Below are 140,000 nucleotides of genomic sequence, written 5' to 3' on the forward strand. Positions count from 1 at the left end.
TTTATTCGTTTGTTGGATATTGCTTTTTGTTACAAACACATATTAGGTCATATCGCAGAGATTTAGTTAACCTTACCATGTGTTCATGGGCGAACTCACGTATTCATTTCGTATTCGACTATGTGCTCATACCTACGTTCGGGAATCATCATGAAATTATTGCCGAACTTAACGAACAAACATGCCAAAGCTTATTGAATTATAGAAAAAAACAATAATCACAAGAGAAAAATTATATGTTCATGCACATGGGCATGTGAAATCAAGTCCGTACACATAACATCATTAACTTAGGAAAGGAAACAACGAAATATAAAGTTTGGTATGATATACATGTGAAATTAAAGAGCATGGTGTAATTAAAGAGCATGTCAAGTTTTGATTACATCTGCTACGTAACGTAATGTTATAACCCACAAACGTTTTATTGTAATATAACGTTTTCTAAGATAAGTGGTACAGAAAATACACGTCGAATATCTTTTTAAAGATATTTCTTGTTATATTTGATCGAGAATGTAACCCGCCTCCCAGTTTCGTTGAATGGTTCAAGTTCCCCACGGGTACTACTTCTCCGTACCCCCAATTTTTTTTCGTACCCAACATTTTTCGTACCCATTTTTTTTTTCTTAACCCAATTGTTTTTCGTACACATTTTTTTTTGCATAATTTTTGTACCCAAAATTTTCGTACCCATTTTTGTTTCGTACCCAAAATTTTCGTACCCACATACACAATTGTGGTGAAGTAGATAAACTTAAATTAATGCTTTTATATCCATCCTCTTCAAAAGCATCGTCACACCAGTACTGTCAGTACTTTGATTCTAATCGGCATATCTCGCTGATTATCAGTGATAAAGGTATAGGAAGCTCAGCTATAAATAGGACAGCATATTCTGGAAAAAAGATTTAATAATAGTTTGAAAACGTCAATTTAAAATCAGTTATATTCAATCCATTATATGTTTATAAATCAATGAAACAACTATGCATTTTCTGTTTTGTATTTGACATTTGTCGTGATTCAGTAAATAAATTGCGAATTAAAACGTGTATAATTAACTTTCAACGCGATCATGAGTGTAAAGAAAACGAATTATTTCGAACCTGCCATTTGTAAACGTTGTAGCGACTATGGTATATAAACAGCATAATAGCTCGCCCTTCTGCGTGCTTTCTCATTTTGCATATTTAATAAACTTTTCAAACAGAAATTACAGGGCCATATCAGTGCACATACTATGTTTGATAATTCATTCATTTGTTAGATATTGTTTTCTGTTTTAAACACATATTAGGTCATATCGCGGAGATTTAGTTAACCTTACCATGTGTTCATGGGCGAACTCACGTATTCAAGTGCTCTTACGACTATGTGCTCATACCTACTTTCGGGAATCATCATGAAATTATTGCCGTACTTAACGAATAAACATGCCTAAGCTTATTGAATTAGAGAAAAAACAATAATCACAAGAGAAAAATTATATGTTCATGCACATGGGCATGAGAAATCACGTCCGTACACAAAGCATCATTAACTTAGGAAAGGAAAAAACGTAATATAAAGTTTGGTATATAATATACATGTGAAATTAAAGAGCATGGTGTAATTAAAGAGCATGTCAAGTTTTGAATATATCTGCTGAAACGTAATGTTATAACCCACAAACATTTTACTGTAACAGAACGTTTTTAAGATAAGTGGTACAGAAAATACACGTCAAATATCTTTTTAAACATATTTCTTGTTATATTTGATCGAGAATGTAACCCGCCTCCCAGTTTCGCTGAATGGATCAAGTTTCCCACGGGTACTACTTCCCCGTACCCACAATTTTGTTTCGTACCCTACGTTTTTCGTACACAATTTTTTTCGTACCCAATTTTTTTTCCTACCCAAATTTGTTTTCGTAACCAAATTTTTTTTCGTACCCAATTTTTTTTTCCCATAATTTTTGTACCAAAAACTTTCGTACCCATTTTTTTTCCTAACCAAAATTTTCGTACCCACATACACAATTGTGGTGATGTAGATAAACTGAAATAGATGCTTTTATATCAATCCTCTTCAAAAGCATCGTCACACCAGTACTATCAATACTTTAATTTGATTGAGGCGGGTATATTTGTCGCTCGTTCTTATTGGTGTTTGGCGAACATTTTCAATCCCGCCGACATGCCAAAACTATAGGCAGATATCAACCAAATAGACACACTGCGCGCATGCATACAACCCCGTTTTCCCAGATCACGGCTCATTTTTGTCCAAGATCTAGCAGTAAAATATTTAAGGGTCTATCGACCGTATTCGGTCAGAGTTTGCGTTATTTACAAGTATTAAAGTAGTTTTTGGAAATTTTGAGGGAATTAAAGTTACTGATCATGAAAATGGAAATTATCACTATGGTTAATGTTTTACTCTGGTTTTCGGTCAATTTTACCAAACAAATTCAACAAGTCATCGGCGCCTAACCCAAATGTGTGATTTAAAACATGTTTTCTTAAAACGTATTTTTGCGACCAAATTAAATTGAATAATAATGTAATTGATCGGAAACGGCACAAAAATATCAACTATATAATACATTACTAGCACTGGATGTGGATTATCATCTTCCCAATGACCGATAACATGTGTCGTGTGTCCTTAGATTTTCTAAGAAAAAACATAGGTGTTTTAGTTTTATTAAAAAATGAACTGAAATACCGATGGCGGTAAATTATGGAAAAAGAGTTAATTTTTATACAAGGACTAACACATTCTTGAAATAAACACGAAACTCAACAAATAAGCCGCGCTCTGTGAAAAGGGGGCTTAACGAATGTTCGTTATGTTTCGTCCCAGATTAGCCTGTGCAGTCCGCCGACACTTTCCGCCTAAACTGGATTTTCGCTAATAAGAGACTTCTTTAAACCTTACAATACCATAAAAGCGTTAATTGTAGCCCCTTAGTAGCTTGTACCGTCACCGCCTGGGCGACATTTGAGGCACATGCATTAAGCACCGTTTTCCCAGAGCGTGGATCAAATGCTCTCCTTGTTTTCTAATTTGAAGGCAACGGTTTCGTGGATGTTGAGGAGTATGAATACGTGATGGCGGAATTCGGAATACCTCCCAAACAAGCGAGGAACGCTTTCACAATGTTCAGTGTGGTAGGTTATCTCCCTTTGAGTGCAGCGAGAATCATAAAATGAATGAATAATTGAATGAACGAATTAACGAATTAACGGATCATCGAATCATCATCATCATCATCATCATCATCATCATCATCATCATCATCATCATCATCATCATCATCATCATCATCATCATCATCATCATCATCATAACCATCATCATTATCATCAGCAGCATCAGCAGCAGCATCAGGATCATCATCATCATCTTAATCTCATCATCATCATAATCACCACCATCATAATCAGCAGCAGCATAATAAATACAAGCATTATCTAATTGTTTTGTTGTTTTCTTACAGAATAATGATAGGAAGGTAGATATGGAGTATTTCCGTCATCTCTGTACCGAGTACTACCGAAGCGACGACCCGAGCTCACTTGGGAATTTCATCAACGGAAAACTGGACTTTACCGACTGATTAAGAATAACATCCCTTATAGTTTATACATGGATGTGTACTTTGCTTAGCGGATAAAATGGTGCATTAACCCATAAAAATCAAAGTAGAGCTAATTGCTAATAATTGATTATGAATAACGCCCTGTTTTTATAATGGCAATTTGTTGTATTTTTGAATGAACGCATAAGTCAACACCATGTTTAGCCATGAAAAGTTTGACTTAAATTACTTCTTTAAAATAGCTATATATATTTCATATACTGAAATAACTGAGTGAATTGATAAGTTAATTTCTGTTTTAGTCAATTGAAGGCCAGTGTTAAATGATGATTCAGAACAAATACCATTCGTAAATGCACATTTTGGACATATTTATTGAATGAACAATGAAGATCGGCTGTAATAGTCAATAGAAACTTGGCTTTAATGGCTATTAAGAATACCGATCACTATTGAATGAACGGAAATCAAAGTGCGCAGTCCACACAGGCTGATCGCTCACGACAATCCCGGTCTAAACTGAATTTTCGTTTAGAACAGACTTCATTTAAGCGGATAATTACATTTTAATGGAAAGTGGCGTTTGTGATTACATAGTCATGCTAATCTGGGATAGCTCTGTACGCACTAAGGCATTAAGCCAAATTTTCCCAGAAAGTGGCTAAATTGACTGAACTGTCATGCCATGTCTCTGTTTAAGCAATATAAAGGTGCACTTTAATGACTGATTTTGACTAAAGATCTGAATTTTCTTTGGAATTTCATGAACGGCAAGTTGGACTAAACGCACTGATACAGAAAAAAACGAAAAATACATGAAATGCATATATTGATTAATATTATTTCTTTAATATTTTTTGTTAGATATTAAAAAGGAGTGGCATCTACGGCAATACGACTGTTTTTAAAGTAAATTATAAATAACGACCCTTATCTTTTATTGGCGTCAATTTCGACCTTCCTAATTCGGAAAAATGACCCATAGTCTATTAATAAGTAATTGTAATTAACGGAAAGTTGGAACTATTTAAGGACTTGATACAGGAGTAAAATTGAATTCCGTCAACGGAAAATAAGACTTATTTGGAATAACGAAACATGGCCAAAGAGGATTTTCATCTGCGGAAAACTCGACATTGCATGCTTTGAAAAAAAAATACTTCGAGTTTCTCTGTCGTATTTAATCAACGGTCGATTGGAGATTGTTCTGAGAAAACTGAGCTAAATGCATGTGCGTAAAGTGTCGTCCAAGATAGACCTGTGCTGTCCACACAGGCGTATCAGGGAAGTCATGTCCGCCTAAACTGAATTTTCGTTTAAGGCGACTCCCTTAAAACAGAAAATTCCATGAAAGCGGAACGAGTCGTTCCTGATTAGCCGGTGCCGACTGCATAGACTAATCAAGGACGACACTTCACGCACAAAACACAAGGCTGTGAAGTCTGAATCTAACACAACGGAATCGCGACCCAATGAATTCATTGTACGGACTTTGATTTATACGTGTTATACAAAATTTATAATGATAATAAATGACCATATTAATATGGGATTTCATTACATTTTCTATTTTCAAATCATATATCCTAGGAATGGATATCTTATAGATCTGTAATAAAATGTATTTTGTTTTTTTTGGGTGAACTTGTTTTGTGCATAAATTGGTTTCTTGGTTTTTACTATGTTTGTATTGCCTTAATGTATGTTTGCATTTTCTTTATTCTTAAACCATGACGATATGCTTGTTACCAATAAATTGTCTTATTCTGAATGTTAAAACGTTTATTTTAAATAAAAAGGACAAAATGTCAATAGTTTTTCATTTACAAATATCTAGGGAACTATGTTTAATATTTGCGATGACAATACAATTATATATATTTTTTAAATTCTAAGCAGAACAGTGCAGGATTCAAATCTTCCATCATTTGGTCAACTGTTTTGATGTCATCAGAGCGGCATGCTGTTTTCCCATATCAACAGTATTTCAGGCATATCATCGCAGCCAGTTAACCAATTCCCATAATTCCTGTCATAGCTCGTTCACCAATACTAAGTGCATACACGTATTCCATTAACTCACAACTGCCCGCGACGATATCCGAACATTTACGAACAAACGCGAGATTGGCTTGGGGTAGCGTCGGAAGCTCGACGTAGTTCAAATGAATAATCATTATGTTATTAATTAGCGGAGAGCAAGCGAGGACGTCTTCTTGCTCATAGCGATTCATCAAGAAACAAGAAGTATCTTTAAAAAAGATATACGGCGTTGATTGTGGTTGGAGTTTGTGAAAGGTAAAGAGTTCAATGGCTGAGATCAAGGATAGCGAATGTCTTTTTCTGTGCAGTTCTTAGCTGCATCACACGCAGTACGGGATGTTACGCGGAGTTTTCGCGGCTTATTTTACATTAGTACATATTGCTGGTCATAAACCTATAGATACAAAACAGAAAACCAAAAGAAGAATGGAAGTGAAATTAAAACATATGAGTCAACCGGCCACACGCGAAGTATCCGTACATATTTTAAATATTTATACGCGCGTTCTTCGAACAAACCTGTTTTAGTGGTTTGTCGGGCATTGCTATTTGATTCGATTATGAACAGTATCGATAATCATCGCGCTCATGCTTAATACATTAGTCAATATGGTGGAATAAGTCTTGTTAAATCAATCAAAAATAATATTTATCATGGTATTGTTGAAAACACATTAAAGGAGCCTTTTCACAGATATTGGCATGTATTGAAGTTTGTCATTAAGTGCTTTATATTGATAAATGTTAACATTGGGTCTAAAAATTTCCAGTAAAAAAGCAAGAATACAATGAAAGAATTTAAAAAGTAATCCTCAACGGGGCTCGAACCACTGACCCCTGGAGCCATGGAACAAAAGTCTACCGCTCTATCCACTAGACCACCCGCTCTCATACAATAACAAATGTATTTTTTTACTTTATATATGCAATCCTCGTAGTATAAAAAATACAACAGCAACAGAATTCTCCAAATTATTCAAATTTTTCGCGTTGCAACGCTTTATAATTTTCAGGTTTTTAAATCGTCAAAAGATGCACATAATGGATATTTTAGAGCATGGTAAATGTTCAGTATTACTGTTTCCTCACAAATATCATAACTTCAAGGAAAATTTGCGAATCTGAAACAATTTTTTTTTCAATTTTGTCAATTTACCAAAGCGTGAAAAGGCCTCTTTAAGAATCTATTATTGACATACCATAATTATATCGCTGAAAGAAAATTCCAGTTCACCTAGTTCACGCGATAGCGTCTATATTCTGACATTCACACACACTGGCCGCGAACTGACCCTGATACCTCGCGGGTTGAAATGCAATGCATTAAAGTGAGGACACGCTTCCACTGCTCTTTATACTTTTACATGTTAACATGTTGACAGGAATATGGAAGTCAGTGCTAAATATGAGAACATAGCCTTTAAGTACAAACGCTCTTGCGCTGGTAATCATCTGAAAATGAAAGGTGTACGCACAAACTGTATTGATGTCGAGAGTTGAGTGTAAAACTGTTCTATCTAAGCCAATGGAATAAATGAAGTGTATTCATTCGTGTATAGCCGCGGGAAATTGTATTTGAATTTTATTGGACACTTATACAGGTCAGGTAAGGTCAAAAGTGACGTTAAACAGCTACGCCGAAAAAAAGAAGAGAGCTTGCACAAATGTCGCGGGAAATTCACATGGACAATATTTTGTGTCACACACAAAATACTAACGAGCAGTTTGTATCACGTTAATTCTATGTTACCAGACCTAACGTTGAAATGTTGGCTTTTGCTATAAAGAACACTGCTTTCATGTGTTAACTTTATTTTACGATATTCGTTTATTTTGATTGTTTATTCATTTAATTTGCATCAAAGTGGCGCTTTACACGTGACGCTCTTTTTGTTTATTTGCATTTGATCCAATGTGTTTTATTTAACAAACAAAGAAGTTTTGAAACAATTTTTATTTTACCTGGTGTTGTCACTTTTAGTTTTATATTAAGTGTGCATTAGTCGGCCAAGAACTGTCCGACCGAATGACCATCATTTTACATTTTAATGACATCATTTTTAAGTTGACTGTGATTGAGAAATATATACAAAATCACTCCGTCTTCTTGAATTGTTGCAACCTCTCTTTAAAGGGACGCTTTCGTGGTACATCCCCGAAATATAAATACTTATTTAAAGAACGCATATAACCCACTCCCCTCCCTCCCCCACATACATGTATGAAGGTTGGATGCGAACTCGCGCCTTCAAAAATCGCTTGCTGCGAAGAGAAGTTCACAGCATAAAGTGAGCTAAGCAGTATTTTCTGGACGTGTTATAATATTCGTTTTATTTTCAGAACTTTTTGAATCGTATTATTCTATTCAAATTAAAACCATCATTATTAAAATAGTTTTATTAGTTTTCGAACAATGGGAAATAATGATTAGTTCGTAATAAAGTAGTACGTGGATAGTCTTTAACGGACGTGACTGTCGCCTGAGGACATGGTATGCAGTGCACGAGTGCCACAAAATGCCAAATAAGCGCCCAGACAGTTTTAGACTTACATTAAGATGTATGTTTCCTATTTATTTAAATTTTTAAACAGCAGAAGTATGGCAGCGTTTTTAAAGGTGCTACGTAACAGAATAAGGATAACAAAATTGCTTTGTTGCACTTATTACATTATTGTTTAACTAGTTCTTTTTTAAAATAAAAACTTGTCGAATCTACATGTATTTCCATACTTATAAAAAGTATAGTGATACACAATGACTTCATTTGTTCAGAGGTTAAAGGGACCTTTTCACAGATTTAGGCATGTATTGAAGTTAGTCATTTAATGCTTTATATTGAAAAATGTAAACATCAGATCTAAAAAGCTCCAGTAAAAAACAAGAATGAAATTAAAGAAAGAAAAAAGTAACCCTAAAATGGTCTCGAAACACTGACAACTTGAGTAAAAGTCTAACGCTTAGACCACTCGGCCATCCGTGCTCATACAATGAGTTATGTATTTTATACTTTATATAAGCAATCCTCGTAGTGTAACAAAATATAACGACAACAACAGAACTCTCCAAATTATTTAATCGTTTCGCGTTGCAACGCTGTACAGTTCTTTGGTTTTTAAATCGTTAACAGATGTCAATAATGGATATTTTAGAGCATGGTAAATTTTCATTAGTACTTTTTCCTTACCAATACCACAACTTCAACGAAAATTTGCGAATCTGAAACATTTTTTTTTATTTTGTCAATTTATCAAAACGTGAAAAAGGTCCCTTTAATAATAAGCGGAAAATACTACTGTCAACGTGAAGAAGACAGTGTTTTGCGCACCCCATCCATGCCTCTTTTGCTACACAGTGACCTGTATTTGCTTCCGTGCTGCACAAGTGACATTTGTTTTGTTTACATTCGCAAACAACCAACAAGCCCAGGATGTTCATTGTACATACAACCGCCTCGGCCACATAGATTTTCTTACATAATCGGACCATGTGATTTATTCATGATATCTAATTGGCTGGTACGTTAGTTTTATTGACACTTGAACCTCCCGTTTTTTCATTAAATCGGATATTGATCTTATTTGGTAAAGTCGTGAAAATCTCGACGAACGCTTTATTGCTAGTTCTCTAATGATCATAACAACATGGAAGTCGCCATGATTCTTCGAGTGATGATACTTGTTCAAGTGATATATTTTGGTCAGTAAAACGCGTTCTATCTATCTGTGTGTTTTTTTTTTTATTGTGACTGTCAATGTGTCTTGTTATCATATACAGAGGGGTACTCACGTGACAAACAAATCGGCGACTTCCATGCAGAGACAAGTATTTTTTGCCGTTTTATACCTAAAAAGCGAATATTACTATGAAATGAAAACTCTATCCCTTTCTTGTTGATAAGACTGGACAGTTAGCGGCATTTAAACGATTAATACAAGTAATGAAGGGTATAACGGCGAAAAATACCTGTCTCGGATGGACGTCGTCATCTTTTTTGTCACGTGATTATCCCTCTGATATATTGTGTCCTTCTGTGTGCCTATCCGTAGATCTGTCTGTGAGTACGTCTGTCTTTCAAACTGCATATACATGTCTGGGGACTGCGTATGTGTGTAAATTAATTTTTCCCGACTATGTTGATAATAATTGCCATTAGTATTAACTTTAATCAGAAATAATAAGGCGTAAGCGTTTGAAAAGACATAAACAAAGACCCATGTGTATATACATATGGGTTTCAGGGAAGCGGTGCTAAATTGAACTTTTTACTTTAAAACGTCTTCCTATTTTCTGGCTAGCATAGTCAGTGCCTTTTGTCATTAAATTTACGAACAGTATAATTTTATGCAGTTCCGACTGATTATCCGTTTTGTGCTTAGTCATATTTCACTTTTTATTTAATTTCTGAATATATCTTTTTATTTCAAATTTTCGATTTCGAACTATTTTTCGATATCGAAAAGGCGGTGTTAAACTATATTCAAGTTCATGCGCTGAGCTTCTTATCCGCCGCAGACTACGTGAGTGATTGGGTTCCAATTGAGGCTTACCACCCTACCCAGGCTGTTCTGACATTCCCACACGGGTTGGGCGAGTTTCCCTTGTTAGTTGACGTCTCAATCAAGTCAACCAATGGACCGAATATGGACTTCATTTTTCAGGCTATTGGTTAGCAATCTTTATCATGATTAAAAAAACTTACAACAATCACATTTAAATGCATAAAAAATCATTTTTTATAAAAGTAAAAGACGTTTATTTCGCGAAAATATGTTATGATTAGTTTTATTAAAGGGGCCTTTTCACAGATTTTGGCATTTTTTTTAACTTATTCATTAAATGCTTTATATTGATAAATGTAAACATTGGATCGTTAAAGCTCCAGTAAAAAATCAAGAAAAAAAATAAAAAAAGGAAAAGAACATTGCCCGGAGCAGGTTTCGAACCAGTGACCCCTGGAGTCCTGCCAGAGTCCTGAAGTAAAAACGCTTTAGCCTACTGAGCTATTCCGCCGAGTACACATCTTGACGTATTTTATACCTTATATAAGCAATCTTCGTAGTTTTACAAAATTTAACGACAAAAACAGAACTCTCCAAATTATTCAATCGTTTCGCGTTGCAACGCTTTATAAATTTTAGGTTTTAAAATCGTCAAAAGATGCATATAATGGCTATATTAGAGCATGGTTAATGTTCAGTATTACTGTTTCCTCACAAATATCATAACTAAAACGAAAACTTACGAATCTGAAACAACTTTTTTCAATTTTGTCAATTTACCAAAGCGTGAAAAGATCCCTTTAAGTAAACATACATATGGTCGAACAACAAATCTTTCACATCATAATAAAAACCGGGGATTCCAAATAGTCCGAACAAATGTAAAATGTTGTGTAACTTTCACTTTATCTGCCAAAGGAATAAAAGAAGCGCCACTTTAAACATTACAGGTTCGCAGCCAAGAGACGACGATTCACCGCAACACTATGGGGGCGTGGTCTATTTGTACAACGAGGATCACGTGATTGTCTCGGCCCGACGCATTCCAACCACGAACGTTCGGGGCATGTAATTTACACAGGTTTGTTAAGCACGCGATTTACAAAGGATGGTTTAGCACGTTATTCCCACAGGTGGGTTAAGCACGCAATTTATGCAGGTTGATTAAGCAGGCAATTCACACAGATTGGTTTAGCAATTTTCACAGGTTTTTAAAGCACATAATTAACACAGGATGATTTAAAACGCAATTTACACATGTTGATGTAGCACGCAATTTACACGTGTTGGTATAGCAAACAGTTTACACATGTTGATGTAGCACGCAAGTTACACAGGTTGGTTTAGCACGAAATTTACACAGGTTTGTTTAGCACGCAATTTACACAGGTTGGTTTAGCACGCAATGTACACATGTTGGTGTAGCAAGCAATTTACACATGTTGGTGTAGCACGCAATTTACACAGATTGGTGTAGCACGCAATTTGCACACGTTTGTTTAGCACGCAATTTACACAGGTTGGTTAAAGCCTAAACAATCGTTTATATTGTAAATCAAACTTACGGAAATTAATATTATATAACTTGCTGCATTCTTTCCGCATTGATTCATTTACATATTTTAATAAGTCTTAGTAAAAAATAAGGTGAATGTCAAAATCGAAACTGCGGACTGCACAGGCTAATCTTGGATGACACGTTACGCACATGCATTAAACCCCCTTTTCACACAACACGGCCTATATATATCGTCCATGCAAGTTTTAAAGCTTTTATTTAAGTAGTATTGACTATAAAGCGAATAGTCCATTTGGTTCGGAAATACATTTTTACTTTCTGAATAGGCAAAAAGCAGAACAATGTCAAGGACAAAGCGAGGTCATGTGATGTCGTGTGCTGATAACTGTTCAAAAACAGCATACGTGCATGTATTAAAGCTTTGTTTGAAGCACTAATCATTTTGAACAAAACGTGTCATTTTACGAAGGGACATACAAACGGACGGACGACTTTCCCAATCGCTATATGTCTTCGTGTATCAGTAGACTTCGGAATAATGTACAAGACGAGGTCCGTGCTATGTATTCCAGACAACACAACATACACACGGACGGACGACTTTCCCAATCGCTATATGCTTCTCTGTTTCAGTAGACTTCGGAATAATGTACAAGTCCGTGCTATGTATTCCAGACAACACTACGTTCTATGCTGGACCCAACGTAGATTTCGTGGACGCCGCCCTTGTGCGCGTTCGTGCCTGGCGCGCGTCCAGGCTACCACTTCCGGCGTGGAAGGTCACCGGAAGAGCCGTGGGCTTCAAAAGTAAGTTTAGAGTGACAACTATCACGACGATTAAACCACCATCATCACTACCAATATTATCATCAGCAGCAACAGAAGCAGCATTATCTACTGTGCTTCAATTAAATCACCATCATTACATGATTGTGAAATCTTGAAATCGGTCACATATGCAGTAACAATAATTTAGACTGATACATTTTAATTTTCAGCGTCGAGTTTTTTCATAGAGGAACCACATCCTTTGAACGAACATCCTGCACTCGTGGTAGTAAGAACAAGGCTGACGGACGGAATCTTAACCGGATATATGTCCGATACAGTGGGTTTGTAATCAATATAATACCTTGTTATGCTCAGAAAATAGACTCTTGTTTGAAAAATGCGTAATAATAATGAACAATGCGCTTAATATCACGAAGCCGACTGATAAAATCTTACGTCGAAAAGTTTAATTAGAAAACTTATTGTAAGAGCTTAACAAATATTTACTATAATACCCTGAAACTCCGTTTTATAACACCATTGACTCAAAATTGTTCTTTTGCAAATACTTGATTAGAGTAAATCATAAAAATGTATATATATTCGATTTGGTACTGCGTAACTTTCCGGTTATCGCAGTGGTCGGTTCTCGCTTGTGAGGTCATTATTTCATTTCGCACTGAGTAAACTTGGCGTAATGCATGTGGGCAGAATGCTGTTTGTACAGGCTAATCACAATTGTAACTCTCTCTGCCTAAACTGGACTCTCGCTATAAAGAGACTTCCATACAACGAAAAATACCACAAAAGCGGAACGTGGCATCTCTGTTTAGCCTTTGCGGACTTCACTGGCTATTCTTGGATGACACTTTACGCACATGCATTAAACATTAAGCACACTTTTCCAAGAACGATGCTAGCCTTAAAGTGATATTATGGGAATCTTACAGTTTATAGGTGTCGATCGCAACCGTTGTTTATTTTTGGTGTTTTCACTTCATATACACTTATATTTGTTAATGCAGCTAAAACATACTAAAACAATATCCCGGAAAGAGAAAAATAATGCAGTTGAATATCAACCGTGCTTTCGTTTTGACAACAGACGACAGAAATGATTCGATTTACGATGTGAATCTAAATTTAGTTTTAGTGCAGATTCGTTCATACGACACAAAGACACTACTTTGTTTTACGGATCATTTCGGCTTAGAGGACTGGGTGAGTCATGTAAAATATCGATTATAATATTTATTTTTTTATAAACAACTGGTAGCAAGATGAGTTTCAGATAATTGGTCAGTAACCACATTTTAACTAACTCTTTTGACCTATTAATTATTTCAGCTCATTTCAACAGTGAAAAATGCCCATAATATCAGTTTAACATAAATAATGTATTCTATTATTAACAAGAAAGGAGTATTATGATATTACGGATGCTGTAAGCTGCTCCCTACACCGTCTTGTAAACTGCGTGTGCTGAAATATTAAAGCACGCAGATATTCGTGACTTTTCAAAGTACAGTGGTATTATATATAATTTCACAAAATACTGTCAAATCATCTGTATTCATAGGAAACGATTTTGTATTTTTAAAGAATTTGTCTGAGACAAGTAAATAGGTGATTTTCTGACTTTGTTTTACAAATAAATAAGGATGATACGTCGATCATTTTCAAATGTGTTGGCGATAAATTCGTGGATCGGTCGACCCACGAAAGAAAACACGAAAATTAATGTCGCACGAATAATAATGATATTTCAGTAATTCCTTTTGTTTTAACAGGCGCCAGTTACTTTACGAGAGTTGGACATAATTATCAGTGCTCTTCTTATATCATAAGCGGCTTCAGCGACAAGGCTGTTCGAGTGTGGCTGAATAACCAACAGTGTAAGTAAATGGGCCGCGCTCTAGGAAAACGGGGCTTAATGCATGTTCGTGAAGTGTTGTTCCATATTAGCATGTGAAGTCTACATTGACTAATCAGGGACGGCGATTTCCACCTTCACTTAATTTCGCATTGAATATACTTCCTTTAAACGAAAAAAAACAACAACAACATAAAAGTGGAAACTGTCTCCGATTCGCCTGCGGTGACGTCATCGTTATAACAAAACCACTGTTTACGGTAAAGCCGTTTTTAATTGTAAGGTTTTTGTGCAAAATGCGTTTCGTCTTTCTGCATTACAACGTAAACAACATGTGTAACATTGATACATGCCAATCGAAATTAACCATGGAAATTGCCCATCAATTTATTGTAAAATTGTTTCATGCCATTACAAGTTACATGGCAACCTGCCCATATATTTCACATACCGTTCAATCGACTAACGCACGGTCTGTGATTCATCCATCGGCTGAGCTAGTAGATACATGTCGGTTTAAAGCGGAGTGTAAATATTTCCCTATTCTTTATAGTTTACGTATTTAATTGAGCAGGTTTGAGTGTGTTCTTTGAGAGCCTAAATAAGAAGGACTTTGTGAACGTAATCCCTACCTTCCTAGCTGCTTACTTTTAAAGAAATCCGTTAGAATGTGGTAAAAAATCAAACAAAATTTACCACTCTCTCAGTCAAATTCTAATAACACAGGTTTAGACCAAAGATAAATATGAACATTTTATTGAAATCTTTAATCATTTGTCTTCGGTTATTACAAATTACAGCATCCCACATGAACACACAACATTTTTATCAACGTTTAAATTCGAGTGGGGTTTGAAAAACGACTCAAGACAACGGCCGTGGGTACTTATTAGATGGTCATGCCAACGGCTACGAAAATAATCCATCAGCTTAGGCAATTGGAAATGGCATGATGAGATGTGGACGTTACTCATTGACCATATTCGATAGAACTATCAGATATTTTGAACACAAAAACAGTTTTATGATTTTCATTCGTATTTTAAAATAAAATGGGATGGTGAGTGGATGGAATCGTACGGGAACGTGGAACAATCTCAGGTGGAGCACGGTGGTAAAGTGGTAATCGCCGTTTGGAGCACTGTGCCGATTGGTAAGTTCTTTCAAAGCGAGCGAAGCTCGCATTACGGTAACACGTGTATTTGACTGTAGATCTACAGGTTGTTGTTTTGAAAAGTTTGGTATCTGCGCGCGCAATAACCGGATATCCGCAATATCCGAAACCGGAACTGGAAATTTTCGAAGTAAATAACCAGCGTCTCCTGATTGATCATAATGATAAAATAGATTAAAATGATCAAATTTACGGCTTTTAAATATCTTAAAATTCTTCTCTGTATTTATTGTTACTAGAGCGCTATATTTCGAATAAAGCATCAGCATTCTTCGTGTAAAACATTTGTCTTCATTCAGGGACTTCCCCGTTCGATGACGTCATCACCAAATTTATCCAAGTAACAAATGACGTCACCGTTGTGTGTGTACATAGGAAGTGTCAACAACGACGGCTACTCGTATTTTTTATTTAAAATGATGACAAAACAAGTAAGTGCTATTATTTATTGGAAGATTGCCATTGAGGAACAAACACACGATTGGTTCGGCATGTACTCAGGTACCAAACTTTTCAAAACAACAACCTTCACAGTCAAATACTCGATTTCATAATCATTTCATATAGTGTATTTATTTTTATTTCACTGTCCAAGTCATGCATTACATTTAAATTTAAAGGTGGTAAATCACATTTGAGTATCATTTCAACATGACCAAACTTTATTATCTCATCAAAAATTAAATATCAGTGGTTATATTCTAGATATCTATTCTCTTCTATTGAAAAAAAACACAAGAATTAAGCTTAATTTTTATGCAGGTTACAAAATGGCATGATTCAAACAAATATTGCTACCTTTGACAATATCTCATAGTGAGGGAACATTCTAAATTAACATTCTAAATTAATTACTACAAATGGTGCAATGTTTATAGATACTATAAAATGTGATTGATTCAAGCAATCAAAAGATGTGATCAAATGTGATTAATCATATTTAAAACATACATTCAAATAAGATATAAATAACTTTGAGGTGGGTGAAGTGACAGTTGCTACATGTACCTGTAGAACGGTGGCTGACTTGACAGTCTTTACCTTGAGTACGGTGGGTGACGTGACAGTCGCTAACCAAAATGACTTTTAAACATTAGTTAGGAATATACAAATTAAATTAATCCTAGTATTTTGGTACTTAAAAAAATATATACTTACAAGTGTAAAATTATCAAAGTGTTATATCAATGGTATTAAATAACATGTTTTGGTGGGTGACATAATTGTCGCTGACCTACCTTGCATTTATTCCTCAATTATGGTAATTTGAAATTACTTTGACTTTAAATGCTCAAAAAGGAAAATAAAACAAATATGCTGCCTGGCCCTTGTGAAATCTAAGTACAGTATGCAACATGGAGAAATCATTGCTGATGCCAGTGACGATGATGTGCACCTGACAATTATAAATGAGAAGGTAGCAACAGTTGGATGTTCTAAATTTTTACATTGTATGTTCCTTGTTGATTGTTTAGTGTTTTAAGGAGGTAATTCCAAGGACATACATACTAGATTAATATATATGTCCTTGAAATAGATTAATATTTATGTCCTTGGTATATACCAATTTTTGTTTACTGCACAATTTGTTGACAGTTTCATGTGTTACGCAACTTTCACCTTCGATCTATCTTCTCTTCAGGTATACATAATTATCGAAGTATAGGTCACTTTATGGTTTAGATAATTACTTATAAAAATATTAGAGTTATTTAGTTGCAAGGACTGTTCTGTTGCTCTAATCCGCAGTTGGTATTCGAACCATATATATTTTACCAGATTTGTGCAAAATAAGGTGATCTTATCTCAACTATAAACAGTCGGCAAATAAGCACCATTTTTACAAATAGAAGCTTTTGTGGGCTTTTCAAACATTACCTCATGTGAGCTTTTGAACTGACAACATACTGTTCTAAATCATAACAAAATATCAATTACATGTTATTCTTTGTAAAATTTTCCTAAGCAAGGTATTCATGCTATTATACAGCATTGCAGTTTACCTACATATTTTTCAAAAGGTCAGATAGCTTAATTGGTAGAGCAACCCAGGCCAATATCATATGATCATTATCATCGGATGGCTCATGGGTGGATTCGGGTTCGAATCCCGATCTGACCTTCGTAGGTAAACCTGTGATTGCAATGCTGGCAACTGATAGTGTGACAATCTGTTTTGGGCGGGGTTTTGGGCTAAAAGTTCTGTTCATCAGGTCACTGTCATGAAACCCTTTAATATGGTCCGTTTTTTGTTTAATTGCTGATTAACATAACAATTAAAAGTTCATTTCCTTATTTTTTTATACCAGTGCCTATATTATTACCAGTCTTTGAGAACTCCACGTACGTTCTTCTGTTAGGAAGTGTCTATAATAAATATATTTAAATATCATCTTTATTAAATAATTATATTTGAATATCATCTTTATTAAAGTTTTTTGTTAGTTTCTTTTATTAAACATTACATTTTTAATCGAGCTCGCTTTGAGGCTTTGCCTTATTTCATATTATTATATTTTAATAAAAGCTCGATAATTACGTGCAAAAATAGATATGCTCTTTTATATATCAATGATAAAGCTATTGTATTCGTACTTTTAAACGAAGCCAATAACTATTGCATGTGCCCTTATGAACATCTTTCAGTCGTTCATTCAAGTGTTGCATGAAAAAAAAAAGAAAAAATCAAAATTAAAAATAATTTATTTCGGACTATGAAAACGTTATAATTTATCTTGAATGTTATTATATTCTTCTACAAAAATGACTAAGATCGCTTATAAAGAGTTTAATTTTTCAGAGTCTCACCACTGGGTAGAACCTCAAAACATGTGCATGCATACGAAAATACCATGATGACGTCATTGCTGGCCTTGGTGACGTCATTGTTTGCCTTGATGACATCTTTTTAAACCTTAATGGCATCTTTAAAATCGCAGACATAAAATAAGTCGTTAACATGGACTTCGTGAAAATAAAATCAAATTTTATTTCACTGAAAATGAAATTTATCTCACTGAAAAATGAACTGTATTTCACATAAATTTGGGTTTTGTTTCACTTAAAAATGAAATCAATCAAGATTAATTGCTTTCATTTCAGCGGAAAAAATATTTTTTTGGAAGAAAGACATGTAGAGGTAAAATATTAACAAGTCACAAAGCATTGTTACTTTAGATGTTTAAATGTGTTTATTTTTGTTATTTGACCGTAATTATACACATTTTTGGTTTATTGTCAGAATATGAATAACCATAGTATGTAATTAGTTAATTTTTATAGTCAATTCATCGAAATCTCGCTCATAAAGCACGTCATTTCTTTGTAATCGGAATTAATTTGTACTAATTAAATATCTTTTGAATAAACGTCGATCAAAATAAAACGACACATAATTATACCCCCATTACCATTGGTAATGGGGGCTATATAGGAGTCACTTTGTCGGTCTGTCTGTCGGTCGGTCTGTCGGTCGGTCTGTCTGTCGGTGTGTCCCGAAATCTTGTCCGGGCAATAACTATGTTGTTCATTGTGAGATTTTAAAATCATTTGGCACATTTGTTCACCATCATTGGACGGTGTGTCGCGCGAAAGAATTACGTCAATATCTCAAAGGTCAAGGTCACAATTTGAGTTCAAAGGTAAAAAATGGCCATAAATGAGCTTGTCCGAGCCATAACTTTGTCATTTATTGTGAGATTTTAAAATCATTTTGCACATTTGTTCACCATAATTAGACGGTGTGTCGCGCAAAAGAATTATGTCGATATCTCCAAGGTCAAGGTCACACTTTGAGTTCAAAGGTCAAAAATGGCCATACATGAGCTTGTCCGGGCCATATCTATTTCGTTCGTTGTGAGATTTTTAAATCATTTTGCACGTATGTTCACCATCACTGGGCAGTATGTTGTGCAAAAGAATTACGTCGATATCTCCAAGGTCAATGTCACACTTGAGTTCAAAGGTCAAAAATTGCCATTAATGATCTTGTCCGGGCCATAACTATGTCGTTCATTTTGAGGTTTTCAAATCGTGTGGCACATTTGTTCATCATTATTGGACGGTGTGTCGCACGAAAGAATTACGTCGATATCTCCAAGCTCAAGGTCACATTGAGTTCAAAGGTAAAAAATGGCCATAAATGAGCTTGTCCGGGCCATAACTTTTTTGTGACATTTTAAAATCATTTGTTCACCATCATTGGACGGTGTGTCGCACAAAAGACTTATGTCGATATCTCCAGGGTCAAGGTCAAACTTTGAGTTCAAAGGTCAAAAATGGCCATAAATGATTATGGAATAATAATTCTTAAAAAATCGCCATAAATGAGATTCTCTTGTTTTGTGAAGACAGCATGCAAAATAGTCTGTGTCAATGCGGCACGTGGGAGTATACTTCAAGTCTGTGACAAAGCTCTAGTTAAATTTGTACAGTTTGCATGGTTTTCATCGACCATTATCAATATAATGAAATTATGTATGTTTCAATATTTTTAATAGTTGTTTTTGTTCTTGTTCGTGTGTTTGATCACCTTTATTTGCTATGTGATGTACAGTCAATATGGTATGCGTCACTAGAGTGTGCAACTTTCGGATGCCCAGTCCAGTGAAACAACCGGTTATGTAAAACAAATGCCGGTAAGGGTTTTTAACGAGTTACCATTCATCATTATTTGAACCGATTTTAAAGCGTTTATTTTTGTTATTTGTTCGTTTATGCTTTGTCCCATACAGATGCCGGATCAACACGGTTCATATAATGCCCGATCCGAAATATAAATCGTGTAGCTCCGTGTCGATCCTGGTAGGTCCTTTAACGTCCAGCGTTGTCCTTTGGGATCCAAGAGGCCAACCCGGATATTTTTGGGAAGTCAAAGACTGTCGTGTTGATCCATGACAAACCGGGAAGATGACAGCATCATGGTTGATCCGTGTAGGTGCTGTTTAGGGCCCCGAGACAGCCGTATGTATGCTTTGGTTGTCCGTGTAAGCCCTTGACTGTCCGGGAACACATGTTTTTTCCCGGACCATCAAGGACAATGGCGGCAGTTGTACGGTTGTCGCCGGATCCTTCGCGGCGGTTACACGCAATACGCCGGTACATTTTTATTTTATCACTACACTCACATATCAGCAAGGAGCTTCTAAGGAGTAAGACGGTGCAAACAGTGACACATACGGTGGCAACGCGACGGATACACGGTCGATGCCGGATAGACTCGGTGCTTATACGGACATCACGGTGTAAACAAGGTACACAAAACGGCGAATCACGGAGAAACACGGAATAACACGGACGATGGCGGATGTTTATTTAAATATTAGCAAATCGAACATCGCTTCACTCTTTTCTGTGCTACCGACGATGCAATATTGGCGATGGGATGACGATCGAGGACAAGCTGATGCAGAAGAGATGCCAGCTTCTACTGCAATATGCACTGATTGAAAACAGTATCTTGATTTCTAAAGCGAAGCTTCGACAGAAAAAATGAAAAGTCTCGAAAACATTGTATCTACACAGGTGAAAAGAATGAACAAGAGAACCATATGGGTCAGATAATAGCTCGCCAGAAGACCAGACGTGGGTCACGGCTGATAAACGAACTAAAAAAAGACGCGAATGGATTCTTTAATTTAATGCGCATGGACTATCAGATATACCAAGAGATCTTGTCACGAATCGCAAACACAATCCGGCCGAAGAGGTCAAACTTCAGGACGCCTCTGACAGCTGGCATTAAGTTGGCAATAGGATTGAGGTACCTAGAACCAGGGGACAGCTACCCATCTCCCATGTATGGATTCTGGGTCTCACACATCACCATCCCCAAGATCATCCGTCAGGTATGCGATGCGATACTCGTAGAATTTGTACCGATGGTAGCTGCAAAACTGCGTTGGTGCCTTGGACGGTAAGAACATTGAGGCCCGATTGCAGAATGATAAAATCACACTTAAACGTTGTTTGATATGAGTTATTTTCGGTTCGGGGTAAATCTTGTTAGGTCCGCGTCGCCGTGGTGTTTTTCCGTGTCGATGTCGTGTAGGTCCGTGATGGCCCGTGTAGATGCCGTGTTTATCCGGGACTATCCGTGTCTCTGCCGTGCTGGTCCGTAATACTCCGTAGCTCTCTCGGGATAGTCCTCGCGGGTACCGTGTTGATTCCGTGTTGCTGCCGTGTTGGTCCGTGATGATGCCGTGATGGGGGGATCGGGGACTATCCGGACTTCCGTGTCCATCCGTGCTTTTATGGGAATGGGGCTTTAATCCCCAGTCCCAATTAAATGCCGGATAAACCCGAATCATATCCGACACGATCCGGCATGTGAACCGTGTAGCCGCCGTGTAGATCCTTGTAGGTCCTGGTACGTCCAGGGATGACAGTGGGACGATGTCAGCATGCATGATGATCCGTGTAGCTGCCGCTTATATGGAGTTGGAGCTTAACATGTATATGTATACACGAAACGATTTTTCCCGAAATTCAACCTATGTTTCAAATATTTATGAAGTATAAGTTAGCGCCTACGTGTAGTTTATCTTTTTCCGTTACTCAAATCTTGCTCATCGAACTTGAACTGTTTTTTCCACAATAATTTAAAATGATATTGTCTCTAATAAATAGAAATAATATTAATAAAGTGTTGTCATTTCAGTGTTTTTCATTGTTCATTGTTATCACAGATGAAATAAGTTCTTTATGTTTTTCGATTGTTTCGTGTTTGTGTTTTATAACACATATTTGTTTTGTATTGCATACATGTAACACACATGCATACATTACAAAGCAAATATTTGTTATCAAACACAAACAAGAAAGCGAAACATTGTAGAAACAAAAAGAACGTATTTAAATCTTGCAAAATAAATCGTTCTTACGCAATTTAATGGCGTTGATGAGTAAGGTTATACTTTTCATGATGGAGTTTAACCAATTTATGCCTTGTGGACTCTCCCATCCTTCTAAATTGAATTAGTTTATTTCCAAATTAGGGATGTCTAGTATATTTATTTCTATATTTAGAATATTTCTTACAGAAATTCCTTTAAGCAAACAGCGCAGACCCAGATGAGGCGCCGCATCATGCGGCGTCTCATCTGGGTCTACGCTGTTTGCCAAGGCCTTTTTTCTAGACGATAGGCATAAACGGGTTAAAGAAATGCATATTACGCTTTGATTGGGAGGATATGTGCATTATCGGTACGTTTCAAACGAGGCTAAAAAGATCTGGCGTAAAACATGGCCGGTTTTAAAACAATTGCTGCCTGATGTTTTTTCATCGTTCGTACAATACGTACATTTTTTGTCGATATCCATCTTACTTATAATTTCATGACGAAGTCTAATTTAACTAAAAAGTTTTGTAAAAAAAAACTAACTTTTTTGTATACGCAGTTATTGAACGTATAGTGTGTGAAAGCATTACCGACATCACGTTCTTTCTAGCATTTGGTGTAATATCTATCATTTTTACCGATCGATATGCGATTTTAATAAAATAGCGTCCATCATGACGGCGTTGAAGAGGTTTAGAAGGTTGAGGATGATGATGACGATTAGTATGATGGTATCGGTAACGAAAATACGGCACAGAAAAAAACATCGCTTTGAAATAAAGGGGTTCAATGAACAGAACAGAAAAGATAATTTATTTACGCCTAAAGCAAATACAGTTTATCGTCAGAATAACAATAAAGCAATAATAAACACACCTACATCGAAATAAGAACACGCGTTTTTTGCAGTTTTTTTTTCAAATATATAATTTTTGTAAGATTGTTATATGTAAGAGAAGGCACTTTATTTTGTGAAAACAAAGTTAGATGAATGGTCAAAATCCGTAATTTATCGAGACAAAATAGGCTGTTGAATACCATATACAAAAATTCAATTCTGGGGAAAAAAATCTATGTGTATTTTAGGCTCTATATTTAGATGCTTTCGTACAGAAATTAGGTAGACTTATCAATATAGATTTTTTGGTCTCATTCAATACTTGTAAAAATTTTAACATGCTTGGTTTTCTTCTGTCAACATAAGGGATCAATGTATTTCTAAAACGATCATATAACGGGCATATAAAAACAAAATGGTATGAAATATTTTGGAATGTTTTGGTGCCTACCAGTTTCTGTACAGAGAACATGAGAAGATAATCTTTATGCATATGCGTAAAGTTTCGTCCCAGATAAGCCTGTGCAGTCCGTATAGGCAAATCAGGGACGACACTTTCCGCTTTTATAGAATTATCGTTTCAAGAAAGTCTTTTCTTAACGAAAATCCTGTTTATGCGAAAAAGTCGTCTCAGATTAGCATGTACGGACTGCATATGCATATGCTAATTGGGGAAGATACTTTTCACACACGCACGCACGCACGCACGCACGCACGCACGCACGCACGCACACACGGACACACACGGACACACACACACACACACACACACACACACACACACACACACACACACACACACACACACACACACACACACACACACACACACACACACACACACACACACACACACACACACACACACACACACACACACACACACACACACACACACACACACACACACACACACACACACACACACACACACACACACACACACACACACACACACACACACACACACACACACACACACACACACACACACACACACACACACACACACACACACACACACACACGCACACACTCAATAAGCCCCGTTTTCCCAGAGCAGGGCTCAGGTGGTCACGTTACTTAATATTCAGATGATTATAAGAGCAAACCAATTATAATGAAATTCATGGCAATTATTTCGTCTACATAGGGATGTTGTTGTTGTTGTTGTTGTTGTTGATGATGATGATGATGATGATGATGATGATGATGATGATGATGATGATGATGATGATGATGATGATGATAATAATGGTCAATACATTTCGACAGATGGCACATGCCAACATTCGTTTTCCTGCGCATGCGCTTTACACGGTTTACATAAAAGTCCATTAACTGGGGACTAATTTATGTGTATAGTATATAATTATAAACGTTTGGTTCCGTGTAGTTACTGGACGCATGAAGCTGAAATTTTCAAATCTTAATAAGCAGAATGCAACTTCAGGACAATTTTGTAATTTTAGAGTTACATATAACTATAGTTTTTGATCGATATTCTAACTTAAATCTTTAATCAATCCCATAGTTTCTTACCAGAAACGACAATACTATAATCAACATAGATGCACGTAGAGGCATATATTACATAAAGCCAATCCAAACATCACAGACATGTGTCATATACTAAACAAGAGAAGTTTGCAAACATGTATGCCCCGACTTGTGGCAAAGGTGACCTTCACCTTAGATATCTTTGATTTCAAAACCATAAGAGTCAGCCTCCTTCACGAATAACCAGCATTATGTATATATTATTAAGCTTTCGCTAGATATTGCTCGAAAACAAATTTAATGATGCAAGTTCCTGTTACCTTGACCTTAAAACTAATGCCCTAAATAATGCTCTTACTTAAAAACCCAATAAATCATGCTTGCATGATCATAGGTAAAAGCGTTCGCAAGTTATTGTGTTGAAACAATTTTCCTGCTATACGCCCTTGCGACCTTTTTATTTAGTTTAAACCTATTAATTTTCGCTCGATTGCATAGACAGCCTAAGGTTTATTTGAAACGCTCTCGATTCCGTTTCCTGGGACTAGAACCAGTAGTTGGTGTTTATTGGGGAAATCTAAAGAACGCTCCCACAATAGGGATCGCACTCTTGACCTCCCGATTACTAGGCGGACACCATATCCACTACACCACTGCCTTTGTATTTGACCTCTTTACCTACAAAAAAACAATATTGTGCGCATTTGTTTTCTCACGAGTAACCAGCATACCAACTTAAAATGCAAGTTTAATCATTTTCCGGATATCGTGACGAAACCAATTTCTGAAACAAGGTAATGATACCTTGACATTGGACCTAAATAAGCGACTTCCCTTTACTATATCATAATCAAAATTATGTTTTATACATATGGAAATATAAAATACAAAAAAAATCAATATTAAGTGATCCTATTTGAAATAAAAACACAAAGAAGCTAACGAACACAAATACAAGTATACAAAATAACATTAAAGAAAGTAAAAAATAAATACATATATTTGTTCGTTTCTTGGACTTGGTTATTTCACAACATGCAAACAAGTAACCAAACAGTGCTATCAATGACATCTGTTAGAAGATATCCAGCACAATAAGGGGAAAGGGTTTCACCAGTTGTTTCTTAGTGTTTTTTTTTAGTTTCCTTCTAATAATGCACTTTGAAATGATACTACATTTAATCGTAACTATCACACAAATCTATAAGTTTAGGGGATATGACCGGAATGATCTTACTCTGTATTTTGAGGTATTAATTCATTTTTTTTCAAACTCACATTTCCCAACATATGCCTATTTATGTGGGATTCAATTTTATGTCGACTTTTAATTGTTCTTTAAAGCTTTAGTCCATATCAGCAGTTTTCAAATATGGTGTTTTTAATATTGTTCCACGGTGTCCTTTTTATTGCTTAGACAAGTTTGCTATCCAACTGACGTCAACTATGACGTAATCAATGGCGTGTATCAAACGCGGTGTTCATATAATCCTCCTCCGAGTCATCTGCGACCTGTTTTTTTCTTCAAAAATTCTGGTAATCGTAATCTTCTTCACCGTTGTCAGTTGACGTCATTCACTTGTTGAAGTTACCAAGGCTACCTTTACCTTTGCTATTGACGTAACTCGCGTGCGCCCGGACTTATTGTATTTAACAGACGGTTAATGATGTCGCGAAACGACGGGCGATCCCGACCAAGTGTCGTAAAGCAGTCCTGCATCAGGTTTGCTCTTAAATGAGAATTGCATATTAAAACATTTTGCGATACGTTTGATTTTTTATTTTGAACGAAATTTGAAAAGGTATTAAGCCTAAATCACAAACCGTAATGTCGTAGGCGTTGAAATTTTTGAAAAATCATTTTAAAGTCAAATGTTCCATAATGTACTAATGCAGCATTTATTTGGTTTCTTTTTCCGATTTGTTTTAATATGGGCCTTGTTAAGACTAGCTATAAAAGTTACAAACTTGCTTTATACGTAGTTCGTAAGAACTAGGGCGGAAATAATAAAGAAAACGTCGAAAATAAACACTTACACGCATTTTCCGCTTTCCGGCGACACCAACTTGTAGTCCTCGAAGCAAACCTTCTTTTTAACATCATTGTCTTTCTCAATTTCGTAAAACGGAAGATACTCGCAGTCGGTAAATACCTCCCACATAAGCACGCCAAACGACCACTTTACGACAAAACAAAGGAAGTATTTATTTACTAGAAGTGCCTTGAAAATATATTCGACGTATGTTAAATAAAACGCCCATACGAGTTGTAAATTAGGAAGCAGCATATCTAAAAGACTTGATGAAAATAGAACACAATAAGCAAACGATTATATAACACCATCATAAACCGGACAATTTTTTTCAGATACTTAATATATATTTTAAACATCAACCTAATATATACCATGTATATGAATTTAATAATAATAATAATTGAAAAAACTGTATTCTGCATATGATCTGTATTATATCGAGATACTATAATATATATGTTTACTCGAGTCATACATTTGTGTAAGGAAAAACCACAACACAAACAACAACACAGCATCAACAAACTAGAAATGTCGCGGCAGAGGCCGACGCATATCCCCACGCCGCATGTTTGACCCAGGGGCGCCCCAGGGTTGGTTATGGGGTCATTTTTTTTTTTTTTTTTTTTTTTTTTTTAACATTTTTTTTTTTTTTATTCAATATAATACATACAATGTATACATGTATATTATCATACAACATAGTGGTTGTACAAAGCAATTAAGTTTAGACATGTTATACAAGATATGCTAATATATATTTTTTTTTAAGGGAAAAAAAAGAACAACAGAAGAATAGTTATGAAAAATGATGAGTTGTATAAAGTCGGAAGAAAGCATACTGGACTTGTGTGTTTTGTTGTATATTCACAATGGTCTTATAAGATGGAAAAAATTATATACAAAAATATTTTAGAAATATAAACTAACATTAGAGTGAAATGTATATAAGTGGACAAACATTATAAGAATTTAATCCGATTCCATTTTTGTTCAAAGATTTGTAATGTGTCATTACTGAGGGCTATTTCTTTCTCAATCTGGATTTTTAGTTTAAGACTATTGACAAAACAATTAAAATTTGGTACTTGTTTTTTGTACTTCATGTTAAAGATAAAATATTTCATCAATATAAGAATAAAATTCACAATATTATTACAGTCTATTGATTTCAATGAGTAAATTCCGAAACTTACATTTAAGAAAGATAGTTTAACGTTTAGTTGCTGTTGTTTAAGAAAAGATACTAATTGATTCCAAATAGGCTGGATGTGTTTGCACTCCCAAAAAAGATGTTCTATAGTTTCGATGTTTTCACCGCAGAAGTCACACAGATTTGAGTTAGATAATTTACATTTAAAGAGATATTTATTTGTAGCTATTATTCTATGGATGTATTTATATTGAAAATTTCTCAGTGTGCTTTCAATAGTTGCTTTATATGGCATGGCAAATATGTGTTTCCAATTAAGTTCATGTTCTCCGAAAAGGGCTTGCCATTTATTTTGGGTTTTGGAGTTTTCTGTAGGTTTTTTAATTTGCAGTGTGTAAAATATTTTATTCGGTTTGTTTGTTCTTCCAAGTATGTTTTCTACGAATGTTGTTTGAGTACATGGTGTATTATTTGTATTGATTTCAGATTTAATATGCATGGGTATGCTTTTGATTAGTGTGTAGTACTTCAGAAAATTATTTGAAGGTATTCTGTATATGTAGCATATATCATCAAAAGAGTAGAAATCCTTGATTCTGTAGTCATATAATTGGTCGACATATTTAATGCTTCGTTCAAACCAATCTTTATAGAAAAACGTCTTATTGTTTGAAGTTATGTCTTTATTGTTCCATAAAATAGTTTTACTGCTGGTTTTGGTTTCTAGGTTATGAGTGACATCACTCCATGCTGATAGAACATCAGACAGAAATATGTTTTTGTTTGCAATTTCATGTAAGATAGTATTGCTGATGTTACATTCAAAGAGTAAGGAGTCACCATATTGTTTTAGGATTTTCTGGTAGAATAATTTCCAATTACTTGTATTGGTATTATCTAGGTATCTTTTAACCCAGCTGCATTTGATTGCATTCAAGAATGAGTCAATGTTTGTTAATTGAATACCTCCATTTTCTACGGATTGAATTAACTGAGTTCGTTTTATTTTATCAGGCTTACCGTCCCATATGAAATTAAATATTGCTGATTTTATATCGTTAATAACATCATTTGGTGGATTTGGGAGAACTGTTAATACATAAATTAGTTTAGGAAGTGCAAATGTTTTCAATACTGTGTTTTTTCCGATTAGTGTAAGTTTACGGTGATGCCATGATTTTAAGCAGTTTTTGAAATTCTGTAATTTAGGTAGTATGTTTTTAAGAACTGTATCCTTTTCATTATTTGTGAAAGTAATTCCTAACGTTGTGGCTTCATCGGATGTCCAATTAAATTTCATTTCTTTTTTATATACGACATTACTTTGTTTTAATTTACCTACTCGTAGCACAGTACATTTACTTTTGTTTAGTTTAAGACCCGATGTCATTCCGTAGATGGTTAGTGACTCTATTAGGTTATGGAAAGAATCGTAATTGTCGTTTAAGAAATAAGTTGCATCGTCAGCAAATAGGGACTGTTTGATATCTTCATCAGGATCTAGTGATATGCCTTTTATGTGTTTATTTGATTGGATGTGATGTGATAGATACTCGATGCAAATAATGAATAGCGATGATGAGAGTGGACATCCTTGTCGAACCCCTCGTTCGATGTTAAAACTATTTGAAAAGAAGCCATTGTTAATGATTATACTATTAATATCGGTATAGAATAATTTAACCCATTGAATGAGACTTTCACCAAAGTTCATATTTTCTAAGCAAGAGAACATAAATGAATGATCGAGTGAATCGAATGCCTTTTCAAAATCTGCAAAGAATATAAGACCAGGATTGTTTGAATTGTTAAAATAGTTTATGCATTCTTGGATAAGACGAACGTTTTCACCAATGTAACGTCCTTTTATGAAACCAGATTGAGATTTTGAAATGATTGATGGTAATATTTTTTTTATTCTGTTTGCTATACTTTTAGTTGCAATTTTATAATCATTATTTAGTAAACTAATCGGGCGCCAGTTTGATAAGGATTCTAAGTTTTTTCCAGGTTTTGGAATGAGTGATATAATACCTTGTTTTTGTAGCGTAGTTAAGTTTTCGTTGTTAAATGAATAGTTAAGTGAATTAATTAGATGTGTTTTTATATCATTCCAGAATATTTTATAAAATTCGATTGTGATGCCATCAGATCCTGGGCTTTTGTTATTTTGCATATCTTTTAGGGCTAATCCACATTCATATTCATTAAGTAATCCGTCGCACAGTTGTTTTTCCTCTTGGTTTAAAGCGTGATGTGTATTTTTAAAAAGGGTGTTATTTTCAACATTTTTTCGTTTATATAGTGCTTCGAAAAATAAACGTTGTTCTTCTAGTATTTGAGTCATGTTTGTTATATCTTTGCCATTGACTACTATTTTGTGTACAGTTTTTTGTTCACTTCTACGTTTTTCAATGTTTGCGAAGTATTTTGTATTTTTTTCATTGTGTTCAACATGCTGTGCACGCGCTCTTAGTATTATTCCATTGAGATGTGTATGATAAATTCCGTCTAATATTTGTTTTTTTAATGTTATTTCATTTTCAATGTCGGTGGTATCCTTTGTGTTTGTTTGATGCAATTGTTTTTCAAGTGTTTCAATGGTTTTGATGGTTTCAGTTTCAAGTTTGTGTGTTTCTTTACGTTTAAATGATGTGTATCTAATTGTTGTGTTACGTATATTTCCTTTAATTACTTCCCATAAGGTGTTTGGGTTTGCATCTTTATTATTTTGAACTGTACCAGAGTTGCGACACCTTAAGGGTTTCGCGGGATGGAATGAGTGGGGAGATCAAATCAAATTGAAAGCCGATTATTTCGACAAAAAAAAATTGGGTACGAAAAAAATAAATGGGTACGAATAAAAAAATTTGGGTACGAAAACAGTTGGGTACGAAAAAAATTTTGGTACGAAGAAAAATGGCAATAAAATGATTGGGTACGAAAAAATTTGGGTACGAAAAAAAATTGGGTAGAAAAAAAATGGGTACGAAAAAAATTTGGGTACGGAAAAAAATTGGGTAAAAAAAAATTCGGGTACAAAAAAAGTGGTTACGAAAAAAGTGGGTACAAAAAAAAAATTGGGTACGAAAACATGTGGGTACGAAAACAATTTGGGTACGATAAATAAAAATTGGGTACGAAAAAAAATTTGGGTACGAAAAAAGAAAATTGGGTATGAAAAAAATTTGGTACGAAAAAAATGGGTACAAAAAACATTTGGGTACGAAAAACATTTGGGTACGAAAAATATTTGGGTACAAACAAATGGGTACGAAAAAAAATTGTGGGTACAATGGGTTCATGTTAAGGTATTAGCATGGCAGACGCCGGATGGCGAAAAGACACGACATGACACAATGAGCTGGCTATGACGAAACCTGAGGTTTTTTCCGAAAACAGCCGAGCTCATAATGCATAAATCAGTGAATAATAGTGCTTATACTCAATAGGCACAGGGTATAAAATCAGAACCACTGGGCCGAATCTGCTGAAACTTGGTCGCATTATAGATTATGGTCCAAACAAGCTACAGAATGAGCGCTTCTGGACCTGACAGCGTAAAACATTAACCGATAATGGACAGCACAAAATGGGTCATTTTGTACAAAAAAAAACAAACTTAAAGTGGCATTTAAGACATTTTAGACATCAGAAAGTTGCAAATGTTTAATATTCTGCACTCTTCGACTGGTTTGTTTTTTTACAAATTTAGAAGCATTTATCCTTGAGGTGTATATAAACCCTGTTATTCAATGTCAAAATTAGCTAAGCAGCAATGCCCCTTTAACATTATTCCTTATATTTAATTGTATTGTTTAAAGAAAGAACTGTGTATATTTAATGATAATGGCTCCGTATTTCACACTTGATAGGCCACTGCTGGGGCTTGAACCCAGAACTCATCTCACATTGTAAGATGCATTTTTCAATTAAACTACAATGACTGTATCGTGTGAAGTGGAGCCAACATACACCCACATAAGTGAAAAAATCATTATGTCGATATATTTGTCCTGGGCGTTTTCCGACATGTTGCATAACTGTTTACCACAAAAAATGTCTACATAGATAAATATACATACATGTAAATGGGAAAAAAATGAACTGTCTATTTTTAATTTTTGCTTCTTATATACACATTTCCTAGCCTGCCATGATTTATAATTATATCATGTTGAAATCATTTATAGACAGAATATTACTGAAACTGCAATAAACAATAAGATAGATAGATAATAATAATGTTTAATTCTATCTAATGCAATGAACAAATGTTCTTCCGATGCCATTTTCACTAAGGTATAGGTATTGAATCCTGATATACGACTAAAACTGAACATCTAAACAGCAGTATTTTACATGAAGATTACTCACAAAACCACAACAATAATACTCGATGAATGAACTGTCCGAAAACCGAAAAATATGTACACTACAATAACAAGACGTTAATAAAAATATGCACGTTAACATTATTCAAGATATGAAAGCAATATATCAAGGGATATAGGAAATATTTGGGGTGTTACGCACAATTTAACATAAAGTCAGTGTGCGAATTTCACTTTTTAAACCACTAGCCCGTTCGGGCTACCAGATGGATTTTTTCACTATCCCGAACCAAAGTTTACTAGCTCGAACTGTTTATCACAAGTTTTTAAAATAAGTTTATATTTTTGACGGTTCTGGATAGTTTTTATTGCAGGTAGGGTGTAATGATGAGGATTGCAACTAACAGTTGATCCCAATTAGCAGGAAATGTTATTATAATATTTCAATGACACAATACGATTATAATATTTATGTATGACGATATTCGTCAATCAATACCTTACATGCAGTCAAGAAGCAAAGGTTTTTTATCCAATCTGTAAATAATTTTTGATGTAACTTGTCCCAAATTAGAAATCCGAAACATTAAGCCTAAAGTCTGAGGCCGTATGATAAAGCGAATAGAGGGCAGTGTCTCCTCCCCCTAGCTTATTGTTCTTTTTTATAGTCTTTCTAGGTCCAATTCTGGTGAGTACAATGTGAAAAAATATCAAACAGACCATCCGTAAAATCGCATGTGTATTCATCATTCTAGATATTTTTTTATCAAGAAAGTCGAAAATAAATTAAAATCGACAGATAAAACCGTATCCGGAAACAACTGTCCGAAAACATATCAATATAAGTCTTTGCACGTGAAATAAAATATGCATATCGTTAAACTGCCTAAACTGAAAACCAGTAAAAAGTAACCAAGCAACTATGCAATCAATATATAATTTGGTTGACATATTCTATTAAAATATGATAGTTCAATGCGTTGATTTGTCAATAGATCATTACAAATCCAAGATGGCGGACATTAAAAACATTTGTAGACTTGTATGGTTTGCTGAAAGTACAGCAAATTGAACAACCTGGGTAGATCCGCATTTTATTCGCACAGTATCAAAAAAAAATTTGTCATTCAAACTCTCGTCATGTCAACATAATCGGAAGGGTGAGGAAACGCGATACGACGCTAAATAAACGCTAGATATGGTTCAAGCGATGGATGAAAATAATATTTTTGAGCATTTTTTATTTCAAAAGTTTGAAAAATCAATAGCCCAATCGGGCTAGTACCCATGGAAATTCAGTAGCCCAAAACGAGATCAACAAGCCCCGGGCTAGTGCAAATTTCGAACACTGTAGAGTTATAAATAATATGCATATTCTACGTGGAAAAAGGGTCATAATTCTTACAAAATGCAAGTGATACAGTTGTCTGCTCTTGTTTTTAGGTTGGGGTCATGTTGGTTAACACGTATGCAAAATATGGAAGCAATATGTCAAGGGACATAGGAAATATTTGGGATGGTATGCAAACTATAACATTTGCACGCTAATGCCGATGCCGGGGTGAGTAGGATAGCTCCTCTATATATATTTCATATATAATAGTCGAGCTAAAAAGTAAATTTACTATAAACAACAAGCTTACCTAAATCACAACTTTAATGCAATGCTTATAACAATTAAGTTACAAAGATATTTCATTGATTAAAACTAACTTATTACTATTGGTTGCCCGCACTGACAACCATCTTTAGTATGTTGTTTGCCCAGATAAAGAATAACGAGCCAAGAATTATGTACATGTGTATATTATACTTTCTTTTAATAAAATAATAGATAATCAAATAAATTTGCTGACATTGCACTTCTCAATGAATGATGTTTTATTATGAGTCTGAATTTAATCATTTCCTATTCCTTAATAATGAATGTTATTTAACTTGTATTGATCCATGGTGGTCAATTGTTATTCAATTTTTATTGCACTGAATTGTTTTAAGCTTAAAAAAACAAAAACAAGTTGCCCGGCCAGACTATCAACTTTGGAAATCGAGTTGAACAGGCCAAAACTACTTGCCCCGGGCTCACGGGAAACCACTAATTTTCATCCCTGTATACCCTTTCATTTTCTGTTCTTCCATCCCATTCTCAAAATGAATTTTAAACCACAATATTTTTTAATAACATTTGTATGAATTGCTAACCATTATCACCCCAAAAACAATTTTACAAAGCTGTAATCCTGTCGTAGAGATTTAGTTTACTATTATCAGTGTTCTCTTAACTTAAATACCGGTAGCCAGTGATTTTGCCGGTTACATTTACTCTTGATGCCGGCTACTTTTCCCAAATATATCAAGTAAATGTCACAAATGCTTTCGTTTTACTGCATAGTTGCCGGCCATATAACTGGCTACTCAATTTTTTCTGGAAAACACATAATTATGCATGACAAACACACAATACTTACATGTACATACATCTTAGATTCGTTTTTAAAATAAATTGACACTTCCAGCTTGTCGTCATTAAAATCCAAAGATTCAAATAATTTTCCACGAGATACGTCACTAATTGTGTAATCAAATGAATGAAAAATAAAAGTAAAGAAAGCCGGAATTTACATAAATTTCAGGTTGATAAACACAACAAGGTAAAGGTAGTCGGTGAGATATAATAATAATACAGTTAGTAAGGCCCAAACCCTGGGTACGGTAAATATACTAAAACATACCGGGGAATTTTAACACTAAATCGGTTGTTGTCGGCTATGTTGTAAAAATGAATTATGTTCACATTTATGTCAATTTTCTGTTAAATGGCATTTATATTATCAAAACTAATTGTTAAAATCATTAATGTGATTTAATTTTAAATCTTAAATTGTTCAAAGTCGCATCATTGTATGACGTCGTCAAGTATAATATTTTCTGCGACGTTGCATGTTCACTTTTTAACGCCATAGATTTTTTTAAAGAAACATTATTTAATTTGCGAGGTCCGTTAAATGGGGAACACCATATTCTGTATTTATATTATGTTTTAACAATTAATTCATGCTGTGTAATAAATATTGTATAAGATATTTCGATATTGATTGAAAATGTTTCAAATTGTTATTTATGAAACCTCTTATTCTAATGAGTGTATGCTATTATATTATACTTTGAAAAGCATATCTGTTGTACTATAATCTTATTATTCATTTTTTATTGTTAATTTCATTTATTGTAGAGAATCGTCAATGTTACATCTAGTCGCCAATGCTTGTTGTCAGTGTTAATCATAAATGCTTGTGATCATTGTCGTCAATGTTAGTCGTCAATCCTTATCGTCATTATACATGAAGGAAATAAAAGCAGAAACAGAGACGTATTCTTGATTACTTGCTTATTCCTACGGCGTCCTCTCAACACTCATACTAAAAAGCATGTTGATGCAGATTTAAAAAAAAAATGTTGTTTAAGGTAAACAATATTGTTTTATGTTAATCTGTAGCATGTTTAACATCGGATTTTTGGCGGATATACAACTCGGATACAATCTAATATTTGCGGGTATGTTTAAGTTTATTTACCGTACCCGGGGTACATGTAAGTAAAGTTAAGAGTACCCGGGGTACATGTACCTGTAAGAAGTACCTGAGCCGAGAATGACCAATCGAGCCTTAGTACCAATCGAGCCTTAGTAAGTGAGTGATGGTGTATGGGATAACATGCACTGAGGGTGTATATTTTTCATGAACAAGTCAATTGAAGGTGTTAGAGATGTATTGATCCATAAGATTAAAAAAGGTAATTAACCACGGGCTTATTAAAATTAAAACGATGACATTACATCGTACCAGCTGTTTATTGTTGTATACTGTAAGCTGGCAATATTTTAAATAATGTAAACAACTTACCTTGTATTAAGTTGGCACATTGTTGTCAGGTGTAGAAACTTTTTATACTTATTTCTGTTAAGTTGCACTGGCTGAACCAAAAGAATTATGTAGTCGTTTCTGAATAATAACGAAACAACCTACTAATGCATATATGCTTGCCAGTTACTGAGTTTGTGCATTTCCATTCATTATACTATCGACATTGGCAAACATCGTAGACCCAGATAAAACCCCGTGTGATGTCTGCTTTTTTGTTACGCTAAAGATTTCCATATCCACGGGTGTTTTTGTGTCAAATGTTATGGATTTTCAATAGATCGTATACTTATCTACAAAACAGCGAATTAGCGTTCACTTTACATCATTTCTGATGATCTTATTTTGTAAATAATTTATGAGTGTTTATTCCGACGTTGCTATGTCGTCAGCCATTTTGACGGTTGATTTGTTTACTTTCGGTTTCCACTACAAACGAAATTAATTGATTTGCTGTTCGCGTTTATTTATTGATTAAATAATAAATTATTAAACCGTAATAATGTAATTGTCTGAATAGCATTTATATTCAAGATATTATCGGATAAATAGAATACCATTCTAATACCAGTGTGTACTTACATTTATCTCGGAAAGCCTAGCCGTGTAAACCTTCAACTCGTCGCACACAGTACGTTGAATAACACATAGATTTATGTCATGTTCATTAAAAAAACACAATGTGCACAAAAGACATGCATGTGTACTTCCGATTGATATTCAAACACAATTATTACGTCTTTGTTTATCGATTAAACGCCTAACTTTATATTAAATTAATAACGCGTAACGTCAGTTTCTTTGTTTCGTAGCAAGATGGAAGCTAGCCTAAGCGCTTTTCATGACGTCATGCGCGCGTGCTCTTTCCCATAAAAATATTTAAACGCAAAATACTCGAAAACTTGATTTTTCCCAGGTATAACGCCTACGCCAACAGGTAGATCGCATTCTTGTCCATATACATGTCAAATTTCAGCAAACGTGTTCGGCCAGTTTTCAAGGCGCTCAAATCGCGGCTATATGCCTCAACTTAACGAAACTTAGCCCCCTTTATCATTCGTTCGAATGAACGTCATCAATGATGACGTCCAATACATCACTCATTCCATACCAGAGTTGCGACACCTTAAGGGTTTCGCGGGATGGAATGAGTGGGGAGATCAAATCAAATTGAAAGCCGATTATTTCGACAAAAAAAAATTGGGTACGAAAAAAATAAATGGGTACGAATAAAAAAAATTGGGTACGAAAACAGTTGGGTACGAAAAAAATTTTGGTACGAAGAAAAATGGCAATAAAATGATTGGGTACGAAAAAATTTGGGTACGAAAAAAAATTGGGTAGAAAAAAAATGGGTACGAAAAAAATTTGGGTACGGAAAAAAAATTGGGTAAAAAAAAATTCGGGTACAAAAAAAGTGGTTACGAAAAAAGTGGGTACAAAAAAAAAATTGGGTACGAAAACATGTGGGTACGAAAACAATTTGGGTACGATAAATAAAAATTGGGTACGAAAAAAAATTTGGGTACGAAAAAAGAAAATTGGGTATGAAAAAAATTTGGTACGAAAAAAATGGGTACAAAAAACATTTGGGTACGAAAAACATTTGGGTACGAAAAATATTTGGGTACAAACAAATGGGTACGAAAAAAAATTGTGGGTACAATGGGTTCATGTTAAGGTTTTAGCATGGCAGACGCCGGATGGCGAAAAGACACGACATGACACAATGAGCTGGCTATGACGAAACCTGAGGTTTTTTCCGAAAACAGCCGAGCTCATAATGCATAAATCAGTGAATAATAGTACTTATACTCAATAGGCACAGGGTATAAAATCAGAACCACTGGGCCGAATCTGCTGAAACTTGGTCGCATTATAGATTATGGTCCAAACAAGCTACAGAATGAGCGCTTCTGGACCTGACAGCGTAAAACATTAACCGATAATGGACAGCACAAAATGGGTCATTTTGTACAAAAAAAAACAAACTTAAAGTGGCATTTAAGACATTTTAGACATCAGAAAGTTGCAAATGTTTAATATTCTGCACTCTTCGACTGGTTTGTTTTTTTACAAATTTAGAAGCATTTATCCTTGAGGTGTATATAAACCCTGTTATTCAATGTCAAAATTAGCTAAGCAGCAATGCCCCTTTAACATTATTCCTTATATTTAATTGTATTGTTTAAAGAAAGAACTGTGTATATTTAATGATAATGGCTCCGTATTTCACACTTGATAGGCCACTGCTGGGGCTTGAACCCAGAACTCATCTCACATTGTAAGATGCATTTTTCAATTAAACTACAATGACTGTATCGTGTGAAGTGGAGCCAACATACACCCACATAAGTGAAAAAATCATTATGTCGATATATTTGTCCTGGGCGTTTTCCGACATGTTGCATAACTGTTTACCACAAAAAATGTCTACATAGATAAATATACATACATGTAAATGGGAAAAAAATGAACTGTCTATTTTTAATTTTTGCTTCTTATATACACATTTCCTAGCCTGCCATGATTTATAATTATATCATGTTGAAATCATTTATAGACAGAATATTACTGAAACTGCAATAAACAATAAGATAGATAGATAATAATAATGTTTAATTCTATCTAATGCAATGAACAAATGTTCTTCCGATGCCATTTTCACTAAGGTATAGGTATTGAATCCTGATATACGACTAAAACTGAACATCTAAACAGCAGTATTTTACATGAAGATTACTCACAAAACCACAACAATAATACTCGATGAATGAACTGTCCGAAAACCGAAAAATATGTACACTACAATAACAAGACGTTAATAAAAATATGCACGTTAACATTATTCAAGATATGAAAGCAATATATCAAGGGATATAGGAAATATTTGGGGTGTTACGCACAATTTAACATAAAGTCAGTGTGCGAATTTCACTTTTTAAACCACTAGCCCGTTCGGGCTACCAGATGGATTTTTTCACTATCCCGAACCAAAGTTTACTAGCTCGAACTGTTTATCACAAGTTTTTAAAATAAGTTTATATTTTTGACGGTTCTGGATAGTTTTTATTGCAGGTAGGGTGTAATGATGAGGATTGCAACTAACAGTTGATCCCAATTAGCAGGAAATGTTATTATAATATTTCAATGACACAATACGATTATAATATTTATGTATGACGATATTCGTCAATCAATACCTTACATGCAGTCAAGAAGCAAAGGTTTTTTATCCAATCTGTAAATAATTTTTGATGTAACTTGTCCCAAATTAGAAATCCGAAACATTAAGCCTAAAGTCTGAGGCCGTATGATAAAGCGAATAGAGGGCAGTGTCTCCTCCCCCTAGCTTATTGTTCTTTTTTATAGTCTTTCTAGGTCCAATTCTGGTGAGTACAATGTGAAAAAATATCAAACAGACCATCCGTAAAATCGCATGTGTATTCATCATTCTAGATATTTTTTTATCAAGAAAGTCGAAAATAAATTAAAATCGACAGATAAAACCGTATCCGGAAACAACTGTCCGAAAACATATCAATATAAGTCTTTGCACGTGAAATAAAATATGCATATCGTTAAACTGCCTAAACTGAAAACCAGTAAAAAGTAACCAAGCAACTATGCAATCAATATATAATTTGGTTGACATATTCTATTAAAATATGATAGTTCAATGCGTTGATTTGTCAATAGATCATTACAAATCCAAGATGGCGGACATTAAAAACATTTGTAGACTTGTATGGTTTGCTGAAAGTACAGCAAATTGAACAACCTGGGTAGATCCGCATTTTATTCGCACAGTATCAAAAAAAAATTTGTCATTCAAACTCTCGTCATGTCAACATAATCGGAAGGGTGAGGAAACGCGATACGACGCTAAATAAACGCTAGATATGGTTCAAGCGATGGATGAAAATAATATTTTTGAGCATTTTTTATTTCAAAAGTTTGAAAAATCAATAGCCCAATCGGGCTAGTACCCATGGAAATTCAGTAGCCCAAAACGAGATCAACAAGCCCCGGGCTAGTGCAAATTTCGAACACTGTAGAGTTATAAATAATATGCATATTCTACGTGGAAAAAGGGTCATAATTCTTACAAAATGCAAGTGATACAGTTGTCTGCTCTTGTTTTTAGGTTGGGGTCATTTTGGTTAACACGTATGCAAAATATGGAAGCAATATGTCAAGGGACATAGGAAATATTTGGGATGGTATGCAAACTATAACATTTGCACGCTAATGCCGATGCCGGGGTGAGTAGGATAGCTCCTCTATATATATTTCATATATAATAGTCGAGCTAAAAAGTAAATTTACTATAAACAACAAGCTTACCTAAATCACAACTTTAATGCAATGCTTATAACAATTAAGTTACAAAGATATTTCATTGATTAAAACTAACTTATTACTATTGGTTGCCCGCACTGACAACCATCTTTAGTATGTTGTTTGCCCAGATAAAGAATAACGAGCCAAGAATTATGTACATGTGTATATTATACTTTCTTTTAATAAAATAATAGATAATCAAATAAATTTGCTGACATTGCACTTCTCAATGAATGATGTTTTATTATGAGTCTGAATTTAATCATTTCCTATTCCTTAATAATGAATGTTATTTAACTAGTATTGATCCATGGTGGTCAATTGTTATTCAATTTTTATTGCACTGAATTGTTTTAAGCTTAAAAAAACAAAAACAAGTTGCCCGGCCAGACTATCAACTTTGGAAATCGAGTTGAACAGGCCAAAACTACTTGCCCCGGGCTCACGGGAAACCACTAATTTTCATCCCTGTATACCCTTTCATTTTCTGTTCTTCCATCCCATTCTCAAAATGAATTTTAAACCACAATATTTTTTAATAACATTTGTATGAATTGCTAACCATTATCACCCCAAAAACAATTTTACAAAGCTGTAATCCTGTCGTAGAGATTTAGTTTACTATTATCAGTGTTCTCTTAACTTAAATACCGGTAGCCAGTGATTTTGCCGGTTACATTTACTCTTGATGCCGGCTACTTTTCCCAAATATATCAAGTAAATGTCACAAATGCTTTCGTTTTACTGCATAGTTGCCGGCCATATAACTGGCTACTCAATTTTTTTCTGGAAAACACATAATTATGCATGACAAACACACAATACTTACATGTACATACATCTTAGATTCGTTTTTAAAATAAATTGACACTTCCAGCTTGTCGTCATTAAAATCCAAAGATTCAAATAATTTTCCACGAGATACGTCACTAATTGTGTAATCAAATGAATGAAAAATAAAAGTAAAGAAAGCCGGAATTTACATAAATTTCAGGTTGATAAACACAACAAGGTAAAGGTAGTCGGTGAGATATAATAATAATACAGTTAGTAAGGCCCAAACCCTGGGTACGGTAAATATACTAAAACATACCGGGGAATTTTAACACTAAATCGGTTGTTGTCGGCTATGTTGTAAAAATGAATTATGTTCACATTTATGTCAATTTTCTGTTAAATGGCATTTATATTATCAAAACTAATTGTTAAAATCATTAATGTGATTTAATTTTAAATCTTAAATTGTTCAAAGTCGCATCATTGTATGACGTCGTCAAGTATAATATTTTCTGCGACGTTGCACGTTCACTTTTTAACGCCATAGATTTTTTAAAGAAACATTATTTAATTTGCGAGGTCCGTTAAATGGGGAACACCATATTCTGTATTTATATTATGTTTTAACAATTAATTCATGCTGTGTAATAAATATTGTATAAGATATTTCGATATTGATTGAAAATGTTTCAAATTGTTATTTATGAAACCTCTTATTCTAATGAGTGTATGCTATTATATTATACTTTGAAAAGCATATCTGTTGTACTATAATCTTATTATTCATTTTTTATTGTTAATTTCATTTATTGTAGAGAATCGTCAATGTTACATCTAGTCGCCAATGCTTGTTGTCAGTGTTAATCATAAATGCTTGTGATCATTGTCGTCAATGTTAGTCGTCAATCCTTATCGTCATTATACATGAAGGAAATAAAAGCAGAAACAGAGACGTATTCTTGATTACTTGCTTATTCCTACGGCGTCCTCTCAACACTCATACTAAAAAGCATGTTGATGCAGATTTAAAAAAAAAATGTTGTTTAAGGTAAACAATATTGTTTTATGTTAATCTGTAGCATGTTTAACATCGGATTTTTGGCGGATATACAACTCGGATACAATCTAATATTTGCGGGTATGTTTAAGTTTATTTACCGTACCCGGGGTACATGTAAGTAAAGTTAAGAGTACCCGGGGTACATGTACCTGTAAGAAGTACCTGAGCCGAGAATGACCAATCGAGCCTTAGTACCAATCGAGCCTTAGTAAGTGAGTGATGGTGTATGGGATAACATGCACTGAGGGTGTATATTTTTCATGAACAAGTCAATTGAAGGTGTTAGAGATGTATTGATCCATAAGATTAAAAAAGGTAATTAACCACGGGCTTATTAAAATTAAAACGATGACATTACATCGTACCAGCTGTTTATTGTTGTATACTGTAAGCTGGCAATATTTTAAATAATGTAAACAACTTACCTTGTATTAAGTTGGCACATTGTTGTCAGGTGTAGAAACTTTTTATACTTATTTCTGTTAAGTTGCACTGGCTGAACCAAAAGAATTATGTAGTCGTTTCTGAATAATAACGAAACAACCTACTAATGCATATATGCTTGCCAGTTACTGAGTTTGTGCATTTCCATTCATTATACTATCGACATTGGCAAACATCGTAGACCCAGATAAAACCCCGTGTGATGTCTGCTTTTTTGTTACGCTAAAGATTTCCATATCCACGGGTGTTTTTGTGTCAAATGTTATGGATTTTCAATAGATCGTATACTTATCTACAAAACAGCGAATTAGCGTTCACTTTACATCATTTCTGATGATCTTATTTTGTAAATAATTTATGAGTGTTTATTCCGACGTTGCTATGTCTTCAGCCATTTTGACGGTTGATTTGTTTACTTTCGGTTTCCACTACAAACGAAATTTATTGATTTGCTGTTCGCGTTTATTGATTGATTAAATAATAAATTATTAAACCCTAATAATGTTATTGTCTCAATATCATTTATATTCAAGATATTATCGGATAAATAGAATACCATTCTAATACCATTGTGTACTTACATTTATCTCGGAAAGCCTAGCCGTGTAAACCTTCAACTCGTCGCACACAGTACGTTGAATAACACATAGATTTATGTCATGTTCATTAAAAAAACACAATGTGCACAAAAGACATGCATGTGTACTTCCGATTGATATTCAAACACAATTATTACGTCTTTGTTTATCGATTAAACGCCTAACTTTATATTAAATTAATAACGCGTAACGTCAGTTTCTTTGTTTCGTAGCAAGATGGAAGCTAGCCTAAGCGCTTTTCATGACGTCATGCGCGCGTGCTCTTTCCCATAAAAATATTTAAACGCAAAATACTCGAAAACTTGATTTTTCCCAGGTATAACGCCTACGCCAACAGGTAGATCGCATTCTTGTCCATATACATGTCAAATTTCAGCAAACGTGTTCGGCCAGTTTTCAAGGCGCTCAAATCGCGGCTATATGCCTCAACTTAACGAAACTTAGCCCCCTTTATCATTCGTTCGAATGAACGTCATCAATGATGACGTCCAATACATCACTCATTCCATACTAGAGTTGCGACACCTTAAGGGTTTCGCGGGATGGAATGAGTGGAGAGTTCATATCAAATTGAAAATCGATTATTTCAAAATAAAAAATTGGTACGAAAAAATATGTTGGCAGTGGGTACGAAAAAAAAAAAAAATTGGGTACAAAAACAAATTTGAGTACGAAAAAAAAAGGGTACAAACAAAATAAAGGTACGAAAAACTATTTGGGTACGAAAAAAATGGGTACGAATAAAAAATTAGGTACGAACAAATTTGTGTACGAAAAAAATTTGAGTACGAACAAATGGGTACGAAAAAATTTGGGTACGTACAAATTTGTGTACGAAAAAATAATGGTTACGAACATAATATGGGCAGGAAAAAAAACTATTTTGGTTACGAAAACAAATTAGAGTACGAAAAAATAAAGGAACCCAAAAAACTTAGGGTACGAAAACTATTTGGGTACGAAAAAAATGGGTACAAATAAAAATTTGGGTACAAAAAAATCTGGGTACGAAACAAATTTGGGTACTAAAAAAATGGGTACGAATTTTTTTATTTTGGTACGAAAAAAATGGGTATGAAAAAAAAATGGGTACGAACAAATTTGGTTACGAAAAAGATTGGTACGAAAAAAAAAATGGGTACAAACAAATTTGGGTTCGAAAAACATATGAGTACGAAAAAAATGGGTACGAAAAAAAATTGGGTACGAAAACAATTGGGAACAAAAAACATTTGGGTACGAAAAAAATGGGCACGAAAAAAAAGGGGTACCAAAAAAATTGGGTACCAAAAAAATTGGATACGAAAAATTTGGGTACGAAAAACATTTGGGTACGAAAATAATGTGTACACATTTTTTTTTAGGTACGAACAAATTTGGGTACGAAAAACATTTGGGTACGACAAAAATGATTACGAAAATCGAAAAATTGGGGTATGAAAAATCTAATTTGAATTGTCTAGCCCGTTAATTGTCTCCTGAGGGTGAATTGTCTTGGGGTTGCTATTAAAGCTACATGTACTTCCGGCCAAGCCACGTGTTTATAGCGATTGCGCAATAAAAAACACCACTTTTTCGTGATTTAATCAAAAACTAGATTTTTCCCAGTTATAACGAATACGCCAACAGGTAGATCGCGTTTAAGTACAGTTAATGGAAAATTTCATAGGGCCATACATTGTAACTCTGTGAAAAATCATCTGACCAGAACCGGCTGATAATATGCATGTCTCCTCTTGGTAGTGAAGCTTCCCATTAAGTTTAATTGAATTCCAGTCATTAGTTGCTGAAAAATAGCCCAGACAAAAATTGTGCACGGACGGACAGACGAAGCGGCGACTATATGCTCCCCCCTTAAAAAATTTGGGGAGAGCATAATAAAGAAGTTGTGGCAATTTAAAGGTGGTACGCAAACTTTAAAATAGATTTATCAATTATATGCTTATTCTTAGTGAAAAAAAGGCCATAATTGTTACAAAATGCTTGATACAGTTATCTGCTTTTGTTTATACATTGGGGTCATGTTGGTTAAGAAGCAAAATACATGTATGAAAGCAATATGTCAAGGGACATAGGAAATATATTCGAGGTGGTACGCAAACATTCCAATGCGCGCACCTACGCCGGGGTGAGTAGGATAGGTCCACTATATATATTTCATATATAATAGTCGAGCTAAAAAGTAAATATACTATAAACAAATAGCTTACCTCAATCACAATTTTAATGCAATGCAGTTAAACAATAAAGTTACAATGATATGCCAGGGATTGAAACTAACTTTTTACTATTGTGGGCAACCATCTTTATTATTTTGGTTGCCCAGATAAAGAATAATGAGCCCAGAAATATGAACATGTGAATATTATTATACATTTTTTTAATAAAATAATAGATAATTATATACATTTGCTGACAAAACACATGTTCAATGCATGATGTATTATTATGAGCCTGAATTGAATCATGTCCTATTCCTAAATAATGAATATTATTTAACTAGTATTGATCCATGGTGATCAATTGTTTTTCAATTTTTATTGCACTGAATTGTTTTAAGATTAAAAAAAAACAACAAGTTTACCAACTTTTGAAATTAAGTTGCCCAGGCCAAAATCTACTTGCCCCGGGCTAATGGGAAACCACTTATTTCCATTCCTGTATGCTCTTCATACGAGAATGAGCCCAGAAATATGAACATGTGAATATTATTATACATTTTTTTAATAAAATAATAGATAATTATATACATTTGCTGACAAAACACATGTTCAATGCATGATGTATTATTATGAGCCTGAATTGAATCATGTCCTATTCCTAAATAATGAATATTATTTAACTAGTATTGATCCATGGTGATCAATTGTTTTTCAATTTTTATTGCACTGAATTGTTTTAAGATTAAAAAAAAACAACAAGTTTACCAACTTTTGAAATTTTAATGACGACAAGCTGGAATTTGAAACCCGAGCTGAGAATGACCAATCGAGCCTTAGTAAGTGAGTGATGGTGTATGGGATAGCATGCACTGAGGGTGTATATTTTTCATGAACAAGTCAATTGAAGGTGTTAGAGATGCATTGATCCATAACATTAAAAAGGGTAATTAACCAAGGGCTTATTAAAATTAAAACGATGACATTTCATTGTACCAGCTGTTTATTGTTGAGTACTGTAAGCTTGCAATATTTTAAATAATGTAAACAACTTACCTTGTATTAAGTTGGCACATTGTTGTCAGGTGTAGAAACTTTTTATACTTATTTCTGTTAAGTTGCACTGGCAGAACCAAAAGAATTATGTAGTCGTTTCTGAATAATCACGAAACAACCTACTAATGCATATATGCTTGCCAGTTACTGAGTTTGTGCATTTCCATTCATTATATTATCGGCCTTGGCAAACAGCGTAGACCCAGATGAGACGCCGTCTGATGTCTGCTATTTCGTTACGCTGAAGATTTCCATATCCACGGGAGTTTTTGTGTCAAATGTTATGGTTTTTCAATAGATCGTATACTTATCTACAAAACAGCGAATTAGCGTTCACTTTACATCATCTATGTTATTTTGTTTATACTTTCGAGCGTTCTTATTGAACCTGTATTGGCAGCCATTGGTCGACGCCGTCTGCTATTTCAAACGCCGATGATTTCCATATCCACTGGTGTTTTTTGTATGTCAAATTTTATTGTTTTTTCGTTGGATCGTATACTTATCTACAAAATAGCTAACTAGCGTTCACTTTACATCATTTATGATGATCTTATTTTGTAAATATTGTGTGAGCGTTCATTCCTACGTTGCTATGTCGTCAGCCATTTTGACGGTTGGTTTGTTTACTTTCGGTTTCTACTGCAAACGAAATTAATTGATTTGCTGCTCACGTTTATTTATTGATTTAATAATAAAATATTAAACCCTAATAATGTAATAGATATTATCGGATAAATAGAATACCATTCTAATACCAGTGTGTACTTACATTTATCTCGGAAAGCCTAGCCGTGTAAACCTTTCTTCAACTCGTAGCACACAAATTCACAATACGTTGAATAACACATTGATTTATGTGATGTTTATTAAAAAAACACACTTGTGTACTTCCGATTGATATTCAAACACAATTATTACGTCTTTGTTTATCGATTAAACGCCTAACTTTATATTAAATTAATAACGCGTAACGTCAGTTTCTTTGTTTCGTAGCAAGATGGAAGCTAGCCTAAGCGCTTTTCATGACGTCACGCGCGCGTGCCCTTTCCCATAAAAAATATTTAAACGCAAAATACTCGAAAACCTGATTTTTCCCAGGTATAACGCCTACGCCAACAGGTAGATCGCATTCTTCTCCATATACATGTCAAATTTCAGCAAACGTGTTCGGCCAGTTTTCAAGGCGCTCAAATCGCGGCTATATGCCTCAACTTAACGAAACTTAGCCCCCTTTATCATTCGTTCGAATGAACGTCATCAATGATGACGTCCAATACATCACTCATTCCATATTTAATACTAGAGTTGCGACACCTTAAGGGTTTCGCGGGATGGAATGAGTGGAGAGATCAAATCAAATTGAACAAAAAATTGGTACGAAAAAATATGTGGGTATGAAATAAAACAAATTTGGGCATGGAAACAAATTTGAGTCAAAAAAAAAGGGTACAAACAAAATAAGGGTACGAAAAACTATTTAGGTACGAAAAAATGGGTACCAATTAAAAAATTAGGTACGAAAAAATTCGGGAACGAAAAAAATTTGACTACGATCAAATGAGTACGAACAAAATTTGGGTACGAACAACTTTGTGTATGAAAAAAATGGGTATGAAAAAAATAGGGTAGGAAAAAAAAACAATTTGAATACGAAAACAAATTAGAATACGAAAAATATAGGGAACGAAAAAAATTAGGGTACGAAAAAACTATTTGAGTACGAAAAAAAATGTGTACAAATAAAAGTTTGGGTACGAAACAAATTTGGGTACGAAAAAAAATGGGTACGAAACAAAATTTGGGTACGAAAAAATGTGGGTACAAAAAACATTTGGGTACGAAAAAGATGGGTACGAAAAAAAAAATTGGGTACGAACAAATTTGGGTACGAAAAACATTTGGGTACGAACAAAATGGGTTCGAAAAAAAAATTGGGTACGAACAAATTTGGGTACGAAAAACATTTGGGTACGAAAAAAATGGGTACGAAAAATAAATTTGGGTACGACAAAAATTGGGAACGGAAAACATTTGGTACGAAAAAATGGGTCCGAAACAAATTTGAGTACGAAAAAAATGGGTACAAATTTTTTTTGGGTACGAACAAATTTGGGTACGAAAAACATTTGGGTATGAAAAAAATTGGTACCAAAAAAATGGGTACAAAAAAATTGGGTAAAAAAAAAATTGGGCTACGAAAAAAATTGGGTACGAAAAACATTTGGGTTCGAAAAAAAGGGGACGAAAAAAAGAATTGGGTACGAACAAGTTAGGGTACAAAAAACATTTGGGTACGAACAAAATGGGTACAAAAAAAAAATTTGGGTACAAAAAAATTTGAGGACGAAAAAAATGGGTACAAAAAAAATAGGTACGAAAAAAATATGGGTACGAAATATTATTGGTACGAATTTGTTTATATTTAAAATCAATTTTGAATTGTCTAGCGGGTGAATCGTCTTGTGGGGGTGAATTGTCTTAGGGTTGCTATTAACACTACATGTACTTCCGGCTTATCCACGTGTTTATAGCGATTGCGCAATAAAAAACACCACTTTTTCGTCATTTTATCAAAAACTGGATTTTTCCCAGATATGACGAAAACGCCATATACATGAGAAATTTCAGCACAAGTGTCGGGCCAGTTTCAACACTCTCAAATCGCTGCTATACGCTGGAGCTTATCGAATTTTAGTCGCCATTATCATTTGTTCAATTGAACGTCCTGAAATGATGACGTCAATATAGCACTCATTCCATAAAAACCAGGAGTCAATGACCCCTGGACTGAAATTTTGAGGAGTCAAATTGAAAAATTCTCGGGTCAATTTTGAAGCGCATTAATTGTGTTTTTGTCTGTATTATTCAATTTTTTTAGATAAAAACATGCTCCAAGAGTTACACAATATCTAAAAAAGTAATACTGCGTTATTAAATAAAAATACCATGATACATAACACAACATATTTTAATGAATTGGTACACAAAGATAAGGACAAAATATCAATAATTTGTGCGAACAATATCGACTTTTAAGTTTTTCAAAAACAAAACATGTTCATTTTACAACTTTTATTATTTCTATCACTATACTATGTTTATTTGTTAAAACAATAAATGCTCATTAAAATCTACTTCATCATAACACATTTAAGTAATTTAAGATATGTACCTGTAGCACCTTTTCATCACATATTTATCTTGTTATAAAACTCATATAATCATCATCCCTATGATAGCTTTTGTACAAAAACACAATCTAAATGCATGGAACATCTAGTATATCTATTACTGTTTATCCAAATTCTATACATGTCGGAAATATATACACTTAAGAATGCCTTACCAGTAGTAGTTTAACTTTAATAATCCAAAATTTCCTTGTTGTTATCTGGTTTAACAAACCTTATTTAATGTTTGTTAAATCCAGTTAATGCTATCTCCATTATTGAATCACCATAATACTTGTAATTTGAATTGTTGTTGTTTGAATCGCCATTTTTAAATTGAATGCAGGTTTAATGTTAATTTACAATACGTCCGCCATTTACAATGTCAAAGGTCAGACGTAGCAATTTAATTCTACTCGGGTAATTTATATCTAATTGAGAAAATGTGTTTTCTTAATGTTTATGTGTAGTATTATGACTTGTGAGTATAAAAAAACAACGCCCGGGGTAGACCTCTATTCCCTCGATTATAGACCGAGTTTCAAATACTGAAACATTAATTTTGATTAGGAGCACAGGGGGATTTATTACCATGGAACTGGAGATGTTAACTGACTGACACACGGGTTAAATTTTCTATGCGTCAAAATGACGCACGGCAGAAAAAAGGGTTGCGTCAAAAATGAGTCATTTTTAATTTGCTCGCGTCAAAACGCAGGATTCTGCTTCTATTGAAATCCCTGGTCCAATATTTGTTTTGAAGTTAAATATTCATACTGATGTTGATGAAGATTAGACTAACAGTGTGACTTCTGTGGTATAAACATGCATTTTGTTTATTTAATATATTAACCAATTTTGTTAGCTCAAATGACCCAGTGTCAAACTTGGTTGAGATTTAATTTATACAAATCTTCTGACCAAACTTCATTAAGATTTGAGAATAAATTAAAGAAAGCGAAACAGTTTTTCAAATTCAGCCAAGACATCATAAGAACAAATGACCTGACCAAGTTTCTTGAAGGATGCACAGTAAATGTGATTTCTAGAGTGGTAACAAGATTTTACTATAGCCATTGGCCCATATAAGGAAAACTGCTACGCCCTCAACGGCCATGGTTTTTAAACCGACAGAACATTTTTAACTATACCCAAAATTAATAAAACCTTATCAAACATTAGTAATTTGAATGACTATACATGTATTAAACACCCCAAAAAACTCATGAATGTAAAATCAAACCCCGTTGTTGTTTACTTTTCAACCCCAGTTTGTGAGAAATAAATGGGTTTCTAAAATTTATCGCATGGAAATGGTATATACAATACTAATAATTCAACTTGTCATAAAAAATTTGAGTGCACAATTATACTTATAGAGTATTCTGTCATATCTATTACCTGTCAATAATACCCGAAAGGGGAGTTAGACAGTATACAGTCTTGGCCAAACATGGCCGGACCGACGAACACGTCCTGTAAAATTGTGTAAGGTCAGGCCTGTCTGTCAAATTTACAGGACTCATTGTCCGGTAAAAAAAACAAAAACAAATTCATAGGTTTGTTTATGGCTCTGAAAGTTTTCTGAGGTGCAAAAATAGCAATAGCGTCTTTATACATGTGCTTTTCCATACCAACTCTCTTTCTGCTGACGGAATTTTCCGAGGGCACCTGATTGGTCTATTTATGTGCATCTTACAAATGCGGGTCAGGACGGTCCAAATCCATGACGGCCTAGTCCCTTAACAAGATAATCATAAATCTGATTATTACAATTTAAATGATGCAGATATCAATTTGTGTGGTTTTAATAGCAATAGTAATGTATAATAATGATCGTTGTAATTCAAACCGTTATTATCTTGGCTATCAATGTCCACGCGTGAAACAGGCCGGTTGTCATTTATCGAGGCCGTTGTAAGTTTAGGCTGTATTGACCAGACTCATACCTGACATGCACGCTAAGCATAGCTTAGTTAAAAAAGTATAAAGTACTTTTGTTTTGGAAATTGTTCTTAAGATATTACAAAGAAGCGATTCCTGTTTATATTAACTGTTAACATGCGTTCAGCATTTAAAAAATTCTTTTTTCTAAACAAGACTAGTACCATGTATGGCGTGTATTATTATTTAATGTCAGATACAAATGTGTGACCTTAAAATTAATACCTATTCAATAATTTTATCATTTTATATCATAAACACCTTGATCCCGGCAATGAAACCAAGTTATTTTACTAACTATTATATTCTGTAGCCAGTAGGTCCTATAAAAAAAGAGCGGGTCCTGTATTTTTTCCCATTTTACAGGACCTTCTGTCCAGTAAATATTTGCCTAGTTTGAATTTGACTGAGCATATATAGATAGATAGAAAAACCACACGCTGCACATATTACAGGCTTTTGTATTGCTGATATTTAATTTCTTCTTTGCATATTCAATTGATAAAAAAACTCAAATGGATGTCTATTCTTAGTTTGCTGTCTTATTGTACCCTCAAATTATAAATGTTTCTTCAATGATTGAATTTTCAGAAACCTCATTCTTTAAAAGAAATTTTCAAAGTTATTTGGTTAAAGCCACACACTTTGAAATGAAATACATGTTAATCAATACATAAAGATGCAATTTGAAGGTGTGCAAAACTGTCATTAAATCTATAGCCTAACATGTGTATATTCTAATTGGCATAAGTAAAATTAAATCTATAGCCTAGTTAGAAAGTAATATATTATTGTTTAAATGGTACCGCTTTTAAACCGAAAGTAGGATTTGTAGACATATAAGTCTATTTTGACAAATGCAATTATTTTTAAGTTTTAAAGCGCAAAAAAGATTGATTTCTACCTTGTAATCACCAGATATATTCTAAATGGCAAAGATAAAAATATGTTTATTATTTATACATAAATTTACTATGCCATGCAGTTAATTTTTAGGTGTGTGGCTTTCAGTCATTTACAAAGTTGAGCAAATATAATCATTTTTCTAAAAATAAATCATCCTCTGAAGCCCCCACTGAGATTCAAACTCAGACCTCTTTCCTCCGTGAAGGAAAGTATTCTATCTTGAAATACAAGGGCATGTAAGAGGAAAGTTAGTTATTTTAAATCTATCAACAAATAGATTTGAACAATATTTATATGTTATTAAAATATGCAAACAGCCCATAAGTTTATTTTTCACATGACCTTCATAACAGAACAGACATCTCTGAATCTGCAATACATTACATTCTTAAGTGTTAACAAGGTAAATGTTGACGACTAACAACAGACGACAGACAAAAGGCAATCACAAAATCCAGAGTTTAAAAGAATTTACGATACACGAGATACGTATTTCATACTTTACAAGAGCGAAGGAGTCATAAAAAACTTAATTTATTATTAACAACACGCTTACCTCAATTTTAACTTTATCCCAATGCTTTAAACAATAAATTTACAATGATATGAACTTCCATTTTCTGTTCTTCCTTCCCTTTCTCATAAATTATTTAAAACCACACTATTTTTTAATAATAAAAGTATTAAATGCTAACCATTCTGACCTTAAACACAATATAGGAAACCGTACCAGGGTTTTTTTTTTCGAAAAAGTGGAAGACGCTGGACGCTGGGTAAAAGGGGAAAATCGCGCGCGAAAGAGACATATTTGGGGAAAAAATAAAAACTGTTCATTTCAATGTCTATAACTCACCTACAGACTTCAGGGTTTTTTTTAGAAAAAGAGTCATGTCTCTGACCTTTTTGTTCTTAAACACATGAACAAGTATGATATTAAAGTCAAAGTCCTAAATAAAGTTGCAGGGGTAGATCTAATAATGGGAAATGTTTTCAACTTGGGCCGGGGAACGATGTCAATATTGTGATTTCAATTTCATGATGAATGGGTTGACGATCTAGATCTGCTACAGTATTGGAAGGGAAAGGTGCGGCAGCTGCCGATTGTCTACTTTCACTTTCACAATAATCCGACAGTATTAATCGATGTTGATTACATGTACCTCCGAATCCTGCTGGGTTTCAACGGTTTTTGATGATTCATTCTTAAAAAATACGTCAACGCAATTAATATTTTCCGAGTCCGAACGTTTTATTTTGTTCGTGTATGAACGCCAATTGTAGTGCTGCAACAATACGCCAAAAACCGTATTGCAATATATTGTCAGTTCAAAAACCCGTATTGCAATATATCGCAATATATTGCTTACTTGTACCAAAATTATAACTTGCCAATTACCCGATAATCCCGTATATTCCAGTTTTAAAGCAAATTCTGGTATATATTTACTATATATGTGCTCGAGAATAACAAAAAACACAAACATTCGCAAATTTTCTTAAGTATCAAATACATTTTGGCATTCGTTACTATTTAAAGATGTGATGAAATAATGTCCAACCGGGGCTTTTTTTCCACTGAACACGCGTAATTCACCTGACGTGATGTTCCCGTTTTTATACAACACAAAATACACCCATACTTTCCATGCCACGTTCTACATGTCTGTATAATTTTCGCGCGCTTTTTATTGAGACAAAGGATAAAGCACTTTTTATTTGACACTAGAATTTTTTATTGTCGCATTAGCATTAAAATTTTGAAACGATTCCGAAGTTCGGAATACAAATTTAATAATGCTCAATACAGAATCGAACAAAACATTTACAGCTGTGCGCAATTAATTCAACGATAATCTGTTCAAAAGCATCGAACGAATGCTCCGATGTAACAACGCTACTCCGTATAATACACTTTCAGAATGCTATTTTTACGGAATTTTTTGTTAACCTTGTTATCATTATTTCGAATGGCTTTTCTGGAGGAAATGTGAATGAATTTTTGTAAAATGTTCGTACCGGTATGATGAAAATCGTATCGCAATACAATATGCGAATTGCGTATTGCGATATATACCGATAAACCGGTATATTGTTGCAGCACTAGCCAATTATGAGACTTTTTCTGTTTTAACGTTTATATCTTGGCTTTCACATAACCCGGATGAAAATTCGACTGGTTTCCGGTAATTAATTGACGAAACACCCTTCTCGCGCAAGACCGGAATCCAGTAAAATAGTCACATGATTAATACGATTAGTTGCCCGGTTTCCATGACGTAATTTAAGAGCTATATATAGAATCACTGGGATTCCCAGATTTGAGTGTTCGTCGGGAGAGAGAGAGAGAGAGAGAGAGAGCGAGATCGTTGTACATGGTACAAATTGGATAAGCGTCGACTTCCCAAAAGAAAAAAGAAAAATTCTTTGAGGGTAAAATATTATATTTTGGTGAAAAATTATATTTTTGGAGGGGAAATGGTATTTTTAGGGGAAAATTTCTGGTAGGGGAAGACGCCGAATATCGGCGTCACTTTCTTAGTAAAAAAACCCCCTGCGTACATCCAACTTGTCGTCATTAAAGTCCAGAGTTTACATGAAATTATGTTACACGAGATATGTATTTCATACTACACTACGCGACCCGTGATTTTTGCTGCAATTCTCGCATCACCGCATGTACATGTAACATATATGTATACATTTACATTATACATTGCAATAATAAAGCTTTTGTTGTTGTTGTATACAATGGGCGTATTAGCTAAAATACTCCCGTTCGACATGAATTTGATGAAGTAATGTCGGAAGCTTTAACGGCTCCAAATTAATATAACAGCGCAGAATGATCATGCAATAATTATTGAACATAACATGTAAACATTATTTAATTATATTCCTGGCCCGAATACACTACCACTTTTCAAATTCCATATTGTTGCCATATACATGTAGCACTGTCTAAATTGAAAGTTGCATACTGTTTCGTCATTGGTCTGTTATAAATACCTTGTTTATCTATACATAGTATTTGATTTAGACAAAACTAATAATTTGGTAATTTACGAGAAATATGATATAAGCTTTTTAAATACGCTCGTCCCACATTATGCACTGTACTCTTTACACTTCTGAAAAATGGCGTAGTCATATGGTTGTGTTAATGAAATTCTCAAGCATATTTACCGACATAAATGTTTAAGATTATTTTTTTCGTAAGTGAAGTTGTAATTATGTTGGATTATTTGATAATTGTGAACATTAGAAAAGCGTTATGTATACAGTTATCGATACAATTCGGTTTATATGCATGAATTGCTGAATCATCGATGTCACCGATATCCACTGCAATCACGGCGAATCACCGCAAAACTGAGGGGAATCAGGGCGAAGATTATCTTGCTCTCGCGCGACGGCAGAGTGACGAATCACGTGAAATCTCAAAAATCAAACTGTCCGCCTTGACTCCGCAAATTAGGCAACAATCACGGGTCACGTAGTGTATACATTGTATATACAGAAGCGAAGGAGTCATAAAAAAACTAAATTTAGTATTAACGACAAGCTTACATTTACATCAATTTTAACTTTAATCCTTTGCTTAAAACAACAAAGTTACAAAGATATGAACCTCCAATTTTGGTCATCCTTCTCTTTCTCAAAATTTATTAAAAACCACACTATTTTTTTTTAATTTGTGTATCAAATGCTAACCATTCTTACCTAAAACATGATTAAGGAAACCGAAATTTTGACGCAGCGAGTTATTTTATTCTTATGGAAGATTAAATTATGCATGACAAAAATACAATCGGAAATATTTTTACAATCTTTTGAGGCTTTAAAAAAGATTTTACTGTTAAATAAAATAACACGTCTGACTTGTCGTCATTAAAATCCAGAGTTTGAATGAAATTACGTTACACGAGATACGCATTTCATACCATATAAGAGCAAAGGAAACATAAAGAACTAAATTTAGTATAAGCGACACGCTTACCTAAATTTAAACTTTAATCCAATTCTTAAAACAATAAAGTTGCAAGATACGGTAACTGCACGCACTTTGTAAAAAAATCTCAAATTCATTTGAACTCCACACTCATTCCATCACGCGAAACCCTTAAGGTGTCGCAATACAGAAGCGAAGGAGTCATAAAAAAACTCAATTTAGCATTAACAACATGCTTACATGTACATCAATTTTAACTTTAATCCTTTGCTTAAAAACAATAAAGTTACAAAGATTTGAACCTCCAATTTTGGTCATCCTTCTCTTTCTCAAAATTTATTAAAAACCACACTATTTTTTTTTAATTTGTGCATCAAATGCTAACCATTCTTACCTAAAACATGATTAAGGAAACCGAAATCTTTACGCAGCGAGTTATTTATTCTTATGGAAGATTAAATTATGCATGACAAAAATACAATCGGAAATATTTTTACAATCTTTTGATGCTTTAAAAAATATTTTACTGTTAAATAAAATAACACGTCTGACTTGTCGTCATTAAAATCCAGAGTTTTAATGAAATTACGTTACACGAGATACGCATTTCATACCAATGAGCAAAGGAGACATAAAGAACTAAATTTAGTATAAGCAACACGCTTACCTAAATTTAAACTTTAATCCAATTCTTAAAACAATATTATAAAGTTGCAAGACACAGTAACATGCACGAACTTCCATTTTCTGTGATTTTTTTGCGTTCCATTTCTCAAAATTTATTTACAACCACACTAATTCTTAATTACATTTGTATCATATGCTTAACATAACAAAGCCGTAATCCTGTCGCTGTAAGTTATTTTATTCCTATGAAAATTTAAATTATGCATGGCAAACACAAAATCCAAAATAATATTGGATTCTTTCTATGCTTAAAAACATATTTAACTGCACGACTGACTTGTAGTCATTAAAATCCAGAGTTTAAATGAAAATACGCCACACAAGATATAGCTGTATTCCATATCAATTCATGTGTGCTGAACAAAGGGGCAAATATACACTAGGCTTACAATGCTCAAACCAAAAGGTTCCAAATTGTTGCAAACAAATAAATTAAACATTCACATTTATCAATTATAATTACAAGCTATTTGTTTTTGTACTGCTATAAATTGTGGTGTGGTGAACCTATATGAGAATCAGGTGAACCACTGCCCTAATCAGAAATCAGTCTGAATTAATGTTACTCAGCTTTACATATTCTACTAATTATTAATTAAATAAAAATATTAAATCTTGACAGAACTTTGTCAAGTTGACGATGCTTATAATTTGAGAAGTTAATGATTTATAACATCGAGGGGGGTATTCCAGACGTTAAACATTGCATCATTACATGGAAAAACAGCTGCACAACTGTATGCGAAAAGGTAAAACAGTATATTCTATCGAGAACTAACTTGCATAGCAACGTCCGAAATGTGCAAACTCCGACATCTAATCGATATTAATAAATTCAAGATATAACGTTAACTGAACTGTTATACAGAAATCAAACTATAAAACTTGTGTTTTGATAAAAAAAATAAGCAAAGCAAACCAAAAAAAATTACCCTTTTAACGGCAAAACGATTAATTTATCCAATATTCAACACATGTATTTCCATTCAAATTATGCCCTTGAACTTTAACGGTTGATTGTCGTTTCGTGCCAATACCAGTTCGTGCCACTAATATTTGTGTTGTTTATTTTTAAAGGTAAGTTTCGTGAGAAATAAATGTGTTTGAAAACTTTCTCACATGGTAATGGTATATAAAATTCAACTCATCGGACAAATTCAAGAACACAATGACACTTACCAAGTTTTCTGAACAACCGTACACAGCGCAAAATGCGGGAGCCGCGTGATGTCTATTTCCATATCCACGGGTGTGTTTATGTCAAATGCTAGTGTTTTTCAATAGATCGTATACTTATCTAAAAAACGGCGAAGTAGCGTTCACTTTAACTATTTTGATGATGTTATTTTGTAAATACTTTCTCGCGTTCTTTTCGAACGTTCATTGGCAGCCATATTGAATGTTGGTTGTATACTTCCGAAATAATGTGTTTTAATGACTCTCAAAAATGTTTTTAGTGCAGAAATTGTAGTTTTAAGTATCGATTTCTCGGATTTATTTTATATATTTTGTTAACTTATTTGCGTTTAAATTTGATTGTTTGTTGTTTACTTGCGAACTATTTTTCATGTGTACGCTAGTGGATATGTAATCAGGTTACCATATTTACATTAATGAAATTTAACTGTTGTTTGTTTTTGTTTGTTTTGTTAATATTTTCTAAACGGGTTCAGCTATGTATGTTAAACGCAATATGAATTTATTTATTAATTTGGGAATAAAATCGCAATATGTATTAATTAAAATCAAATTTGAAGTGTCTATCGCGTGAATTGTCTCCTTGTGTTGAATTGTGTTTGGGTTGCTATTAACGCTATTAACGCTTCCGGCGAGAACTCATTTTATAGCGATTGCGCAATAAAAAACACCACTTTTTCGTAATTTTATCAAAAACTGGACTTTTCCCAGATATGACGAATACGCCATCGTGTAGATCGAGTTCTGGTCCATATACATGTCAAATTTCAGCAAAAGTTACAGACCAGTTTTCAAGACTCCCAAATCGCTGCTATACGCTGGAGCTTAACGAATTTTAGCCCCCTTTATCATTCGTTCGATTGAACGTCATCAATGATGACGTCCAATACAGCACTCATTCCATATTTCCTGTTTTATTTGTGTTTGATATTGTGTATCCAATAAGATGCTGTTGTTAATTTTAAAGTATCCTGGGTCTCTTTCAGGTTGTATATTGTGCAGTTTAAGTTCAACTATAGAGTGGTCAGTCATAAATCCTGGTTTTATGTTACATGTGTCAATAATGTTGCAAAGAGATTCAGATATTAAAAAATAGTCTAATCTACAAAATATTGTTGGTTTTGTGTTTGAGTGCCAGGTGAATTTGCTTTCGTTTGGGTATACTGTACGCCAGATATCTATCATATTGTAGTTTTCAATTATGTTATTTAAAATGTTTCTATTTTTAGGATGAGTATAAATGTTTCCATTCTTTTTATCTAATAATGGGTTCAGGACAGTATTGAAATCACCGCCGATTATAATATTTTTATCTTGGTTACTAATTATAAAGGATTGTAATGTTTCGTAAAATGCGGAATCATCTATGTTGGGACCGTAAACGTTGATTAATGTAAGTTCTGTTTCATGTATTTTGATATCTATACTTGCTAGTCTGCCAATTATTATTTCGTTAAGGTTATCAACTGTGATCCCTATGTTACTTTTTATCAGAAAGGCAATGCTTTGTTTATTAGTACATTGTCCACTGAGGTAGATATCCCCATCCCATTCATTTTTTAAGGTTTGCGCTAAAGTGTGTGTCAAGTGACTTTCTTGTAATAAGCATACATTATATTTTTTTTCGTCTAACCATTTGAAGATTTTTATGCGTTTATCTTTGCTGTTTAGCCCTTTTACATTTAAAGTACATAGCTTGATCATTTAAAAAAGGGTGATGTAAATGATAATGTATGTGTGCTTGTCCAGTTAGTTTCTATTTGAAAACGTGTGCAGTTGGTTTCTATTATAAGAAGTAAGATGTCTACACAAACAAACAAAATTAGAAAACAAAAATAAGGGATACATAAGGATGAATATTCCATAAAAAAGAAGGAGTAAAAAAAAAAATCATAAATGTGAGATTATAACAATAATAAACCACTGGTCTCCAATAGAGACATAAACAGCGCATTTCCTTGCACTGGAAATACACAAACTAATTGAATTAGTGATCTGAGATACAAAAAGTATATATGTATAACACCGTAGATTATATGGTAGCTTATAGTAATAATAATAATAATAATTTTATAGCAAACATGAATATGCTAGTCCTTTTCTTTCTTTTTTTTATCCTTTCGTTTTTGCTCCCATATAGACCGCGACAGTTCAACGACGCAATATTTATATCATTCATTGACAAAAATAGGTGGCATTAAATTATAAAGACAGTGTTTTTGTCTCTTCTTCATAAGATATTTTAGTGAAATAGAAATAAAGGTCAGATAAGTACACTGTACACAACAATTCACCATCCAAGTTACAAAAATAGCTATTTCATAAAGAAAAACATTGTGTTTTGCTAAACATTATCATATGTAAGAAGATTTTTCTTCTAAACAAACATACATAGATTAAAAGAAAACAACACAAAAGGTTATATGAACAAGCAAAATACAAATATTATGTTAAGGGATGATGATTAAATACGGTTCTGTCAACATCGTATAAATGTAGGTAGTGATCTGAAAAAAAAAGCACGTATATATGACACCGTTCAATGGATGATGACTCTTTGAAAAAAAAAATCACTGTATAGCGAAAGTCGTTTTCTACCTAATATATAGCATTACATATTCAAAAATTAAAAAAGAGTCGATCAACTAACGTACTGTGTGTGTGTGTGTGTGTGTGTGTGTGTGTGTGTATGTGTGTGTGTGTGTGTGTGTGTGTGTGTGTGTGTGTGTGTGTGTGCGTGTGCGTGTGCGTGTGCGTGTGCGTGTGCGTGTGCGTGTGTGTGTGTGTGTGATCGCGTATGTATCCGCACGTGTGTGTGCGCGTGCGTGCATGTGTGTGTGCATGTTTGAGTGTGTGCGTGTGCTGGTTTTACTTTGCGTGCGCGCGAGCGTGTGAGTTATGGGCATGCGTACGTGTATATGTTTGTGCGTTTTTGCGTGTTGGTTTTTGCGTGTGTGTATGTTGTTATAATTATTAAGCGTTGATTACAATAATAACTAAATAAATATGGCTATTGTAATTACAAAATATTGTTAATATCAAGAGACACATGCTCTATAAGAAAAACAAATGATTTGTATGGTAAAGCTGTAAAATAACAGATGTACACAGGTACTTTTTCACATCCGTCTCTTTGTCGATCCAAATATACGAAAACGAAATGTGCTTAGATCGACTGACGGATACTCACGCGTTTATTAAATAAAGGGAGACTTATTAGAAGTTATCTACGTTTGGAATGTAAATCTCATATTTTAATCAGTCTGTATCCGGCCGTTAGTTAATCTAGTTCCGAAAAAAAAGATGAACTAGACTAACCACCGGATGTGTTGATACTAAACTATCAAAGTTATGAGCGTTAAACTTTCAGTAGGAAAGTTGTATTTGGTAAATAAAGAGTTCGAATACTTTTAATTATGTGAACATCTGTATACCATGCCTTTAAAGTGTACCTGTAATAATAATAAAGCACAGTAATACTACTGGAAAAGCATCTTGAAGAAAACTAACAACAACATGGAAAACAAAAAGAAAACATACATAAATAAATATATATGTAAGTGTACTGGATGTATTCAGTACAATAGTTGGCAGGTCCCATGACAGGAAGAGAATGATCTGAAATTATAGAATCAATAATTATGAAGCTATATCAGTCTTTTTTTTAATTATGTGAGGAATCTTCAATTGGCCCATTTAACCGCTTCCAAATAAAGTATAAAAATCATTTTATTCTAGGTAGTGTTAAATAGGAAGATAGAAATGGGGCCATTGATTTATTTAGGTAGTAAGACTTCGCATTTTATTAACATATAAACATAGAATGAAAACAAAATTTGTTTAAATGAAATGATGCCATGTAGCATGGTGTAAAAGCTGAACTATTAACACTTAGAGCATTATTTCTACAATTTGAATATTTATATTATAAACAGTATTTAAGTAATCGTACTATTAAAAAAAAATATGCACGATACTCTAAAGACAGATAGATTAAATAGACTATACATGTATACTAGTAACAGGCGTATTTTTTTTTTCTTTGAAAAGGCAAATCTTAACAGTTATTATGCGTTTTACTACTAGGACATTCATAGATGTAATATTTGCTTTAAAAAAGAAAACACGCATCAAATATATTCAATATAAATTATTTTCTATAATCGAATCACAGTTCTTGAGAAAAGAAATCTAAATATACCATACAAACAATAATCATGTACTTTCCATAAACGAATCACAGTTCTTGAGAACAGAAATCCAAATAAACCGTACAGACAATATGTACATATCAAGAAAATATTTCATTTAGACATGTAACAGGTGTGAGGGTTCAGTTTTATATAAAATACTAACTATTCCAAAATTCTATAAAAACACTTTATAAAATGTTTAATATTAGTAGATCACTGGCTGTTCAATTATTGGAAAAAAAACTCTAAATATTTCTATTATCATAACATTTATCATCAAAAATACCTTGCTGAAAGGATCGGGAAACAAACACTACCCTGTTTACATATTTAAAGTATACTCCCTCTTAAGTGGGTTTGCTTTTTCTCTGCGATACGTTCATTGCGGAAATGTGTACATTTTAAAATTTTATGGCAATGTTTTGAATGAATGAGGTAACAACATACGAATATATACACAATTCCCATTTCAAATAGATAAATTAAGTTATACAGTAAATTGCACGCAGTTTTTGGGGATATGAATAAATCTTAACAAGTTTAATAGGTACGTGTTTTATGATATCCGATGGTTGTTAAGAATATGATTATTAGTTTGTGACAAAAATTTATAGCTGTCTATAGGTAATGGTTCGTGCGCCAAGTAAATGTGTGTTTGTGTAAGTGTACGGATGCATGCGCGCGTGTGTGTGCCTGCGTACTTACATGCGTGCGTCTATATGGTAGCAAGCGTCTGTGTGGTGTGTGTGTATTTGTGTGTGTTACAAATTACATTTAACTTACAAAAACACAGCTACATGTGATATCACGAAAACATACTTTCTAAAGGGAAAATACACATTGGGTTCTACAGGGTATCTATAGAAAGAGAGTGTTTAATGTCCGGGTCCAGAGTTATCGCCCCTATTTTATTGATTGTGTTCTGTTGGTCGATCTTGAGCTGCTGCCATTTGACACTTTTCGGGCGTAAGTTGTATTGTTTGTCGCATGCTTTTTGTTTGGCCATGCCTTTGCCAGCCAGAGTTTGTATTTATCAAATGTCACTAGCTCGTTACGGTCTTGTCCCCGATAGCGTACGGGGTCATGCATAGTTGAGATTGACCGTATTGTCATAAGAGATGTTCAGTATCAGTTTGAAGTAAATCGGTGTAGAAATGAAGAAGTAAATGTAAAATAACCTTAAACAATGAGTAGACATCTCTGACCCGGCCCCACCCCAACTCCAAAGGTCACAGGGGTAAAAAAAATGATGTGGATGGAAAGGTGTTGTCCAGATACACATGCATACCAAATATGAAAGCAATATCTGAAGGGAAACAGACGGTATGAGCTTCCTTTTAATTGCGGTCGCAGATTTCGAAACCTGAACGCGAACCCCAAGTTCAAAAATTTCATACGTATGGATAGGTGTTGAAAGTTCAAAATTTCATACGTATGGATAGGTGTTGTCCAGATACACATTCGTACCAAATATGAAAGCAATATCTGAAGGGACACAGAAGGTATGAGCCCCTTTTCGAATCACGGTCGCAAGAAAATCTCTGACCCGGCACCACCCCAACCCCCATAACTTTTGACCCAGGGGTAAGATCAAAATTCCACCACCGTCACCGTCGCACATATGCGTATAGCTACCATGTGTGTAAGTTTCAAGGTTCTAGTGCTAAAAGTGTAGGAGGAGACAGTGGCCAGGACGGACGGACGGACGGCGGAGATAACCACATAATTCCCACGTTTTTTCCGAAAAGCGTTGGGATAATAAACCTCGCCGAAATAAAGAGGTGAACGCAAATAGCGTAAATCAGAGATCTATAAGTGTTAAGTGAACGATTTTTGGGTAATGAATAATGAACCTTTTGTAGTAACAGCAGTAATCACAATTAGGAGATACCGGTAGGACTGAATTACACTATCAACGTTAATCTCTAAAATGATACGTAGCTAATGTTTGATAACCTTTTAAGGAGATGTCTTAAATAAGCCAATGCAATGCTATGATATATTTATTCTGATCTACTGGAGTTTTAAATCTTCAACATTATTCTAGCTATATAAAAATTAGTAAAGGTAAACACCTGGGCTGAACAACTATGAACCAAAACACATAACACTACCACACACTGACCTTTTCCTAGAGTTGTTCAAATAAGATCTCTGTCGACAAAAAATTCCACAAACAACTATTATATTACGTTATCTAAAGTTAAAATGGTGAGAAAGACCAAATAAGTATTTTTTTCATAGCATCCCATCATTTAAAACGGTAAAAAGCGCGTTAAAGGAATTTTAAGAATTATTTCTATGCACAAATCTACATTTCAATAAAGGGACGGACGAAAAATATTCAGATTCTAAATACCCAAATATAAAAGTTGGTATGCACGATTTTGTCAAGTATTTTTGAATTAACATAAAATGTGTAAGAAGACTTATTATACATATATTTCAATATAAATTAAAGGGGCCGTCCAACAGATTGGTCAATTTACAAATTAAAAAAAAGTTGTTTCAGATTCGCAAATTTTCGTTTTTGTTGATATTTGTGAGGAAATAGTAATACTGACCATTTACCATGCTCTTAAATATCCATTATATGCATCCTCGACGATTTGAAAACCTGACAATTATAAAGCGTCGTGCGACGCAAAACGATTGAATAATTTGGAAAGTTCTGTTGTTGTAGTTATATTTTGGAAAACTACGAGGATTGCTTATATAGGTAAATCAAAGTGCTGACAGTACTGGTGTGACGATGCTTTTGAAGAGGATGGATATAAAACATCAATTTAAGTCTATCTATATCACCACAATTGTGTATGCTGATACGAACATTTGGGTACGATAAAAAATTTGGGTACAAAAATTTTGGGTACGAAAAAAAATTTGGTACGAAAACAAATTGCGTACGAAACATTTTTGGTACGAAAAAAAGTTTAGGGGTACGGGGAAGTAGTACCCGTGGGTAACTTGACCCATTGAGCGAAACTGGGAGGCGGGTCACATTCTTGTTCATTAAGTATGGCAATACCTTCATGATGATTCTCGAAAGTAGGTATGAGCACATAGCCGGACCATGTGAGCTCAATCGTATGAGCACTTGACTATCCGAGTTCGCCCACGAACATATGGATAAGTTAACTAATAGCGAAATGACCTTATACATGTATATGCTGAAATCTAACAATCGAACGAAATATCAAACATGGTATGTACACTTAGGTGGTTGTGTAATTTCTGTTAGAATATCGTATTCAATATGTAAATTTTAAATGATTGTGCCCGCACTTGAGTTTGTTGCCTTTTTTGAGTCTATACGCGCCTAGGCTGCACCCAGTCTGTGTATTTGTGTTTTTCCAAGGTAATGAGTTACCTCCGCGATGAGGCTGCATAATGTTGGGACCCGGAGGGTGTCCAGCACTCCTACCTAATAAAATTAGATTGACGACAGTTGGGACGAATTTTGAATGATACCTCCAATTTCCAGCTATTTGTTTTGTACTGAAATACTTTTTAATTTTTTATATGGTCAAATGCTGCGGGGGGAGGGGGGATGAGAGTATCCGGAAAAAAACACCTGTCCGGAATGGTGACCACAAAACAGACAAAATATAACATTGCGCCGGGAGCGGGAATCGAACCGGTGTCGTAAAGGTGAAAAAGCGAACGTCCTTACCACTGCGCTAGCGGGACGGACAATTACGCTAAGAAATGTTGTTATATCTATATATATCATAGCAGTGCAGCGTTTACAATTTGCAGGTTCGAAATTGTTCGCATTCTTTAGTTTTGTGATCACGTAAAAAGTTAATTCTACATGTTTTCATTCGCAATTTATTTACTAAATCGAGAACAAATATCAAACAAAATAGAGAAAATATATAGTTGTTTCATTGGTCCATAAAAATAAAATGGATGTAAAATTACTAATTTTAGATTAACGTTCTGATACACTTATTGAATCTGTTTCCCCAGGATATGCTGTTCTATTAATATTTACCTTTATCAACACGAACGACAACTCTGCTAGGAGAATGTTATCAATGAAAATCAACGAGCAATCTCCTACGCAGTGGCGAATGCCAAGGGAAGTAACTGAAAAATCGAGTTATCTCAATCGGACTGGCTCGGTCTTTTACATAGGTCCCAATTGTGAAGATTTTTTTTACTGGTTATCAAACCTTAGACGACGCTGTTCCAGCATCGTCAAAAATACATCCGCTCTAAGCATGAGCATGGATGGTCGGGTGGTCAAGGCGGTCAAATGTTTAAATTTATCAATAGAAAGCATTTAATGACATGCTTCAATACATGCCAAAATCTGTTGGACAGCCCCTTTAAGTAAAGGTTAAGAAGAACATGTGCCCAAAACTGCGAAATAAGCGAGATATTTAATTCTGAAATCGAAAATGTCTATGCAGTCAAATTCGCCATTATGTATATCATGCACGTACGATGTGAATATAAATTTAGTTTTACGGATCATTTTAATTTCCTGCAACACTATCTATTGATACGACACACGAACACTAACTCCGATCCTAATAAAAAGACGACTGCTTCGGTTATTGTAGGAAAATATGTACGAAAAATCTTCGTCACAATCGGCTTGGGGCGCTAATTTGTGTTTGCTGAATTTTATGAAATTCGTCTTCAATGTATAATTGTTCTTTCCTATTTTGTGTTAGTGTAACATATTTTAATCAATATATTACAATTGAACACATATCAAAATCGTGCATACCCACTTTAAGAGATTATAACCGTGTATATCTGATTAAATCTCAAACGCAATTTCTCCACTGTTTCAACATTCACAATCATAAGAAAAATGCAAGGGAGAATACTGTGAGAAATTTCAGTTGTTTTTTTGTTTAAATGTTTTGTTTTTTTGTGTGTATTTTTCCCTATTAAATTACCTTTTTCAAATACGTTAAAGCAAGGTTTCATGATAAATAATTGAAGCATTTATAATGTATGAAGATCATATTTTAATTTGAAGTGAATTCATTGCTTAGACAGGTATATGTATTTGTATGTAACCTTACACAAATACATGAAAGCGGTCACGAGAAGCTTACTATGTCGGATTTCGCATCAAAGAAGCCCTGCTTGAGACTTTCGGGCGCCATCCAGCGGACCGGAACCATGGAACCATTCTCGCTCATGTATTCTTTCGAGAAGAGATCCGCGCTGAATGAGTTGTCAGCGACCTTGACCAGGCGTTCTTTTCCGACCCTGACAATTACAACATACCAAAGCATGAATTATCGAATGTGGTGCTGTTAATTGCAAGTTGGCTTCGCTCTGAGAATCTGTTCTTGATGCATGATGGTTAAGTGTTGTCCATATTAGCCTGTGCAGTCCGCACATGCAAATAACACTTTGTGCTATTTTTTCTTTAACAAAATATTTTCTTCGCCTATTAGACTATTATCTACTAGTAATGTCTTAATACTCTATTATTCCACTACTATTAATGTCAACATAAAGCCAAACTCTTCTACCAGTACAAGCAAGTGCTGCTGGTCGATCCCAAGTTTACCACGGCGATGTATGATCATCAGGAAATGCGTTTTGTGAGCCGTTATTCTACTGCAACCTCTGCAGCAACCCTCTACCATTACAACAACTATCAATACCATTACCGGAACTGTCCACTATCGTCAACGGAACCATCTACTTTTATCCCTAGGATTACCATTAGCGTAACCGAAACCACCAACTATTATTACCACAGCCACCAATACATAACCACAATCAAAATTACCATTATCACAATCATCCGCTACGAATACCAAAACCGTCCATACCAATACCAGAATCCCCAACTACCATCACCAGAACGCCGATAACAGTGCCACAACAACTATCGACCATTACCACAACAGGTATCGCCAATATCTCAACCACGACAACAATTACCACAGGCTCCACAACCATGACCAAACAATGCCGTTCTTCTTCAAATACTATACCAAAAATTAATTCAGGGCAAGCCCTGCTCTTCCTTATCCTTTAGGGATCATCGTGTCATGAGTTGTGCTACGAGTACTTATAATGCTTTATTTACCACCACCCTCTACCATAACCTCATCCATCAAAACCATTACGAGAACACCTCCTTCAACCCAGGACTTTAGTCAAGGATGATCTTCGTGCGATGCTTTTTTCTATCAGTAAGTCTGCAACTACTTAATTCACGACAAACACCACTTTCGTTATCACAATCACCACTTACATTACCTCAATCACCTCGACCTTTACCAAAAGTACCACTACCATTATCAATACAAGCATTTTTACCATTATCACAAACACCCCTACCGTTACCGATATCACCAATAAGATTATCACAAGTACCACTAGCATTAACAAAATCACCACTCCCATTATCACAAGCACCACTACCATTATCACAAGCATCACAACAATTAAAAAAAATCACCACTCCAATTATCACAAGCACCACAACCATTAACGAAAGCACCACTACCTTGAACGAAAGCACCACTACCATTATCAAAAGCACCACTACCATTATCACAAGCACCACTACCATTATCACAAACGCCACTATCATGATCACAAGCACCACTACCATTATCGAAAGCACCACTACCATTATCACAATACAACTACCATTATCGAAAGCACTACTACCATCATCACAAGCACCACTACCATTATCACTAGCACCACTACCATTAACGAAAGCACCACTCCTTTGAACGAAAGCACCACTACCATTATCACAAGCACCACTACCATTATCACAAGCACCACTACCATTATCACAAGCGCCACTATCATGATCACAAGCACCACTTCCATTATCGAAAGCACCACTACCATTATCACAATACAACTACAACTATCACAAGCACTACTACCATCATCACAAGCACCACTACCATTATCACTAGAACAACTACCATTAACGAAAGCACAACTCCTATGAACGAAGGCCCCACTTCTATTATCACAATCACAACTACCATTTTCACACGCACCACTATCATTATCACAAGCGCCACTATCATGATCACAAGCATCACTACCATTATCGAATGCACCACTACCATTATCACAATACCACAACCATTATCACAATACCACTACCATTATCACAAGCACCACTACCATCATCACAAGCACCACTACCAATATCACTAGCAAAACTACCATTAACGAAAGCACACTCCCATGAACGAAGGCCCCACTACTAATATCGAAAGCACTACAACCATTATCACACGCATCACTACCATAATCACAAGCACCATTACACTTAACGAAAGCACCACTCCCTTTAACGAAAGCCCCCTACCATTACCACAAGCAACACTACGATTATTGAAAGTACCACTAGCATTATCACAAGCATCACTACCACTATCACAAGCAGCAATACCATTAACGAAAGCTCCACTTCCATTACCACGAGCACCACTACCATTTTCGAAAGCACTTCCACCATAACCACAAGCACCAGTACCATTATCACAAGTACCACTACCATTATCAAAGTACCACTACAATTATCGCAATCACCACTACCATTATCACAAGCACCACTACCATTAAACAAAACAAGCACCACTACCATTATCACAAGCACCACAACCATTTAAGAATGCACCACTACCATAACCACAAGCATCACTACCATTATCAAAAGCACAACTACCATAACAACAAGCACCACTATCATTATCGAAAGCACTACTACCATTACCACAAGCACCACTACCATTATCGAAAGCACTACTACCATTACTAAAAGCACCACCAATATTATCGGAAGCACCAAATTCCATTGTCACAAGCAACGAATACGATTTTTACAAGCATTAAATATCATCACTACAATCTCTACTATCATTACAACAACCACCACTACAATGACCGCAGACAGCCCCATCATAAGACCAGTAACTTTACCTCAATTCCACAACCACCAAATACCATAATCACAACTTCTACCACAACTCCTCCTTTTACTCATACAATATAAAGAAGTGAAACTCCAGCTGCTGGAGCAATATTGAATTTTCATTAAAAACAATTAGTTGGTCCTTTATTTAAGGCAAGTGACCGATTGCCCAAACAGTACAAAACAGCACAATACAGCACAATACAAACCAACATAAACACAAAATATGAATAAAGCTGGGGTCACCGCCTTGGAACGGTCAATGCAAAGCATTGGGGGTTTAAACCTGGTTATAGAGCGCTCAACCTCACACTTGGCCCAGCAATATTCATAATACATTCAAGTGTAAATAAAATTTAACGTCATAGCATTGTAACTCAAATTAAACAATAATAAAAGGGAATTAAAACGCATTCAATTTAATTACTATTTAATTACTCAATTGCATTTAAGATACAAGAGTAACAACAGAATTACAACTTTTTGACGAACGATCAAATAAAACTATTAACAATTGTCAACTACATTCCTTCTTTATAGAAAAGATTTGAGAATGTAGAATCATAGAGTTAATATCTCAGATAATCATCGCGCAAATACAGGAAGAAGCAGCAATAATGGGTGTAAAAGCCACGTTCCGTGAACACTATGTTTCATATATGTGCGTAAAGTGTCATCCCATATTAATCTGTGCAGTCCGCACATTCTAATCAGGGGCGACTTTTTTCGCTTTCATTGATTGTTTGTTTAAAAGACGTTTCTTCTAATTGAAAATTCATTTGAGGCTGAAAGTGTCGTTTAGGATAAGTCTGAGCGGACTGCATAGGCTAATTTAGGATGACACTTTACGCACATGCATTAAGCCCAGTTTTCCAAGAACAAGGTTCAAATATTACCAGCAGTTCCTGCAGGCCAGGTCCTTGTGTACCACGGCCAAGGTGGAGAGATATTCCATGCCTTCCGCCACCTGCAGACAGAGTTCCATCAGGTCCACACTGGGAATCACCTTGTCCTGTAACCGTGGAAACCACCGTTCAATAAGTATCTCCAATTAAATTGGCTGTTACATATCGGCACTCACAATTTTTAAAATATCGACAATTAGATCGGCTTTTACATATCGGCAATCAGAGGGTTTTTTTTAAATTTCGACCAATGAAATCGGATGCTGCATAACGGGTTTGATAAGATGGATCTTAAATTAGTTATAGCGATACAAGCATCATTGATTTTGTATCTTTGACTCGAAGGCGAGAAGGCGAAAAGTAATAACACTCACGAAAACTTCATACGTTGACGTCGCTATAAAAAGCTATAGCTTCCATGGTGCTGGATCACGTGACTCTGTGGCGTTTACAAGTTAACGTTCAGGGATGTAAACACACCGGTAAGTGGTGCTTATTTTCCAATAACATTTTAAAACAATATTTAATTAGAACTTCAACTGGTGCATAAAAGGCAGTTTTTATGCTGCTCGTGGCAATGTGAAATACATCACAATTATTTTTATTAATAAGCCTGTGTTCTTGGCCAAAAATTCGATGTGTACATCATTCATGGTTATTTATTTTTACTTATATGCTGCTCGCAACGGGAAATTTTAGATTTCAGACAAATTCAATGATTTATTCTTAAATCTTAAGATATCGACATAAACTTCAAGAAAAACTGCCTTTTATGCACTAATGATTTTTGCAAATGTATTTAAATTAACTTAAGATATTTGTAAAATATTGTTTACATTCTGTCCAGTCCGTGTGTAAATCCCATGTGAACCCCGTTGATTATAAAATCAAGCAGTCGTCGTACTGCTCTGTCGCCGCTTGAAAGCACGTAAGAAAAAAAATAGTTTTCTGTATACATTATTTACTGACTTAAGTCTCGGTGGAGGTTTTGGACAAGGGACTATTCTTACTTTTGTCGACATGATCATGTACTCCTTTAAGGTCCTGTTTTCCATCTCTTCGTACAGGATATAGACCTTGGTAGCATCGATAGCAATACCCATCATACGGAGCACGTGGTCGTTGTAGAAGTCCCGGAATCTAGTGCACTCACACAACTCTTTCACGAGCCATTCGGGAATCGGACCGGTCTCTTTAAATTTTAGAAAGGTAAATTACTTGTATATCCTTTCAATCAAAGACTGGTTTCTTTAATTCTGAACGGTTTAGTGAAAATTATGTTGATTAACTTTCAATTTAAAGACGGCCTCTTTTATTTTGAAACGTTCAGTATAAATAATGTTGAAAAGCTTTCACTCTTAAGTGGGTCTCTTTATTTCTGGAAGGTTAAGTGAATTATGGTGAAATAAATATTGATATAATTTCTCGTTAAAGGCGTTCTCTTTATTTGTGGATTGTTCAGTGTAAAAAGTGTTGTTCTACGTTTAAGTAAGAGGATGGTTGATGTTTAAAAATATTAACACATTGATATTATGTAATTATGTTATTTTGTAATATATATGACTGTACATTGAAATTTTGCGCATGCATTTTGGGGGAGTAAGCTAATTAGTAAACATAATATTTTTAATCATGCTTTGGTTCATCAGCTAGAGAAGAGGAATCCGTTACTGTCGTATATTGAAGCAATATAAGAAGAAATAAACGCGTAAAATACATGTGTATAAGCAGTTACAAAACAAGTTTTACCATATAAATCAATTAGATCGCAAAATATATGAAAATCGAGTTTTCTAAAATAGTCTTTTTAATTCTTCCAAGCTATATCATTGCGACATATCTTACCCGGGTATCGTTCATTCAAGACTTTTATCGTAAGGTTACGTCCGACAGTGCTCCTGGATGAGCTGTCCGAAAACTGGCCATCAATGACTCGCGATAGTTTGCCTGAAATCAGATAACGCTATTCAATAAGCATCGATTTTATGTCAAATCTCTTCTTAATGTCTATGAACGTTTTTTGAAAGCAGTTAAGAGCATAGGTTTTAATTGTTTTTATGTTTAAAAGCAACAATAAAATACACAGCACACTACGAAAACAAACAAAAACGCGTTCAATGATGCGTTAATGTCGATACCACGATGAAACGATATACATGTATACAAAAAACATTCGCAATAAAACTTTATGAGTTATAATGAACTGACGTCAACCTTGGTTGGTGAATCTGGGATTTTTTGAAAGTTCTACGTGTTCACGTAAGACGACCGAACTCTCGATTAGTTTTGCGTCCGATTCGTCCAAACGATCACAGAACGCGACCTTGTGGGACGCTGTATTGGATGTGGGCGTCGGCGAGAGGAAGCTGGTGGTAGGCGCGAGAACGCTTCTGGCTGCTGGGACTGTTCCAGATGCAGAGCTTAAAATCGCCGACAATGGTGCCATTTCAATATGTACAGCGGGGGTCATTCGAATGTGATAATTTCCACTGCGGGTTTTTCTTTCGTAACATTCTGAAACGGTTATTAAAGATAAATATATATATATATATATATATATATATATATATATATATATATATATATATATATATATATATATATATATATATATATATATATATATATATATACATTTGAAGTCGAATACATAAATATACACACGGTTAAACTACAACTGTAGCGAGAGTAGGGAGATCAAAGTGACCCTTTATTTAGAGGAAAGAAACAATTTCCAAAAATTGTTACAAAAACAATTGAAACACAAATCTAACAAATGTACAGCACAGACAAAGACTGAGGTCCCCACATTGGGAATTTCGATACAAAGCATCTGGGACATACAACGGTTATAGGGAGCTCTAAATCGAACGATTGACCTTGGGTTATTCACAAAACATGTAATGTAGATATAAGACATTTCCATTATTAAAAGGAATATCTAAACTGTTTGTAAACTGAAGAAAACCTGCCAGTCGAATTTTGCAAACCAATCGGAATAGTCAGGAAATAGATTTTTGCTGCACATATCTTGTCCAAAATTTGAAAATAACAATACTTATTACATTGATTAAATGTTAATCAGTTACAACTGTTGCACGCCCATCCTTGATAGAACGACGAGAACGTATAGCGAATGAACTGTGGCGAGGTATCCAACGGTACTAACCTGTATCTAAGAAACCCGGCTCTTCGGCCCCCTTGCTCTTTCGTCGCCTATAACAACAGCAAGAGACGACGACGAGCATAATAACAACGCAAAGACACACGCCGCCAAGTATATGGTAGAATCCAATGGTATACCAAAACGATAATAACTCCACTGTACCGAACACACTTGTGAAGTTTCCTATTGTGACCTTTAAAAAACGACAATAAAAAACAAAATCTCGACTGTATACCAAACAGTACTTTCAATGTACGGTCGTTTCATTCTTATGCAGCAACAGATACTGTTAGATATTTAAACTTTTCGTTATCTGAATAAGATTTGAAAATATGCGGGTATTTTAGATATTTATTTTAAAATTCATTTTTATCAGTTATAAGCATCTTGCTGTACTTAAAACGTCATTCATAAAAATTACGCAAACCGTCAGAGTCAAATGGCAAGGAAATTAAGATTAGACTTATCATGCGCTTGAGCATATAACTAACAATGTTCGGATATTGTTACACATTTCGAGAACTGTGCATTTGACTTCAACGTGTATCTGGTCTAGTAATTAAATTCTGATAACTTTCAATCCTCGCAATATTTTTGTCGTCCCTCATTTACCCTGATCTCCTCTGTTCTAGATTTACCCGGGAACTTCTCGTTGATTTTGCACGTGATCTTTGCGTCCGACCTGGACTGAATGGAACACGGAGTTTCACCGACTGTAATCTTTATGTCAGCGTCGTTACAGGCGTAATTCAGTCCATCCCCCTAATTTAACGAGATGTTTTGATGCAGCATGTGTTGATTTAAGTATTACAACGTTTTTACAAACATTTGTACAAGGCAATTGCATTTATGGAACATTCAAGAAAAAACGGCAACAACGTACCGTTACTTCGATGAGTCCATTGCCAAAGGTGTTGTCCAGTTTTTGTTTAATATTTTTGTTAACAACTGGGTCTCTGAAGGCGACAAAGCGGTAATCAGATATATTGGTGTAGTTGCCAATCCCGTCAAGTTTAAAACCAAAGTTCAACGTTATGTTCGTGGTGATAGATGTTAATATATTTGGCGTCTTACAGTACAAAAACTTGTCTCCAGTAGATGGACATTCGGTGCCGTTTGATGAGCATTCCTTAATGTAGAGAAATATGGATTGTAATTGGCTAGTGTTTGATATCTTGTGCATACCGAGGGTCAAGAACGATCAAACTAACGTTCGATAAAAAAAACTACATTTCTCGTAGCGTTTTATAATGGAAAAGAAAAACAACATGTGACACGCACCTGACTCATTCTACAAAAACATGCAAAGTTTGCAGTAACGTACCGATTCCAGCGGTTTGCCCTTGTCCAGATACACGACAAGTCTCGGATATTTGACGCTGTCCAAGTCAGTACCGTTAAAGCAAATGTTGCAACCACCGCTGAAAACAACATTTTTTATCAACAAATAAGCGAATAGAATGTGAAATCACCTTATTTGCCAGCACTTGTTTGGGCCACGATTCTGACCATCAGAAAAAATCAGCCGAGAAGACTAAAATCTAAACAACTTGCCTCAAACCATTAAGAAGTGAAGTAGCCAAATTGATGTGCATTCTCTGTTATTATCATTTGTATTGAATTGTGATGCTACAAGCTTCCAAATGTGAGTATCGGGACGCTTGAAAGACGCTTTCAATGACCGTTCTAAAGCAATGGCTTCATTTTGTATTCATTTGTGTACGTATTTGTAGCGTGTTTTGTGTCAGTTTTTTACAATCGATCACGTGCAAACAATTCATTATAACTATAATGTTTCTATCGTGATGATACATATGAAGTTTTCTTGTTTTTACATTTTATGTTTGAAAGCTCACGACGACACAATATTAAGAATGGAGAAAGGATCATCATTTGAGAGCAAAACCAAGATTCCGCTTGATTTCCTCACAATCCTTGACATGTTCAATTATTGAGCACCGCTGTGGTTAAACATGGCTTTGTTTATTTGTGACGTCACTTCCGGCCTTTATGGGATATTTGGTTTTAACTTTAAAGGAGGTCTCTTCTAAACAAAAATCCAGTGTATGCGGAAAGTGTTGTCCCTGATAAGCCTGTGCGGAATGCATAGGCTAATCTGGGACGACACTTTACGCCAGTTTTCACAAAGCGAGACTCAATTGAATAGGTACCTTGCGTAGGCCATGATGTTGTTCGAGACTGAGAGAGTGGTGTCGGGTCTGTATTCAAACGTCGCTCCAGCTTTAGTGGTTTCGTTTGAGCTCCATCGAATACTGATGTTGCCATGGAAACCGTTGTGGCTTTTCTTCGTTTTGAAGACAATCGAATTTGAAGTTCTAAAATTTAGCCAAATTAAATAAGTTTTTTCTTAGTATTGTTTTTGGAAGTAGAAGATTGATTGGGCAAGGCAACCACTGTTCGTTTCTTAGGGAATACAAAGTAATGTTTTTTAAATGCAGGTAATTATCTCAGGATGGGGAACCAAATGTAGTGTTATAAAGCAAAATGGAATGAGTCATCATTTGCACAAATTATGTGTAAGATATCAATCTTTTCATAGATGACCACATGTTTAGCTTTAAATACTTTGATATAAAAAATCTTTTCAGTATGAATGCGATTTTTGTTAAGAAGCCGAATTTGCATGTTTCTATATATAAGCAATCAAAATGAGACATAAGCCCACTAAAATCATCAATGAAACGAAACACAAAACCACCTGCTTCTGAAAACCTGAGCGTTTACACCGATGAGTATTATTGGTTTGACGGTGTGGTTTTCGAACAGTTCACCCGTGATGGTCACGTCAGTGCCGCCGGCGAGCGGACCGAACTCTGGGGTGATGGAGGATATCAGAGGAGTCTGCAAGTATACATACCAGTTATTAAATATCAGGGTAATAAAAAATCATATAACAAACTGGACCCAGACTGTGATAACAAGTATCTAAGAATCAAGTTATTTGTGAGTAATATCATTTAATATTTAATCAAGACAAATTTTAAACAAATCAATCATTAAATGCGAATGAAAAAGTGGGATCTGACTAACAGACAAAATTGTAAAGCAACGTTATCCAAGATATAGCAACGATGATCGAAATCAAATCTTTGATCAAAATGTTTATAATTTCAATTAATGGCTCTTTTTTCCAAAAATAAAAGTTTAAAGAATTAGTTACTAATCTTTAAATACAAAAGAAGGATCTTGTCACCCAGACAAACGTGAACAGCAATGCCGTAACAGACGGAGACTCGTTGATTGAGATAACAGCTTGGAATCGAAATGTGGTCACTTCGATACCTGGTTCTATTTTCCAAATGATTCACTCAGGCTTTAAATGGTCCTTAAAGTGCCCATGCTTGCATTCAGTTATGAAATTTACTTAGAAGATATTCCATTTAGAAAACAATGTGCAGCAGCTATCGAGTTTATCCGACAGACCTACATGTATTGGGAATTATTGCTTTTTAAAATCACCGACCGATCAGACATCCAGAGACTTACATCTACCATGGTGCACATATCATTGTTATCGTTATTATAATGATAGGTATACAGATTGATATACAAATGGTTGTTACGCTTAAATGTACTTATTTCACCCTTATTTTACTTCGTTTGTGATTATTGTATGCACCCTTTAATATATGCAACATGTGTTTGGATGTTTAAAACATATTTATCTCTATCTTTATCTGCTAAATATAAATTGTAAACAACCAAGAGCCGAGTTTTGATAAGTGCTTTAACTTACTTATAATCAAATATTAGTACATATAACAGCTCAAAATACATAAATGAAAAATGTTAACGGGTATGAGCAGGATTTTCTTACACATTGACGGTTCGGTTGCGTTGGTTCTTGAATGCAGTTGCACTGTCCGGACGTCTTGTCGCAGGTCAAGTTTGCCGAGCCGGCTATACTGCAATTACATGACTTAGAACAATTTGTTTTTAAGTCATAGAAAGTGTCTTTGCAAGTGTCGCACATCTGGCCTGCAATGTAGAAATGTCACCGTTAATGGAACAAACCTTGCGTTAATTACATCCGATTTATTTTTATCCAACAATGAATTAGAATTTCCTTCAACACCGTTATAATGTATTCAGAATATACTATAACAATAAACAATTTAAAATACCTTCAAAAAGAACGCTACAGAATTGCAACACTAGTAAAACATTAAAATCCATAAGCGTCAGGAAATTGCTTAATTTATTATAAAGTTCTATTCAATTCAGGACAGTGTACAAAACACACTATTAAACAAAGAAAAGTGTTCGACAATCATAACAGAAATGATCACTGCGATATACATGATTACGTTATTGTAATATTTTCCTTGATAGAAACGCACTACTATATAAACACAATAGCTGTAAAAGGGTGATCAAGGGTCATGAATTCACAAGGAAATTTTTTGAAAACGTCATATGAAGCCCTGATCCTGTACGTTGTCATCACATGCACATTGGCCTGTGTCCTTATTACACGTCTTAGGCGAATTGGTGCCTAAAGGATTGCAATTACAGTATGTGCATCCATCTTGTCCTGAGATATTGTAAAATCCGGCTAAACATGCATTGCATTGTCCACTCATATTTTCAACATTCGTCTTGCAAGTGCACCTCAAGTCGGGATTGCAAGACAAAAGCCGGCTAGATTACAACCACAGCTTTGGCAGCCGGTTGAACTGTTAGATCCGAGGTTAGCCGAATAGGCTTTGCACGTGGCACACTTGTCTCCTTCCGCATTCGTCTTGCACTTACACTGTCCCCCGATCTATATTTGTTCAACATTTAATTATTCGAATACCTGAAGAAGATCTGATGAAGAGCTATTAGTTTTTATTCATTATAACCCTGTCGAACACCCAGTGCACAGCTATGCGTTACGCTACTTGAAAGCACCTCTCAATACGGCGGTAAACACCACTTTCTTATTCGAATACCTGGCAAACACCTGGTGAACAGCTCTTCATTGTAATTTAAAAACGTATCGAACCCCTAGTGTATAGCTATGCAATATGATGCTTGAATGTCCGGCCTTTTTCGGGCGCAAACGACATTTCACTATTCGAATACCTGGCGAAGACATCTAACAGCAACTCCACGTAACTCAGCGTCGTAGCCACGCTGAGGCACACCGAGGCAGTTGCCTCGGCTAAAATTTGCAGAGCAATGTTGAGATTACAAGGAATAAAGGAAATATTATGTCAAAGAATAATTTTTTTATAAGAAATTGAGGCAATTTAATGAATTTTAGGCACTATGATATTCACAAACAAATATTATCATTGAGTACAATTGGTTCATGTTGAGGCAGATAATTATTTCAAATTAATAACTTCAATTGATGCCAAAATGGCTCAGCAAAATTATTTGGAAAACCCGTATATTAAACAAAGCGTCGCACTGTACAATTCGTACTATGATCATGGTGGACATTGGAACGTACCGAACTAGAATCGGGTGTTTTACGGCCTGGTCTGGGTCTATTTTGGACCAAGACACACTTCGGGTGGTTGGCGTTTTCGGCTTTATTGGTTTTCTCCTCTTTATGGCCGGTGTCGAGTTAAATCCGGGACCGTTTCAGGTGGTAAGAATCTTTGTTTACATTAGAATTTTCAAATCATGATATCCCGCTTTTTAATAGTCAATGTAGTTGTGATAGAACTGACAGTAAAAAAAATGCCAGATACTTTACTGATTTAAGTTAGATAGTTGTACTTATGCCCCTCTGGCGCAATCGGTAACGCGTCAGACTCTGGATCCATTGACCACTATTCTATTGTCACTGCGTTGGTTCGAACCCCAGTAGGTCCGGATTTTTTCTCAAATAACTTTCATCAATGATCCTTTTTATATGTGCTAATGGTAACAGAAACTAAAATTGACAATAAACTTGTAGCAGATTTTTTTGTTAACTTTATTGACACTAAACGGTCATATGTAGCGCCCGCGATTCCGATAATTTAGGTATAAATGTGGTTTAAAATGGCCTTTAAAACGAACCAAAGACGTTCTAGGTATAACAAAATTCCGGAGGGGGGGGGGGCATGCCCCGGACCCCCCTAGAATGACCTAAGATACTGCCTCGGCTAAAATTTGGGTCTGGCTACGCCACTGTAACTAGGTGACCCATTATAAGCATGTGCATACACAATACATGTGGATTTTTTTGCAAAGCGCAAAGTATTTAAATGCAGTAAAATGCTTGTTATTTGTAATCTTTATCAACCACCCTACACTCGAGCCGAATTTTACTTTCTGTTAAACATCGTCTCTTGAAAGGCGAAAAATTTAATCAATCGTTAGTTTAATTACCTGGTATGTTTTCAATTAAATGGGCATATTGATGGCTAGAACGGTATTTTGTTTTCAGAAGTTAATGTAAAGATTTTAATCAAAATAACTTATTAAATGATTTCCTAAACACAGACCTTGTTGATAAAACTATTATTAAAAACTATATGTTATAATATTTTTATTATAAACATTTCCCCGTGCGCGAAAAAAATTGCAGTAGTAGCAAAATATGTATAAATATAATGTACTTTAGTATCCCGCACGCATACTGATGATACTGGACTTATAAATAAGTAAAAGGTATTTCAATATTTGCCTTAACAATGAGTAATGTCGTTGATATGCCCTTGGTTAATAAACATAAATACTTTTTGTTCATTATTCGACTTATAAATCATACAATAGGAACATATTAAGGTCTGGGATTCCACTGCCCCAGTTTATCATCAGGAAAAGTAATGTGTTTATAAGTTGAGTGACTTGTAACAACAAAAAACTGCAGATATGCCTCCAAATTTGCTTGGATGCGGTATTACCAACAAAAATTGAAGCCAAAGCGCTGGTTGTTTTGTAAACAAAAACGGAAAAAAAACAAGTACCAGAAAAGCCCCACATAAACATGCAAACAGAGTGAGTTGATTTTCTTTCATGTAATAAGTGTTTGTGATCTTCACAGTTTCCCATGAATTCCAGCACCGAAACTTAAACTGTTCTAAAGCCCCGCTCGTTACTATTGCATCGTTATGAATGCCTAAATAACAATCGTTTGTGAAGCTGTAGACCAGTGATAGCCCCAACGGTTCAATGTGTTACTAAAGCAGCCTTATGAATGTGTGATAAGGATCTATGTATGGGCAGTTATGGAAACATATCCCTGGTTCCCACTCTGAGAGTATCATATCGGTGCATTTATGGTGTCTAACCACCTGCGAAACCCACCCTCCTCGTCCCGGTAACCCGGTCTGTCGTGAAAGAATCTACTTTTTATACACAGGGTACGTAGTTATAAAATCAATAAACCAGGCTCTGTGTACTGTCTGGCTAATCTATCTTTTGATTGGCTGGCTTCTGGTAAGTAACGAATGGCGATGCTGTCCGACAGCTTGGGTTGTTACACGTTACCCGCAGAAACAGTATTTCTCCGTCATAAGTCTTTTATTATCTGGAGAAAGCTGACACCTTTTACAGGGATACTTCGTTTTTAAGGTAAGTTATTTATTTTATTTTTTATATTTCAATTGATTTGCATTGACGATAACAACGTCCATATGGACAGCAAAGACTTTAATTTCACTTATGTTAAATTTGACCGTACTGTTTCTTGATGTTTACTATGTGTATATTTTTTTTATTTCAAAAACTGTTAGAATTGTGTTTGTAATAAATATTTGCGTCATGTGTGGAATATAACGACAACTACGCACCAAGCCACAATCATGTTTTTATCCACTGCCGAAGTCGGAGGGATATTGTTTTTGCGTTGTCCGTCCTTCCGTCCGTTCATGACACTCTTTTCCGTCACAAGCTGTTTCTAAGTAACAACTGCATGAAACTTCATGAAACTCAAAATAAATGTGAATCATCATGATGCGGTGGTGCACGTGTAAATTTTGTTGGGATCAGCCTGGGAATTAGAGTTATGCCCCCTCTTTAGACTGAAATTAGTGAATTTTGTCAATTTTTTCCAGTCCGGAGCTGTTTCTCAGTGAATATTGCATGGAATGTCATGAAACTTACAATTAATATGTATTATGACACAACGAAGTTGCTCGCGTAACGTCTTGTTGGATAGTCTTGGTAACTCCAGAGTTATGTCACCTCAATTGGTTGAAATTTAGGATTTTCTTTCCTGTTCCTCAGTAACTATTGCATAGAAATTCATGTAACTTAAAATAATTTTGCATCATCAAAGTACGGTGGTGCACGCCTAAATTCTACGAAATCCGGATAGTGCCATCTATAATCTCGCCCTCCTTTCATCAAGGGCGACACACGACACACGAAGCGAAACACGATATTTTTCGCGACACACGAAGCGAAACAAGACTTTTTATATTATTCAAATGACGCCCTTTTTTAGGTAGCCCAAAAGGCGAGATAATGTGGTAAATATCGCGTGTCGCTTCGTGTGTCGCCCAAAATATCGTGTGTTGATTCGTGTGTCGCGCAAAATACCGTGTGTCGCCTTCCAAGGGCGACACAAGACACACGAAGCGATACACGATATTTTGCGCGACACACGATATTTTATGATTCAAATGTCGCCCATATTATCATAATGTCGTTTGTCGCGGTCTAATTTCAGACCACGACACGAGACGTTGCGTCCTTGGTCCTCTTTGTGTTATTATTTGTACTCTGTTTGAAAGGCTGCCATTGTCGAACATATAAAAACGACGAAGCACATTCAATCAGATAATAATTATGGTGGTTATGAACAAGGTAAACAAATCGATTGCACATTGGCGGTCACGGATATCCATGAACACGTATTGTTTATTAATATCATTGGCCAAGGCCGATGACAAAAAGACACACAAGCACAAAGGAGACACGACAATATCACAGTATATCTTTGTTGCAGTTTGATAAATAATCTTTATTAGTGGATTTCCTAATCGACACACAGTTTCAGGATTTAGACAGCTAAAATACGTGAACAATTGTTAGTTTTACCTAGCAAACAAATAGACCGCTATCTTAGCGGTCATTTTATGACCCAATTAAGAGGAACAATACTGATTATTTTCGGCAGCAACCAGAGACTTCATCTAAAGATCTTAAGCAAAAAATATAAAAGATGATTGTATGTTGTTTTCTAAACTGTTCATATCATGTCAGACCAGAAAATATGATCTTCAGGAATTCTTTCAACATGAACACCAATCTTTTCCTGCTGCTTTCAGTAATAATGGGAAACTGTTTTCATGTCAAAAGTCGCAGCATGCTTCAATTCTAAAAGATCAGGTCAATCTTGCAGACATATGACCAGAGGCTGAAGTACTTATCATTGATGGATCAGTATTTGTAAATTCTGTCGAGCCAAGACTTGCAAAGACCTTCGAAGAATATGCAACACTGGTTATTGTCCCAAAAGTGCAATATTACAATTCAAAGTACCAGAGGAGGCATCCATATTGTGTTTGATGTATATGAACAATATAGTTTGAAGACCGAAACAAGGTCAAAACGAGTTTTAGGGCTAGGCGTAGGGTAACAGAGAAAGGTAATATCCCCCAAAACTGGCAGAGCATTTTGAGAGACAAACCCGCCTAAACAGAATTATTCAATTTTTTAGCTGCTAAGATTGTTGAACTATGTACAACAAATACTGTGTTTGTGATCAACTCACAATCCGAAATACGTTTTGGATTCGTTCGATGCTTTAAATAAATATTTAACTGAAAAAAAATCCACCACGTCGTCCATATCGTAAAATGTTTCGTCACCGAAATGACGTCACATATTCAAGTGATGAAAATAAAATACGGAAAGCTGGTTCGGTAATATATTTTTAAAGTAATATTTTTCAACTAAAAAATTTGATGGGATAAATCGAGACATCGAGAAATGAAAAATCAAAGAAACAAAAGTAAACAAACGGGTAATGTTTATTCATGTTTGTTACTATATTTACAAAAATAGTGCGGTCACGGTACTGGTCACTGACTAACTACGCGTCAGCGTCTTGTAACCATTGGTCCGATTTTAGAAGCTCCGCCTTCGAAGGCGGTATCGCCGGGCTAACGGGTTATGCAAAATAAACTCGTTCATTTTCCTACAGAAAATTAAGAGTGAATGTAAATATTTCAAGTTTAAATTTAATCAACACTTTTATTTCACTTTAGATACTCATTAGTACATAAACAGGAATAATTATAGTTATTGACTTTACGTCCTTGATTGTGCATCGTCAGATATCTGATTCAGATGTACTATTTTGGACATTGAAAGCGGATGCAATTGAACAACGATCTGTCTAGACCATCTGATAATAGGAACATATAATTACCAATTACGTGCTAACTTGAGATAGCGTCCAAAGACAATTGTATCAATTTTCTAAATCCTGTTCGAGCGATTGTACGATGACGGCATCGAAATAAAACTCGTATTAAAAGTCGAATTTCAGAAACGATTATCGGGGAGAACTTGTTTATTTTGAGCTTCGGCGAAAACCAATCGTACATCGTCCGGTGCAGTTTTAAATAAATGTTTGCTTTTTCAATTGGTTGGAGGTCTTATTTATGTGAAAACAAATGTGTTAACAGCATTACAACATTTTCAGTATGATCCGGGGCTTAACTTTTAGCGTATTTACGCACATGCATTTAGCTCAGTTTTCTCAGAACGATCTCCAATCGACCGTTGATTAAATACAACAGAGAAACTAGAAGTATATTTTTTACAAAGCATGCAATGTCGAGTTTTCCGCAGGTTTAAATCCTCTTTGGTCATGGTTCCTTATTCCAAATAAGTCTTATTTTCCGTTGACGGAATTCAATTTTACACCCGTAACGAGTCCTTAAATAGTTCCAACTTTCTGTTAATTACAATTACTAATTAATAGACTATGGGTCATTGTTCTAATTAAGAAGGTCGAAATTGACGCCAATAAAAGATTAGGGTCGTTATTTATAATTTACTTGATAAGCAGTCTTATAACCGTAGATGCCACTCCTTTTTAATTTTTAATATTAAAGTATTAAAAAAATAATATTAATCAATATATACAGTTCATGTATTTTGCTTTTTTTCCTATCATTGCGTTTAGTCTAACTTTCCGTTCATGAATTTCCAAAGGAAATTAAGATCTTAAGCCTAAATCAGTCATTAAAGTGCACCTTTAAATTGCTTAAACAGACGTATGGCATGACAGTTCAGTCAATAGAGCCTCTTTCTGGGAATACTAGACTTAATGCATGTGCGTAAAGTGCTATCACAGATTAGCCTTTGTCAGGAAAAAACACTTTCCACTTTAGTTCTTTTTTGTTTAATGAAGTCTCTTCTAAACGAAAATTTAGTTTAAGCCGAGAGTGTCGTGCAAGATCAGCCTGTGTTGACTGCGCACTTAAATTTCCGTCCACTAAATAGTGATCGTTGTTTTAAATAATCATAAAATCCCGTTTTTAAACTATAACAGCCGATTAGGCTTCACTGTCCATTCAATTAATATTGTCCAAAGTGTCCGGTCATGAATTGTAGTTGTTCTCAATCCTCATATGACACTGGCCTTTCATTGACTTACCGGTAAACAGGCAATGGACTCAGCATTGTAAGCAGTTGTTAAAGTCAAACTTTTCATCAACTAAAACAGGGTGTTGACTTATGCGTTCATTAATTTATTTTACAAAAAATTGCCGCTTATAAAAAACGGGGCTTTATTCATAATCAATTATTAGTTCTTAACTTTACTTTGATAAAACAGCGCATTGGTGCATCATTAATCCACTAATCAAAGTACACATCGATTTATGAAATATATCTCGTGATTCTTAATCAGTCGGTAAAGTCCAGTTTTCCGTTGATGAAATTCCCAAGTGAGCTCGGGTCGTCGCTTCGGTAGTACTCGGTACAGAGATTACGGAAATACTCCATATCTATCTTCTTATCATTATTCTGTAAGAAAACAACAAAACCATTAGATAATGCTTGTATTTATTATGCTGCTGCTGATTATGATGGTGGTGGTGATGATGATGATGATGAGATGATGATTATCCTGCTGCTGCTGCTGCTGCTGATGATGATGATGATGATGATGATGATGATGGTTATGATTATGATGATGGTGATGATGATGACGATGGTGGTGATGATGATGAGGAGGAGGAGGAGGAGGAGAAGGAGGAGGAGGAGGATTCGTTAATATGTGAGTTAATTAATAAATTATTAACTTATTCATGAAATGATTCTCACTGCACTCAAAGAGAGACTACCTACCACACTGAACATTGTAAAAGCGTTCCTCGCTTGTTTGGGAGGTATTCCGAATTCCGCCATCACGTATTCATACTCCCCTAACATCCACGAAACCGTTGCCTTCAAATAGAAAACAAGGAGCGTATTTCATCCCCGCTCTGGAAAAAAGCGGGGCTTAATGCATGCGCCTAAAAGTCGTACCAGACCTGTAAGGTAGAAGCTACCAAGGGACAACACTTAACGCCTTTTCTTAGCGAAAATCCAGTTTAGGCAGCACGTGTCGACAGATTGCATAGGATTATCTGGTCTGGGACAACACTTCACGCACATGCTTTTTTCCCCCTTTCCACAGAGCGCTATTTGTTCATTTTGGCATTTATTTCACGAATGTGTTTGTTAGTTATACACACTGTTTGACCATACTTTACCACCATCAGTATTTCAGTTATTTTTGACCAAAAAACATGTTTTGTTTTCTCAGAAAATCTAAGAACAGACAACAAATGTTATCGGTCTTTGGCAAGCTGCTTTTCGACATCCAGCGCTAAATTGAGTCGTGTTCTGAGAAAACTGGGCATAATGCATGTGCGTAAAGTGTCGTCCCAGATAAGCCTGTGCAGTCCACACAGGCTAATCAGGGACGACACTTTCCACGTTTATGACATATTTAGTTTAAATGAAGTCTTTTCTTAGCAAAAATCCAATTTAGGCGTAAAGTGTCGTCCCTGATTAGCCTGTGCGGACTGCACAGGCTAATCTGGGACGACACTTAACGCACATTCGTTAAGCCCAGTTTTCTCGGACACGACTCAATTGGTCTTAAAGTTTTGTTCTATATTTTTGGTCGTAATTCTTGTGCCGTTTTCGATTGATAACACTTTTTGTGATTCATTGTGTTTGGTCACAAACATACGTTTTAAGAAAACATGTTTTAAAAGCACACGTTTGTGTCAGGTGCCGTTGACTGTTTTTTTTGGCAAATTTGACTGACAACCAGAGTAAGACATTAAATATTACTTTAGTGATAATTTTACACTTTCATGATCAGTAAATGTTATTACCAGAAATTGTCCAAAAAAACTACTTGAATACAAGTAAATAACGCAAACATCGACTGAATACGGTCGATAGACCCTTATATAATATACTGCTAGAACTTGGACAAAATGAGCCATGATCTGGAAAAGCGCGGTTTAATGCCTGCGCGCAGTGTTTCTATTTGGCTGATATCTGCCAATAGTTTTGGTATGTAGGCGGGTTTGAAAAAGTTCACCAAAACACCAACACGAACGAGCGACAAATATACCCGCCAGAACGGAATAATGGGCGCCGATACGACTATCTTGTTTTGTGTCGCCCTCTTTTTGGCACAAATAAAAAGAAGCATGCACCATTAAAAGCTATTTTGTTTTGACTTTCTTGAAATATTAAGTCGATATACTTTTTTAAGTGACTTATAACGCGATTTGATAATGGCATCACAGTAAATGCTCATTTCCTTCGATAAGTTCTCCCAACAAGAGAAGCCAGAAGACAGCGCGCTCGACTTTTTGAGTGCTTGGCGGTATAACGTAATCCCTCATGGGGAAATTGTTCAAATTCAATAAGGATAAGAAAATATAGTCATAATCGAAATGGGAGAGGTCCATTATTGAAACATATTGATCGCGAATGTTTTAAACAAGTGGTACATTATAGACAATTCTAAGTTCAAGTATATTTTCCACTATCTATTAAACATTTGTAAAGCCATTCAACATACTAATAAGATTATATATATCGAGTTTGATAGCAATAGCTTGGGTGGAATGGTTTGACAGTCTTTTAAAAATAAAATAATACAAATAAATATTTGTGTTTTTTTTATGATTTTTCAATTGTACTTTTTTTTTCTTTTGTGTGAGGGGTGGGGTGGAGAGGGGGAATAATGTGGGGTGTGGTCATTTATTAAATGATATTTCAAAAATAAGAGAAAAAAAGGAAAAACAATTTTTTTGAGGGCTGGGGGATTCTGGGGTGGGACGAGGGGATGGTTTTGGTGAAGTCCATTGTGGTATGTCAGGTGAGTGTTGTTTTGTCGAAGTATGAATCAAATCAAATAACCAACGGCGACGCCGACGCCGGGGCGAGTAGTATAGCTCTCATTTTTCTTCGAAAAGTCGAGCTTAACAGGCAAAATACAAACATAATGGCAACACTATTTTCACGACTTTAGAGAAACAGCGTTACCAGTTCTGTCGAGGAGATTAAACTTGTACTCGATGTACTTTTCAAGCCACACCGGAAGGGATGGTTCGGTTGTGACGTCATCTTTCCGCTTCTTCAATTGTTCGAGGTGTTGTTTATGAAACGTCTGCCACATTTTGATCTGTAATGGATAATCGATAAAGAGAACTTTTCCTTTTAAATGGAATACCAAGCGGTTTCAGTTTCACGTTGGCAATAAATATATATACATTCGTTGTTAAATAACTGAGCGTCAGTATTACAAATTGCTGTTATTTGACGATTCTCAACGGTGGTACGAGTATCAGTTTTTAATTACCATAAAACATGCAAGCAATCAAGTGACAATTACAATCTGAACTAAAACAAATTGAGTCGTGCTCTGTGAAAAAAAAATGTTTATTGCATGTGCGTTAGTGTCGTCCGAGATTAGCCCGTGCAGTTCGCACAGGCTAACCAGGGACGACACTTTCCGCTTAAACTGGATTTAATGCTAATAAAAGACTTTATTAAATCTTAAAACATCATAAAATCGTGAAGTGTTGTCCCTTATTAGCCTGTGAGGACTGCACAGGCTAATCTGGGACGACATTTTACGTATTTGCATTAAATACCCTTTTTACAGAGCACGGCTCCTATTATTCATTCCATTCATCATCTCCACCTCCAGTTGAATCCAATAGTTTAAGCAAACCGTATAAAACGTTGTGCAAAAAATTAAAGTAAAATAGGTAAAAAAATCACGAAAAATAGTTTATAACAGTAAAGTGTTACAAACAAGAATCCACCTTTTCATTACTTACCCATTCATCCTTGGAGATTTTGCCGTCGAAGTTTTCATCCCCGTCATCCTGTAGTTTCCGCTATATTTCTTTGAATAACTCGTGCGTATGTAGGTACCGGGGCGTAGCCGATCTCCCATCCGCTCATGTCACAGATTTTCTGTTAAAATAAATAAGCATCGTTATCAGGAAAATGGGGCTTAATGCACGTGCGTTAGGTGTCGTCCCAGATAGGCTGTGCATTCTGCACGGGTATTCAGGGACGACACTTTCTGCCAAGACTGAATTTTCTTTAGTTGAGACTTCCTTAAGACGAACAACATCATAAAAGCGGAAAGTTATTGCACATTTATTAGGTCCAGTTTTCGCAGAGCGCAGTCCATGTAAAATATAATATCGTTGTTCAATGATGGAAATATCGCATACCTGTCGTGCCATCTCGAATTCATGCCATTCCAATGCACCGTCTTTATTGAAATCTGATAAGCGACGTAGAAAATTAAATTGAGCATCGCTCATGGAAAACGGGGTATAATGCATGTGCGTTAAGTGGCATATAAGGGACGACACTTTCCACTCTAATTGTATATTTCTTTTTAAGGAAGACTCTTCAAGGCGAAAATCCAATTTCGGCGGACACTTTATGCACATGCATCAAGACATTTTTCCCAAAGCGCGGCTTGATTGCAAATTATAAGAAAAGTAAGCGTCTGCTTCTTTATATCCAACATTATCATACTCATATTTGACATTCACTTTGTAATTAACTTCAACGTCATGATTAATATCATCATCACCATCACCATCACCACATCGTCGCCACCATCATCACCACCATCATCGCATCATCATCACCATAATCAAAACCGCAAGATATGTTCAAATGTAGTTTCTACTATAAATGAAATGCAAATGCACAAGGAAGAATTCACATTACCGAAAAATGCCGAGAACTCGTAGAGTAGTTTTTTCTTCTGAAACTCGGATAACTCTGGCTTGAAAATGCCCAGAACTAAGCCCATCTTCCTGCCACCCCGTCTGAATGCGTCGGCAACTGAAAAAGATGGGACTGAACTAGTGATTTACTGGACCTCGTTCTGGGAAAACTGGGCTTAATGCATGTGCGTAAAATGTCCTCCCAGATTAGCCTGTGAAGTCCGCCCATTCTAATCAGTCACGACACTTTCCGCCTAGACCGGATTTTCGGTTCGAAGAGAATTGATGAAAACGATATATTAATTTAAACGGAAAGTGTCGTCCCTGATTAGCCTGTGCGGAGTACCATGCAAATCTGGGACGACACTAAACGCAGCATGCATTTAGCCCGGTTATCACAGAGCGAGACTAAAATAGTTGTGACTGCATGAGTGAATGAATGTCGTAATGAGTGCACATTATTTACACAACCCCGAGCAAATGTGTTAAAATAATAGTGGAATAAGCGAGTGATTAATATATATTGTTTGAAATGTTGAGTAAATAAATTAGCGACATAGTTATTGATTGTATGAGATTGCATGAATGAGTGTGAAGATAAATTAGTGATAAGCAAGTGAGAGACTGCTATTTTAAGGGAATGAGTGTGATTGACTGTTATGTTAAGTATATGAGTTTAAGAACCGTATGTTGAGGGATTGGGTGAGAGTGATTGCTATGTTGACTGATTGAGTAACTTATGTTGAGTGATTGGGTGAGAGTGATTGCTCTGTTGAGTGATTGAGATTTCGTGGCATATGTCAAGTTATTGAGTATGAGTGATGCTATGTTGAGTGATTGGGTGTGGGTGAATGTGTAGTGAAAGAATACGTTGGGAAGCTAGAAAAACTGATTTGCAAAGTTGCATCTGTCACTGTACGTGGTGTTATAACTAGTAATCAAAATGTTGTCGAATTAATTGCGACTCGTTTACATACCTGTGAGAGAATTGTTTTATCCTACAACAATAACACAACTTGGTATGTCAACCCGCACAACATAGTTGCAATCAATTCCAATGTAATAAGTATAATAAACATATCATTTTATAAGAAATGATAACGTCTAAAATAAAGCACTTATTGCAATTGTCCTCTATAAGAAACTGTATATTTCTGATCGATTGTGACTATCCGATACCGTAGCATATGTGCAACGGTGCACTATTTGGAATTTTGATCTGACCCCTGGGTCAAAAGTTTTGGGTTAATAAATGGGTAAAAAAACTTATTTGACTAACATCATGCGACGCACATGATTATAACTTTTGACTCAGGGGTCAGATCAAAATTTCAAATAGTGCACCGTCGCACATATGCTCATAGCTACAATGGCTGTACGTTTCAAGGTTCTAGTGCTTATAGTGTAGGAGATAGTTGAAAATGGGGTCGGGGTGGGGCCCACAATTTTGTTTTTATGTAACTTCTTCGATTATTCACCAATTGACTTCAAATTAATACTGAACATCTCTTATGGCATCACGGTCTATCACGACAATCCATGTCCACATTACCCACCCCAGGGCCATTGATAAAGGTAAAGGCAGATTGGTTCCCGTCCTCTTTCAAATTTATCGAGAGGTCCAAGGGCACTTCTTCCCCGTAATCCCAACTTTTTTTCGTACCCAAATTTTTTTCGTACCCAATTTTTTTTCGTACCCACACATTTTTCGTACCCCACTTTGCCCGTACCCCAATTGTTTTTTCGTACTCAAAATTTTCGTACCCACATTCTTTTCGTACCCAAATTTTTTCGTACCCTAATTTGTTTTCGTACCCTTATTGTTTTTCGTACGCAATTTATTTTCGTACCCATTTTTTTGTACTCAACTTTTTTCGAACCCAATTTATTTTCGTACCCAATTTTTATTTCGTACCCCAATTTTTTCTTACTCAAATTTTGTGTTAGCATAATTTTTTCGTACCCAATTTTTTTTTCATACCCAAAATTTTCGTACCCACATACACAATTGTGGTGATGTAGATACACTTAAATTGATGCTTTTATATCCATCCTCTTAAAAAGCATCGTCACACTAGTACTGTCAGTACTTTTATTATTACTTGTCATTGGTTTTCCCTAAGCTCAAAATTGTTGCGGGGAATTATGTGGTTATCTTCGCCGTCTGTCCGTCCGTCCGTGCGTTCTGGCCACTATCTCCTCCTTCACTATAAGCGCTAGTACCATGAAACTTTATCACATGGTAGCTACATGTATGAGCATATGTGCGACAGTGCACTATTTGGAATTTTTTTATCTTACCTCTTGGTCAAAATTTATGGGGGTTGGGATGGGGCCGGGTCAGAGATTTTTACTCATTTTTTTTTAGGTTATTTACATTAACTTCTTCATTTCTACACCGATCCACTTCTAATTGATACTGAACTTCTCTTGTTATATGACAATAGGTCAATCTTAACTATTAGTATGCATGGCCCATTATCAACCATGGGGCGTTCAGCCCACATAGACCACGCCCACTATTTTTTTTTGTTTTAACATAACTTCTTCACTTATGCACCAATAAAATTCAAATTAATACTCAACATCTCTTATGACAACACGGTCTATCTCGACCATCCATGTCCACATTATCCACCCCGGGCCTCACCAACATAAGCCTTGCCCACCCAAAATTGTCTTTTAATATAACATCTATGCAGTGTCGGAGATACGCGTCGGCCTCTGCCGCGCCATTTTTTCTAGTTATAACATGTAATTAATTAGATTGCTTGCTTGTTAATGAGTTGGTCTACGTCTGTTTATACTGAAGATAAGTAAATGGCACACTTTGAATAACACAATGGGCACTGTATTTCGACTGCCAAGTATAATTTCAAAGCAATAAAACACCATACTCAAACGTTTTGCAAATGACCTGACATGTTGCCAGGAATTTAACCCATTTATGCCTAGTGGACTCTTCCATCCTTCTTAATTGGATCATTTTATTTCCAAAATTAGGGATGTCTAGTAGTATTTATTTATATATTGAGAATATTTCTTACAGAAATTCCTTTAAGCAAACAGCGCAGACCCTGATGAGACGCCGCATCATTCGGCGTCTCATCTGGGTCTACGCTGTTTGCCAAGGCCTTTTTTTCTAGACGCTAGGCATAAATGGGTTAATAAATAGCAATTAATAACAGATTTGCGGGGTGTGAAACCACTTACTTTTCTTGTACGTTTAACAAAGAGATATTAGAACATTCTGTAGTTATATGGGTTGCGAAAATATTTACATGTCTTGCTCACTTAGCCTAGAATGGTATTTTGTTAGAACATACATTCGCATCATTAATTGACTGCGACTGATATTTCTTGACATCCAACACTTGACCACTCGCAATGTGTAATTCAAAGAAGCATATGAGCCGTTAATCTTTCAATCAGGTGTTGACTTTCGACACACCCCTTAGCTGCGCCTTATTGCCGCCCCTTTGTCCAATAAACACATAGTGTCGTAGGTTGGATAACACCAATTACACAAATTCCCCATTATAAAACTGCAAACTTTTAAAGCATTTTTCATTCCTTTTCAAAACATCAAATTTCGCAAGTCTGGTATCAATTTAAAGATAGATCTGATCTCTTCCAATAATTGAAGTAAAAAAGATACCGTCTCTCAACTTCTAAAAAAGTTCCAATTCGCCTAAATGCAAGCACCCTCGGAAACCACGGTTTCGGAAGTGAGATTTCAACTCATGCACCGTACTTAATAAACAAATCTAATTCGTTCATCTGTCAACCTAGTCCCTAATGAAATGCACCAACAAGTTGCAGCCATACAAAAGATACAGGAAATTGTCACAAAAAGCATGGGGCGACAGCTTAATTGCTCTTAAGTCAGAGGAGAAAAGGAACTCGATATAAATAAGCACTACCTGGACCACGGAGGGATACAGCATGAGTTAGTGCAATGTAACCTCGTAGTGTTCGAACGAAAATTTCATTTACGATAAAGGCGTTAATGCTATTTGACTTTGTTGAGTAAAATTGGAAAAAAATGTTATCAAAAAAAATATTTATCACATGCCATACATGTAAATGTCCATTACCAACATTTTTATCTTACACATGTGTAATATACATTTTAAGCGTTTTCATCGGCTTAGTTTTCGTTCGATTGACCAATCGCATTTTGTTATTTTGCTTAAATGACGTTGCAACGTCAAATGACGTCACGAAATATAAATGTTGATCAACGTTCTGGAGTAATCATTATGTTTGCGTACATATTTATTTAATATGCTCATTTGAAAGCATGTGATAAAAAAGATCTGGCACTCGTTGTCATTTCATACAATATTTTATTAAACTAGTCCATGAAATTCGTAAGTAAGCTCGTTAAAGGCAAATATGTCTCAGACAGAAATGATCTCTTTTTTTTTTGAAATTCGCTTGCTTGCTCCAGATGCGCAGTTAAAACAGGCTAATCAGGAACGACACTTTCCGCTTTAGATTTGTTTGTTTATATGAAGTCTATATTTAACGGAAATCAAGACTAGGCGTTACGTGTAGTATCTGATTAGCCTTTGTAAACTGCACAGGCTAATCTGGGACGACACTTTACGCACATGTAGTAATCCCAGTTTTCACTGAACGATATACAATAATTCTGATTATTGATGCAAAGTAAATAAAATGTATTATTCTTGCTAACTTGTTACAACAATATCACTTACATTTATCACGTATGGTGTAGTTATTGTTATAACGATACTTTGAAAATATCAAAACCGAATTATAACGGTCCTCGACCCGGGAAAATCGGGCTTAATGCCGTAAGCGGTCATCACAGATAAGCCTGAAACGTTGATACTGGCAAATCAGGTACGACACATTCAGCCTAAACTGGAACGTTTACACGGGCCAATCAGGTACGACACATTCAGCCTGGAACGTTTACACGGGCCAATCAGGTACGACACATTCAGCCTGGAACGTTTACACGGGCCAATCAGGTACGACACATTTAGCCTTGAACGTTTACACGGGCCAATCAGGTACGACACATTCAACCTTGAACGTTTACACGGGCCAATCAGGTACGACACATTCAGCCTTGCCTGGGACGTTTATACGGGCCAATCAGGTACGACACATTCAGCCTTGCCTGGAACGTTTATACGGGCCAATCAGGTACGACACATTCAGCCTTGCCTGGAACGTTTATACTGGCCAATCAGGTACGACACATTCAGCCTGGAACGTTTACACGGGCCAATCAGGTACGACACATTCAGCCTTGAACGTTTACACGGGCCAATCAGGTAGGACACATTCAACCTTGAACGTTTACACGGGCCAATCAGGTACGACACATTCAGCCTTGCCTGGGACGTTTATACGGGCCAATCAGGTACGACACATTCAGCCTTGCCTGGAACGTTTATACGGGCCAATCAGGTACGACACATTCAGCCTTGCCTGGAACGTTTATACTGGCCAATCAGGTACGACACATTCAGCCGTGCCTGGAACGTTTACACGGGCCAATCAGGTACGATACATTCAGCCTTGCCTGGAACGTTTATACGGGCCAATCAGGTACGACACATTCAGCCTGCCTGGAACGTTTATACGGGCCAATCAGGTACGACACATTCAGCCTTGCCTGGAACGTTTATACGGGCCAATCAGGTACGACACATTCAGCCCTGCCTGGAACGTTTATACGGGCCAATCAGGTACGACACATTCAGCCTGCCTGGAACGTTTATACGGGCCAATCAGGTACGACACATTCAGCCTTGCCTGGAACGTTTATACGGGCCAATCAGGTACAACACATTCAGCCTTGCCTAGAACGTTTACACGGGCCAATCAGGTACGACACATTCAGCCTTGCCTGGAACGGTTATACGGGCCAATCAGGTACGACACATTCAGCCTTGCCTGGAACGTTTACACAGGTCAATCAGGTACGACACATTCAGCCTTAACTGGAACGTTTACACGGGCCAATCAGGTACGACACATTCAGCCTTGCCTGGAACGTTTACACGGGCCAATCAGGTACGACACATTCAGCCTGCCTGGATTTTCACCAAGATTGTATTACGATTCTTAACTTTAGAAATAACTATTTAACGAAACAATGTTGTGTTGTTTTATTGCTAATCCCTTTTCAAAATAGATAAATAATTGTAAAACGTAAATCATGACTTTCTGAATCTCTCGGATTATAATTGGAGTTTAGTTCAATACTTTCTATCATAAACGTTGATTACTAGCATATTCAATTTAGTTGAAGTGTTAACCCTTTAGGTTACAAAAGTTCAGTAGATGAAATTAATACCAGTGTGATGCTGTGATGATTTATGGTTAATGTACAGCATATCGCATCGTTTTATACTTGTGCGTAAAATGTCGTCCCAGATTAGCCTGTAAAGTCCGCATGGAGCAAAAATTCAGTTAAGCCGGAAGTGGTGTCCCTGATTAGAGTGTGTGGACTGCACAGGCTAATCTTGGACAACACTTTACGCTCATGCATTAAAGCCCCTTTTCACACAGCACGGTCCATTTATTTCTTAAATTCAGAATTGTGATTAAGCATGATCTGTAACGAGGCTTTCGTTTAACTTAAGATTGCTGCAAATAAACCCGGATTAATTATCTCCTTATAAAAACGTATTTAAGAGGTCGTTTTTTTCTGCGTTAATCGCTGAAAAAAAGGTTATCGATATTTCATGAATCATTCTAAAACAATAAGAGTTCCAATAGCATAGCTATGTTATTTGTCTGATTGAGCTAGCCAAATAAACGAGCTTTGTTATTGGAAAACTGGGCTTAATGCATGTGCGTAAGAGGTCGTCCCAGATTGGGCACTTTCCGCTGTTATATTTAAATGAATTCTTTTTAAGACGAAAAACAAGTAATGGCGGATAGATTGTCACAGATGAGCCTGTGCGCACTGCACAGGCTTATCTGGACTACACTTTACGCATGTGCATAAAGCTCTTTGTCACAAAACGAGGCTCCAATGTATATACCAATCTAAGATCATCCGTTGATAATGTTTATGTTCCTTTGTTTATTCCACCAGCTTAAACGAACTATCCTTTCTATATGTTACAAATAATGCACATGGCAAAAAGTGAAGTGAGACAGTTTTGACAACTTATAACTTGTACTTTTTATATGCACTTTTACACGGTGTTGACATTACTGTTCAATGAGCGATGTAAGCGGTAAAATTGTATGCAAACGAAATATCAACACTCTTCACGCCCCAGTAACTTAAATATATCGTGGCTTTAAGGTTTGTACGATTACCACTACGATACAACTTTGTTCAGCGAAGGAGACGCATTATAATTATATGCCCTCTTCAATAATCGATTGGTTATTCGTAATCGGTAAATCTACAATATTGACTTTCTTAACCATCTTCGTTTTCAAATACTTATATATTAGTTTTCATATAAGGTCTACTTAATAGCCACTGCTTCTACTATTACAAATGTTTATTACTGATTTCATAGTCTATTTCAATATTTACTATTTAAACATCAAAAGCTGGGAAAACCGAGCTAAATGCGAGCGTTAAGTGTCGCTCGAGGCAATCCGCTCAGGCTCATTAGGCATGACAATTTAATTTCCGCTTGTATGGTATTCTTCGTGTATAGGAAGTCTCTTCTTAGAGCAAATCTAGTTAAAGTGGAAAGTGTCGTCCCTGATCGGCCTGGGCGGACTGCACAGGCTAATGTAGGACGGCACTTTACGCACATGCATAAAGCCCAATTTTCAAAGATCGAGGCTCATATATACAATTAGAATTTGCGGCTTCTGCTACAACATTTCATATGACAAATTACTACCATTATTATTATTAGTACGATAACGTCGAATAAAGAACTTCATTATTGATATTTTGTATGTACCACCATGTCAAAAAAGATCACAATTAAACAATAGTTTTGTATTATACCTGTGCAAACTTGAATATACTTGAATATGCACACACGTCGCATTACATCGCTCACAATATGTCTAAATGAAGCCGCGTGCTTCACATCTATCTGTTGCCACTACCCGAGGCTCGTGTAACAGATTGGGATGACAGCCCATTGGAACGGTAGTAACGTGGCCATTGGACGCTCGTCGACCGAGCAGACAACATTCGCACGGGTTGCCCATTGTAACAGTTTGCAAAGTATCAGACCCTGTGAACATCTCTACGTATATATCTATACTAATTTAGCATGGTAATAGATCCTCATTCAGTGCGTTCGCTGTAAATGTTAAATTATAGGTGTTAACTTTGTTTCGGAATATTTTTATTCGATTGTATTGAAATGAGAAGCAGATGTTATGCTCCATGACATTTATAAATGAGTTTTATCGTTATGTTTATGGTTGCAATTTATAATGGTAAAAGAACGCGTGTTTGATTAACTTTAAAGTGAAAAAACAGCATTCGGCAATTAAAACAAACAGGATCATTTAAAAGTAGTTAGACGGACCAAGCGATCAGGATCAGAGTGATTTTATAAACATCGTTCGTTATATGGTTATATGTCAAGACCTTTAGCAAGGATATACGTTTTTTAAATGGACGTGATTATACATTAACATAAAGTTACATTAGTATGGATTATTTGGAAAAACATGTACTCGTAGGCTGCGTTTGATGTTGCAAGTCATTTTAACAAAAGAAATATCGAATTTTCTGATTTAAATGAAGCATTTGACAATTATGCACATACGGGTAAAATTGTAACCTACTATTTTGAATTTGAATATCGATAAAAAAAATTCAACATGAACATTTTCCTATAATAGAATGAGATCGTAGGGCGCCTGCAGTTTGGATCAGTCATAATTGTGACCGTCGTAAAGGGTGCAGACAGAGTGATCGCCCTTTACCTCGGCCATTTTAGCTGAATGAATCCGAGAACATCGACATCAACGGAGGATCTCATTGTGAGATTAATTAAGAGGTATAGTTGAACATTGTGTAAAGAAGATAACTGTATTTCAAGAGGCAAAGTGTTTTATAGTCTATAATTTTCTTTATTTTTAAGAAGCTTTATGCATTTGCATTGGGCTACCTCGTCCTGTGCTTACTGTATGAATACACCTACAGAAAATATGTATCGGTAACTTTGAATGAATCAATATATCTTGTATGGAATGCGATGTGAAATATACTCTTAAGGATACACGAACAAAACACATATCGGTAACTGTGAATGAATCAAGATATATTGTATGGAATGCGATGTGAACGATACTCCTAAGGATAGACCTTTTAAAACTAAGTTAATATGTCCAATTATTTTGTGTACAGAAGCTGCGACAGCGATTATCCCGGTGTCGACCCAAAGGACAGTAGTGATTTGGAATCGTGATTTAACATGACATATAGTGAAAATGTGTTTTATGGTGTAAGACCTCACAATCTGGGACCCTAACAAGCTACATGAAAATATGTTTAAGGCATAATTGAGTCGCGGTTTGGGAAAACAAGGCTTAATGCATGTACATCAAGTACAATCCCAGATTAGCCAGTGGGGTCCGCACTGGCTAAAAAGAAACGACACTTTCCACCTAATCTGGATTTTTCGCTTAAAAGCGTAACATTTCGTCCCTGAATTCTGACGACAAAGGTTTATCTTGGACGGAACTTTACGCACTTGCGGTAAGGCCAGTTTTTCCAGAACGATGCTCTTTTGCTAAGCACCAATGGAAGCCGGTTCTAAGTAGTGATGCCGCGGGTAGTGACAATTTACTTACCAGTTGTCTCGCTATTTCGGACTGTCTCTGTGAACACCGCAAACCGTTACAGTGGCGCTTGATGGCTGTATGTTTAGCCTTAAAGTTGTTTACTCTTAAAGTGGAGTCAGTTTCTTTTATTTGTGGTATATTATTGCAAACTTGATGTCACGCGCGGTTTCCAAAGCATTTAATATTATCACCTTCTTCATGGTGATGCTGAATAAGAATACACGATGAATGGTGGATATGCATGAACATCGTTCATATGCAGTAACAATTAAAGTTGTGACAGTAAAAGTTATAGCTCGTGCCTTTTCTAAATATGTTGTGGGTTATGAGTCTTCGGGCATCTCAGATACAACCAGGATGACACCGTGGTTATTGAGTTTTCGATTAAAACGGTTCTCGATTATAATAACTATAATAAGCGTTGGTCATATTTACAAATAGAGAAATAGAGGCAGTAAGCTGCTGAAACCCGAGTCCCATACAGACACCGGATCAACAGGGATCATATCCGGCTCATTCCGGCATGGGAACCGTGTAGCCGCCGTGAAGCGCCGTGTCGATCCTTATAGGTCCTGGGACGTCCGGCAATGTCCTTTGGCTGGGGATTAAACGGCACTTTTTTACTTTTAAAACTATGCGAGATATCGCCTTAAAAGGGCGACGGACGCGTTAATAAAGGGCATCCGTCGCGTTCGTAAAGTGAGACGGTCGTGTTCAAAGGGCAAGATATCGCATATAAAAAAGCGACTGAATCAACAAAAAAGAAAAAGAGGAAAGTGAAAATTTTCTGGGTAAGACAAGAATCGCCAGAGCTCCTGACATGGTTCGATTCCCGCGGCTGATGGAAAAAAAGTGAAGAAAGAAGACACCATGACTTATTTAATGTCATGCGCTTGGACTGTCAGATATACCAAGAGATCCTGACACGCATTCGGGACTGAATAAAGCCGCCGAAGTCAAACTACAAGAAGCTTCTAACAGCTGGCATTCCGTTGGATGTAAGATTGCGGTACTTAGCATCAGTGGCAGTTACCACTCTCTGAAGTATGGCTGCCGGGTCAAAAACAACATCTCCACAATCATCTGTAATGTCTGCAATGCGATACTTTTATATTTTGCTGAGGAACTGAACCCATGTTCTGAAACGTAAAATGAATGGAGAGCATCGCCACACAGTTCGACAAACCAATGACAGCCGAACAACTGTGTTGGTCCCGTGCACAGGAAGCACATCGACATACAGTGTCAGCAGCGTGGTGACATAATGTGCTACAAATACATGGGTCCCATTAAGCATTCCTCATGACCATGGCTGACGCCAAATAAAGTTCATTTGGGCGGAACTAGGCATCAATTGACCAGACAGTGATACTCAAGTGTTCAACAGCAGTGAACTGAATGAAACCATCGACGTGGGAGTGCTGTGCCTACTGAATCCTGATTCTCAGCCGAACGACGAACAACCAATGTAGTTATACATTGATGCAGATGGTGCATTCGCTTGGAGGAGGCCCATGAAACCTTTCTTTAAGAAAAACATGTCACATACCGAGAGTGTCTTCAACTACCGACTGTCAAGCGGACGACGTATTATGGATAACACGTTCAAAATTCTTGTGCATTGCTTTCGATGTATGCATACTACACCTTTGTAGCCTCAAGAGACGGTGACGGCAATTGCGCTATCTTGCATCTGCCTACATAATCTACTGAGACTGAGCCATGGAAATGAGCGTGTGATTGTTGCTGACCTAGAGGACAAAAAACGAAACATCATACCTGGGCAATTGCGAAAAGAAAGCCAGCCCATAGATGGAGTGTCGGAGCTTTCTTCGAACTCAACCACAAAGGCAGCAAATAACAAATGCGAATATCCTCGGACTTACTTCAGCTCAGGACGACATGATATGAACATTGTAATTTAACAAAATATTCATGCTATTGGATATTGAAATGAAAACCTGCTCGTTGCAATGCGAAAAAATACACCCTTCAATTTGATACCTTCGCGATCCGAATGCAGAATGATATTATTATTATTAATAATGATAATAGTTAATAATGATTATTGTCAGTCCAAAGCTGGTCATGTTTTATACTTATTACTGTCGGTCGTGTTTGTCCGTGTCGTTGTCGTTAATGTCCGGGATGGTCCGTGTAGATGACTTTTTCGTTCCTGTTATCCGTGTCTCTGTCGTGTTGTTCCGTTATATAACGTAGCTCTGCCGGGCCAGTCCCCGTAGGCGCCGTGTGGATGACGCGTTGTCACTGGGTTGACGGTCTTTAGAACACCGTCAACGCTCAAAAATCATTAAAAAAGTTACGAATCGTATCTGATCTTGATCCTGGGGACATCGGGACTTCCCTGCGCTTCCCTGCATATATGAAACGGGGTCTTTTTCAGTTTCAAAAATATTCTATATTCTTACGGAGTAAACGACAAACATGGTTCGTGATAACTGGTCCAGGGCACGGCGCAGGCAAGTTTTATTGAGCCTCGTTTTGAGAAAACTGTGCTTTTTGCATGAACGTAGGTCACAGCCACATTTTTTATTTCGTCCATTTTATGGTAGGAATGCGGCGCTGTATTATATACACGGAAATGTTCAGAGGGTTGAAGAAAGGGGATGGTGTTTTAAAAAGACCCCCCCCCCCCCGCTAATTTTGCCCGGGTGTTTTTTTATGGATGTATACACTTTATGCAAATCTATTAAGCCCAGTTCTAGTAGTCCACATTTTACAGTGCCGCATTTTAACAGTTTTTCACAAATCTTGACCAGAAATATCTGCTTAAGTAGGGCTTGCTTAAGAATTGAATATTTGACACATTGTCGATTCGAAACTAAAAACAACAGTGAAAAATACATGGCAGCTAAAATAATACAACATGCAATGCCATTATTAAATTTTGCTAAAATTGCCATAACTTCTTTATTTATGATTAGATTTGATTGATACTTTGACAAAACTACTCTTACCTGACATACCACAATAGACTCCACCCAAACCATCCCCCGTGCCCTTCCCCCCCTCCCTCCCCCCTCCCCCCCCTCCCTCCCCCCTATTTTTTTTAATTTTATTTTTATTTTTAAGATCATCTCACAAATGACCACCACACCCTCACACTATACCCCCCCCCCCCAACCCACCCCCAATTTTTTTGTGAAACGGTTAAAAAACACAAATATTTATTTTTATTATTTTATGTTTGAAATACCGTCCAACCATCGCACCCAAGAATCCCCCCACCCCCCCCTCCCCCCACCCGAATCCCCCCTATTTTTTTTTTAAAGATCATCTCACAAATTACCACCACACCCTCACACTATACCCCCCCCACCCCCCCACCCAATTTTTTTTTGAAACGGTTAAAAAACACAAATATTTATTTTTATTATTTTATGTTTGAAAAACCGTCCAACCACCAACCATCGCACCCAAGAATCCCTCACCCCCGCCCCGATTTTTTTTTTCATTTTTTTTCGCATTTTTGGAAGATAATGTAATAAATGTCCACACCCCCACACTATACACCCCTCTTCACTTCACCCCTCCCTCCTTTGTGATTGAAAATGAGAGTCCTTTCACCTTTAAAAAGAAAATAGATGAGCGGTCTGCACCCGCAAGGCGGTGCTCTTGTTTAATTATGGCACATGTATTTAACGGTCTTGTGTTAGGCTAAGTTTTACCTCCCATGAAAAAGTTGAAGTTAACATTTAAAAAAAAATGTTAAATCACAAGCACTGTATTAAATAAAGAAATAAACGGGAAAGAATCCGTTACTAGAAAAATAATACGGAACAGTAACATACATGTACATATAATACATGGAGGATGGTTTTCATTTTTAAACTTTGTAAGATCAGGAGGCATTGGGTTGGAAAGATACTGGGAATTTCACACTCAAGAGAATATGAGAATTTAGGATCTGTTTAAAAAGTATATTTACAGAACAGATGCTTATGAGATAATTAAAGGGTTGGGAGGAAAAAATGAAAGAAAATAATGTGACAAGAACGCATTAATGATAGTAATTGGATGAAATGGTAGTGGAGTGGTACTGTTGTTAAAAACTTTGAAGGATTATATTAATTATTTTGCACACTTCTTTAAGGTGTGGTGTTGACGTTGTAGATAGAATTGTTTTAATAGTTTAACTTGAAGTTGGTGGGTTAAAAACACTTAAATACTGTTCTCTTTGTGTTTGGAAGTAGGGGCTAAAAAGAAGGTAGTGTTCGTCACTGCCAACCTGGTCATTGTGTGCATTTTCTTTCAGTGTACGGGGTGCCATCATATCTGCCTGTTTCGACTGGGAGGTTATGGTTGGCCGTCCTGAATTTGAAAAGGCTGCTTCGCTCACGTTGAGCCAAGAGTGTTAGGTATTTTTCGAGTTCAATGTTCTCTTTGAATATTCTAATGTTCTGGGTTTATTTGAGGTAGTTTTGCCATGTAGCTTTATATTGCTCTATTAATATTTTTTTAAATTTTATTATTTATTTATTAACAACATTATGACAGAACAATATATTATAAGCCTCGGTGACCTTGACCTTGACCCCAGTGACCTCAAACTTCATCAAAAGGTAAAGGTCTATGAAATGTACCTACATGCCAAATATGTAAGAGATCGGGAAAATATTGAAGGTGCTATGAGAAACTGTAACCAAATTGTGCCGGAAAAATCTATTATTAGCCTCAATGACCTTGACCCCAGTAACCTCAAGCATTATCGAAAGGTAGACGTCCATGCAAGGTACCAACATGCAAAATATGTAAGAGATCGGAAAAATATCGAAGGTACTATGAGAAACTGTAACAACATTGTGACGGAAAAATCTATTGTTAGCAAAAGTAACATTGAGCTTGACCCCAGTGACCTTAAACATCATCAAAAGGTAGAGATCCATGCAAGGTACTTACAATCCACTGTAAAGGGAATAATATAACTATGATAAATTGCACTCTTCAAGACGACTTACTAAGGTCACAAAATTGGTGTATGATAAATAATATGGCAGTCAACCCAGATACAACTACTTGCATGACTATAGGATCACGCCAAAAACTTAAACATTCAGAAGATCTAAATTGGTTTGTAAATAACTCAAAAATAAAACATGTTGCAACCCAAAAACTTTTAGGTATCCATATTGATAAACATTTAAATTGGAAGGCCAATGTTGATATAACTTGTTCAAAACTTGTTTCGAAATTATCACTGTTCAGGCGTTTACAATATTTTCTAACACCTGCGATGAAAATTATGTTTTATTATGCGTATGTAACACCAATTATTGATTGTGGATGTGTCACATGGCAAAATGCAAATACTAGAGACATAAACAGAATATCAAAACTGCAAAGAAGGTTTTTAAGAATAATATTACGTAATGACTTAAATATAAATGATTATGATTTATCACAAAAAAATACAATGGCTTTCTTTTGAAAACAGATGTAAATATTTCACATGTATAATTGTTTACAAATCTCTTCATAATTTAACGCCCACATATATTGACGACTTGATGAAACTGGTGAAAAACAATAATTACAATTTATGATCGATATCAAACAATGATTTGACGCATAAAACACCTCACTCAAACCTTAAAAAAAAATCGTTCAGTTACTCTGGTATGGAAATATGGAACCACATACCGGTTAGTATTCGCCAATCTCTCACTCTCACCACTTTCAAACATAGGCTTAAGAAATATTTCCTCTTTGAGGTGCAAAATGAGTCTCACGCGTAGTAACATTTTTCTGTTTTCCTCTTATTCAAAAGTCAAATACTCCTCCATAAGTGTCGTCATGATTACTGTAGATTTAATTTCTGCAAACAAATATACATATTGCTTTTTCAAACTATTTATATAGCAAGGAGGTGCAGGCTATTCTTCATAACAGTTGTGTAATTTCATATCCTATTGTGAACAACACTGGTCATCAATATTGTTTTCTGTAATAATAATATTTGTGTATATCAGCCACTTCTATCAATCGTAAACTATTTCAAGAATAATGTATTCCACGTTTTTAAACTCTGACTTTGTACAATAATGTACGCGGCTGTTTTTGTTAACTTTTTATTAGTGTTATTGGTCGTGTTTATTAAGATATGGTAATTGTATAAGTGTGTGTGTATAGGTGTGTGCGTGCGCGCGAGTGAGTGTGCGTGCGTTAGAGTGTGTGCATATGGGAAAATGTAATCAACAATACATTTATATTCTTAAATACTTTCTGTTTATAAATATTTGTTCCTTGAGACCATTTCAATATTGGAAAAGAAATAAATAATATAAGAGAAGTCATATAATATACTTGCTTTTTATGACACTTCTATTACACTGTTACAGTACTCTTATGTCCGTCAAAGTCTACATGTTTGCATTATAATGTAGAAATGCATTATACATACCATAGTTGTTTGAAGGCCTCATTGAAAATAAGATTGCCATTGTTTAACTGTTTGCATGACTTTGTATCAATGTGTTGTCTTAATGAGTTACCTTCGGAAAATAAAGAGATTATTATTATTATTATTATTATTATTATTATAGATGCTAAATTTGTAAGGGATCGGTAAAATATTGAAGGCGCTATGAGAAACGGTAACAAAAGTGTACCGGAAGTAAGTAAGGAACCCCAAACTGGCAACTATATGCTCCATATATATATATATATATATATATATATATATATATATATATATATATATATATATATATATATATATATATATATATATATATATATATATATATATATATATATATATATATGGGGAGCATAATAATGTATTTCCTAAATTGTGAGCTTTCATTGTGGACATCACATGTAGCGTGCAACCGATTCGCTTATGAAGTCCGCACAGGCTAAAAAGTGACGTTACTCTCCGACAAACTGGAAAAATATCATAAAAGCGGAAAATGTCGTCCCTGATAAGCCTGTACGGACGATACTTTCCACACATGCATTAAACCCCCTTTTAACAGAGCACGGCTCGTACATGTATATATATATATTGGTCGATATTAGAATGCGACTGTAAAATTTGTTTCAGGGTGAGTACTGTCATTATTTTACCTTTTCTATCGTGTTTTTTTTGTAAGGGGAATGTGAAAAAGTAAGCTATTTGTGATGTGCAATGGAGTGATACCTTTATTGGATTGCCTCGTAAACAACACAAATTAAAAAATATTTGTAATTACCGAACAACCATAGAATAGAGAAATAAACGTATACTAAGGTGAAATAAATTTTTCAAAAAAATCATATGAAAATATTTCAAAATGACTTCTTATCAACGAACAAGAAATAAAATAGTGAACATATAGCGTATATAAAAATATTTTAAATATCACACCAACATATTTCGATACAAACTGCATTGCCAGAGCTGAAAATGTAAAATATAATACGACATCGAGTTGAACTATTGCCCATGTAAAATATGACGTTCCAAAATGACGGACACACAAATAGTATTAAAATAACATAAGTGGCAGAAACTGTAAATATTCTGCAAAGAACGTAACGTATATGTATAAGTACATGTTTAAAAATGAAAACGTTAAAATGGCACGTACAAGATGGAAACAAAGTGGATTCAGTTGTAAATAACAAATACAAAACACGTTAATATCAAACAATTCACTCTCTTGCATGTTTAAAACAGTGAAAGTTAGTTTTAAAAATCACATATAAGGTATTTTTGCATTCAGGTTATAAAAATAAATATTAATATTTACTATATTACTTTGTGGAGCTGGTATCCGAAACGGTAGAAAACATAAGGAAAACACACACAATCTAGCGCATTTAGAACAGCTGGTAATGAAAATGTAATATAATACTTAAATGAAAGGAACACATATTTAATAATAGAAATTATTATTTTACCAATAAAAAGTGTGCGTTCAGAATTAAAAAACATTAATTGCATACATTTATCATGTTAATGCACTCGTGAATACCTTATTGAATGCGAAGAATTTGAAGATTAGACAAAACGTTCGATAAAAACGCGTCGAAATCTCTCAGAGTGATTGCGTACATTTCGTAGACTCCGGAAACGTTGTCCGAATACGTTCCACTTTCGTGCCCGCTATTGTGATTTGCCTCGTTCAGGAACAAAATGGCTTCGATGTCATTGACTATCACGTTGGTCAAGCCTTTCAGTTCCCTGAGTGTTTGTTGTTCTACAAGATAGGATGTGCCGCCCTCCAGACGCAGCACATTATTTACGAGGTAATAAAACCTGTGCTTTTAATCTCCCAGCCAGAGAAGCACCGTGTGCAGAAATTCACCAGCACAATTTTCCTGAAAAAGCAACAACACTCGTATGTTTCACGTCTAACGACTAAGTCAGGTAAACATTCAAAACATTGTATAATATTTGATAATAATTTGGTGATGTCCATATCATTTATTATGCTAGCACAATGCCTTCATTAGAGTTGGAAAATCAATAACATAAACACAATTTATATGACATGATACTCTGCAATTATAGCACTCTCATAAAGATTCATCGTTTTTCTAAGGATATTTCGATTTGAGCTGTATATTCCTCGTAACTACTGGGCAAACGATACAAGCCCCCCCCCCCCCGATATTATTCGATGAACAACTCCTAAAGTGCATGCGCAGAAAACATGTTGATGTTTTGGATATGTTTGACATAGTGTTTATTGGGATAGACAGAATACATAACAATAGCTAATTTCAAAATCCAGTTCCTGTTTTTGATATATATATATTCAATCGTTAATTTCAAAGGCTTTTTGGAATGATCATAATAAAAAAAACACCAAAATGAGAATAATGATACCGACGATATTGTATTACTACCGTGAACACTTTGATCTTATCATTACATCATTCTGTTTGTAAAACATTATATTTACTAATAGATGATCGCTATCACTTACCTGTATTGACGAGAAATGCCCTATATAAGAACTAAACTGCGGCATGACGCAATCGTCATTCAGTTTGCAGGCCTGTAAGAAGAAAAAGAAACAGTTTAAGATACACGTAGCATTGGTACCTAAATAATTTAAGCAAATAAGAAATTTAATTTATTAGTAATTGTTATCATTTCCTATCAAGATGAGGTCCACAGAAATTTGGGTGTAATTCACTATTATTGAAAACATCAAACGTGCGCCTCAGCGACGTCATTTGTTAATTGACTTGATGTCATTTGATTGTATTAGTATATAAGAGCAATTATTTGTTCTCAATGTATTTTCAAAATACAGACAGAAAATATGAAAGTGATAGGATGAATATAATACAGATACATGAATTTGCTTGGCACAAAACAACTTAAATCGCTCGCTTATGGCAAGTTGTTAAGGGTTTAACAGACTTGCTCAAAACGTTGCTACTGTATTTTCCAATAACATCATATTTTCTTTAGTAATAGATTCATTCCAAAATTATTGGGGCTTATTTTTGCCACTATAATTGCGTTTTGCCGGGTTTAAATGGCACGAACACCACATCAGGACGGAACCACACATACGTGCATCGTTATAAAAAGTATTATATAAACATGTATCGGTGTTTCATGTTGACGGGTTTGCGCATGAAACACACACTCTTGTTTAAACCGCACGTTATAATTCAGTTTCCGGAATTGTATATTGTGTTTATTATTGAAACTAAAGATCACCTGAATGGTTTTCTTTATTAACCGTAACTAACGGAAACAATGCTACTTACGAGAATATGACGCAGGTCTGAGGCGTCATGATCCAGCAGTATGACGTGCCGGAACACGACTGTCCGGGAGTGGTTATAGCCGCCTCCGGTTTCGAGCATGGGTCAAGCAACAAAAGTATGCGTAGTCGGTCGTGGCGTCGATGCGCCAGCATGGAGCCACTTTTATGTGCGAGCATAAGCGCCGCCAAGATGACTGAAATGGTAGCGAAAGAGATTTGTGGTAGTGGTTTTGGCAGTGGTTGTAGTGGTGACCGTTTTAGCATTGATTATGGTAGTTATGATGGTGTGATATTAGTGATGGTGCTGATGATGAATCTGATGATGATGATTATGATGGTATTGTTGATGATGAGATGATGCTATTCACGATGATGATGACAAATACATCCAATATTATATTTACCACAAATTGAAGATGTAATCATAGTGAAATTACAATAACTATTTTATTAAAATAATAATAATTATTATTTTTAAATAATTCACATATAATTATAAGTAATTTTATTATTATTATTTTCATTGATGTATGTATTAAAGCGAAGGCAGAATGAAACATCGAAATAATTTGCTTATATATACAACACCATAACGAGTTAAGGGATTGACCTAACCTTTCAGTTCAACAAATATTTCACCTTTTGCAAGGACGATATGGAACTAGTAGGATGTGAATATTCTTTTCGAATATGGGCAGTTTCGTACATTTTTAGTCACATTTTAGCGAGTCTTAAAATGTCTTTTTTACTAGAAACGCTAAAAATATCTGCATGAAATACATCCGATGTAATTCACTTGCGAACAAAAACATATTGACACCTTTTAGCTGCGATCGTTAGTATCAATTCATACACCAATTACACAGGACATTCCTAAAAAGATATGCCAATCGGTGATCTTACCCATGAGATGCAACAAATCTGAAATTCAATATTAACTACTTCTATAAAAATGTAACCTCAACAATTTTACTAATGTTGGAAATGTCGCCTGAAAATATATCAAGATTATTCCATGATGACGACAACGATTGTTACTTTCAGTTCAAATTTAGATTTCATTGCTCTTTGGAGAAACGTATCCTGTTTTTTTCTGCATTCATGGTCAGTCCGTCAAATTATATTAATGCATGAAAAAACACAAAGTTCATAAATTAAAACGTGTAGGATAATTTTATCCGAACACTCTAACACGTTTTTAAAGATTATATAAAAAGAAAAAGTAAGTCACACACTGTAAATTGTAAACACACCATTCTTTACATTTCTCGTAGCATATTTTTTCTAGCAGACAACGATTTCAAACTTTATAAAAGACAACAGCAAATGAGTACTATGTTCATGTGAAGATAATGAAGATTGTACAAGAGCAACTATTTACCGCGAAGTTATATTTTTATGCGGTACAACATTATAAATTATATTTTACCTTTGTATATGAGTTGCATGTTTTGATTTTTCAACTTGTCTGAAGATCTTGGTCAAATGTTGGAAAGGTGAAAATTTGCATCGTATTTAAGGCAAACTTTTGGATTTATTCTGGAAATTTATTGACACAGAATTATTTCCGAAAAACTGCTTAAGAACGCGATACGTTTACAAAGCGTTCGTCAACTCATGGCACGAAACATTAGTAGGGATGTTTTATTATGACCTGTTGCTATGCATATATTCATTGACGGGATCCTTGGACACAAATAGCCTTATAAACGGAACCCTTTTAAGGCACTGCAAATAACGTCAAAAGGGTTCCCGATTTGTTCTTCGGTCAACTCTTATCATTTCACCAGTCGTTCCCATATGAATGGTTTGTTCCTAAATAGCATTGTATAATTTATTCAACTTAAAGATAACTCATTGACCATATATTTAGATAAAATCGTATCATTGCTCATTGTATTTGTAGGTTCATTCCGTTCAGTTAAGCGCGACTTTATGCATTGTTAATTTCTTGATAAAGATTTCTGCAGTCTTTTTGGCTCAACTATGTTGAATTATATTTCCTATGAATCGTTGGGATAAGCATGTTTGGGTTCAATAGAGTACGCCAACTGCCGATTGTTCTCTTTATTTATTAATTATGCATGTGGGAATCTTTTATGAGAGTTTAATTCGTTTCCCTTTCGGTTATTAACGAAGTTATTCAATAAATATTCGGACAAACTTCACAGTTTATAAGTAAGTGACCCATTTAAGTGATAATAATGTAAACCTCGCTTTATGTAAAACATTTCCACTGCCAGTGATTTTCTTTTCAACTGACTTATGCCATATAAAACCCATCCATTCGGTCAAGTGTTCATTTGTATCGACAGCGCACCTTGTCAACTTATATTGCAACAAGTAACGAAGTGTCAAATTAGTTTACTATAACCTGTTTCATTAATTTTTGAAGAGTAAATATGACTACTCTACAAACTCGTGTTTTATATCACAACACGTTCGATACCCTAGAGCTTGTTCCTAAGTCTAGGATTTCAATGGACGTAAAGTTGAGCTAACACAAATGTTAAAGCAACAAAAAATCAGAATAGTTTCAATTACACTATGCCCATAAAATTGCTCTCGACTAATGTGATACCATACCAAATTTGTTACAATTGTTTCCTTAAACGAGTCTACACAAGACGTACTAATTTATTTGTTACAATGTTTCTTATGAATACATCGCTAACATTGTTATAATTCAGAGTACCTTACCTTAGTGGTGAAATTATTTTTTGTGAAATGAAATGTCAAATGGACAAGATAACGAAAAACGTACAATACTTATTCAGCGCTTCCACATAGTGTGCCACTCTTTAACCATTAGCGTAGGAAGTAACTCGTTGAAGTAGGGTATCAAATTTCTTACCGCATATTAAATGCCTGCGTTGACAAAAGACACTTTTATTCAATTTCACTTTTATTCAATTATGAATGTCCCATTTTTTCCAACAAGGTAGTCAATGTGTATGACAAGAAATGTATTTATTTGACGGGATTGAAAACATCGGTTTTAAGAACAGAATAAATAAGCGCCAAAAGTAATGCATACGGACAAAACAAGAGACGACTGGGAAAAGTAAACTTCCCAAAATTTGGTTAATGAGTATGCTTATTTTGGAAGTTATATAAACAATCTCAAAGTTCATGTATATAAAATATAAAGCAATTTATTAAACTCCAGAAAACGTGATCAGGAGAGTCTTTTTCTTCTTAACATCTTTTTATAGCAGAACACCTTTATTACATAAAACCAACTATAAACAGAAAATGACTAAAACTGTGATGACCGCATTTGAACGGACAAAGCTGCAACACAGTTGAGCTGAATCTTATCATAAACCAAACACAATGATATGTTATATATTTGTCCGGTACAATGAATATTCTTTATTAGAGCGGACGCAGTTGCAAACTATATATATAGTACATACCATTCTTTCGACAAAATGACGAAAGTTGGACTAATTTTTCAAACAATTTTATTGTGTAATTCATAAACCCTGTTATTAAGGACTATATATTAACTTTAACTTAACTATATTAACTTAATTTTCTCTATGTTGATAGTTAGACGTACACTATTTATTGTATATTTTGCTTTTGTGTCTTTTCCAAAGATGCCTTTTCTTGTATTTAAATCCGAAAACTAACGAGATAAATAAGCAACTTCTTCAGGTATAAAATGCGCCTTTAATTGTACTGTATGTTTATATAGCAAAACGGTCTGCACCTGCTTAAAGTTTTAAAGAAAAACATTACTTCCATATTTACATGCTATCTTACTGTCTACTTCCTCTTGAGATAGCATGCGACGAGTAACCATTCGTTAAACATTAAAAGAAGCTTCTACGTCCGGCGGACGGAATAAACTGTTTGGTAAGTACATTCGGTCAAAAAACGTTATTTCGAAATTTGTTATACGCGTCTTCCTGATTGTATAAAACTGGTCCACGGTATGTCAGGTTAAAGTTACTATTCATAAACAATAAATTATAAGAAAAAAGATCGATTACGCGCAATCAAAATGCTTTTTATTTTCGCTGAAATATAAGCCTACGTATTAAAGCGCAGTAAACACGATCGAGAAAACCACTGTTCATCACAACAACCCAAACCCGTGAAATTGTCCTTGAACTAGGGACACTTGATACATAGGAGCTAAACGCATGCATTCATGATAAGGTAACTTTATCCTTTATATAGCTAAAATCGCTTACTCAAATGTTCGCAATTTCACACACTGTCGGTACAAAATGTGTTACTATATTCTTGTCATTGTTTACGCATTATTTGCTTTTCGACTTAAAGAATGGGCGCAAAGCAATGACGGTCACATTCCAGTATCATCGAACAATCATCCCGAAAGCCGATGAAAGGGACAAAAAAGTCCCCGCGGAATTGTTGAGGTAATTTGCGAAGTAAATAAAAATGTTTCCGTTGAATTTCTTCACGACAGATATGTTAGACAATATTTAATATACATACTTATTCAAATCTTGCGGTTTGATGCTTTTTCCAGACATTTCACCTTGTCAATAAATTTCCATAAGTAAAACCAGTATGTACATACCGCTTTATAAAATTAACTAAAATGTCTTATTAAATTAGGATTCATTTCTTCTGTTGTCCTTTAGAATGATGGAATCACCGTAAATCAACCTGATTTTATACAAGTTGTTATCCGTCCGTGCAGGTCATGTTTTGTCCGTAACGTGTTTGTCCGTGTCGTTGTCGTTAACGTCCGGGATGGTCCGTATAGATGCCTTTTTCGTTCCTGTTATCTCTGTCTCTGTCGTGTTAGTCCGTCATATAAGCGTAGCTCTGCCGGGTCAGTCTCCGTAGGCGCCGTGTGGATGCCGCGTTGTCACTGGATTGATGGTCTTTGGAACACCATAGACGCTCAAAAATTCTAAAAATTCACGAATCGTCTCGGATCTGGATCCGGGGAAATCGGGACTGACATGTCCATCCATGTCTATATGGAACTAAGTCTTTTTAGTTTAGAACAGTTTCAAAAATATTATATTTTCTTGCGGATTAAATGACAAAGTTGGTTCGGGATAACTGGTTCCGGGCACGGCGCGTGCACTTTTATTGAGCTTCGTTTTGGGGAAACTGGGCTCAATAAATGTACCTACCATAGCAACATTTTTCTTTCGTGCACTTTTTGGTAGGGATGCGGCGCTATAGTATACGCCCGGAAAATGTTCAAAGGATTGAGAAATGTAATGGTGTTTTAAAAAAGACCACCCCCGCTTATTTTTCCGGGCGTTTATTTATGGATGTAGACACTTAATGCACATATATTATGCCCGGTTATAATTTTACAAAGCGGTATTTAAAGACATTTTCACAAATCTTGACCAGAAATAGCTGCTTAAGTAGGACTTGCTAAAGGGTTGAATATTTGACACATTGTCGATTTGAAACTAAACACAACAATGTATGCATAGTAGCGACAATAATATTACAGACAATGCCATATATTGAATTTAAGGCATTCCGATCAAGGGACTCTGCGTTGTGAAAATGATATACACTAAAAAACAAAATTATTTTACCTAATTTGCAGAGTTGTCATTTGTATTGTCATGTTGTGGACAACACATGTATCGTGCAGCCGATGTGCTTATGAAGTCCACACGGCGATACTTTCCGCCTAAATTGCATTTTTGCTAAGAAGAGACGTTCTTTAACTGCACAATCGAAGCTGGGGCGATTCTTTACGCACATGCATAAAACCCCCTTTGCACAGAGCACGGCTCATATATATGTATATTGGTTGATATTAGAATGAGTCAGTACAATTTGTTTCAGGGTTAATACTATTTTACTTTTTCTTTCGGGTTTTGTTATGGTAATGAAGTAATATATTTGTGATTTGTCATGGAGTGATGCATTTATTGGATTGCCTTGTAAACAACCCAAATTAAAAATATATTTTTAACAACCGAACAACCGTAGAATAGAGAATTAAACGGATACAAAGGTGAAATAAATTTTCAAAAAATATCATATGAACACATTTGAAAATGACTTCCAATCAACGAGCAAGAAATAAAAAAGTGAACACATAGCGTATATAAAAATATTTTAAAATATCATACCAACATATTTCGATACAAACTTCATTGCCAGAGGTGAAAATGTAAAATAGAATACGACATGGAGTTGAACTATTGCCCATGTAAAATATGATGTTCGAAATGACTGACACACAAATAGTAGTAAAATAACATATGTGGCAGAAACTGTAAAATATTCTGCAAATGAACGTAACGTATATGTATAAATACATGTAAAAAAATAAAACGTTAAAATGGCACGTAAAAGATGAAAACAAAGTGGGTTCAGTTGTAAATGACAAATACAGCACACGTTTATATCAAACAGTTCACTCTCTTGCATGTTTAAAACAGTGAAAGTCAGTTTTAAAAATCACACATGTTTACATTCAGTTGTAAAAATAAATATTAAGACACTATATTATGGTATCCGAAACGTTAGAAAACATAAGGAAAACACACACAATTTAACGCATTTTGAACAACTGATAATGAAAATGTAATATAATACTTAAATGAAAGGAACACATAATAGTTTCTATTATTTTACCAATAAAAAGTCTGCGTTCAGAAAAAAAAATTAATTGCATACATTTATCATGTTAATGCACGCGTGAATATCTTATTGAATGCGAAAAAATCGAAGATTAGACAAAACATTCGATAAAAACGCGTCGAAATCTCTCAGAGTGTTTGCGTACATTTCGTAGACTCCGGAAACGTTGTCCGAATAGGTTCCACTTTCGTGTCCGCTATTGTGATTTGCCTCGTTCAGGAACAAAATGTCTTCGATGTCATTCACTATCACGTTGGTCAAGCCTGTCAGTTCCCTGAGTATTTGTCGTTCTACAAGATAGTTTGTGCCGCCCTCCAGTCGCAGCACATTATTTAGGAGGAATTCGAACCTGTGCTTGTAATCTCCCAGCCAGAGAAGAACCGTGTGCAAAAATTCACCAGCACAATTTGCCTGAAAAAGCAACAACACTCGTATGTTTAATGTCTAACGACGAAGTCAGGTAAACATTCAAAACATGTTATAATACTTTAGATTTTTTTAGATGATCATAATTAAAAAAAACACCACAATGAGAGGAATGCTACCGACGGAATACATTATTAACATTTTTTAATATCGATTTTGTATACTACCGTGAACATATGCTGACCTTATCATTATATGATTCTGTTTGTACAACATTCTATTTATTAATCAAAAGTATATAATCACTATCACTTACCTGTATTGACGAGAAATGCCCTATGTAAGAACTAAACTGCGGCATGACGCAACCGTCATTCAGTTTGCAGGCCTGTAAGAAGATATAGGAACAGTTTAAGATACGCGTAGTATTGGTACTTAAACAATTTAAACAAATAAGACATTATATTTATCATCAATTGTTATCATTTCCTATGAAGATAAGGTCCCCAGTAATTTGGGTGTATTTCACTTTTATTGAAAACATCAAACGTACGCCTCAGCGACGTCATTTGTTAATTGGCATGACGTTATTTATTTGTTTTAGTAAATTTCAGCAATTTTGTTTTCATGTATTTTCAGAATACAGACATGAAATATGAAAGTGATAGGATGAATGCTTGGCACAAAACAACTTAAATCGCTCGCTATGGCAAGTTGTTTAGGGTTTAACAGACTTGCTTAAAACGTTGCTACTAAATTTGCCAATGACTTCATATTATCTCAAGTAATAGAATTATTGTAAAATTATTGGGGTTTATTTCTGCCATATAATTATGGCGTTTTGCCGGGTTTAAATGGCACAAGGCACCACATCAGGGAGGAACCACACATACTTGCATCGATATAAAAAGTATTATATTAACATGTATCGGTCTTTCATGTTGGCGGGTTTGCGGATGGAGCTCATAATCTTGTTTTACCCGCACGTTATAATTAAGCGTCCAGAATTGTATATAAAGTTTTATAGTTTATTATTGTGACTAAAGATCACCTGAATGGTATTCTTTATTAACTGAAACTAACGGAAACAATGTTACTTACGAGAACGTGACGCAGATCTGAGGCGTCAAGATCCAGCCGTCTGACGTGCCGGAACCACGACTGTCCGGAAGTGGTTATAGCCGCCTCTGGTCCCGAGCATGGGTCAAGCAAAATGCGTTTGTGCAGTCTGTCGTTGCGTCGATGCGCCGGCATGGAGCCGCTTTCGTGTGCGAGCAGAAGCGCCACCAAGAGGACTGAAATGGTAGCAAAAGAGATTTGTGGTAGTGGTTTTGTCAGTGGATGTAGTGGTGTGCGCTTTAGCATTGATTGTAGTAGGGGTTATGGTAGTGATAGTGGTGATGGTGGTGATGGTGAATCTGAATCTGATGATGTTGATGATTGTATTGTTGATGATGAGATGATGCTATTCATGATGATGATGCTATTCATGATGATGATGCTATTCATGATGATGATGCTATTCATGATAATGATGACGATGAGTTTGATTCTAATTAACAAAAGTTTAAAAACATAAAATTAACTCCAAAAATACATCCAATATTATTTTTACCACAAATTGAATATGAAATCATATTAAATTATAATAATTATTTTATTAAAATAATACTAATTATTATTATTTTTATTTATTAACATATTATTATAAGTATTATTATTATTATTGTTATCATTGATGTATGTATTAAAGCGCAGACAGAATGAAACATCGAAATAATTTCCTTCATATATACAACACCATGACCAGTTAAGGGATTGACCTTACCTTTCAGTTCAACTTATATTTCACCTTTTGCAAGAAAGGTATGGAAATAGTAGGATGCGAAAATTCTTTTTAAATATGGACAGTTTCCCGTTAGTCACATTTTAGCCAGTCTTAAAATGTCGTTTATGCTATAAACGCTTAAAATATCTGCATGAAATACATCCCATGTAATTTACTTACAAACCAAACATATTGACACCTTTTAGCTGCGATCGTTAGTATCAAATTCATTCACCAATTACACAGGACATTCCTATGCCATTAAGTGATTTTACCCATGAGATGCAACAAATCTGAAATTCAATATTACTACATCTATAAAAATGTAACCACAACAATTTTACTTATGCTGGAAATAGTCGCCTGAAAATATATCAAGATAATTCCAAGATGACAAAGACGATTTTTACTTTCAGTTCAAATTTAGATTGCATTGCTCTTTGAAGAATTGTATCCTGTTTTTTTCTGCATTCATAGTCAGTCCGTCAAATGATATTAATGGATAAAAAACACAAATAAAGTTCAAAAATAAACTAACGTGTAGGGTAACTTTATCCGAACACTCTAACACGTGTTTGAAGGTTATATAAAAAGAAAAAGTAAGTCACACACTGTAAACTTGTTAACACACCATTCATTTCATTTCTCGTAGCATATTTTTTCTAGCAGGCAACAGTTTTAAACTTTAAAAAAGACAACAGCAAAAAAGTACTATGTTTACGTTTGAATACATTCAAATGGAAGCTTGGGTGTGTTGCCTGTGTCTTATATGTCTATGATGATTGTACAAGAGCAACTATTCACCACGAAGTTTTATTTTAATGCGGTACATCATACCAAATTATATTTTACCTTTGCATATAAGCTGCATGTTTTGATTTCTTTAGGTGTTTGAAGATCTTGGTCATATGTTGGAAAGGTGAAAATTTGCATCGTATTTAAGGTCAACTTTAGGGGTTTTATTCTGGAAAATTATTGACACAGAATGATTTCCGAAAAACTGCGTAAGAACGCGATACGTTTACAAAACGTTCGTCAACTCATGGCACGAAACGTTAGTAGAAATGTTTTACTATGACCTGTTGCTATGCATATATTCATTGACGGGATCCTTGGACACAAATAGCCTTATAAACGGAAAACTTTTAATGCACTACAAATAACGTCAAAAGGGTTCCCGATTCAGTCAACTCTTATCATTTCACCAGTCGTCCCCTAGGACTGGTTTGTTCCTAATATAGCATTGTTAATTTAACTTAAAAATAGCTCATTAACCATATATTTAGATAAAATCGTATCATTGCTCAGTGTTTTTATAGATTCATTCCGTTCAGTTTAACGCGACTTTAAGCATTGTTAATTTCTTGATAAGGATTTCTGCAGTCTTTCTGGCTAAAACATGTTTAATTATATTAATTATGTTGAATTATATATCTAATGAATCGTTGGGAAAAGCATGTTTGGTTCGCTAGAGTTCGGCCACTGCCGATCGTTCTCTGCATTTATTAATTATGCATGTGGGCATCTTTGATTACAGTTATATTCGTTTCCCTTTCGGTTATTAAAGAAGTAATTCAATAAATATTCGGACACACTTCACTGTTTATATGTAAGTGACCCATTTAAGTGATAATAATGAAAACCTCGCTTTATCTATAACATTGCCACTGCCAGTGATTTACTATTCAACTGAATTTTGTCATATAAAACCCATCCATTCGGTTAAGTGTTCCTTTTTATCGACAGCGCGCTTTGTCAACTTATATTGCAACAAGTAACGGAGTTTCAAATTAGTTTACTATCAACCTGTTTAATTTATTCAATAGTAAATATGAGTCTTCTACAAATTCGTGTTGCATTTCACAACACGTTCGATACCATAGAGCTTGTTCCTATGTCTAGGATTTCAATGAACGTAAGTTGAGCTAACACATATGTTAAAGCAAAAAAATATAGTTTCAATTACACTTTTTATGTCCATAAAATTGCTCTCGACTAATGTGATACCATAACAAATATGCAACAATTATTTCCCTAAACGAGTCCACACAAGACGTACTAATTTATTTGTTACAATGTTTCTTATGAATACATCGCTAACATAGCTATAATTTAAAGTACCTTACCTAAGAGGTGAACGTATTTTTGTGAACTGAAATGTGAAGTGGGAAAGAAAACGAAATCCGTACAGTACTTATTCAGCGTTTTAACATAGTGGACCACTCTTTTCATTTTAGAATTTATCATTTGTTCAAACAAGGTCGTCAATGTGTATGACAAGAATTGTATTTATTTGAAGGGATTGAAAATATCGGTTTTAAGAACGGAATAAACTTGCGCCAAATGTAATGCATACATACAAAAAAAGAGACGACTGGACAAAGTAAACTTACCAAAATTTGGTTAATGAATATGCTTATTTTGGAAGTTATATAAAACAACATCAAAAAGTTCATGTATATAAAATATAAAGCAATCAATTCAACTCCAGAAAACGTGATCAGAAGAGTCTTTATTCTTCTTAACATCTTTTATAACAGAACACCTTTATTACATAAAACTTACTATAAGCAGAAAATGACTAAAACTGTGATGACCGCATTTGAACGGACAAAGCTGCAACACAGTTGAGCTGAATCTTATCATAGACCAAACACAATCTTTCGTTATATACTTTTCCGATACATTGAATATTCTTTATTAGAGCGGACGCAGTTTCAATATATACATATAGAAGATACCATACTTGCGACAAAATGACAAAGATTGGACTCAAAATCAAATAATTTTATCGTATAAACCCTTTTATTCAGGACTGTATATTTTAACTTTAACTTAACTATATTAACTTAATTTTCTTTGTGTTGATATTTAAACGTAAAATATTTAAACATGTATATTTTGCTTTCTTGTCTTTTCCAAAGATGCATTTTCTTGCATTTAAATCCGAAAACTAACGAGATACATAAGCAAGTTCTTCAGGTATAAAATGCGCATTAATTGTACTGTATGTTAATAAAGCACAACGGCCTGCACCTGCTTAAAGTTTCAAAGATAAACATTTCTACAATATTTACATGCTATCATACGGTTTACTTCCTCTTAAGATAGCATTCAACGATTCAGCATTCGTTCAACATTTAAAGAAGCTTCTACAAGGCGGACGGAATAAACTGTTTGGTAAGTACACGGCCGTTAATCACGCGCGCCACCTCTTTTTTTAGATGCATTTATAAATGAGCCAATGCAACTTCCGAGGTGGCGCTCAGGCCCGGATGTTTTGAAATTTAACGGATGTTTTGAAATTTAACGGATAAGTTAACAAGGTGATTACGTTTAATATGATTTTCAAGACATTTCGCAGTATTTTAACAAATCGGCCAATGTAGTGCGATTCAGCGATTATAAATTCATCTAAAAATGTACATAAACATTCAATCACAACCCATTTGGAAACGTGAGGACCATTATAAGTTGTGGCATGGTAGAATTCGTAAATGCAAATCGATGTCTTTTGCCTGTGTGACGAGCAAATTCCCTGCCAATTAAATCGCTCATTACATAAAACGATTGCTTTGAACCTGTACAAGTTAATGCGTGCACTAAAACGTCGGCTTCTAGCCGATCTAATAGATAAATTTACATTTTTCAAAAAGAGATGGAGCCAATGCCAAGGAGGTGGCGCTCAGATTAGGAGGTGGCGCCAATGCACATTTATAGCTTATTTGAAGTGAAATATTTATGCTATAGGTTTCTATTACGCTTACAGGACTTACATTATTTTTGTAAGTTGACTTCTTCAGCACATTTGAGTCGCGTGCGTATTAATTAGAAAAAGTAGTTTTCTAATGATGTATTGATGGATTAAAACGATCGTCTTTGTAAGATAACAACATTTAATATGTTTTATACAAATATGTTAACGGAAAAAGACCGAGCTATCTACATTTTTTGGAGTTAATAGTTGGGAAAAACAACATAACTGAGCCTAATTAAGATTTGTTGACCGTGGTCTTTTAGTAAATTAAGCATTTGGATTAACGGCCACAAATCATAGTTTCAAGAAGAAGTGTTATCTTATACTTATTTCGTGAACTTTCATACTGTATACAAATATTGATGTCGATGAATTATTTTGATAATATTGAACATTAAGTTATTGGTTTGATTGAGTATTACAAATTGTTGGTATAAACCGTACAATATGTTTATTTATTACATATTGTGTTTATGTTCTGTAAAGATTTGGGCCTTCGTATGTACGTTGAATAATAAATTTAATATAACAGATATCATTATCTATCAAATCTACGTCATGTGATAATGTCATTGCGATACGACTGTTAATTGATAACATCCTGCATTGGTGCCACCTCCTATCATTAGCGCCACCTCCTAAGCATTGGCTCCATTTCTCTTTTGGAAAACTGCAAAATTATCTTCTACGTCGGCAAGAAGCCAATATTTTTGTGCATGCAGCATCTAATGTATGTTGTACGCAATCGTTTGATGCCGTTGGCGATTTAATTGGGTGGATATTTTCTCGTCACACATGAAAAACTCATCGGAATGTTTTTTAAACTCCACCATGCCACAGCTTATAAATGTTCTCACGTTTTTAAATGGGTTGAGAATGCACGAGTCTGTACATTTTTAGACGACTCAATTTTTGCTGAATCGCACTACATTGCCCGATTTTAAAAATAATACGAAATATGTTATACAAACATATTAAACCTAATCACCCTGTAAAGTTGTCCATGAAATTTCAAAACATCCGGGCCTGAGCGCCACCTCGGAAGTTGCATTGGCTCATTTATTAATGCATCGCAAAAAAGAGGTGATTAACGGCCGTGAAATACATTCGGTTAAAACACGTTTTTTCAAAATTTGTTATACGTGTCTTCCTTATTGTATAAAACAAGTCCACGGTATGTCAGGTTAAAGTTACTACTCAAAAACAAATAATGAGAAAATCTATCGATTACGCGCAATCAAAATGCTTTTCATCTTCGCTGAAATATAAACCTACGTATCAAGGCGCAGTAAACACAATCGAGAAAACCACTGTTCATCACAACAACCCAAACCCGTGAAAATGTCGTTGAACAGAAGAGCTAAACTTATTCATTCATGATTAGGTAAGTCCATCCTTTATATTGCTAAAATCGCTTACTCAAATGTTCGCAATGTTGTACAAAATGTGTTTCAAACTGTTTTACTCTATTCTTGTAATTGTAGACGCATCGTTAGCTTTTCGACTTAAAGAATCGGCGCAAAGCAGTAATGGTCACATTCCAGTGTCGTCGAACAATCCTCCTGAAAGTCAATAAAACGGACGAAAACGTCCCCGCGGAATTGTTGAGGTGGTTTTCGAAGGACATGAAAGTGTTATAGACGAATTTCTTTGCGTCATTTTTGTTTGACAACATTTTTTGTACATTATTATTTTTTTAATCTTGCGGTTTGATTCTTTTTTCCAGACATTTCCCCTTGTCAATGAATTTCCATAAGTAAAACCAGTATGCATATACCGGTTTATAAAATTAACTAAAATGTCTTATTAAATAAGGATTTATATAGAGAATAATAGGTTGGTGACGTGGATGGAGAATGGTTATCTGGCAAGTCGGATGAAGTTATCGGGTGAGCCGAAGGCGAACCCGATAAGATCCCCCGACAAGCCAGATAACCATTCTCCATCAACGTCACCAACCTATTATTATTATTAGTTTTGACGATAAAAAAAAACATGAGTTCATAGATCGTTCACGCAAAAGCGCGCTCGAAATATTTGGTAAAAACACATTAAGTAATGATCCCTCCTAATGGAACATCACACCGAAAACTCGGTGTTTATCAAGAAATGCTATGCCAAAATAATGTTATGAAACCAGAAATAAATTCCTGCGCGTTCGGAGCGAACGCTAATTTGAAAGCGAAACTATAATAAATTCAAACGTAAACATAAGGTTCTTATGATAGGAGAATGCGATCGGATAAGCAAGATACGTAAAACGAATTCGAACAACTAGAAAAAATCAAAAAGAGCCAAACGAACATAACGTTTGATGAACAAAACAATAAATTGAATGTCCAGAACGCGAGTCAAACAACTGATGGAGACGTACGAAAATTGATATGAAGATCTGCGCAAATATGACGTCGATTTATTTCATGTTTTCATAAGTCAGAAGAAAACAAAACAATTTATATCTATTGTTCGTGGTGAAGTGTTATCAGATGTTATTTAACGATGACCTATTCACAGACAGGAAGGCTGAATATAGTTCCAATATTCAAGCGCGTGTCCATGATCCGTAACAAGTTCTTTGCATCACCCTTTATAATAAGTATCGTCCCTGATTCGCCTTACTTCACAATATAATATTGGACGTCACTCTACGCACATGCATTAAGACCAGTTTCCTGATACTGAGGCTCATTGCTAAGCACATATGGGAGCCTGTTTTAGTAGGAAGTGGCAATATAGTAGCATGAACCAACAAGGCAGGCACCGGCAACATTGTGACGTCACATTTTGGGAAGTAAACAAAAAGTCGCTCTTTGTTACTTTGCTTTACAGGGGTCTAAAAACGTTTAAGAGCTATTTTCTGATCGGGTTGAACAGTCCGAAATCACACAATCAAGACAGTCGAAACAAGAATCTACCGAAACATTATATTGTATGCTTTATGCAAGCTGTTTACAATACAAAAATTGTAAACCAAACAGTTTTGAATATTTGTTTTCGCGGCATATAGACAGTGTTCTTAACTGAAATCAATGTTATATTACTTGAAAATCATTTATTTATTGGTATGCACTTGGAAAGAGAAAAAATATTTGCGAAAAACACAAGAATGTTTATAAAAGTGTGTGTCTTCCAACATTTTCACAGTGGTTACGGAAATTTCCGATCGTACAGATATATTGACCGACATAGGTCAAAGGACAAAATATCTTTCATAGTTCAAGTGTAGCGGCCTTGAAATCGTTTACTTTTTAAATGGGAAGCAAACTCATACATTTATGAACCAGCTCTAGTCAGTAATATTTAAATCGTTGGGTGCAGTCGTTTTTATTTTCGGAAACCGCGGCATACTGTTTTTCGGAAAACGACGATCGATAATATCCGTATCCATTTCTCCAGACAAGTGGTCAGAAATCTTGATATCATTGCTAAAAAGACGCCTAAAACTTAACAAATAAAATATTGAAAGAAAATATTTCAGTTTATCCTTCTTTTTATCTTTTCTATAATTTCATCAATTTCTTTAACATTGACCACCACTTATTTTGGAAATGACATATATCTGATAAATCTTGAGATATTTCTTTGTATTTAAAAATTATTTCACATTTATTTTCGGTAAAGAAATTGTGAATATTATATATAGTCTGAAAAGCATTTGGTAAAGATTTAGCTAAAGTTAATGCTAATGTAAAATAAAAGGTTAATCATTTTCAAAATATTTTTTTTTTATCAGTATGTTTGTGTTTTTAGTCTATAACAATATTAATTTATTGATTTATAAAAGAAATACAAACATAACATGTTTTCCTAGAAAAATTATGACAACAGATTGAAAGGAAGATATTAACTAATCAATGGGTTGCTAGGGTGCCATCCTATTGTTGTCATGTTACTAAGGAATTTCCTGATGTATCAATTACTTTGGCTTTATTTTGTTGTAAAGACATGAATGTTTTAATAAATGTATAACTTTTTTTGAAAATGTTTTCATCCAGTAAAACAAGTCAATACACTCGAATCGTGGCTGAATATACTGGAAACAGGCTATATAGTTATGTTAATTAAAAACAAACACAAAACAACTTAAACATAATTATCTATGAATTTCTAATCAAAAGTGGTTATTTATTTTATTCAGTAATCTCATATTACCAGTTATTGGTCAGAAAACATATAGCATTATTTTAAAGTACGCAACCGCTTGTTCCACAAAAAAAATCCCGAGAATGAGTCTCAGTTGCTAAGCACAGATGGAAGCCTGTTTAAGTTCTGATGCCGCGGGTAGTGGCCTTGTATTTACCAGGGGTTTGCTATTTCAGACAGTCTTTGTCAATAACGCTAATGCGTATTGTACAGCGTTATATTTATATGGGACAACACTATGTGCACATTCATTAAGCCGAGTTTCCTTAGAATGAGGCTCAGTTGCTAAGCACAGACTGACGCTTTTTGTAAGTAGTCATTCCACGGGTAGTGGCCTTGTAGTTACCAGTAGTTTGCTATTTCAGACAGTCTTTGTCAATAACGCTAATGCATAACGTACAGCGTTAAATTACTCTGGGACGACACTCTTCACACATTCATTAAGCCGAGTTTCCTTAGAATGAGGCTTAGTTGCTAAGCACAGACTGAAGCCTTTTGTAAGTAGTCATTCCACGGGTAGTGGCCCTGAAGTTACCAATAGTTTGCTATTTCGGACAGTCTTTGTCAATAACGCTAATGCGTAACGTACAGCGTTATATATTGACTCATGATGGCAGCCTGTTTGGTCTATAAGTGGAGTCAGTTTTGTTGTTAATAATTGCAATCTTGATAGCAAGTGTTGTTGTGGACTTTTCTGATGCATTCTCTGTTATTTTGTTCTTGTGATTCTGCATTAGAATATTCGATGGATAGCAAATATAAACCGTTCATATGCAATAAGAATGAAAGTAATGAAAGTATTATTGTTTGTACTGGTTTTGAAGTTCTTGTTTGCAGTTCTCGGGAGTCTAGGTAACTGAATATGCTATGAACTGTCATGTTGTGGACAACGCAACTAGAGTGAACGAAACGCACGAATAAAGCATTTTTATGCCGCCAGATCGAATGATCAGGGGGTATATTGTTTTTGGCCTGTCTGTCTGTCTGTCTGTCTGTCTGTCTGTCTGTCTGTCTGTCTGTCTGTCTGTCTGTCATTGTATGTGTATGTCTGTCCAAAAACTTTAACCTTGCTCATAAAATGAAAACTCTTGGGTCTATGTTCTTTAAACTGTACATGTGCATGCATCTCATTGAGATCTACAATCAAACATGGTTTGAGGCCACAAGGTCAAAGGTCATTATGATAACTGTGACCTGTACATTAAAAATATAACCTTGTTTCTATAATAGCTGCCGTGCGGCTTCAAAGCGCAGTAGGGGGCATTGTGTTTAACAAACACAGCTCTTGTTTTTTTTATCCAGATGCACCTTTCCGGGCCAACTGTTTTTAATTTTATCTTCCAATGATTTACTTTTTATTTTTTTCAGTTCTTGAGTGGTTCCGATCTTTAATCTGTCAAGTTAAGACGTTTAATGATAAGCTTAAAAGATCCAAACATGTGTGAAAAACAACTGTAACTTTTTTTGACGCGGTAGTTTCATCCAAAATTTGTATGCGTCAGTAAATATTGTTTCTCTTTAAATACGGTCTATATTTTTGCATTTCTTTCGGTTTTATATGTTGAAAATGTATAAAAGTAAGCTATATATGATGTGTTATGGGGGCCATACTTGTACGTTGTAAACGACTAACCTTTTTTTATTTTAATAACTGAAAAATCACGCAAAATGGAATTATGCAAATATCAAAGAGAAATTAATATTGCAAAAGAATCATATCAACAGATTTCATATTGATTTCTCATCAACGAGTATTGAATAAAAGGGTGAACACAGTGTATAACATAAAAATAAGTAGTTTTAAATATCACATCAAAGTATTTTATTACAAGTTGCATGGTCAGAGTTCAACATGTAATATAGGAAAATATTCGCTGAAAATCAGATCGTAATGTTTGCCATCTATCAAAATATGTAGACAAAGTTTAAATTAGGAAAGACAGATAACATTCAAATTGTATATACAAATCTCAGTTTCTGCTATTTCTGTAAACAAATATTGGTGTTGTAATTGATACCCAAACATTAAATTCTATTTCTTGTTATGCATGCTTTTTTAAATAATTAAAATCAGATAAATTGTGCCGAAGGATTAACCGAACATTATGCACATCATTAAGCATCGATATGCTGCTGTGCAAATATGCTAATAATACTCATTATTGATATATAGTTTTACATTATCCTGTTTGTACTAAATCATATTTAAGTATAACTCTTTAAACTCACCTGTATTGACGAGGAGTGCCCTATGTAAGAACTAAACTGTGGCTGATGCAATCGTCATTCAGTTTGCAGGCCTGTAAGAAGAAATCGCAACAGTTTAAGATACATGTATGTACTGGTACTTAATGAAGTTTAAACAAATAAGAAATCACCTGCAGTCGCAATTGTCATGTTTTCCTTTCAAGATAAAGATCAACAGAAATTGCGGTGTATTTTCTTAGCATTGAAATAATAAAATGTGCGCCTGAGCCATGTCATTTGTTAATTAGCATGACGCTATTCGATTGTTATAGTATATTACAGCAAATCTTTGTTTAGATGTATTTACAAAATACAGACAGGAAGTAAAAAAGTGATAGGATGAATAAAATACAGATATGTGAATTTGCTTGGCACAAAACAACTTCAATCGCTTGTTGTGGCAAGTTGTCAAGGGTTTGCCAGAGCTGATCAAAACGTTTCTACCGTATTTGCATCATATTTACTTGAGACTATTACTTCTAGATTTATTGTAAAATAATTGGGGTTAATTTTTGCCTCATAATTCTGGCGTGTTTTCCGGGTTTGAAGGGCACCAACAACACATCAGGTCCGCACCGATATGCAAATTACGACCATAAACTGTGTCCGTTTTTGCATGTTGGCCGGATGTAACTAACCATCATGCGTAAACCGCGAATTAAAATTCAGCTTTTAGTATTATGTGTTAAGTCTATTTTTGTAACCAAAGATAACTTTAATGGTATCCGTTAATAACCGAATCAAACAGAAACAATGCTACTTAATAACGTGACGTAGGTCTGAGGCGTCATCATCCAGCCGTCTGACATGCCGGAACCACGACTGTCCGTAAGTGATCATAGCCGGTCCCGTTTCCAAGCATGGGTCAAGCAAAATGCGCATGCGCAGTCGGTCGTGGCGTCCAAGCGCCGGCATGAAGCTGCTTTCATGCGCGAATAAAATTGCCGCCAAGATGACTTAAATGGTACTAACAGAGAGTTGTAGTAGTGGTTTTGTTAGCTGTGTTGTTATAGTTTTAGTATTGATAGTGGTAGTGGTGGTGGCCGGGATGGTAAATCTGATGATGAAGATGACGAAAAAAAAAGAAGAAGAAGAAGAAAAAGAAGATAATTATGACGATGAAAATTATGATGATGATGATGATGATGATGATGATGATGATGATGATGATGATGATGATGATGATGATGATGACAATGATGATGATGTTGACGATGATGATGATGAGTTTGTTGACAAGCTTCAATACATGCCAAAATTTGTGAAAAGGCCCCTTTAAAGCTCAATACGTATCACCAACCTAATCTACTGTGCACAATACAGTCTCTTGATTGATTCCACTTAACGACCCGCTCGTATGGAATGAGTGATGTATTGGACGTCATCATTGATGACGTTCAATCGAACGAATGATAAAGGGGGCTAAGTTTCGTTAAGCTGAGGCAAATCACTGCGATTTGAGGCGCTTGAAAACTGGTCGGTAAATTTTGCTGAAATTTGACATGTATATGGAGAAGAATGCGATCTACCTGTTGGCGTAGGCGTTATACCTGGGAAAAATATAGTTTTTGATTAAATCACGAAAACGTTTCGCAAGTTTGACAAAACCGGAATTACAAAATGCGGTGTGGATATACCGAATTCCCTACCGAAATCCCCGAAATCAAACTTTGATAAAAACAATGTTTCATTAGTGATTTCCGTGTATTTCGCAACAGTCTATATTAAAATACGCAGTTTTTCGATAAATAATCAATATTAATGGGGATTTCGTGGGATCTCGTGGATTTCTGGGGATTTTGGTAATTACGGGAAATTCGGTATTTCTTCACACCCGTCAAAATGGTCGACTTCGTCAGAATGAACGCTTAGAAAGTATTTACAAAAAAACATCATCTCAAACAATGTAAAGTGAACGCTACTGATCTGTTTTGTAGATAAGTATACGATCCATTGGAAAACACTAACATTTGACATAAAAAAACGCCAGTGGATATGGAAATCTTCATCGTGCGAAATAGCAGACGGCGTCGACCAAAGGCGAAAAGAACGCGAGAAAGTATTAACAAAATAACAATTAAAAATGATGTCAAGTGAACGCTAATTCGCTGTTTTGTAGATAAGTATACGATCTATTGAAAAACCATAACATTTGACATAAAACACCCGTGGATATGCAAATCTTCTGCGTACCAAATAGCAGACATCATGCGGCGTCTAATCTGAGTCTACGCTGTTTGCCAAGGCCGATAGTATAATGAATGGAAATGCACAAACTCAGCAACTGGCAAGCATATATGCATTAGTAGGTTGTTTCGTGATTATTTAGAAACGACTACATAATTCTTTTGGTTCAGCCAGTGCAACTTAACAGAAATAAGTATAAAAAGTTTCTACACCTGACAACAATGTGCCAACTTAATACAAGGTAAGTTGTTTACATTATTTAAAATATTGCAAGCTTACAGTACTCAACAATAAACAGCTGGTACAATGTAATATCATCGTTTTAATTTTAATAAGCCCTTGGTTGATTACCCTTTTTAATGTTATGGATCAATGCATCTCTAACACCTTCAATTGACTTGTCCATGAAAAATATACACCCTCAGTGCATGTTATCCCATACACCATCAATCACTTACTAAGGCTCGATTGGTCATTCTCGGCTCGGGTACTACTTACCGGTACATGTACCCTGGGTACTCTTAACTTTACTTACATGTTCCTCGGGTACAGTAAATAAACTTAAACATACCCGCAAATATTAGATTGTATCCGAGTTGTATATCCGCCAAAAATCTGATGTCGTTAAACATGCTACCGATAACGTAAAACAATTTTGTTTACCTTAAACAACCTTCTCTTTAAAAAAATCTGCATCAACATGCTTTTTAGTTTGAGTGTTGAGAGGACGCCGTAGGAATAAGCAAGTAATCAAGAATATGTCTCTGTTTCTGCTTTTATTTCCGACATGTATAATGACGATAAGGATTGACGACTAACATTGACGACAATGATCACAAGCATTTACGACTAACACTGACGACAAGCATTGGCGCCTAGATGTAACATTGACTATTCTCTACAATAAATGAAATTAACAATAAAAAATGAATAATAAGATTATAGTACAACAGATATGCTTTTCAAAGTATAATATAATAGCATACACTCATTAGAATAAGATGTTTCATAAATAACAATTTGAAACATTTTCAATCAATATCGAAATATCTTATACAATATTTATTACACAGCATGAATTAATTGTTAAAACATAATATAAATACCGAATATGGTGTTCCCCATTTAACGGACCTTGCAAACCAAATAATGTTTCTTTAAAAAAATCTATGACGGTAAAAAGTGAGCGTGCGATGTCGCGGAAAATATTATACTTGACGACGTCATACAATGACGCGACTTTAAACAATTTAAGATTTAAAATTAAATCACATCATTGATTTTAACAATGAGTTTTGATAATATAAATGCCATTGAACAGAAAATTGACATAAATGTAAACATAATTAATTTTTACAAAATACCCGACAACAACCGATTTAGTGTTAAAATTTCTGGGTACGTTTTAGTATATTTACCGTACCCAGGGTACGAGCCTTACTTACTGTATTATTATTATATCTCACCGACTACAAGGTACATTTACCTTGTTGTGTTTATCAACCTGGAATTTATGTAAACACCGTCTTTCTTTACTTTTATTTTTCATTCATTTGATTACGCAATTGTTGACGTACCTCGTGGAAAATTATTTGAATCTTTGGATTTTAATGGCGACAAGCTGGAAGTGTCAATTTATTTTAAAAACGAATCTAAGATTTTAAGTATTGTGTGTTTGTCATGCATAATTCAGTGTTTTCCAGAAAATTGAGTACCAGTTATATGGCCGGCAACTATGCAGTAAAACAAAAGCATTTATGACATTTACTTGATATATTTGGGAAAAGAAGCCGTCATGTAAATGTAAGAGTAAATGTAACCGGCAGAATCGCTGGCTGACGGTATTTAAAGAGAACACTGATAATAGTAAACTAAATCTCTACGACACGATTACAGCGTTGTAAAATTGTGTTTTGGGTGATAATGGTTAGTAATTCATACAAATGTTATTAAAAAATATTGTGCTTTAAAATTAATTTTGAGAATGGGATGGAAGATCAGAAAATGAAGAGCATACAGGGATGGAAATATGTGGTTTCCCGTGAGCCCGGGGCAAGTAGATTTTGGCCTGGGCAACTCAATTTCAAAAGTTGGTAAACTTCTTTTTTTTAAATCTTAAAACAATTCAGTGCAATAAAAATTGAAAAACAATTGATCACCATGGATCAATACTAGTTAAATAACATTCATTATTTAGGAATAGGACATGACTCAATTCAGGCTCATAATAATACATCATGCATTGAACATGTGTATTGTCAGCAAATGTATATAATTATCTATTATTTTATTAAAAAAATGTATAATAATATTCACATGTTCATATTTCTGGGCTCGTTATTCTTTATCTGGGCAACCAAAATACTAAAGATGGTTGCTAACAATAGCAAAAAGTTAGTTTCAATCCCTGGCATATCATTGTAACTTTATTAACCAGGTTTTCCGAAGGAAAAAACTGGTTATTAGATTGGCGAATGCGGGCGGGCTGGCGGGCTGGCTGGCGGGCTGGCGGAATAAGCTTGTCCGGGCCATAACTATGTCGTTCATTGTCAGATTTTAAAATCATTTGGCACATTTGTTCACCATCATTGGACGGTGTGTCGCGCAAAATAATTACGTCGATATCTCCAAGGTCAAGGTCACACTTTGAGTTCAAAGGTCAAAAATGGCCATAAATGAGCTTGTCCTGGCCATAACTATGTCATTCATTGTGAGATTTTAAAATCATTTGGCACATTTGTTCACCATCATGGGACGGTGTGTCCCACGAAAGAATCACGTCAATATCTCCAATGTCAAGGTCGCCACGACTAAAAATAGATTTAAAAAAAAAAAAAAAACTTACAAAGGGGGTTAATTTTTTTTGGTCATTTCAAAAGTTCAGTTTGAGTTTTCTCCCTTTATCAGATTTTTTTTTCACAATGAAAACCTGGTTTTGTGACAATTTTGTCCCTTGTTGTTTAACTGTATTGCATTAAAATTGTGATTGAGGTAAGCTTGTTGTTTATAGTATATTTACTTTTTAGCTCGACTATTATATATGAAATATATATAGTGGACCTATCCTACTCACCCCGGCGTAGGTGCGCGCATTGGAATGTTTGCGTACTACTTCGAATATATTTCCTATGTCCATTGACATATTGCTTTCATACATGTATTTTGCTTCTTAACCAACATGACCCCAATGTATAAACAAAAGCAGATAACTGTATCAAGCATTTTGTAACAATAATGGCCTTTTTTTCACTAAGAATAAGCATATAATTGATAAATCTATTTTAAAGTTTGCGTACCACCTTTAAATTGCCACAACTTTTTTATTATGCTCTCCCCAAATTTTTTAAGGGGGGAGCATATAGTCGCCGCTTCGTCTGTCCGTCCGTGCACAATTTTTGTCCGGGCTATTTCTCAGCAACTAATGACTGGAATTCAATTAAACTTAATGGGAAGCTTCACTACCAAGAGGAGACATGCTTATTATCAGCCGGTTCTGGTCAGATGATTTTTCACAGAGTTACAATGTATGGCCCTATGAAATTTTCCATTAACTGTACATATAACGCGATCTACCTGTTGGCGTATTCGTTATTACTGTGAAAAATCTAGTTTTTGATTAAATCACGAAAAAGTGGTGTTTTTTATTGCGCAATCGCTATAAACACGTGGCTTGACCGGAAGTACATGTAGCCTTAATAGCAACCCCAAGACAATTCACCCCCAGGAGACAATTCACGGGCTAGACAATTCAAATTAGATTTTTCATACCCCAATTTTTCGATTTTCGTAATCATTTTTGTCGTACCCAAATGTTTTTCGTACCCAAATTTGTTCGTACCTAAAAAAAAATTCGTACCCATTATTTTCGTACCCAAATGTTTTTCGTACCCAAATTTTTCGTACCCAATTTTTTGGTACCCAATTTTTTTCGTACCCCTTTTTTTTCGTGCCCAATTTTTTTCGTACCCATTTTTTTCGTACCTTAATTTTTGTTCGTACCAAATTTTTTTTCGTAACAATTTTTTTTTTCGTACCAATTTTTTTCGTACCCAAATGTTTTTTGTTCCCAATTGTTTTCGTACCCAATTTTTTTTTTGTACCCATTTTTTTCGTACCCAAATGTTTTTCGTACCCAAATTTGTTCGTACCCATTTATTTTTCGTACCAATCTTTTTCGTACCCAAATTTGTTCGTACCCAATTTTTTTTTCATACCCATTTTTTTCGTACCCAAATAAAAAAATTCGTACCCATTTTTTTAGTACCCAAATTTGTTTCGTACCCAGATTTTTTCGTACCCAAATTTTTATTTGTACCCATTTTTTTCGTACCCAAATAGTTTTCGTACCCTAATTTTTTTTGTTTCCTTTATTTTTTCGTACTCTAATTTGTTTTCGTAACCAAATTAGTTTTTTTTTGCCCATATTATGTTCGTAACCATTATTTCTTCGTACACAAATTTGTTCGTACCCAAATTTTTTCGTACCCATTTGTTCGTTCTCAAATTTTTTTCGTACACAAATTTGTTCGTACCTAATTTTTTATTTGTACCCATTTTTTTCGTACCCAAATAGTTTTTCGTACCTTTATTTTGTTCGTACCCTTTTTTTTTCGTACTCAAATTTGTTTTCTTACCCAAATTTTTTTTTTTTCGTACCCACTGCCCACATAATTTTTCGTACCAATTTTTTATTTTGAAATAATCGATTTTCAATTTGATTTGAACTCTCCACTCATTCCATCCCGCGAAACCCTTAAGGTGTCGCAACTCTAGTATGGAATGAGTGATGTATTGGACGTCATCATTGATGACGTTCATTCGAACGAATGATAAAGGGGGCTAAGTTTCATTAAGTTGGTGCATATAGCCGCGATTTGAGGCGCTTGAAAACTGGTCGGCAACTTTTGCTGAAATTTGACATGTACATGAAGAAGAATGCGATCTACCTGTTGGCGTAGGCGTTATACCTGGAAAAAATCAAGTTTTTGATTAAATCACGAAAAAGTTTCGCAAGTTTGACAAAACCGGATTTACAAAATGCGGTATGTGGATATACCGAATCCCTACCGAAATTCCCGAAATCAAACTTTGATAAAAACAATGTTTCATTAGTGATTTCAGTGTATTTCGCAACGATCTATATTAAAATACGCAGTTTTTCAATACACAATCAATATTAATGAGGATTTCGTGGGATCTCGTGGATTTCTGGGGATTTTGGTAATTACGGGAAATTCGGTATTTCTTCACACCCGTCAAAATGGTCGACTTCGTCAGAATGAACGCTTAGAAAGTATTTACAAAAAAACATCATCTCAAACGATGTAAAGTGAACGCTACTTATCTGTTTTGTAGATAAATATACGATCCATTGGAAAACACTAACATTTGACATAAAAAAACGCCAGTGGATATGGAAATCTTCATCGTTTGAAATAGCAGACGGCGTCGACCAAAGGCGAAAAGATCGCGAGAAAGTATTCACAAAATAACATAATTAAAAATGATGTCAAGTGAACGCTAATTCGCTGTTTTGTAGATAAGTATACGATCTATTGAAAAACCATAACATTTGACATAAAACACCCGTGGATATGCAAATCTTCTGAGTACCAAATAGCAGACATCATGCGGCGTCTAATCTGAGTCTACGCTGTTTGCCAAGGCCGATAGTATAATGAATGGAAATGCACAAACTCAGCAACTGGCAAGCATATATGCATTAGTAGATTGTTTCGTGATTATTTAGAAACGACTACATAATTCTTTTGGTTCAGCCAGTGCAACTTAACAGAAATAAGTATAATAGTTTCTACACCTGACAACAATGTGCCAACTTTATACAAGGTAAGTTGTTTACATTATTTAAAATATTTCAAGCTTACAATATACAACAATAAACAGCTGGTACAATGTAATGGCATCGTTTTAATTTTAATAAGCCCGTGGTTAATTACCCTTTTTAATCTTATGGTTCAATGCATCTCTAACACCTTCAATTGACATTCTCGGCTCGGGTACTACTTACCGGTACATGTACCCCGGGTACTCTTAACTTTACTTACATGTAGCCCGGGTACAGTAAAGAAACTTAAACATACCCGCAAATATTAGATTGTATCCGAGTTGTATATCTGCCAAAAATCCGATGTCGTTAAACATGCTAGCGATTAAAGAAAAACAATATTGTTTACCTTAAAGAAACTTCTCTTTAAAAAAAATCTGCATCAACATGCTTTTTAGTATGAGTGTTGAGAGGACGCCATAGGAATAATCAAGTAATCAAGAAAACGTCTCTGTTTCTGCTTTTATTTCCTTCATGTATAATGACCATAAGGATTGACGACTAACATTGACGGCAATGATAACAAGCATTGAAAACTAACACTAACGACAAGGATTGGCGACTAGATGTAACATTGACGATTCTCTACAATAAATGAAATTAACAATAAAGAATGAATAATACGATTATAGTACAACAGATCTGCTATTCGAAGTATAATATGATAGCATACACTCATTAGAATAAAAGGTTTCATAAATAACAATTTGAAACATTTTCAATAAATATCGAAATATCTTATACAATATTTATTACACAGCATGAATTATTTGTTAAAACATAATATAAATACCAAATATGGTGTTCCCCATTTAACGGACCTCGCAAACCAAAAAATGTTTCTTTAAAAAAATCTATGACGGAAAAAAATGAACGTGCGACATCGCGGAAAATATACTTGACAACGTCATACAATGACGCAACTTTAAACAATTTAAGATTTTAAATTGAATCACATTAATGATTGTAAAAATGAGTTTTGATAATACATTGTATAAATGCCATTTAAAAGAAAATTGACATAAATGTAAACATAATTAATTTTTACAAAATAGCCGACAACAACCGATTTAGTGTTAAAATTCCCGGGTATGTTTTAGTATATTTACCGTACCCAGGGTACGAGCCTTACTAACTGTATTATTATAATATCTCACCGACTACCTTTACCTTGTTGTGTTTCAACCTGAAATTTATGTAAAATCCGGCTTTCTTTACTTTTATTTTTCATTCATTTGATTACGCAATTGTTGACGTATCTCTTGGAAAATTATTTGAATTTTTGGATTTTAGTGACGACAAGCTGGAAGTGTCAATTTATTTTTTACAATGAATCTAAGATGTATTTAATTTTTGTGTGTTTGTCATGCATAGTTCAGTGTTTTCCAGAAAAATTTGAGTAGCCAGTTATATGGCCGGCAACTATGCAGTAAAACCAAAGCATTTGTGACATTTACTTGATATATTTGGGAAAAGTAGCCGGCATCAAGAGTTAATGTAACCGGCAAGATCGCTAGCAGCCGGTATTTAAAGAGAACACTGATAATAGTAAACTAAATCTCTACGACGGGATTACAGCTTTGTAAAATTGTTTTTTGGGTGATAATGGTTAGTAATTCATACTAATGTTATTAAAAAATATCGGCTTTAAATTTAATTTTGAGAATGCGATGGAAGAACAGAAAATGAAGAGCATACAGGGATGGAAATAAGTGGTTTACCGTGAACCCGGGGCAAGTAGATTTTGGCCTGGGCAACTCAATTTCAAAAGTTGGTAAACTTCTTTTTTTTAAAGCTTAAAACAATTCACTGCAATAAAAATTGAAAAACAATTGATCACCATGGATCAATACTAGTTAAATAACATTCATTATTTAGGAATAGGACATGATTCAATTCAGGCTCATAATAAAACATCATGCATTGAACATGTGTTGTCAGCAAATGTATTTAATTATCTATTATTTTATTAAAAGAATGTATAATATTCACATGTTCATATTTCTGGGCTCGTTATTCTTTATCTGGGCAACCAAAATACTAAAGATGGTTGCCCACAATAGTAAACAGTTAGTTTCAATCCCTGGCATATCATTGTATCTCTATTGTTATAAGCATTGCATTAAAGTTGTGATTGAGGTTAGCCTGTTGTTTATGGTATATTTACATTTTAGCTTGACTGTTATATATGAAATATATATAGTCGAGCTATCCTACTCAACCCGGCGTCGGCTTGCGCATTGGAATGTTTGCGTACCACCTCAAATATATTTCCTATGTCCATTGACATATTGCTTTTATATTTTGCATACTTCATTACCGACATAAACCCAATCTATAAACAAGAGCAGACAACTCATTTACTGTATCAAGCATTTTAACAGAATTAGGCCCTTTTTCACTTAGAATAATATGCATATTATTGATAAATCTATGTTAAAGTTTGCATATGACCTCAAATATTTTTTATGTCCCTTGACATATTGCGTTCATACACCATGTATTTTGCTTATTAACCAACATGACCCCAATGTATAAACAAGAGCAGATAACTGTATCAAGCATTTTGTAACAATTATGGCCTTTTCTTCACTTAGAATAAGCATATAATTGATAAATCTATTATTAAGTTTGCGTACCACCTTTAAATTGCCATAACTTGTTTATTATGCTCCCCCCCAAATTTTTTAGGGGGAGCATATAGTCGCCGCTTCGTCTGTCCGTCGGTGCACAAATTTGTTTCGTACCCAATTT

The 140,000-nt window shown here is 35.1% G+C and overlaps 2 protein-coding genes and 1 pseudogene across 3 annotated transcripts in view; 1 reads left to right on the forward strand and 2 right to left on the reverse strand.

The window, feature by feature from the left end:
- LOC127857765 (calexcitin-2-like) overlaps positions 1-5,363 on the forward strand; it is a 14,571-nt gene extending 9,208 nt beyond the window's left edge. For both annotated transcript variants that reach the window (XM_052394424.1, XM_052394425.1), the window contains 2 exons: positions 3,061-3,158; positions 3,488-5,363. In XM_052394424.1, the coding sequence (XP_052250384.1) occupies positions 3,061-3,158; positions 3,488-3,607 (218 nt within the window). In that variant the 3' untranslated portion in view covers positions 3,608-5,363. The remainder of the gene's footprint in view (positions 1-3,060; positions 3,159-3,487) is intronic.
- A 19,321-nt stretch (positions 5,364-24,684) lies between these two features.
- On the reverse strand, positions 24,685-78,836 carry LOC127857764 (hepatocyte growth factor receptor-like). The gene is made up of 15 exons (XM_052394423.1): positions 78,727-78,836; positions 78,420-78,580; positions 77,301-77,443; positions 76,753-76,917; positions 75,906-76,002; positions 75,465-75,710; positions 75,194-75,343; positions 74,585-74,774; positions 73,630-73,929; positions 73,261-73,362; positions 72,426-72,607; positions 71,407-71,522; positions 67,656-67,812; positions 26,684-26,826; positions 24,685-26,376 (listed from the first exon to the last, which is right to left on the reverse strand). The coding sequence occupies exons 1-15, from the start codon at positions 78,776-78,778 to the stop codon at positions 26,259-26,261; spliced, it is 2,322 nt and encodes a 773-aa protein (XP_052250383.1). The 5' UTR covers positions 78,779-78,836; the 3' UTR covers positions 24,685-26,258.
- A 7,481-nt stretch (positions 78,837-86,317) lies between these two features.
- Positions 86,318-93,495, reverse strand: LOC127857181 (calexcitin-2-like; annotated as a pseudogene).
- Between the last annotated feature and the right edge of the window lie 46,505 nt (positions 93,496-140,000).

The sequence above is a fragment of the Dreissena polymorpha genome, chromosome 14 (genome assembly GCF_020536995.1).
Source record: "Dreissena polymorpha isolate Duluth1 chromosome 14, UMN_Dpol_1.0, whole genome shotgun sequence".
Classification (NCBI taxonomy): domain Eukaryota; kingdom Metazoa; phylum Mollusca; class Bivalvia; order Myida; family Dreissenidae; genus Dreissena; species Dreissena polymorpha.

Coding starts and splice junctions, on each gene's coding strand:
- LOC127857764 (XM_052394423.1), bottom strand. CDS start 78,778: ATGGATTTTAATGTTTTACTAGTGTTGCAATTCTGTAGCGTTCTTTTT. Junction 76,003..76,752: donor AACATCATGGCCTACGCAAG/GTACCTATTCAA, acceptor TGTTGTTTTCAG/CGGTGGTTGCAACATTTGCT. Junction 73,930..74,584: donor GCCGGGTTTCTTAGATACAG/GTTAGTACCGTT, acceptor TAACCGTTTCAG/AATGTTACGAAAGAAAAACC.